The sequence below is a fragment of the Antennarius striatus genome, chromosome 16, assembly GCF_040054535.1.
Source record: "Antennarius striatus isolate MH-2024 chromosome 16, ASM4005453v1, whole genome shotgun sequence".
In the NCBI taxonomy this organism is placed as follows: Eukaryota; Metazoa; Chordata; class Actinopteri; order Lophiiformes; family Antennariidae; genus Antennarius; species Antennarius striatus.
Window position 1 is genome coordinate 13,839,817 of NC_090791.1, and position 124,299 is coordinate 13,964,115.

General features: G+C 39.9%; 15 protein-coding genes and 1 long non-coding RNA gene across 21 annotated transcripts in view; 8 read left to right on the top strand and 8 right to left on the bottom strand.

Annotated features, from left to right (window-relative positions):
- Window positions 1-2,362, bottom strand: part of LOC137609737 (BAH and coiled-coil domain-containing protein 1) — a 64,333-nt gene extending 61,971 nt beyond the window's left edge. For all 5 annotated transcript variants that reach the window (XM_068336985.1, XM_068336984.1, XM_068336982.1 and 2 more), the window contains exon 1: window positions 2,149-2,362. The gene's annotated coding sequence lies outside the window, so the exon portion shown is untranslated. The remainder of the gene's footprint in view (window positions 1-2,148) is intronic.
- A 20,079-nt stretch (window positions 2,363-22,441) lies between these two features.
- On the bottom strand, window positions 22,442-24,989 carry LOC137609826 (uncharacterized protein LOC796453 homolog). The gene is made up of 3 exons (XM_068337145.1): window positions 24,511-24,989; window positions 24,182-24,299; window positions 22,442-23,906 (listed from the first exon to the last, which is right to left on the bottom strand). The coding sequence occupies exons 1-3, from the start codon at window positions 24,525-24,527 to the stop codon at window positions 23,691-23,693; spliced, it is 351 nt and encodes a 116-aa protein (XP_068193246.1). The 5' UTR covers window positions 24,528-24,989; the 3' UTR covers window positions 22,442-23,690.
- Window positions 24,990-27,450: 2,461 nt separating this feature from the next.
- Window positions 27,451-38,927, top strand: LOC137609514 (protein HID1-like). The gene is made up of 19 exons (XM_068336588.1): window positions 27,451-27,588; window positions 28,245-28,394; window positions 29,119-29,289; window positions 30,895-31,011; window positions 31,835-31,941; window positions 32,055-32,171; window positions 33,365-33,572; window positions 33,651-33,707; window positions 33,786-33,926; window positions 34,026-34,116; window positions 34,195-34,346; window positions 34,430-34,508; window positions 34,711-34,875; window positions 34,953-35,180; window positions 36,214-36,365; window positions 36,543-36,629; window positions 36,732-36,823; window positions 36,941-37,099; window positions 37,178-38,927. The coding sequence occupies exons 1-19, from the start codon at window positions 27,523-27,525 to the stop codon at window positions 37,239-37,241; spliced, it is 2,403 nt and encodes an 800-aa protein (XP_068192689.1). The 5' UTR covers window positions 27,451-27,522; the 3' UTR covers window positions 37,242-38,927.
- Window positions 38,928-39,784: 857 nt separating this feature from the next.
- On the top strand, window positions 39,785-41,563 carry amn (amnion associated transmembrane protein). Its single transcript, XM_068337388.1, has one exon. It carries the CDS (start codon window positions 40,148-40,150, stop codon window positions 41,561-41,563), a length of 1,416 nt encoding a protein of 471 aa, XP_068193489.1. The 5' UTR covers window positions 39,785-40,147.
- A 22-nt stretch (window positions 41,564-41,585) lies between these two features.
- LOC137609998 (tripartite motif-containing protein 16-like) lies at window positions 41,586-44,798 on the bottom strand. The gene is made up of 6 exons (XM_068337386.1): window positions 44,202-44,798; window positions 43,952-44,047; window positions 43,625-43,858; window positions 43,150-43,321; window positions 42,689-42,763; window positions 41,586-42,579 (listed from the first exon to the last, which is right to left on the bottom strand). Exons 1-6 carry the CDS (start codon window positions 44,613-44,615, stop codon window positions 42,044-42,046), a joined length of 1,527 nt encoding a protein of 508 aa, XP_068193487.1. The 5' UTR covers window positions 44,616-44,798; the 3' UTR covers window positions 41,586-42,043.
- A 94-nt stretch (window positions 44,799-44,892) lies between these two features.
- ush1ga (Usher syndrome 1Ga (autosomal recessive)) lies at window positions 44,893-51,996 on the bottom strand. Its single transcript, XM_068337387.1, has 3 exons — window positions 51,611-51,996; window positions 48,341-48,794; window positions 44,893-48,127 (listed from the first exon to the last, which is right to left on the bottom strand). Exons 1-3 carry the CDS (start codon window positions 51,772-51,774, stop codon window positions 47,327-47,329), a joined length of 1,419 nt encoding a protein of 472 aa, XP_068193488.1. The 5' UTR covers window positions 51,775-51,996; the 3' UTR covers window positions 44,893-47,326.
- Window positions 51,997-54,542: 2,546 nt separating this feature from the next.
- On the top strand, window positions 54,543-57,221 carry otop2 (otopetrin 2). The gene is made up of 6 exons (XM_068337356.1): window positions 54,543-54,938; window positions 55,012-55,148; window positions 55,248-55,306; window positions 55,614-55,756; window positions 55,836-56,683; window positions 56,775-57,221. Exons 1-6 carry the CDS (start codon window positions 54,572-54,574, stop codon window positions 56,943-56,945), a joined length of 1,725 nt encoding a protein of 574 aa, XP_068193457.1. The 5' UTR covers window positions 54,543-54,571; the 3' UTR covers window positions 56,946-57,221.
- Window positions 57,222-57,889: 668 nt separating this feature from the next.
- Window positions 57,890-60,510, top strand: zgc:112148 (uncharacterized protein LOC550424 homolog). 2 transcript variants are annotated; one of them, XM_068337274.1, is made up of 7 exons: window positions 57,890-57,920; window positions 58,109-58,176; window positions 58,744-58,888; window positions 59,111-59,200; window positions 59,651-59,770; window positions 59,856-59,984; window positions 60,076-60,510. In XM_068337274.1, the coding sequence occupies exons 1-7, from the start codon at window positions 57,909-57,911 to the stop codon at window positions 60,100-60,102; spliced, it is 591 nt and encodes a 196-aa protein (XP_068193375.1). In that variant the 5' UTR covers window positions 57,890-57,908; the 3' UTR covers window positions 60,103-60,510. The 2 variants fall into 2 exon arrangements, with proteins under 2 accessions (XP_068193375.1, XP_068193374.1); XM_068337273.1 differs by lacking the exon at window positions 57,890-57,920 and having other exon boundaries at window positions 57,947-58,176.
- Window positions 60,511-60,982: 472 nt separating this feature from the next.
- On the bottom strand, window positions 60,983-64,059 carry LOC137610327 (5-hydroxytryptamine receptor 3A-like). The gene is made up of 8 exons (XM_068337903.1): window positions 63,964-64,059; window positions 63,420-63,464; window positions 63,232-63,338; window positions 62,959-63,128; window positions 62,293-62,408; window positions 61,840-62,050; window positions 61,585-61,746; window positions 60,983-61,459 (listed from the first exon to the last, which is right to left on the bottom strand). Exons 1-8 carry the CDS (start codon window positions 64,057-64,059, stop codon window positions 61,203-61,205), a joined length of 1,164 nt encoding a protein of 387 aa, XP_068194004.1. The 3' UTR covers window positions 60,983-61,202.
- Window positions 64,060-66,915: 2,856 nt separating this feature from the next.
- Window positions 66,916-70,972, top strand: LOC137610077 (inward rectifier potassium channel 16-like). Its single transcript, XM_068337512.1, has 2 exons — window positions 66,916-67,017; window positions 69,720-70,972. Exon 2 carries the CDS (start codon window positions 69,746-69,748, stop codon window positions 70,892-70,894), a length of 1,149 nt encoding a protein of 382 aa, XP_068193613.1. The 5' UTR covers window positions 66,916-67,017; window positions 69,720-69,745; the 3' UTR covers window positions 70,895-70,972.
- A 1,100-nt stretch (window positions 70,973-72,072) lies between these two features.
- LOC137609528 (inward rectifier potassium channel 2-like) lies at window positions 72,073-77,250 on the top strand. Its single transcript, XM_068336606.1, has 2 exons — window positions 72,073-72,212; window positions 74,135-77,250. Exon 2 carries the CDS (start codon window positions 74,390-74,392, stop codon window positions 75,710-75,712), a length of 1,323 nt encoding a protein of 440 aa, XP_068192707.1. The 5' UTR covers window positions 72,073-72,212; window positions 74,135-74,389; the 3' UTR covers window positions 75,713-77,250.
- A 13,117-nt stretch (window positions 77,251-90,367) lies between these two features.
- On the top strand, window positions 90,368-95,962 carry LOC137609551 (uncharacterized). Its single transcript, XR_011038356.1, has 3 exons — window positions 90,368-90,528; window positions 91,657-91,804; window positions 95,824-95,962. It is a non-coding gene; the product is annotated as an uncharacterized lncRNA (long non-coding RNA).
- On the bottom strand, window positions 92,888-105,130 carry LOC137609550 (dual specificity mitogen-activated protein kinase kinase 6-like). The gene is made up of 12 exons (XM_068336645.1): window positions 104,812-105,130; window positions 100,815-100,881; window positions 100,155-100,203; window positions 99,956-100,069; window positions 99,638-99,757; window positions 98,461-98,577; window positions 97,781-97,832; window positions 97,551-97,678; window positions 97,378-97,455; window positions 95,830-95,969; window positions 95,049-95,094; window positions 92,888-94,878 (listed from the first exon to the last, which is right to left on the bottom strand). The coding sequence occupies exons 1-12, from the start codon at window positions 104,828-104,830 to the stop codon at window positions 94,801-94,803; spliced, it is 1,008 nt and encodes a 335-aa protein (XP_068192746.1). The 5' UTR covers window positions 104,831-105,130; the 3' UTR covers window positions 92,888-94,800.
- Window positions 105,131-105,319: 189 nt separating this feature from the next.
- On the bottom strand, window positions 105,320-109,096 carry btbd17b (BTB (POZ) domain containing 17b). The gene is made up of 3 exons (XM_068337452.1): window positions 108,895-109,096; window positions 107,451-107,736; window positions 105,320-107,054 (listed from the first exon to the last, which is right to left on the bottom strand). Exons 1-3 carry the CDS (start codon window positions 108,983-108,985, stop codon window positions 105,980-105,982), a joined length of 1,452 nt encoding a protein of 483 aa, XP_068193553.1. The 5' UTR covers window positions 108,986-109,096; the 3' UTR covers window positions 105,320-105,979.
- Window positions 109,097-112,632: 3,536 nt separating this feature from the next.
- LOC137610061 (G-protein coupled receptor family C group 5 member C-like) lies at window positions 112,633-116,518 on the top strand. The gene is made up of 4 exons (XM_068337487.1): window positions 112,633-112,806; window positions 114,066-115,069; window positions 115,609-115,712; window positions 115,800-116,518. Exons 2-4 carry the CDS (start codon window positions 114,097-114,099, stop codon window positions 115,893-115,895), a joined length of 1,173 nt encoding a protein of 390 aa, XP_068193588.1. The 5' UTR covers window positions 112,633-112,806; window positions 114,066-114,096; the 3' UTR covers window positions 115,896-116,518.
- A 672-nt stretch (window positions 116,519-117,190) lies between these two features.
- Window positions 117,191-121,277, bottom strand: ccdc137 (coiled-coil domain containing 137). The gene is made up of 6 exons (XM_068337230.1): window positions 121,108-121,277; window positions 120,776-120,909; window positions 120,152-120,365; window positions 119,974-120,056; window positions 119,074-119,153; window positions 117,191-118,988 (listed from the first exon to the last, which is right to left on the bottom strand). The coding sequence occupies exons 1-6, from the start codon at window positions 121,176-121,178 to the stop codon at window positions 118,791-118,793; spliced, it is 780 nt and encodes a 259-aa protein (XP_068193331.1). The 5' UTR covers window positions 121,179-121,277; the 3' UTR covers window positions 117,191-118,790.
- Between the last annotated feature and the right edge of the window lie 3,022 nt (window positions 121,278-124,299).

Here is a 124,299-nt window from a genome sequence, read left to right on the forward strand (position 1 = left end):
GAAGGGGTTTACACGAAAACTGACATAAATATCAAATAAAAATAATATGGATTTTGCAGCGTTTGCAGATGGGAAAAAAAAAATCATGACAAAAATAGAAGCTGATAAAATTGCATCACGTGTCGACCTTCAGCAGAAATATGTACTATAAATGTAAAGTTTCAAAATAAAAGATCAAAATGTTTTGTATTTTAACTGGGAATATGGTTTAAATGTTGCTTTATACAGATGGATCCTGAATGACCCCCTCCTTTTCTGTCTCTCGCTCTCTCTTGTGTGTCTTTGTGCGTGCTCGCAAATGCGCGTGCCCGCGATGGGGTGTGCGTGCATGTGAATAACTGCACTCTCACTTCAGCTGCCTTGACCTGCTTAAGGTCAGGTAATCAAATATTGTAGTAAAACCAGTCAAGGCTACATCCTACGCCAGTCCACAAAAAAAAAATGTTGTAGCAGCTGAATTTTTTTTTTTTTTTGCATAAATTAAAATATTTGCAGTGCAAAATAAAGCTTTTCGTCTTTGCAGTAATCCTATGAAATTGACATTTCATTTTCGTCTTACACATGTGTGTAAAAATAAAAAAAGGAAAGCGGAAAGGCAGCCTAATTTTGCAATTCCGAATATAAATAAATATGACTGCATTTTCTTGTTGTAAATGGGCTCCCTGTCTATTATTACATCATATATTTGGAGGCCATGTGTTGGGTTATTCCCAGGAAGATTTGCAAAAAAAACAAAAAAAAAACAACACTATTTGTTAAATACATTTTAAATGAAAAACTGTTAAAAGAATGGGGATGTCAGGAATAAGCTATTCCACCCTCAGCACTGTTACCTCTCCATGTAGCCTACCAGCCTAACGTTAGCCTGCATCTCAGCGCTACTCCGACAATAAAATCCCTCCACACGGACCTCCCTCGGACAAAACCTTATCGTCTGGTGCGTCGTTAGTGGATGTGCGTGTGTGTGTGTGTGTGTGTGTGTGTATGCGGCTCCCATTAAAGCAAACCCGTTTCAAAAGTCTTATTTCATCGTGATCGCCGAGTCTGAGATCCAAGGTGAATGGCCGCCCGTCAGAAGGACTGCCTTTGTCTGCCTTGCAGTCAGCCATTACCCTCTCCCTCCGCCATGCAGTTGCGTTCACCCCACTCGGTGTCCACGAACAACCCCAGAATAAAAACGCTTCTATATTCGCGATAGTGGGAAGAGTGAATGTTCGAAATGTAGTAATTTATTTGCAGTAGCCCAATTTCCCATCGCGGATTTTTTTTTTAAATGTTGGTTTTAAATATGCGAGTTGCCTCTCTGAATATATTGTCTTAATTTTTAAAAACCGTTCCAATAATTGACGCCTGTAATACAATTTATTAGGCAGCTGCCAGGTTCATTTACAGAATCCATTCGACGGCATAAACGTAGATAAATCAAGTCAAAGCTTTGCTGTGCGGGTCGGAGCGCGTTGGGAAACAGGCGGACCTCCGTGACTCAGCTGGCCGGAAGGGAGTGCGCCTCGGTCGGTGCAAGTAAAAACACGTTTGCCTCGCTCCCCCGAGCAAATTCTCCGTGTGGAGTTTCAAAACCATCAGTTTACACGCCGATCTTTTCGAAAAACACAAGGATAGCTAATTTGAACAATTAATCAAGGGCTGTTAAATATTGGTATCAGTAAAAACAAAAGATCAAAACGAAAAATAGCCTACGTAGCCTGTTGTGTTTTTAATAAATATTACATACTGAAAATTAAAAAAAACTGCAAATAAGCCGTCAATCAGATATAATTTAATATAGTCTAAATGCAAAACAAAAATCATCATTTAAAAATATACAATACTGACCAATTTACATAATTATTACAATAATTATTAATATACTTAATGTTGTTGAAATTATCGATAACCTATTAGGAGCCTACATAATTATTTAGTTTCGTTAATTTTTGGTGGCTCAGTGCATTTAATCATCGATTTATTCCACATAGGATATTATTGGTTTCTTATTACTATGTAAATTATAGCAATGTACTGTGCATACTGAACATCATGTCATATTTATATATAGCATTTTGGGTTAAATACATCGTTTTCCAACGAGGAAACAGGCCTCAAAATATTTTATTCAATTAAAATAAAGTAAAAAAAATTACTACTTACTGGTATGTTAAATCCTTGCATAACAATAAATTATAAAATCACAAAACACATGGAAGGAACGAGCAAGGCCGAGTGCGACGCCCATTTAAAATCAGAATCAGAGCTAGACCATGTGGCTTAAGTGAAGTCCTACAGTATTTCCCTGTGAGGCTGAGCAGCAGCCTTCTGGTTCGGGCTATGGAAGCTGTGGGACTGGGGCTCCCGGCTGGGTTGGATCGCGGTTCGGATCTCAGAGCAGCGGTTTCTCTCCCGGTGCAACTGCGTACCTCGCGTCTCGGGGGCAGGGTAAACACGCCCTCCCATTGGTCGGATACCTGCATGTCAATGAGCTCGTGCAGTCCGGCTGGAGATATGGACGCTTCTGATTGGTCGGCAGCACAGGCCAATGGTGTGGAGGCAGGAGATGCTAAACAGAGACACAAGCGCCAGATTTGAAGCACAGGATGTTTTTACTCTCACACAATGGAGCTGAGTGATGCCTTCAAATTGATATTAGTTAATAAAAATGTACAATTGGTGACACCGATGGTTTTATCCTGTATTCACAATGAATGGTTGGAATGATGTAAATACATGAAACAAAACTAAGCAATTAAAGATTATATTTTAGTCCTTTTTGTCCTTGCCATGTATTTCAAATATGAATCCAACAGAATGTTTGAAGTGTACAATTCAGTTCTTCTATTTCCATTCAATTGTATTTCAATTATTTTTAGTTTATTTTAACCCCTAATTTTAATGTATTAAAATTTATACTATAATTTCCTTTCTCAGTAAAGAATTTTAACCAGTACCTTTATAGATTTCTTTATTGAATGGATTTGACACCTAAAACCTTTTTTTTTTTTTAAATTACACTGCATCATACAGACAAGACAAGACCGTAATTTCAATATTTAGCTTGTGTTATTACGATGGACTAGTTATTATAATACATGTTTACAAGTGAGCCCCCCCTGTCTGTAAGGTTCTGATTGGTTGGTGCGGCTCCAAAGCATTGTCAGTCATAGAAAGTAAACAAGACTCTGATTGGCTGTTGGCCAGTCCGCAATGGGCTGTCTGAAAAAAGGCAATAACTCGCCCTGCGGTTTCAAGGCTTCCCGGGTTAGATGATGAAAGGGGATAAGAAGAGACGGTTTCAAGGCGCCTCAGAGGCAGACCCCCATTGGCCCTGAAGCCATATGAGTCAAGCGTGAATCAAAGGGAGTACTGCTGAGAGGGGGAAATTATATGTTGGATATTTAAAATAATCTAGGTTAGTTTTCGGACAAATACGGACATGATCATTACAAAAAGTTATGAAAACAGGTTAAACTCGAAATAATTCACGTAGATGCTGCACGTCAGTGTGAAAGGACAGAAAATAGCCCCGGTGCTGGATCGCCCTGCTGAAGCCCGCTTTAATGGAGAAAATCTGCAGGGAGTCTTTCACCATTTTAAAGACTGGCTGCGTGAGGTTTGTCGTAGAGGGGTCAGTGCATTGAAATAAAACCAATGCGATTTATTTCACCACTGTTTTGTACAGCGTAGCCAGAATTAGAGGATATCATCGTATGTCTCTTGTTACAGTCCTTGCCTTAGATTATACAGATTTGAGATTAAAACCTTTACCGGTGAAATAAAGTCAACATATAAATGGTCGTAAATCTGATGCAACCAAAAGTTTTGATATTTGACAGTCCTGCATGATCCTTTTCCATCATGTTGGGTTTCTGAAAATAGAAGGCCTTTAAAAGCCAGGGAGCCTGGATGAATCAAATACAAAGCTGCCACAAAATATCTTTACATAGTAGATTTGCTGTATAAGGACAATAAAAAAGAGAAGTGAATTAATTTATGTTTTGTTTGGCTGTGGGCTTTTTTTTTTCTGTAGCCTACATACCTAATCAGAGGAACGTTTTTTTTGTTTTTGTCATTGTTTATTCTTGACTGATGTTTCGGTTGACTGTCAGATCACAGGGAGATTAAACAGGGAGGTACTGAATATTAATGACAAAAAATATTTATGTTAAACTCTCACCAACTGTCACCCTGACCCACATCAAGTATTATTAATCTAATTAAGCTATTTAGGTGGTTTGACAAAAAATAAGGTAAAAAAAATGTTTGTTTATGTATTTATAGATGGGGCACCATAACCCAGAAATCTTAAAGTGGCTTGTTTTCTATACAAACACACACACACACACACACACACACACACACACACACACACACACACACACACACACACACACACACACACACTTTGATTCTTGAATTCTACCTGACTCTTATATGTTAGCAGAGGATGTTGGAATTTCATCTCATGGTCTCTCCCTAAGTGAGTGCCATGCAACGTTGAAGAGGTCTTTTGGTCGCACACACAGACAGTCTTCTGCACCCACAAATACAAACATTGTCTTTCCTTCAAACACATCAGGCAGGGATAATCAAAGCAAGCAAGTGATTTCTTAAGAAAAAGGGAAAAAGGTAGTTTTACAACGGGGATTGTCCTTGATCAATGAAGCATTGATGATTGACAGTGTATGCCTCCCACCCACGTCTACACACAGTGACACTGGATGTAATGGAAGGACAAATTCATTGTCTGTTTGCTTTTATATCCATATAACGCTCACTCTTAGCATGGGTGATCGTCTAATAGTAAGGATTCACAATCTGTAAATATATTTTAATTGTTTTCAGATTTAAACAGAAACACCAGTGGCTAAAATTGGATTTTTAAAAAATGAAATGCAATTACAATGACTAAAATAACACAAATTAAAAAAATTGCAATCATTGAAACTGAGAGAATGTACAATTTAGAGCTGACTTTACGTATTTGATTGGATCAGGTGCATCCTTTGACCTTTGTGTGTGTGTGCGTGTGCGTGTTTGTGTGTGTGTGTGTGTGTGTGTGTGTGTGTGCACATGAGTGTGAGCGACAGACAGAGCATGAGCATTTGCGCACACTCAGATGACTGAATATCAGTTGATACATTAATTTAGCTATGAAGAATACAGACTAACACATTACTCACAGCTCACGTATTAGCCTTGAAAACTGACTTGAAATCATCACATATATATTTTTAATGTTCTTCATGGGTGGAATTTCATAAATGCATTAGAGATGGTCATGTGTGTGTGATAGGTGTGCAAACTGCTTGAACCGCAGTGGCATATGGCATAACCAGAAGCCTACAGAAGGCTGGCGCAGTGACAAAAATCTGCCCTCACCTCAGGGATTTGATCTTCCATACACTGATAAAATTGTTAAATTATTTTTAGATATTTCTCTGAGATGTCACTGTTTGTAAAGGGCATCTCAAACACATTTCAGTGTGAAAATGCAAGATGTTTAAATAAAGATAATTCTCATGCATGAGTGCCAATATAAGACACAGACAATACAGAAAACTAAGATGCATCAAAGGGTGTTGAAGCACCAAATAAGTTAGCTAGCAAACAAACAAACAAATCAAGAAATCATATGCTCTACCTATATTAATTAATAATTTTAAAAGATATAGTTTCCAAAACACGAATTACACTTTGCTTTACTGTTACATCCTCTGTTAGATTTGTTTTTTCATTTAATCATCATCCAGAATCTTAATGACATAATATACTAACCTCATTATGTTACAAGGGGAAGCTAAGGGACTGTTTACATGACAGTAGTATGTTAGACACCCCAGTGCCATCACCATGTAAACTGGAAAACTACAAAGATATTAACAACACAGTTTTTATATTTTTTAGCCATTTGCTAAAAGGATCCCACAAACAACAGCAACAACAAAAACATCAGCAACAGCAGTAAGAAAAGGCTTTTTTTTTTTTTTTGGTTACAGATAGTGTTCAGCTTATTGACGTTCCTCCACGGTAGCTTTGCAGAACCATGAATGTGATCCCCTTCTGTGGTGTTGCATTAGATGGGTCGCACCGCCAACTATTGTCCTGGCATGCATACTACAACGTTTTCCATCATTTTGCTCAACCATGTGTTTGGACAATGCACATGCTAAAGAGAAATGTTTTCGTTTTCATCAAAACAGCTGTGTAAATGGGGTTTAAGTCTATGTTTGGTTGCAGTCCAGCCAGAATACAAGTTCTTCGTCACTTAAAGGCTGCTGGTACAATTCAACTGCAATGAGCAAATATTGTTTGGACTCTTGTTTCAATCTAAAGTCCAAAGATCATAGTAACACATTGTCTTATTTGACTCATTTTGACCATCTGCATAGGATAAATATATCAGTGCTCCTTTGATGTGGTTTTAAAGGAATGGTTCTTTCTGTACTTCCATTGTAAGCATAAATTAGTAAACATCTTCATTTGACGATCCCTTCCAATGATCTATTTGATTATTTCCCCGTCCTGCGTCACACATAAGTGATATCATGTTCAATGTCAGTCTTGTGATTGTGAAAGTCTAACACAACTGGTGAGTGCTCAACAACACAAGGGCAACATTGTACCTCCATTATTAAAATCATCAGCCATGTTGTTACCCAGCATCTGCAGGAACGGGTACATTGGGTCACTGTCGTGTGGGTTGTGTTATGCCTTCATTGTCATGTGACCAAGATGGTTGTTGTCACCAGAGAGTTTGCGCCTTTCGAGAAGAAAAGAGGGTTTGTGGTGTGACGGATTTCTCCCCAGCTGCAGGTTGCCGGAGCTTTGCATACGGAGTATTGTGTAGATTAGTTCAGGTTCCGAGACTGTGGTCTGTAAATGCAAGGTATTATCACAGCAGTTTATCAAATAGTGAAGAGGTGCAATCAGAGGGCTTCTTGTGGAGTCAGCAAAATTACATATGGAATATGGAAATGAGAAAGATTTGCATCCATGCGTGCTAAATAGTAAAGGTTGTGATTGTAAATAGAAACACAATCTATAATTCAACTGTAATAACTTAGTTTACTCTTGTAAAATAATGTTAAAACTCGAGGTTTGCCATCAAAATTGATTTGCAACTACCCTGAGACATTGAATTACTACCATTAGTAGAATAAGCTGGACAGCTAGACATGTGTAACAACCAAAAACAAAACACCTTGACAACATTTTCGAATCATCTGGGTTGCAGAAAAATTATTAGGAATCCAAGAGTGAAGCTTGAAGAAGCATATCTGGAAGTCTGTCTTTCAGGTCAAGTTGAAAAGATCCTGATGACCGACTAGGTTCTAAATAATAAGAATTAAACTATGTGTTTCTGCAAATTTACATCATTTGTTGCAGTGCAAAGCATTTATTTACATTGCGAGTATTTCTCCCAGTCGATGTCTCAACCCAAATCCAGCTCGGTCCTCACACCAAGGAATCATTTTACATGCTATGCTTTTCACATGAAGTGTCCAATTAAAAATGTTCCCTGCAAGGTCTAAAACAATTTTCCTGGTTGCCATTCTGGCCCCTTATGGCAGATGCCATATTATCATATTAATTTCACATCCCAGCATCCGATTGTGGTTCCGACATAAAAGCGGGGAGCTGTATTTCAGCATCTTGACTGATGCGACTCTCAAGATATGTGAGCCTTTTTATGGATCTACGAATATGCAGTTATCGCTCTCACTGCACACCTCAGCTGACAAGCCTGCAAAGTCTTTGAAAGATAAAAGTTTAACAATGCTAGACGGCTACAGCAATGTCAAGGCGGAGAAAAGTAGAAATGGCGGCAGGTAGTGTCAGTTCAATGAGCAACATTTGCTCAGTGTAATCCTAGAATTCTGACCCTTCAGGAAGAAAAAGTGGGCAAATGACTTTTTTCCAAGACCAACGTGTTCATAATTTTTATTTATTTTAAAGGGATTCATTCTTTTTCAGCAATAGCAGTAGGTCATCACATTTGACTGAATCACTGGAATTGCAGGTTTATTTTCTAAGAAATGTACAACTAATTCTAAATGCAGACAAGACACAGTTCAGTTTTATCTGATGATTAATATATGCCTCTATTTTATGCAAATACATGTTTGGCCATTACATTTCATAAAAGTTCATTTAAGAAATGAGACATTTTTTGTTGTTAAAGAATATTGCAGTGCTCAGCTGACATAGATTTTATATTGTTGGCTGAATATGACCAAAGCCATGTTTTCCATTCTTAGGAGGACATGACACATCACACACAGGCCAGAAGATAGAATAGTGTGTGGCAGAGTGAATGGCCGCTCATGCTCATTATAATCATTAATCACCAGGGACAGAAATGCCTAATGATGGAATGAGGAGTGACTTCACACAGGGAGGATATGACAGAGATGAAATTATCCTCACAAATGTTAACATTTGGAAAATATAAGTCACTTTCTGATTAAATTAAATGTATCCACAATGTGTACACCGAGGACTGGCAACATCACACAGATTGCCTGTAACAAAAGAAATAATGTGATTAATACCAGGTTTAATTGTCACTCTTAACTGTCATATCATTTAAGTTTAATGTGATGTTCCTGCTCAGAGTGTGAGGTAAAATTGGGTGAGCCAGTTCCCTTGTGGGACAAAGAAGAATCTCTTAGGGGATCAAATGGAGTCTGTGACATTTTCCCACAGACGTGAGCTGAAGGATTCCTCTTATTGCCTCCACTCACCCCCCATAATATACAGCTAATGGGAGTAGCTGAGGCTTGAACCGGATCTCAGTGAGGAGAGCGTCGGTTGTAGTTCTGCCGGTTCGTCTGCAGCTTGTTCGATGGGAGCAAGAGGCCCTGAGCTTGGCCGTTCCTCTGCTGCAGCAGCAGAGGCTCTGGGGATAGCCTGCATGGCAAGGGCAGGCTGTTTGATCAGCACATATTTTTAATTGGCTCCAGGCACCCTGGAGTGTCAGCATTGCCATGGAGTAGACTCCTATTGCACCTTTCCTAATTAAAATAATTACAAATTCCAAGCGCTTCATAAAGGATTAAATTAGACTTGAGTGTGTGTGTGTGTGTGTGTGTGTGTGCGTGCGTGCGTGCATGCGTGTGTGTGTTTCATGCATTGGTGTGTCTGTGTATGGGTGCGTTGTCTCCTTGATAGCTAACATGTATAGCTTAATTGTTTTTCTCCCCAGTTATAGTAAATAAAGGAGGACCGACTGGAACCCTGTTCCTCTAATCAAATTACATGAAAGGATCTGTCAGAATGTTCATTTGAAATAATATAGAGGATGAAATTTGCTATTGGTTTCCTCAGATATCTGAAATGAAACATGAGCAACAAAAACTTTGGGGAATGTTTAACCTGCAGTGTTATGTCTTTAATTGAATATTCACATCTGTCCTGCTGTGTGTAGCAGCTTTAAGGAGAGCTGTTTGTCTTGTTTGAAATAATTGATGTCAGACAAACTGTGCAACTCCTCGGAGAATCATTTTGATAGGCTTGGAAGACAAATGTTCCCCCCAAAAAGTTGCATTCAACTTCACATGATACTTAATTCATTACAATCTCATGTAATTTTCAAGTGTTCAATGAGATGTATGGATAATTAAGATAATATATTAAAGTTTTGGGGGATTTTACTTTTCTGCTGTTGCTCAGGACCCTAAGGAAGGAGTGTCTTTTACTCCCTAAACAAAGACGGCTTAAATCTCTGAAACGTCTACAGTGCAACTTTGCCCCGAGGGAGCATAGAAACAAGGGAGTGTTTCTTTGGTCCGATATTGGAAGCTAGAGTTCATGTAGGAGTTCACATCAAGTGCAAGTGATGGCTGTGGAGGGATTTTGAGAGCTGGTTCTGTTTGAAAACAGGCCCCTGAAGCTGTAATACACACCCTAACACAAACAATAAAATCATATGACATATGACAGAGAAAATTACTACAATTTATAACTATAATAACCACGTCTGAACAAAGTTTAACTTGAATATATCAGTCATGAGGCATTAGAGGAACCTCTGCTATGTTTAGAGACAATCCATGAGTGCTGGACTGAAGCCTCAGGGCATAAGTCGTAGTCGATGGTTATGGCAAACAAGAATGATGTCGCTGGTGACACCTTTGTTCACATCAACAACTAGAACTGTTACTAACAAGGCAGTCTGAGACTGCAACATCCAAACCTTTACCCTGACCTACTTCCATAGATCAAAGCACTAGCTTTGATCTATGGTCTTATTCACATCGGCCTTCTCCCTCGTCTTTCTCTTATCTGGTTCCTGAGTGTATAAAAGTTGAAATTTGACCTTCATCTAGTTTTCTCAAGGTCAAGGTCATCACCTCATTTTGATCCCCTTTGCTGCCCCAGTAATGTGCTTTTGGTTTCATCTTTTTATCTGTTGCAACAGTTGCAAAGATATTTGGTGGAATAACGAACGAACGAACACTCGAACACTGACAATTACAATACATCACATCTTTGAAGTGGGATGTAATAATAAAATACTCAAACTACAGTATATCACATGATAGGTCATGAAAAATATTGTCCAGAAGTGAATAGCTTTGTTATAGGCAGACACAACAGTGAATAGTATACAGACGCCAGCCCAAGATTTACTGTTAGTCTTGTGTTGGAGGATGTGAGGACTAAATTAGATGCAGACCAAATTGTGTAAACACAGAGAAGGCTATAATGTTTTTGATTTCCAAAACTGAGAAAAGTGGCATACAGATGGATGGAATTTAAAGTTTACCATGGGAATAAAGAGCGTGTGGTGATTTATACGTATGCAATTCACATGATTTATATGAGTTTTCAGATAAAATTAAACAGAATTATGGAGTTTGTGCATTTCATCAGCGTCGCTTAAAACCATTTCGACAGGACTCGTGGGGACGTTGTGGGGATTCTGCCTTCTTGACAAAATGAAAAAATGAAACCACATACTTTGGAGGGATGTATTTGTGGAACATGATGGCTCAGTTTCTATTGACTCAAGAGGCATAGACAACGGAGAGACGTGGCAGAGAGGGGGGAAAAAAAGTGAAAAATGGACCAGGAAGATGACTGAGGGTGGGGTGTCTCTTCAGCCAACGCTGCTTCCTGTCCGGAAAACTCCATTAATCATTTTCACATCTTTGTGTCCTGCCTTACTTTGCCAATAGCCAGAAGTGTAGCATTGATGACACCAAGGATTGATGAGGTCCAGGCAGGGGTGGCTGGCAGGGGTTTGGGGTGGAGGTGGTCAAACCAGATGTGGAGTGAGGCAGACTATGAGGGACACCTGATGAAGGTCATGATGTTACCCATTGCCCTCATTAACCAAATCTTTCTGCAGACATACATGGATGTAGGCCACAAATAAAACTACAACATTTTAAACTGAGAAAAAAGAATCGTCAGGAAATACGCTTATTTGTTTATCGCTGGAAGTCATTTAAGAAGATTGATAACTCCCTCGCGTTTGCACAATAAATAAGAAGCTGTCACTGCTAGCTTGTTATGTTGGTTTAACACAAAAACAGAAATATGGAAGAAAAGTGAGCCTGGCTCAAAAATTCCACCTAAAAATATTAAGTAACATATTGTATTTCAATAATAAAAAATAAAAAAAAGCCTCCATTTTAAGCCACCAAATTTCTGGCTTTAGCAACAAATTGTATTCTCCGTAAAAAATCAAACAAACTTTAAGTGTTCTTCTCATGAAGAGAGACTTTAACTAACTGCTGAAAGCATTGTTGGTGTATTAAACTAACTTACACATGTAAGTTTTGTTGCAGGCTCAGCTGCACATGCATTGACCATGCAGTTCAAGTTCCATGTTAATTACATCCCGCTTCAAAGCGGTGATGTATTGTAATTGTCAGTGCTCGTATATTCGTTTGTTTGTTCACCCGCTAGTACAGTGTGTCCACCAAATATCAGTGTGAGTACGACCATAGATCAAAGCTAGTGCTTTGATCTATTTATGCACTAGCTTTGATCTATGGTCAAACCTAGTGCATAACTTTGACCTACCCAACCTTTTGTGATTATGGCGCTTTGAAAACATTCACCTCTAAAACTTGAACAGCGACAAATGCTGATAGATAGTTTAACTTAAGGAATGCGTTCTATTTTTTTTTAAATCTTTTGCACCAATGTTCAGCCAAACCCTTTGAATTTTTGCACGACTAACATTTGGTAGTGAGAATCCATCATCCTGAGCTGGAAAGATCTGCTTCAGATGTCAAATTAAACTTGGTAATATTCTATTAATCCTAAATTTTTAAAGTGTAATTTGTCTCTACCTTTTGCAGCATTAATACATAGGACTCCACATTAGCAGCTGCTTTGATACTGTGTAGAAGTGGGTATTGCTCGTCTCCCCCTTGTGGCAAAATATTACACAGCTGTAAAACACCACGGCCTGCAGGCAGAGAGGCAAACGGGTAACTGAACTCAAGCTGAATTCAATTAGAGCCTAGAGTAATATCAAAAGGTGTTGCCTCTCTCTCTTTCCCACCCTCACTCTCTCTCTCTCTCTCTTCTCTCTCTCTCTCTTTGGCGCTCTGTGTAGTGTTACCCCTGCTGGCACTGGGCGTACTCCGAAGCTTCTCCCAACTCAGTAGCTGATCAGAACCAGGTGGGAAGGCCTCCATGTGCTTTCCATTTGTGCAGGATGTAAGTGGATTCGATTAGATCCAAATGCACAACCTGTCAGCCAGGGGGGGAGTGGCAGACTTTCAAAGGCCATTAGATTATGGACAGGATTTAGAATAAAAACTTCCCTGGCCGGGATTGTGCCATTAAATTGCTTGATGTGAAACTATTGAAGTGATTTGAGCTTCCATGCTGACTGTGCGCCGTTCATGTGGGCGCAAATTCTCTCACTCTCTCTCCCTCTCTCAACCACACACACACACACACACACACACACACACCCTTCTGATTTGTCATTAACAGATCCCTCCCCTTCTTTTTCCAGCTGTCTCCCTCTTTCCATCTCTCTCTCTCTCTCTCTCTCTCTCTCTCTCTCTCTCTCCCCCTCTCTCTCTCTTTCTCTCTCTCTCTCTCTCTCACACACACAAACACACACACACACGCACGCACGCACGCACGCACACACAAATTCAACACACACAAATAGCATGCATAAAGCTGCAGTATATCCTTAGACATATCGCCAGTGGCCTTGCAAACCTGCCTGCATTACAAACAGTAGCTCTTACAGCTTTAAAATCAAATGACTCCATCAGTCAAGGCTGTTAAGAAGCCCTGCCATAAAAATTAAAGACTTCCAGCAAACTGTAACACGTCTCCTTTGTTTTGATTGGCTGGAAAAATATGATGTCTACTGTTAACATTCGGTTTCACTCACTGGTCTCTATAAACATGTAAAATACGGAAGAATTTAAGCATGTTGAGGGAAAAACGCTGCAAAGGAGTCATTATCCTCTAAGAGGTAATCCATTTTCACACTTTTCTTGCAGACGTGTGTATAACTCGGCCATGCAGATGTTTTAACTGCAAACCAGCTTCACTCATCATGAATTAGACACGGGGGAAGGGTTGGTCGCCTTGAAAACAAAGGGCTTGTCATCCATACACAGGCGATGGATCAGACAGAGTTCAGCTGACCCATGATTGTAATGCAGGGAGCCTTTGCTTTACAGGCTTGATACAGAAGTGAATCAATTGGACATTTCTAAGCCATTATTATCAATCACCATTGCGTAAGACACTCTAATGAGCTCATTAGGTAAGATGAACAGCAGATTGATTGCAAAATGGAGCACGTAAAAAGTAAGATGTAGAGAAGAATAAGGTGATGGAGGAGAGAGGAAATAGGTCTCATGGATCGCTACCAAAGAGGCACGGCAGAGTAAAATTAAGACGAGACAGGCCATGTGTCTTGGTCTATATTTCAAATTTGACTTGCTTTTTTCAATCTATTCCACCACCTGCACGAGTTGTATTTATCTGATAGATTAATGTGTTATACCGATGTCAGGTCCCTGAAGGTGTCACATCTTCCACACATGGCTAATCTGCCTATCGTCCATAGAGCCAAGAAGTTGAAGGCGAAGCTCAGAAGCTATCTCAATATCATGCAGCAATAAGAAGACAAGTAGAGGAAAGTAGAGAAAAATGAGATAGAAGTAAAAGAACAAAAGAACAAAGCAAGTCAGTGAAGTCAGAGAAACAAGAACACAAAGAAGAAAACGATGTGTATGAGAGTGTAAACGATGTGATTTGCGTAGACATTTGTTCCCCTTGGGCAAGCTCAATAGGCCATTCTGTCTGAATTGAGTGTGTGTGTTTGTTTGGGGGGGATGTAAGAGAGCCCCTCTGGTGCTGAATTTTGGCTGTGATGGTTCTACTATGATTCAGAAAAGAAAAAATATTTCAGGGAAGGTCAGTAATAAGGCAGCGGCAAGCATTTCTGCTTCCACCTTGGACTGAACAGATGTGCTCAAACCTTTGGCTGCTGCCAGATGTGGATATAGAAGACCATCTGCATGAGTCGTTACTGCATGAGTGTGTGTGTCTACGCGTGTACGTTTGGAAAGAAAAAAAAGGCACAAAATGTGGCAATGTACTTGAGTAAAAATGAGTCACGTCACTATTTTTGATTAGTTGATTCTGACACCTACCTCCCCAGCTACCCCCACGGCAGGATTATTGTAGCTCCTGATAGCCTCGGGGTGAATAATGGCTGTTTTATGAGAGAAAAAAAATAGCTGAACGATTAATTAGGGAAACGTAGTTTGGAGCTTGTTCATTCACTTGCAGCATCTAATATACAGTTCTGAATTAAAAAGCAGGCTGTAAAGTGTTCCAGCACTACGACACCTTGATCTTAGTTATGGTCAATTATGTATATTCTAAAGACTGCACCAATTCATTTGTACTCAAGACAGACATAAAATTGTGGATTAGAATATTTTTTGCTGTTAATACAATCCTGCATATGGGACAGTATTATCTGTATTGTTTAGCTCATCTCAAGACTCAGACTCAGATATATACGGCATAAAGAATGTGGTTATTAAAAGCCAAGTAAATGATTAAAAGCTTGAAAAGCGTGTGTGTGTGTGTGTGTGTGTGTGTGTGTGTGTGTGTGTGTGTGTGTGTGTGTGTGTGTGTGTGTGTGTGTGTGTGTGTGTGTGTGTGTGTGTGTGCATTCCAAGTTACAAAATCCAATGAGACATAAAGTTATAAAGTGTTATAAGACTCCAAAACATGACACATTAAAGTGTGCAGGGGTGATTTCCACCGAAGATGGAGACAGTGGCTGCCTCAGCACAAAGAGAATGGTCTGAATGGATTTCAACAACCTTCATAAAGATGGGACTAAGGCCACTGCACAAAAGGGAATACAAACCAAGCCAATCAATTAACGCTCCCCCAACAATGAGGGATGAAGACAGGGAGAAATGCTTTCAGACCCAGTGTGCATCGAAAACTTGTTGGGTTCCAACATTCTGTGGCATTGAGCGGTAGAGTCAGGGTCTACTCTCTGCATGTTCACAGCTGCTTTCTTTGTGTGTGTGCATGCGTGTGTGTGCTAATGTTTCCGTGTTTTTCTGCATGTATGTGTGCGCTGAAAAGCTCACTATTGAATGAGCACAAGAGCGCCGAGCTCTTTAAATGCCAATGAAAATAAAGAGAGGGAAATTGTAGGCACTCTGAAGCAACAGGAAAAAAATCAACAGTGAGACAGAGAAAACAAAACCTTACAGTGCCAAGAGACTTCATAAGGTTTAGCAGGGCTCCACTTAAATATATTGCCGTCATAAATCTTCCACTTAATGTCCACTGGGTTCAACTTTTTATGGCTGGTGACAGAGATGGTGAGTGACTTCTGTGAAAAGACAAAAATAAATTGTTATTTATAATATTTCACATTATCTATCTATCTATCTATCTATCTATCTATCTATCTATCTATCTATCTATCTATCTATCTATCTATCTATCTATCTATCTATCTATCTATCTATCTATCTATCTATCTATCTATCTATCTATGTATATATCTATCTATCTATCCATCCATCCATCCATCCATCCATCCATCCATCCATCCATCCATCCATCCATCCATCCATCCATCCATCCATCCATCCATCTATCTATCTTTGTGCACATTAGTCTTAATTTCCCTTCGGGGATTATAACAGTTTATACATTTTTTTAATCAAAAATTTCTAGAACTGTTTATATTTAATTACTAATATTGTGGTTAGGGTGATTAAGGATAGAGATGGAAATATGTTAACTGGTGCCCAGCAGTGCACCGAGTAGAAAGAAGGAATACTTTGAGCAGTTGATGAATGAAGCAAATAAGAGCGCAAGTAGAGTAGAAGATGCAAGTGTGGTGGACCAGGAAGTAGCAGTGATTAGCAAGGGAGAAGTTAGAACGACACTAAAGAGGATGAAGATCAAGAAGGCATTCCTGTGGAGGTATGGAAGCACCTCTTGGAGAGGGGGCTGTGTAGTTCTTGACCAGGTTTAACAGAATTGTAGTGGGTGAGAAGATGCCTGAGAAATAGAGAAACAGCATGCTCATGCCCATTTTTAAGAACAAGTGTCATATGCAGAAGAGTGGGAACTATAGAAGGGTAAAGTTGATGAGTTACACAAGGAAGTTGTGGGAACAAATTGTAGAGGTTAGACTCAGGACAGAAGTGAGTATTTGCGAGCAACAATATGATTTCATGACTAAGTAAAGTACCACAGATGCATTATGGGCCTTGAGGATGTTGATGGTGAAGTACAGAGAAGGCCAGGAGGAGCTACATTGTGTCTTAGATGTAGAAAATTGTAGAAATAGAGAAAGCCTATGAGAGTGTACCCAGAGACGAATTCTGGTACTGCAAGAAGAAATCTGGAGTGGTAGAGAAGTACCGTAGAATAGTTCAGGACATGTCTGAGGGCAAAATTTTCAGCATGTTACTCAAAATGCTAATACTGCTACTTTAATGTTGTACTCTAGCCTAGTTAATGTTGCGTTTCCAGAAGGTCCGAGAACTCGAGAGAAGCTATTTTACAAATCAAAAAAGGTCCAAATTGAAGCCAGAGTCAGAAATATCTAACTTTGCTAAGCCGTCGGAAGCTATGATATCATACAACATCTTCATGCGGATTTTCCCTTAATTGTGCCATATTTTCCTCACAAGTCTTGTGGAGTAATGTCTGACAATGTTATCTAAAGTCATTTTGTAAATGGTCAAGTCTACTTTGTGGCTGAAAATGTTTGCCTTTCTGTGTATTGTTCATGATTCTCCTCAATTCGTTCACGCTGATGAAGGCTGTTTGCTGAAACGCGTCCGTGATTTGCCCATAAGTATTTATCTGTGAGTGCCGGTTAACTGATTTTTTGATCTTTGCCCCTACCGTGCACCCATTACACTATACAAGTTTTGGAGCTGTGTGCGCCGTCTCCTTCACCTGATCTCCTCAATTCCCCTCAATAATTTCTCCTTCTTTTGCACCCTCCTCTCCAGTATAGACAAGTGTGCGCAATCATTTACTGTTGCATCAAGGTGTTTCAAAAATTGCGAGCATGCCCAAACAACCCTCTCTGTCCAAGGATTATTACTCACAGTTTTCTTTGGAAAGTCAGTTTATTTTTCTATTTTGTCCATATATCTCTGACTCCATACAACCACAACTTTGTGATGTCAGCCTTCTCTGTCCATGTTTCTGGTTGTTTGCAGTCAGTCTTGATGCCTCATCAAGTTGTCATGGCCTTCCAGCTTTTATAGCATTCCTTTCTTTATGTCTTGAGAGCTGTTTTTTTCCATTGGTGTACGCTGACTGCACTGTAAAATAAGCCCATGAGCAGACCAAAAGCTTTGAGGTGCACTCAAGGATAGATACATTGTGTTGATGTTGGAGAAGCTCTGCCTTCCTTCAAGGTGAGATGCCACTTTGGGCTTGGCATTCTTTTTTGAGGACTGGTGGGAGGTCATAGAGCTTGAACGTCTGCCTTGGAATGTTGTTGGTTTTTTTTGCATGTGAAAATAAAGGGATTTGTGCAAAAAGAGGAGAAGGTTTTGTCGTCATGACCTTAAGTTTAATGTTCAACATAGGAGTGATCATCTCTTGGCAAGAGGACAGGAGGAACGGTGAGTTAGTGACAACTAAACCATCAGACATGATAGATGTCTTTAATAACCTCTGGCTGTTTTTTTTATTGTCCTCCAGGATGTGTTGTTAATAAGATCCAAGTCTTATTATGATGACCACCTCTGTCATCGCCTCTGACATCATGCTGGGCTTCAGTCCAGACAGTCAAAATAAATACAAAGTCAAGGGTCCCTTGTACTTGTGCAGATGTGGCACTTGTTGATGGTACCAGCATGTCTCAGTTCTGACCAAGAAATATGCACCTTTGCACATGTTTCGGCAGCGAGGACAAAACGAAAAGCCCTGCAAGGTGATCACCTGTTGAACCTAAACTTCAAACTCCTGTGGTCATTGATCCAAAATCACCACATTGTGGTGGAGACTACACAAACATGTTCAGGTAAATGGAATTTGATGGTTTTAATAAGCATTTCTATTATTGAGAAGGAAAGAAGAAGGGGAGCTCATTGGGAATATACTCAGGACCACGGGAGCTGTAAGAACTTGTGCTCATCAGTACCGAAAAGCAAAATGAGACCGATTTTATTGTGCTTCCAGTTCTTTTGAAAATTGCAGTCACAAACATTAAGTCCTTTAGTGTGTCTGAGTAGCTTCGAGCTCTATCACAAGCATAGATTTGGTGAGGGCCCATGTTTTATTAATTTGTAGATGAGCTCAGCTATTGATGGCGTTGGCCGCCCATGGGTTCAATTAGGATAATACAGGGAGAGGGGCAGATTATGGCTGGCTATTTAAGTGAGGGTATATCTCTTCCTGACAGTTATAGTCCAAATGCAACAAATTGTACCTCAGTGGCTGTGAGCGGCGCCATATCAGTCCTCTGGTGATGTAGCATGCCTGTGTGGCAGGTCAGCCATGTGGAGAAGACTACAGGCTGTGTGAGCCATGTAGCCTGTCCTCTCTGAGTTAACAACACAGGCTTGAGTGCAGCCTATTCCCATTCAGTTAATAGGGGCCATTTAGAAAACAGCGGTCTATAAGGTAGTGAGTTGAGTGCATGCTCTACCCCACTAACCCTAAAGAGTTCCACTTAGCACAACTCTCTCTAAACTGTTGCACTTCCTCTCTCCGGCACCCTCTGGGTTCAACGTTGGTGAGTGTTGACAGCTGAACAGGGCAAAGCTGCACCATGAAAACATCTTGCTTTACAAATACAGGATGGGGTGTGAGAATATTCTCACAAACAGCCATAAAAGGAAGAATGGTTGCAGCGTGCACATGGGACTTGAAACTGCTCACAAGCTTTTCTTTCGGTGACACTGGGCGAGCATTTACTGTGATTGATCTGGACCTCGTCTGTTTTTCACTGTGCAATGAAAATGCTAAAGCTGAGCCTGTCCGTTATCCTTCTTTTCTGTTCAGGCTGTGTAAAGTAAAACTGCAGACATCTCTGTATAGAGTATCGAGACTGTTTGCTTTCTTTTGCTCTGGGAAACGGGGACTGTTTCTGAGCTGCACTGGGACAGCAAGTTTAGGTCAACGCCAGCAGAATAACCTGGTCCTCCTCTTCATAACCCAACAGCAACTGGCAGAGAAAAAGTGAACACGGACGGACACAAGCACTGAAGGCCGGTTGGTCGAGAATAAGAAAAAAGACCCTCCTACATTTTTGTTTTTAGTCACAACTGAGGCTAACCCAGTATCACCTGAGTGTCTACTCTAATTCCTGGCCTGTGAGGTAGTTTATCATCCCAACCCACTAACCCCTCCGTCTCCTTACTCGCCTATCTCAGCTTTCCCTATTCTGTGCTCCAGCCAGGCCGGGGCAATAGGTCACCGCTAATGTGCTTGGTGGGTCATTAATTCTTCAGATTGGCCATCGGGGCAGCAGAGCAGGGGAGCTTTGTTGTTTGAGGTTGCGGGCGAAATGGTGATGGAGAGGCAAAGCAGATGTTTGTGTTGGCCGGTGAGGGGAAGTGGTGTACTTGATGCCAACCCCATCACCATCTCATGCTAGGCAACAGCTGCCCAAATGCAGTTCAGCCAAAGTCTGGCAGAGAGAGGTAAGGATGACCAGATCAGGTTTAGCCCGATAAAGACCATTAGCCTGAAAAAGACTACAGTCAAGTTACTTGAAGAACTGCCTGGTGGTCAGTCTTTTCTTCTTGTCTGACTTTGGTAATTTTGTGAGATTACTCAAGGTGATTTTTGTTTTCATCTGCAACTACTGAAGATGAGAGTAAACCAGACTCTGATAAATAAAATACTTAGATCACCATCATGCTTTTGCCTTTGAGAAAGATGGGAATCAGAAAGGACACAAAGAAAAGGATGGACTAACCCAGATTTTCTGCTGCCCATGGTAAAAATATAACAATGTATGCGCATACATAGACCCCAGAACAAGGACAGTTCATTTAACTCTGTCCTGCCTCTCCACATATCTGATACGAGTCATTCATCACCGCCCACCTTCATATCTATGTACTGCCTGCAAAGGATAATGTGTGCATGTCTGTGTGTTGGTGTGTGTGAAAACAGATGTGAGATACTCATGTTCTTCATTGCCCACAAGTTTTAATCCCATTGTAGAATTTCCTGGCATTTATGAGATTCACACAACAAGGAATAGTTTTTGTCCAGCTAATGCTCAGAGTGTGCTGCCCTCTACTGCTGTCTGCATGAAAATCTGGACTCATGACAAAAAAATGAAACACTCTAGCGTCAACATTTAATGATGCCGTGTCTGTACGAATGTTTTGGTTGTTTCACGTACTCATTGATCACTTGCCTTGAATATAATAAGATAACATCACCTCCCACATCCCAATCATTTTCTGGTAAAGTGTTCATATTTTAAACTTATTAAGAAAAAAGAAAAAATCAAATCAAACAGCACACACAAGTGTTTGTTGCCTTGTTATTACATTCAAAATTTCAACTGAATTGACTTTGCTTTGTTTCCAGAATGTTTACAGGCACAACAGATTAAAGAAGCGTTTATGAAGGTTTCATCTGGGATAGATAATTTTTTGATTATACATCATACAGATTGTACAGTAATGATTTCAATTATCACCAGGATATTTATCCAGTATGCCGCGAAATTGCTTCCTCACCACTTATAATTTTATAGCACTTGCTTCGCCCTAGTGCATTTGCTCAAAGATACAATAGACCTTTCAAAAGAGGCAAAACACCAGGAGATAAGATGAAGGGTTTAATCATGATGCACTAATTGTCCCTCTCTATATTTGCTGTTTGGTATCTGTCTTTCAATATGATGAAGGTGCACACCTGAGAGAAAACAAAGCTACAGTGCATTATCACATTGCAGTGAGACTAAATATGAATTATCATTGGCGCCTTTGTCATCTTAGCAAAGGTAGTGCATTGAATCAAAAGAGAAGTAATGAGGAGCTGTAGAGGATGGCAAGGTAACTGTGAATATGTGTAGTACTGAATATGTATGTAATCTGTTACCATGACTGTGATGAGACAAGGACATGTAGTGTTCTAATTAAAGAAACTTTCACTGCTCAGGTTATATTTCATTAATGATGGTCTAAAAGCATGAGGAGTCATTCATTACTGGCCATTTGGAGCAAGAAAGGGGAGGATGTGGGGGCAGAGGGAATTCCTGTTTGCAGACACAGTATGTAGCGCATAAAGCTAATGACCATTTTCCTGAACAAGAGCAGTGTGAAGAAACAAAAACTAGACAATCAGACTGCAACATCCCACGACACTCCTGAATTCAAAATTTTACCCTGACCTTTCATAGGTCAGGGTTATTTAATAAAAGACCCATGATCCAACATGTAACTGGTGCATTCTATTTGTCATGAGGTTTCAGAGATGTGTACCTAAAAAAGGTATAAAAGTGAAAATGTGACCATGACCTAGTTTTTCCAGGCCAAGGTCGTGATCTAATTTTCATCCCCTTGCCTCCCTGAATGTAACGCCTTTTGTTTCGTCTTTCTATCTTATAGACATGTGCAAAAAGATCTCAGGATAGAAAATATATTCACACTGGCCTACTCCGTCTTTCTATCTTCTATAGAATGTACAAAAGTTGAAATTTGACCTTGATGTACTTTTCTCATGGTCATCATCTCATTTTCATCCCCTTTGCCACCCGACTAATGTGCTTTTTCTTTCATCTTTCTATCTGCAAGTTGTGAAGATATTTGGTGGATGAACAGACGGACGAACACACAAACACTGACAATTAGAACACATCACCACTAAGCAGGATGTAAAAATGCTCAGTGCAAAACAAAAAAGACCCAAAGTCTTTGCTCAAAAACAATCTTTATTTTGGAAATGACGGTGTATTTACAAGAAAGAAAAAGTCCAAGTCAGGCTCATGTCATGTACAATACAAAAAAATATATCATTGAAAAAAATAAAACCACATATTCAAAATGCTCTCAATTCTGACACACTGGCCTGGAAATAAAATACACAAACTCCCGAGATGAGGATTCAAATCCACTCCAAGAAAAGGAATGTCTTATATCCAGTGCCTGTATGTGAAATGTCCAGTGCACAGGGTCACAAACACAGCAAATGAACAGTGCACAGGCAGAAAGGCAGGTGTTCAATTCCAACAGCATTTTAATGGCTCCAGTAGTTTTGGAATCAAAGCCTGAGGAATGGGTGTTTGTTCCTAAGAGGAATGCTGTAGTGCAACAGGTGATAACCAATCTTACTGGGATCCTTATGTTGAGATTACAACAAAATTAGCCTATACTTTCAGCTAGAAAGCAGTGCCATTGCATATCACTGCCAAGACTGCGCTCTATTTTCAAAATTGATTAGGTTTTAAAATTTTAATCCAAACTGGAACAATAGCTAAATATTGTGTAATGCATGTGCAACTTCTTACCCGAAGTGATGGGAAATTAAATATTCAAAGACATGATCCTTTCAGAAATTCTGATCTGAGATAAAATCAATTCCATGGCCTGACTCTCCACTACATCTACCTGAAATCTATGAAGGACAATTTTAAATACTCTACTAACAGAAACAACTTCCTTGGCCAATTTGACAAACACATTCCTCTAAAGAAGTTTCTGTTTGAATATTAAAGCAAATGAGCAGTCAAAGACAAGTGCAAATCTTCCCTGAGACTGGTACATATACTTAAAAGACATTGAAATCAGCATTACACAACCCAAGTACCTTACTAGGAAACTAAACGAGTCATTCTGACCGGACTAAAATTGTGTTTGTGCCATTTCTGCTTTGTACAGTAGCACCATTTTCAAAAATTTAAGAAAAAATATGGGCAGTCATCATCAGTCAGTCTTAATCAGGCTCTGAGAGCAGAATGTAAACCAGAGTGGAAAGAAATCAAGCAAAGCCCAAAGTTGATCACACAGTTATTGCTTAACATGATTATCATTTTGTTAAATTTGAAAGATGCCCAATGCAGATATCTGACCAGCAATGACCTCCACCCACATGTATTTAAAGCTGTGCGACATCACAGTAACTTGAGATGGGTAGGAAGAACTGAGTGATGTGACTCCGTGCGTGATACTCTTAATGTGAACATGTCGCCTGACGGCTGATGAAAGACACATTTCAGGGTGTCATGTGTCTCTGAGACGACCTCGGCTCTGCAGACTCTGGAAGTGGGCTTGCTTCAGGATGTGGTTAATCTGCACGTAGGTCACTAGGTTTGCAGTACTGTTAAATTCTGAGGAGTCACCAGAGCTGACCGGACTACAGGGGCCCACGACACACTGACTGGTGCAACTCCCAGCAGCATATTCTGGACAGCTCAAGCTGCTTTCACTGTTGGATGACTGCAAAGTAAATGTCAAAATCAGTGGTGTTCTGGAGAGTAATTAATATGCAGGTATTCCACATTAACATGGTCATCAATTGCAGGGCCTGAATTTCACTGAAACACCTGTAAATTTACAGCATTTGACTGGTTTTCTTGTGAAACTCAAAGCCTTACAGCTAAAATTGGTGAGGTAATGTATGCTATTTTCCAAAACTATAAATTATATTAAGTAGAGCCCAATGGTGTTGTTGTTTTGGTTTTTAAAAAAAAAAACGTGTTAATGATTCTTACCTCTGAGTCCCAGGCATCCCGGCCTGGTTCAGGAGAGAGGGGGTGACGCCTGCTCTGCCTTTTGGCTTGTGGAACCAGGTTGCCGCAGTCTTCATCTCCACCACTGCGCTGCCTTTTCCTAATTGGGGACAAGAAGATATTTATACACTTAAAACATCACGATGTGCTCTTACTCACATCAATGCTGTAACACAGATCTCTAACTATTAGTTAGAATAGTAATCGATTTTACATAGCTGCATTATTATGATCAAATTAACGCGACTCCACCATCTTACACTGGTAATAAATGAAAGATCGTTTGAAGTATTGTTTCAGGCCTGGCTCACCTGTTATCAGTCAACATATGATGAAGCTATGATCGTATCGATTATCGGCTTTCCTTCGTGTTGTTGCGTAGCGGGCTGGAGGACGTGGCTTGTTCACGTAACGCCCGACTTAGCGAACTAATGCTAACCTGAGATGTGTAGCTAATATTTACGAAGCTACACGTCAACTTGTTAATAAAAAAGGTGCTTTGATCAACTACACAGAGGCTTTGGGCCTGAACTCTTACAACGGTCAGTTTCAATCCCAAACGCTGCAATAAGCTAACAAGCTAGCACCACTGTTAGCAAATCTTACTAGCTTATGTTCATACTTAATCGACAAAGACACATATGGCAGAAAACGATTAATTTCTTTAAAAACAATCTACCAAACACATCAACGGTACAAACGTTAAACAACTGTAGTTGACTTGTTTGATCTTGATAAAGCTAACTATAAACAACCCCAGCTATGCCTACAGCCAAAAGCGGTAGATGTGTTTACATGCTACTGCGGCTGCGCGAACACACCAATGCTACGTTCAAAGCAATCGGAAAAAACAAAATCCTGAGCGTTAGAGAATCTATGGAATGTAAAGTTCTGTGAACGCGACACGCTCTGTCTCCATGATCTTAACAGACGTGACCGTTTCCATTACTTAGTCGCAGGTTCACCTATTCTTCACGACAGAGATCATTTCGTATAGGAGTTTATGAATGCACAAATTCATAGAGTGCGAGAATGACGTATGCATGTGTTTCGTAGCAAATGCAATAGACACCGATTTTACTAGTGTTGACTCATATCGATTATTGATAGTTATCTTCAAAACAACTATCACTTGATATTACTCATATTATTATATACTTTTTATATATATATATATATATATATATATATATATATATATATATATATATATATATATATATATATATAATATGTAATCTGAATGACAACTTTGATAAACCCATTCTATATATTATAGAATATATATATATATATATATATACATACATAATAATATATATAAACATATATAAAAAACATATTAATAGATAGAATGTATATATATATATGTATATATATATATAATATATATATATATATATATAATATGTAATCTGAATGACAACTTTGATAAACCCATTCTTTTATACTGAAGACTAATCGCAGGCCTAACAAAATCCAGAATGTCTATAAATCCACACTCAGTACTTAAATTCATGTCAAAAAGTCTCACAAGTGGAAATGTCAATCGTTGATATTTCGAATCTGTTTCTGCTCCATGTTCTTATAAATTGTTGGCTCTAAATTATAACAATAATGGATGCAATTTCCGATATCTAGAAGGCATTTTAGGTTATTTAGAGCAGCTAGATTTAAAATTCATACTAGGATTCCACTTAGAATGTATAGAATTCATTCCATAACTAAATGAAGCTGAAGTCTACAACAAGGGCCTGCAATCTTGTCTGTCTTGTTTAGATGATTATACACCTCCCAAAAACTTCATGGAATTTGGAAAGGTATTCTATCTCACAACAAAACAAAGAAATAAAGATTTTTTTTTAATTTTTAAAAGCATGTTTATTCACAAAAAATAAATTACTAAATAGTCACACACACAAAATCCAAAAAAGATTCACACAGAATGGAATTTACATTCAAAAACAAATAATAGTCAGAAAATAATAAACAAATCTAAACAAAATATACATAAATTAAACCAACCAGTGACTGAATACAATCTTCTCACTCAACGTCTGCACTGCAGTCTGGTAAACCTTCAATCTTTTTCCTCCTGCTTAAATAAATTACCACCTTTGCTTGACCCAGAAGGAAGTTTAAAATCTGCCACTCCTTTTTTGATTCTTCCTTTGTTTAAAACCAATAATGTATACCTGTTTGTTAAAAACAAGACCCAATGACAGATTTTCTCTTAAAACAGGAACAGATTTTTGAGCAAGTGATAGTCTAGGAAGCAGTGAAAAACAGCTTCTCTGCAAGAACAGAACGGACAGCCACATTTGGATTTAAAATCAAAATAAAACTGTTGACGGCCACAGTGCCGTGTAAAATCCTCCATTGGAGATCCCCAACCTTCTTTGTTAACGGTGGCTTGTAGAAGGACTCCCATGAAGGGTTCACACCTGGCGCCAGACCAAGGTGAACCCTCCTTAAGCTTATCATTGTTTAAAATCTTTACCACCAGTTCATACATGTGTATTCCATTACTGTCACTGAGTCCGAGAAAGAAAGAAAGACAGAAAGAAAAAAACATACTGGATCTGGTCCAAATTATAATGGGTTCTTTCCTGGCCTATAAAATATTCTTCTACTATGTTTAAACGAAAAACGTCCAATAGTTTCTACATTATTTTGCTAACAAGAAGTCAACAAACAGTGCATAAGCTATGATTTACTTACTGAATGGAGCTAATCTATGCAGACCTAGACCTCAAGGCGTGTGCCTCAATTTGTGCTTAGGGTGAAGCTGTGTTGCTTCAAATTTATGGGTCTGGAAAAAAATAATTCTTTCCTCGATGACATGCACCCTGAGAAATTTGATGCATGTTTATGTCTGTTTTGAAAGTAATTGGTGAAATATTGGCACGTTGCTTTCCCCAAAACATGTCTCTAGTCACTTCTGAATAGTCTTGCTTGGCACAGAACTGTATGTTCTCTAAAAACAATGAACACAATGGACACAACTACAAGTGCAGCTCATTAACCCATAAAACCTTTAGGGCTATCTCATGCCAAAAAACATATTATGTAAAAAAAAGAAGAAGATGTTATTATAATAGCCAAGAGTATGGAACCATATCCAATAAGAGTGAATGTCTTACGTCATGCCACAACACGGAAGTTCCACCCTGTAGCAGTAGATCCTGTCAGCCAATGGGATAATAAGGAATAAAGAAAAAAAAACCGCCCCCTCCAATGACTCGAGAGAAGGACGGAGGTGAGATTAACAGGGATTCTCTGCAGGAGCGGTCCAGACATTATTATAAAGGGAAATAACCGCGATGGGAAGCAGCGACTCTAAACTGAATTTCAGGAAGGCAGTGATTCAGCTGACAACCAAAACACAGGTAAATGTCTCCACACGGCTGAGCAGACGATTCAACAGGGAGGTTTGAGCCGATGAGGCAGAGCATCATCGATCGGAGGAGAAAACGCATCTGAAGTGATGGGGGGGGGGGGGGGGATGTTGACAAGCGGGATTTAATTTTTTTTCTTTCTTGTTTGCACTGAATAGCAAATACATTTGCAGAAAGGTTACGCACGAAATATGTCGAGGTTTATTTGTCGAAACCTTTGGATTATACGATTGTGATCTCTGACATGCAGATTAATTTATTAATTTGAAGGTTTATTCTGGGAGGGAACGTAGTTTTGATGAAAAGATACACGATGAAAAAGAATGACGTGGGTCTGGAACAGACTGCGTTTGCAGTGGCAGGTGGACTGTGCTGAGATCAGTGCGTCAGATCATGCTTCCGCGCTGTTGTCAGAATAGAGGCTGTGTTTACATTGCTATTCAGGCCTTGGTTTGTCGACATAGGCCTAGTACAAGATAAACATGTATGTATAATATTACAAACATATATATGGTCTACATACATTGTACATCACTTGATAAAACAATTGCTCCATTTTATTTTAATTCAAGATCATGCAAAGAGTTTCATTTCAAACCTGCTCCTTTGACATATGGGGACTGAAATGCTTTTATATTTTTTTACAGCCTGTTGAAGCCACAGATGATGCCTTCTGGGACCAGTTCTGGGCCGACACCAGCACCACAGTCCAGGATGTTTTTGCACTTGTGCCAGCAGCAGAGATAAGAGCTGTTCGGGAGGAGTCACCCTCAAACCTTGCAACCCTCTGCTATAAGGTTCATATAGTTTAATGTACAGTTAACAATTACGTGAAGTCTTTTGTTTGATGAGATCACTCTAAAGCTACATCATGGAATAAAAGCATGCAGGATTGTTTTTTTGTTTAGTTATTTTTGTTAAGGGCCAGTACATTCTGTCAGTAAGGCTCGGCCTCATGTTTTCAGATGTGGAAATAAGTGAGTCAACTCCCTTTCCTCTCCCTTCGTGTCCTGTCTCCTGGTTCCAGCTTCCGTTTGAAGCCGTCTGACCTGATTCAAAGCTGTTAAGGCTAATGTTGTTGTAAATCTTTTAAAAAACAACAACAACGTACAATATGTCTCCATCTCGTTGGCCACATATTTTCATTGTCCCCTGAAGCAAACTGCCGATCCACTGCAAAAAGAGAAAGAGAAATATTCTTTTTGCTCTTTTCTTTTTCTTTTGCTATCCTTAAGAGCTGTGCCACCACATTTGTTTGTGATTCTTAAAATTATATTATCTATAATGCGTCTAAGAAAATAAAAGGTGTGTTTGGTGCACACCGACAGGATAGCTGAATGAGTGAGAACTCCTAGTAATAAAATAGAAACTAGTGCGACAAATAATTTCTTCCTTAAAATGGAAAAATAAACAGAAAAAGACTTTTGAAACAGTGTTCCTGGATGATAGATGCTTTCAGAACCCACCTACTCACTCTCATCCACCTTTGATTCTCTCTCTGATCTTCATCATCCTCACTAGGCTGTGGAGAAGCTGGTGCAAGGTGCAGAGTCTGGCTGTCCCACTGAGAGGGACAAGCAGGTGATCCTGAACTGTACTCGCATCCTGAGTCGCATCCTACCGTACATCTTTGAGGACCAAGACTGGAGAGGGTTCTTTTGGTCGACTGTACCCGGGGCAGGACGAGCAGGGGTAGGTTCTAATATCACAGCACAGCCTACATTCAAAGGCATAAAGATAGCTCCTTTTGTCACAACTGGCTTTTTAACTATGAAATATCACAACATACTTAAATAGCAAAGCCAAATTTACACATATATTAACAAGTGTAAGTAGTTGTGACTCTTAATTGTATTTATTTTTATTTTTTTTGGGGGGGGGGTTATTTTTTTTATTTTTTGGGACATGTTAATTTAACAGACTTTAAGAAATATCTGTAAAGGTTTTGTGTTTCCTTGAAAATATAATAAGGTGGTCACATTGTAGCTTCATAACGCTTGACAAATATTTAAAATATATAATGTTGACATTTTGAAAAATCTATTTATGTTATTTTATGTGGTTTCCATGGGAACATTATTTCAGGTGATTGAAGGGAATCTGTCACAAACTATACTTTCGTATTTAATCAACCTTCCACATAAAGGAACCATGGTAAAGAATCTACAGAATTTAGATTTTTCTACAAATAGTATTTTTTAAACTATTCTATTGTGAGTCCAAAGGTGACTCATTTTTATTTCGGCACAGATCCCAAACATTTTACTTGACTCAACTCGTGGCTCATCAATGGTTGCTGGTGAATATATCGTCCATTTTTAGGATTTGTCCTCTTGGGGTGGCTTTTGACTTCCTTCAACAACCACAGTTACAAGAGGTCTTATTATCACCTGTGTTTATTTTTTGTTTGTTAAAAAACAGCACCATTCTTTAACACTTTGCAATATCATTCGAAGGCAATTGGCCAATCAAGGTAAACATCCTCCAGCATTGGCTCATCACTACGCATGGTTGGATCCAGATCATAATCTAGTCCTGGAAGATCAAAATAAATGACAAGAACATATGTATTAGTTTATAGTATGATAACATTGGAACACCGAGATGTACTACAGGTCACAATAAATAGCTGAGATGATTGAGATTCTGAGTCATCACGATGGATTAATCTAGCGGTATGTGTGAAAGGTAAGAAGTTCTACGAATCTGTAAGTAAAATAGATCCAGACTTGCGACGATATAATCTCTTTGTTGATAACTCACATTCTATTAGTACATGATTATAATTCTAGCAGAAGGTTTCGCGAGAAAATGATTTTGGTGGTATTTGTTAATTTGGCATCACATCTATCAGAGGAAAGCCATGTCATCATGATAACATCATTCTAGTGCAGTGGTACAGCAACTGGTTAGTGATGCAATGAATTTATCAATACAGTAACTTCTAGTTTACAATCTGTGTCACTTTGAGCTGTTGTTCTTTGCTAAAAATGTAAATAAATAGGCAAAACTATACACATCCTATCAGTCCTTTCAGGTGTTAATTCTCTCTAGTGAAATGACACAGCACAATGAAAGCTCTGAGGCTTTAACTCCCATCATGAGTCATATCCTGCAGTGAAACTGGTTTCTTGATTGCTAATGTAAGAAAGTGTATTCTTTTTAGTTGTAGAGCAAAATTATGGGTATTTTGGTTTCAAATTAGTCAACTCTTTCAGTTTTGTCTTTTCTTTCTGTTCATGGAAGAGAATAAAAGTTGTCTGTATCCAATCTCATTTGTACTTCTTACCATCTCAGACAGATGAGCTGGATGATGATGACGGAGCTCGACCTTTGGCTGAGTCGCTGCTCCTGGCCATTGCTGACCTGCTCTTCTGCCCTGACTTTACTGTACACAGCCACAAAAGAGGACCTGTACGTACACAGTTGTCAATTCCGCAAAATTAATAACCGCAATCATGACAGGATCTCTAATCCACGTCAATCATTTCAAGGTCAAAGATATTTTTTTTAAAAACTGCTTCCTACTTCCTGGTCTAAAGTTGCCAGTCAAGATTCCCTGATGAGACATCATAGATAGAGATGATGATTGATGAAACCGTTTTCGTCTCAACAGGAAGAATCCTCACAGTTTTGAGCTTGAAAGGAATGTTGCATGTGGGATCAACTTTGCATATTTTCAGTGGTTTTAAATTACCTGTGAAACTGTTAAATGCGTGAAGCATAATGGAAGAAACCCTCAGGTGTAGCTCCCAAAAGATGTTGAAAGATGTTTCTCTCCAGTGTAAAAAATTTGTGTTGAAAACTAGCAAAGCAAGAAGTGAATAACAAGGTGAAAGGGTTGTGCAGCCTGTCTCTTAGCAACAGTTTGCATTTGTTTCTGAGAGAAACATCTGAACCTCTCAACAGATGTTGTAGATGCCCTTAACCGATCACAGATGCGTACTTTATTTTTGCAACTGCTTTTTATTATTGCCACACTTTCAAAGAAGAAACATAGAGAACCTCTGGAAGTCATTTATCATGTGACACTGTGAGCCAATCACCTGCCGGTTCCTGTGGATAAGTGATGAACAGCATGAATAGATGAAAGCCACCAGGCTGACACATTAGCTTGTTTTTTTATTTGGATGTACTTTTAGGTATTTATGATTGGAACCGAAAACGTCCTTGGGGTTTAAAATCTTGCTGGAAAATGTATAACTACTAATGAGCACCGACTTGTGACCACATCTAGGACTCCGTAGAGAGCATGCAGTCAATAGACAGCTGTGAATACATCTGGGAGGCGGGGGTGGGCTTTGCTCAGTCTCCACCTCTAAACTACATCCATGACCTGAACAGGTGAGTTAGCCAGTGGTGTGCAGCCGTGTTTGGTCACATCTGACTCCCACACCAGTCTTATGAATTTATTATCTGCTGTCCACCTGTTTGTCTCTGGTGCTGATCGTCTCCAGGACAGAGCTGCTGAGGTTGTTGCTCACCTGCTTCTCGGAGGCCATGTATCTGCCTCCAACATCGGACAACAGTGTCCTCAATCCCTGGGTGACTTTCTTCTGCTCTACAGAAAATAGGTAATGGCTAAACTGGGGTTTCCAGGCATGATTTAAACAAATAATGATCACAAGAAGAGGAATGTGAGATTAATAATGAATATCTTTATTGCAAGCAAAATTCACTTGAAATATGATGAGAGTTGTTCTTACAAAAAAAACGTTTCAACCCCAAGATCTTTAGGGTCTGTTGAGTAGGTTTTATTCAGTTTTCACCTGCCTCTAATGGTCTTCATCTCAAGTGGAGTCTGCTCAGCTGTCAATGAGATGAGGAAGAAATTTCAGAAATAAAAAACTCAAAGACCAACAATGAGGTCATAAATATTGTTAAACAGTAAAAGTCAAGAACAGAAGGGGAGACATGAGTGTTCATGGTGATGTAAACTGACACAGGTTCTTTGACTTTGCTTATGTTGATCATAATGTTGATGCACCATGTGTTTTTTGGGCAGACGTGACTGCAAATTGCAACTTCACTGGTGCTGGGAGTTATGTAAATATGAGGCAGTAATTTTATTTTAATTGCTATTACTGTTTCTTTTTATTATTATTATTATTATTATTATTATTATTATTATTATTTTACCCTTTTTTTTAAAATCTAATTTTGTTATTTTACCCTTGGGATGGGATTTCATATTTTCATTATCTTTTCATTATCTTTTACTATCTTTTATTCATTATTTATTACTTAATTATACCAATTTACTTTCATTTCATTGTCGCAACCATTCTCACTTGTATTTATTGACCATTTCCTTAACTTTTCTCTATCTTTCAGTTTTTTTATGACCTGCTGTGTTATTTTGTATATTACATCCTAGGTTTATTTCTTCCTGCTGTGTCCCAGAGGTTGTTTGGTTCTATGGTTTTCATATTACCTTGAGCTTCCTGTCTTTGTTTTGTCAGAGCATTTTAAACAGTTGTTTTTAAATAAGGATTATTATTTTTTATTATATTATTACTTGCAAAATGAACAATTTCCCACTCAAGAGTCTTTATTTTTTTCCATTATTTTATATTTAATTTCAGAAATTTAGTTTCATTCTTGGAATGTACTAAATACCATGTGTATTGACTCTGACCAGATAATTCCTAGTTCATTTTTCTTTAAAACACATTTAGCATTTACTAACATCTGGAGGCTCAGAGGCTAAATCTGATGTAAAGATGCACATGACTCTCTAACGTGGTCTTCACGTCTTTGCCCCTAGACATGCTCTCCCTCTGTTCACCTCTGTGCTGAATGTGGTGTGTGCCTACGACCCCGTGGGCTACGGCATCCCGTATAACCACCTGCTTTTCTCCGACTACCGGGAGCAGCTGGTGGAACAGGCGGTGCAGATCCTCATTGTGACGCTGGAGCACGATGGAGGGGTTCCCCATCGGCCACCCTCCCCATCCAGCATAGAGGAGCAAGAAGTAATGCTGCAAGATCCCCACAAGAAAATTTGGATGACAATCGTGTTTCATGATAATTAACTTCTCGTCTTTGTGCAGTCCACAGGACCAGAGAACCTGTTTGTGAACTATCTGTCGAGGATTCACAGAGAGGAGGTACACCGAAAACTCCTATAAAATACACGTAGCTCTTCCTGGTGTAGATTACTGAAGGTCATGTTTCTCCGTTGGCAGGACTTTGACTTTGTATTGAAGGGCCTAGCTCGTCTGCTCACCAACCCATTAGCGCAGACTTACCTACCTAATTCTACCAAGAAGATCCAGTTCCACCAAGAGCTGCTGGTGCTTTTCTGGAAGCTTTGCGACTTTAATAAGGTTGGAATAAAGAAGTAAAATTAAGTTTCTTTGGAAGATATACCAAGAAAAGTTTTTCAACTTTTAGTGAACAAATTCAACTTTGTGTTCCCTTGACAGAAATTCCTGTTTTTTGTGCTGAAGAGCAGTGATGTGCTGGATATTCTGGTTCCAATACTGTATTATCTGAACGATGCCAGGGCCGACCAGTGTGAGTTTCCCCCCTCCCTGTGTGCCTCTAATAAGCACACGTTTAGTCTTTTCTAATGTGCTTTCTCCTTTGCTGCAGCCCGTGTTGGACTCATGCACATCGGTGTGTTCATTTTACTGCTGCTAAGCGGGGAGAGAAACTTTGGTGTGCGCTTGAATAAACCCTACTCCATTCACGTGCCTATGGACATCCCAGTGTTCACCGGGACTCACGCAGATCTGCTCATAGTGGTGAGACATCTGAATTTTCACCTTTACTGCTTTCTTTATCTTCTCAGTTAATGTTTACTGATAACACTGTGTTTATTTTGTAGGTGTTTCACAAGATTATCACCACAGGCCACCAGCGTCTCCAGCCTTTGTTTGACTGCCTTCTCACTATTATTGTAAATGGTGAGTTGCTTTGGCGCCATCTTCCTGGCAATGTGCAGAATTTATTTGTAATCAGTTAGAATTTGTAACTCTGATAAAAGTGAGAGAAAAACTTAAAAACTTAAATTAAAATTATGTGTTGTGTGTTTTTTTTTAAATATCAGAATTATTTTCAATCTTTTTAAATATCAGAATTATTTTCAATCGTCTTCTTTCTCTGCAGTATCTCCTTACTTGAAGAGCCTGTCCATGGTGGCGGCCAATAAATTGCTCCACCTGCTGGAGGCCTTCTCCACCAGCTGGTTCCTGTTCTCTGCATGCCAGAACCACCACCTTGTATTCTTCCTCCTTGAAGCTTTCAACAATATTATCCAGTACCAATTTGATGGTGAGATGAATCTGACACACAATAGAACATTAATGTCGTTCTGATTAATATTTTCTCCTCTCTTCCCTTTTTATCAGGAAACTGTAACCTGGTGTATGCCATCATACGCAAACGTAACGCGTTCCACCAGTTGGCCAACCTGCCCTCAGACTCTGCTTCCATCCAGAAGTCTTTGCAGAGGAAGAGGAAGTCTCCAGATGTCATTTCCCGCACCAGCTCACAGGAGACAGTGTCCATGGAGGGCTCTCACCCCGCTGTACCGGCGGAGCCTGGCACACTGAAGGCCAGTTTGGTCGCTATTCCAGGTACTCACTGATTTTCTTCTGTTTATATTAAATTCAGTAAATTTACATTTTTGGCTGTGATTATCTAAGAGGTTTGAGTATTCAATATTTCAGATTTGGCGTATTTATTTTCTTTTTCTCAGTAACAAGATGAGATGACAAATATGTAGTGAGACAATCAGACAGTTTGTCAAAATATGTGAAAAGTCATTTTCAAAAATAAGGCTGGTGCTTTTTTATGTAAATGTTGGTGTGGAAAAAATAATCATGATCCACCTCAGTGGTGCCCGGCTTCCATTTAGCTGAAGGTTCCTGAGCGCAAACCGTGTATAAATGTTAGTCAAACAAATTTTATGCTACATAACACAAATATATATCATAGCCTAAACAAAAAGAAAAAAGAAAAAATAAGGGTTTTTTCTCAAAAAAATTAAATTAACTAATTGATTGAGATTTGTTGTGAAAGCTCCTGTCTGCATCTCATTGTAAACTACAGTGCCCACATTCCTGGCAAAGAATCAACATGTGTGGATGTTCTAAAATGAGAATTGGTCCCAGATGATAAGTGGTTCCAAATCCACTCCATTTATATCACATGTGTTGGATTCATCAAACCATTATACTGATGCATTTCCACCAGCGCAGTGCAAAAATCAGGTGTCAAAATCAGGTGTTTATTAACCTGAAGACAAGGAAGAATCATGGCAGAAATAGTAAATGGTCTGAAATTACAGGAGTAATAGTGGTAAAATACTGATTCCAAGAATGAGGAAAAACCCCAGGAATATATTGAAGCACTGTTTTACACATCATGGGCTTCAATTCAAGGAATATCACAAACTGAACTCTTTACACATGAGTGTCACAGCTAAGAACTGAACAGTGGGTCCACAACAGTGGGAAAATGCAGTATGTTATGCTTATATTATAACATTGCACTAAGCGGGCAGTTTTAGGAGAGTTTCTCTCTGATGAAGAAATCCTGTATGAAACTACCGTAATTAGTCTGTCATTAAACTGGTCTTTAAATGTTCTGACTCATGATTTCCTGCAGGTATCGATAAACTGACTGAGAAGTCCCAGGTATCAGAAGACGGCACCATGGTGTCGGTTCCAAAGAAAGACTCCACCCAAACGCTCCACACAGACCAAAGTGCTGTGGCTGGAACCAGCGACACAGAGTCAAACTCAGGCCGGGACAATGAAGTATGTGTGTGTGTGTGTGTGTGTGTGTGTGTGTGTGTGTGTGTGTGTGTGTGTGTGTGTGTGTGTGTGTGTGTGTGTGTGTGTGTGTGTGTGTGTGTGTGTGTGTGTGTGTGTGTGTGTGTGTGTGTGTGTGTAAAGTAAAAGCATGTTTAAAAATGTATTTATTCCCTTTATCAGGATGTTTTCTACACTGAAGCAGAGATGGAGATAAGATGTTTGTCAAGTTCATCTTCCACTTCGCTCTGGGCTCCCACACCAGACTGGGTCGGTATCGGCAGGTTCCTTCTTGTCATTTGTCAGAATATATGATTGATCTGTATCTTCTTCTTTTTTTTCTTTCTTTCTTTCTTTTTTTTTTGGTGCTAGGTTCTCTCCTGGAAGTGTAAACTACCGCTGCAGACTATAATGCGACTCCTACAAGTGCTAGTTCCCCAGGTGGAGAAAATCTGCATTGATAAGTACATGCACACAACATTTCTTTCTTTCTTTCTTTTTTTTTTGTTTTTTTTTGTTTTGTGGCCACCATGTAAGCCCTGTAAACAGACCTTATTAAAGCATCTTGTTCATGTTTGCAGGGGTCTCACAGATGAGTCTGAGATCCTGAAGTTTCTCCAGCATGGCACCTTAGTTGGTCTGCTGCCTGTTCCTCACCCCATCCTCATCAGAAAGTATCAGGCCAACGCAGGCACCGCCATGTGGTTTCGCACCTACATGTGGGGGGTGGTCTATTTGCGGTGAGTTATTCACGCAGTGAGAGATGTGACTTATTCAAACAGCTGTCTTACCATTATTATATTTAATTGGTTTTCCAGAAATGTGGACCCTCCTATCTGGTATGACACAGATGTCCGCCTCTTTGAGATCCAGAGGATGTAGACAGACGACTGAAAAGGAACTGTTTGACTCCAGGGGTTATTCATCTCTTCATTATCCGCTGGTTTCCCCGTAAACCTCACTGTGTTTAATTTATTTAATCATCATCATAATAGAGATGCTCCTCAGATTAAGATGACTGTCCATAATAGAGATGCTCCTCAGATTAAGATGACTGTCCATAAACAAGTGTTTGTACATTTTGACATAAAAGCATTGAATGACAATGAGCACTCAGGTGATGGCAGCGTTTCCTGAAGCCTGAGGTTCTTCTCTGTACAAAAGAGGTGAGAGGGGAAATATTAGGTTTCAGACAGGCTGTAAAAGATATGGGTCGTTCCAAGAGAGGCTTGTGACGTGTCTGAAATGGCACATTGTCGATGTTTCTTATTGTTTGTTGCAGATGCAATGCTTTAAAATGAAACTGTACACTTTAGGAGATGTCTGTAATTATGGTCTTCGCTTGTGACAGTGTGACAGTTTTCGAGACAATAATAGAGGTCGTATGTTTATATGTATATGGCCAGGCGTATGTTTCAGTCTTACAATGCTTGATGTTGAAAATATTTTCCTTAAATTATCTTAAATATATATTGATATGCATCTGCCAATTTTGTGTTGGTCACATGACTGGAAACTGCTCACCATCCACAGAGACACAATGTTGTGGACCTTCAAGAGGATATATACAGTATAATGAAGGCTATGATCACTAGAGGGTGCTCCCTCTCTCCATCAATGATCACTAGTTGTTATACAACTACTGTCCAATTTCAGCTTAACTGCACTGGTTTTTCTTTCCGTCTATTGTCCTGGGATCAGGAGGACCGTCTAGCGTTACATCAGAATGATAAAACAGAAGAGCGACTCGGGGTAATGTTATGATTCACAGTAGAACATAGTTAAACACAATTTTTAGTCACACAGTATTTCTAAGATAGGATTTATCAACACAATTTCAACTTCGATATTTAATTAGTTATTAAGTTATTGTCCAAACTCAAAAATATGTTTAGTTTAAACTTAAAGGAAATGAGATTTACATACAGAAAAGCTAAATAAAAGCCATCATTAACACTTAAAAAGAGAAAACAATTTGTTACATTAGACGAAGGAAAAGCAATCGCGGACTGTGGATGACTGGATGAAAGTCATATTCAGTGAATGAATCATGACCAGCGTTGGACGAGGTGATGATGCTGGAACTTTTGTTTGGTGCCATTCCCGTGAGATTGATGAAGATGACTGCCTGAAGAAAACATGCAGATTTACACCCACTGATATTTTGGGGCTGCATGTCAGGTAAAGGCACTGGGGAGGTAGCTGTCATTACATCGTCAATAAATGCACAAATTAACTTTGACATTATTGATACTTTTGTTATCTAATCAGTTGAACGAATGTTTGGGGGGTCATCATTTTTTAAGATGATAATGCATCTTGCCATAGAGCTAAAAATGTGAAAACATTCTTTAAAGAAAGACACACAAGGTCAATGCCATGGCCTGTAAATAGTCAGGATCTCAATCCAATTGAAAATCTGTGATGGAAGTTGAAGAAAATCTGCCGACAACCTTCAAAGCTGATGTGATAACAGCAACCAGAGACAGTTGGAGCTAAACTGATGAAGAGTACTGTTTGTCACCCATTAAGTCCACGCCTCAGAGACTATAAGCTCCTATAAAGCCAGAAGTGGTACAACACCTACTAATGGTGTGTTGAAGTGTTTTTTTGTTTGTTCGTTTTTCATGATTCTATATTTTTTTCCTCAGAATTAAGTGATTTAATATTTTTTTTCCTTCTGATTGGTCTAAAAAAGTCGCTGTTACTGACTACCACAGTGTTTTTTTCTTGATTTCTTTTCATGCTTCAGCCAGAATGCTGCCATTAGAAATGACTAATTTCGTGTTATGTCTGTGATATGCATCCTCTGAGACCTGTCATTAGATAATTTTTTTGCCAGGGGTTGCAATCCGTAATCTGTTTACGATCAACTAAAAATGACATTTACATCTAGATCAGGAATCTGTATTTGCTGAACCGATTCCACAGCCACGCCTGCCATCTATACCACCATGTTAGATGAAAGCATGAGAGTAAGCCCACACCTGGAAGACTGAAAACATTAGTGTTCTGTGAGATTAAAGACAGACTTTCTACCAAGGAAAGGATATACCTTGTAAAATGTGTGCAAATCTGCATGCAGTCCTTTGCATGAGTCTAAAAGAAGTATGCTGGATTTGTGTAGGTGTCTCACACATTAAGTTGTTGCAATGCATTAATGCTCTTAAAATTTAACATGAACAAAAAATAATGCACAAATGCCTGTGCATTTCATTGTTATTTAATGTAAATAAAATTGTTTCTCCAATAGCATGCAACCATTATGACACTAGGGAAACACTGCCTCAGGGGGAATTCAAAACTGATTAGTCAGTAGAATGCTTCCTAGTTCAGATAATTCATTCCATATTGATTTTAATTAGTTTAATAATTACAGTATAGTGCATCCTTCAAAAAAAAATTTTGCATTTACAGACCATGTCAATTTAAAATCCAAAATAAAACATCAGTATAAATGAAAAAAAAATTGAGCTGGCAGTACAAAATGTTCCTTCCAGAAAGATGGACGTCAACTGTAAAAAAAAACACCAAATATTTAAACAGTGTAATTTTGATGCCAAAAAAATAAATAAACAAAGCAAAAAAGAAGAGAAAAAAACACAAATAATAAAACTTGTTTTCAGGAAGGTCTGTCACAGTAGAAAATGTAAATCTTTTACAGGTCATCTGCTTGAGCGGATTGCTGTGGTTCACAGCCCATTACTTTTACTGGTTTGCACAAGTTAGTCACAAGGTTGGAAACAAAGTTCACCAGAGGTTCCCTCAATCCATCATAAATATTCAGGATGCTGAGAACGCTAGACGTGCTCCTTCTCCTGTGTCTCACCGGGGCAGTGAATGCCCTTTACAAACAGTGGATTCCTGACACCAACTATGAGAATGAGACCAACTGGGACAAAAAACATGTCCCGTGTGGCAGTGACGTAGCTGTCTTTTCATCTGAGAGAAAAGTGTCTGTGTTTGTGGAGACCAAGCACGCCGTGCATGAGATGAGGCTACCAGCTAATGGGGAGTTCATCCTGAATTCAGGAGCTGGATTTTATGTTGTGAGTGGACAAGATCCAGGCTGTGGAGCAGGAGTCACGACCAAGTTTAAAGATTCAGAGTCTCTTGAGTGGTTTGACCCAGCGCTCTGGCAGGCAGCTTCAAGTTTGGGTGACCTGCAAAGTGGAAATTTCTTATTCTCAGTCCATGAAGAAAGTGTCCCTTGTAGGTATGATGATGTGGTTTTTAAAAAACTTTCCTCTTTCCGGGTGGACACCAGCTCCAGTCAGACTAACATTCCTGTCAAATCTGTGTCAGTGCTGGGGAAGATGTTTCAAGACAAGCCTAACTTCTCCCAGTATCTCAGCTCACGCTCAGGTAGGCTACAGTTTCATGGATCCTCTGCAGTTACCGTTGGAGAACCGGGCTGTGATGATCCTACCGGCTGTAACTGCGGAAATACTGTAAACCGTCAGCAGATCTGTCGCACTGTAACCTGTGCACCTGTGAACTGTGAGAAGCCTCTCCTACCTGAAGGACACTGCTGTGATATCTGCGGAGCCATCGTCACTATTAACTACGCTGCTGGTTTCAAACTGCAAACTTACAGGGATCGAATCCATAATCTCTTTCTTACCCTGCCAAAATATGAATCCATTCAGCTGGGCATTTCGAAAGTCTTGAAATCGCAAAAGTTGATGGGGATTCTTCCTTTTGGAACCACACCTGAGATCCAGGTGGTTATCCTCGATGGAGAGAATGGGAAACAGGCAGCATCTCTGGCCCAGGATATTGTTAGAGATGCCCTATCCCATGGTTCTGACATTGGTGTAGCTCAGGCTAAATTTCAAGCCTCCTCTGGGGGTGGTCAGCATGGAGGCATCGCTGGGGTAGTGGCTGGAGCTGTGGTTGGCGTTTTAGCACTGATTGCACTCATCATTGTCTTGGTTCTCCTGGTCCATAAAGAGGTCATTCGAATGCCATCATTGTCTACGCTGGCATCTCTACGACACTTTCAGAGAAGAAATGGCACCACGGATCTTGATGGGACTCCCGACCATGGCTATGATAACCCTATGTTTGACAATCCCAGCATGCTGCCTGATATTGTTGGCCTGTACGGGGGTAAAGATATTAACACAATTTCTTTTACACCAACAGGCATACACTTTGTAAATCCGGTATATGATGAGAATGAAACAGAATTTAATGCCTGAAGTGAATAGATTTTTTTTAATTTCTAAAGTAATTTTGCATAAAAGCTATAATCTCATGGACATCATAATAAATCCTCTCATGACTTTTTAATCATTCAGCAATGTAAACTGATAAAAATACTGACAGACAGTGCAGTTTTAATCACCAAATGACCTTGTGAACAAATAAAAAAATGCTGCCTGAGGTTTGTGTACTTTTTCCTTCTTCATGTCATTCATGGGCAATAAAGTTGCAATAAATCAGAGGTGATTTCCTCACACACCCTCTGCTACAGGTTTCATACATTCATGCTGCACCGTTAACACTAGAGGGTAAATTTAGCCTTTAGGGAAATGCATGTGAAAAAAAAAATCCTCCATGTGTACTATAACTTCGTGTGCCTTGTTAAGTAAAATCAGTTAGCATTTATGAAGCACTATTTCTTTACAAGCTTGCAGTGAATGAAAATGATCATTTTGAAGTAAAACACAGTAGACAAATCATGTTGTATCAACCAGAAGAACAATATTGTCTTTCTTTGACAGCCAGGCCGTGACATATAAGGGCTCTGTGAAATGACTTGTGTACTTGTGAAGCAGTCTCATAGCACTGCTGACATCGTAGAAGGACACAGAGCCTTTGTGAAAATCAACGTAGAGGCCGACTTTTGTGACATCAGTGGCTCCCAAGGGCGTTTCCACACCATCGTGCCAAGCAGAGAAACCTCGGCTGTGTCTTCCCACGCACCAGGAGAAGTCATTGCTAGTGATGCAGCTGGTGCTCTGGTCTGCCTTGCGATCAATACTTCTATACGTGACTCCTATGTGAGCACCTTCCCCTTTCAGTTCTGCTTCATTGTAGTGCCTCCCTTGGTAAAGGCTCTCCACAGTCAGCGCTTGACGCCAGTATTCAAAGCGATCAGGGTGATCTGGGTAACTGTGCTGCCAGGGGCTGGTGTTGGTCAACTTTCTATTGTCCTCCATTACACGTAGGAAGCGATGGGTGGTGTCTGGGTCAAAGGTCAATCTCCTGGTGTCTATAGGATAAGGGAATTATATTTTATGAATAATCTGTGAGGAATTTGATGCATGAGATCTGGAAATCATAAAAAAAACTGAATGCAGGATGATGAACAGAATATTTACATGTCACAAAGTCCTCCCGTGTCTCAGGGTCAGGCAGAGATGAAGGGTGAAATTTTGGCACCAGGGATTTAGTTCCTAAATTAGGGATTTGTAGAAAAAGATTTGACATAAGTATTTATGTGATGTGGTGAGAGTAATACATTTCAGTGTTGTGTTAGCAGCGCAGTGAGGCTGTGCTTAACCAATGCTAATGTTCCTGAATGAGAATGCTAACACATTGGTACTAAGTACATATTTACTATGGAAATCTATCAGATAGTCATCAAGCACAATTTTAACAGCTGTTGAGATATTTCACAGGAAATGAGAAAATATTGACATACTGAAGAAAAATCAAGCTACGAATGCTTTACAAAAATGTTGTAGCAGTCTGTCAAATAATTTAAATGTGTTAAAGCCATTTTCTATAGGAGCCGGAAGATAAATATGTTAGAAATGTAGAATATTACACACACACTCACCGCTTTTCAGGACTAAGTCAAGTTTCTCCCTAAAGGAGGAGAGGATCAGCTCACACAGCTCCTGTGTCATGTCCGTTACTACTTGGACATAGGAGGCTAGGTGGCCCATGCTGTTTGTGTGTACAGCAGGTAGACGTACGTCTGCAGCTCCTTTCTTCCACTCTGAATACTCCTGAAATGAGCAAGGCAATCAAAGTTCCATGACGTGGTATGATGCTGGTTCATGACATCCAAACCCTGTTCTATTATTCAGAAACATCAAATTTGTGAAATGCCTTCATGCCAGCTCTGTGTGCACTGTCAACACATCAGTGTCCAAAATAAACTCACTCTCTATGTGTCACCACATCCTGGGTTAATCCCCGATTTTAGTTTGACAAGCATGGATTCATGGTTTCCTGGTACTGTTTCCAATTATTTTTCAGTATCTTAAGTATTTCATATATATATATATATATATATATATATATATTACCAGCAGGAAGTCAGCATCGGACTTGCTCTTTAACAGTTTGTTGATTTGAACCATGCTTTTCATCAGCTCTGCCTTGCTCTGCTCCAGATGTGCTTGGATGCTCTCTGCCTGTCTGAGCGCCGTTCTTTTCTCCCCGTCCAGTGATTGCATTGCCCCTTTTCTGGCCTCCTCTACAGATGTCTGCAACCTGGCAAACTGCTCTTCAACAAGAACACAAACCTCCTGCACTGAAGTCTGAAGGACAAGCAGGGGAAGAGAAGAATGAAACTTTTGTCCATTAAATAAAGGTACATTTTACTCATGTAGGGTATTTTACATGACTCATACCTTAATCACATTGTTGTTAGTCTGTAGCTTTTCAATTGCTTTCTCAGCAGCTGATGTACTATTACTGATCTCTTCTCTCTTCCTCTGCAGCTCAGCCTATAAACAATAATCACAACTGCAAAAAATGCTGCAAAATATTTTTTAACAATTACAAAAGGAATAGTGAGAAGCCATTCATGCACAACTGAAAAATGGAAAATTTTGCTACAACAATATTCATTTCACAATGAGAAAAGCAGTGTATTTAGACCTCAATCTGTTTGCGTGCCTCTCCCACAGATGCAGTTACATGTCCTTCATGCTCCAGGTTCTCACAATCACGACACACACAGCACCCATCTTTCAGACAGAAGCGTTCAAGAGGAATTTGATGAACTTCACAGGTCTGACAGTCAAAGTTATGGAGGGGATCCACCAGACAGTGGTTTTGGAATTTGTTGTTCTCCAGGTGTGGTCTGAGATGGGCCTGGCAGTAAGAAACCAGACAGGTCAGGCAGGATTTGAGGGCCACGCTGGGACTGTCTATGCAGGAGTCACATAACACATCCGGGCAGAGGAGGTTGTCCGGTGAATCAGAAGGAGCATCCATAGGTTTGTCCTTCATATTCCAGCTGTGCTGACACTCCTTCACATTCTCTTCATTGTTTCTGCCGAGAGTCGCCATGTTCCTTGAATATCCAGCCAGTCCAGATGATTCGTTTGAGCTGAAATCCCAGTTTCAACTCCACAGCCGGACATTCTTTTTCGTTTTCTCATATGAGACCTTCAGTCTGTGTTACGAAAATTTTTTAAACCCCGCCTAAGTTATTTTGTACTCAGCCTGCTGAAGAATGCTGGATGTGCACCCCTCCCTTCAGTCTACTCTTCGCTCTTCTGGCACTAAGCTTTAGATACAGCAGATTACACACACGAAGGGAGGAAATGACTAATGCATTACAAAGGAGTCAGACAGGGAATAAACATCCTTCTTTTTATTCTGTCCATGTTAAAAACCTAGCTTTCATGAATTTACATGCTCTGGAAAACAACAAGGCAAATTAATTAGTTAAACATCTGCATAGTATCACCAGTTTAGTATGTAGCTAGATGGTGCTGCTGAAGAACCCATGTAAAAGAATTTGACAGTGTTTCCTCTAGACAAGGTCGTTTATCTACAACACAACTTCCTGACTCCATGTCATGCAACACAAAGGAAAGACAGACATCAGCACGAGGGTCATCACAATTACTAAAAGTGGCAAAACAAATATTTTCCACTTCCTGTTCATCTGTCACACAGCGACAGTGTTTACGGTGTCTTTGTAAACAGACAGGATGATCATTGATCCGTAAAAGCTGTGTATACCGTATACAACTGTGCAAATTGGCTACAATCTGAATGAGTAGAACTTCATTTATCTAAATAGTCATTAACGTTCATATTTTTATTACTCTTTTATTTTGTATTAGGGCTAAAGAGTTAAAATACCACTCCAATAAAGTTAACAACCAAACTAGAAATTCTAAATAATTTTAATTATGTAACCACATTCATATTTTATGAAATTATTGTTAAAATATTTCACACATAAACATCCATATTTAATTTTTTTTTTTTTTCTATTTGTTTCTATATATTTTTTGATGGCAGCTAAATGTGAAGGGTGCTATGTTATACAATAGTAGGCACAAACCTCAAAGCCCAGGATCTCCCAACATAATAATCACAGTTTGACAGAAAGCCTTTCATGCTGGACTCAAAATCATGAGCCACGAAATAAAGAATGACATCACCAAGACTGAACTCTTGAACAGGAACCAATAACACTACCATATCTTCCAAAATGTGAGCATGTACACTGGGTGTGACCACAACTATATACTGTATATGGAACAGTTGAGCTTGCCTCTTCAGATGAAAACCTAAAAGATAACAATTTAACCATTAAGTCTAAGAAATATCAGAATCCTAAATAATTAGGGTGTTATATCCATGTACCGGTAATTCTAGACAGTCATCAAACCATAAGTCCCAGAAACATGACCAAGACACAACCTAAGTGTCTTTTAAATTACTGCAATAAGAAAATAATCTGAATACATCAGTAAAAAGTAATTTACTAAATAGTATTAAAAATTACTATTAATTAAAAGTTAGCAGTGTAAATAAGAATATTTGTCTATATCTAATATCCATCTATCTAAAAATCTATACAAACAGTTGGCCTGTCATAAAGCCAAAACTGACATGTCCTATATGACGGTTGTATGTAAATCTTCTAGTATATGGCCTGAGCATGCAAAATATACAACATACAATATTACTGCACTATTTCATTTTGTGTTTACAAAAACATCTAATGATACTGTGATTTCACATAGTTCGCCAATCAGTACAGTATTTTACGCACTATAAGGCGCACCTAAAAGCTTTTAATTTTCTCAAAAACCAACAATGCGCCTTATAATCCATTGTGCCTTATATATGGAATAAGTTTTAAAATAGGCCATTCATTGAAGGTGCGCCCTATAGTCCAGTGGGCCTTATAGTCCAGAAAATACTGTAATTCAGAACAATAATCTTAATGGATTGGCCTGCATTGCCAGTGAGCCACACTTGGACTGGCGTTGCCAATTGTATGTAAACATATGGTAAAAATATGCCAAAGTACACAGTGGGTTATGAAGTTCATTACAAAAGACGCAAATACACAAACAGGCACAAAAGTTTGTAAATGAGAACTGGTTCTCGAACATTTGACCTAGTAAAGGTCAATGAAAAATGCAGGCACATGAGGGGATGGGATATAACCCACAAGGGCAGTCAACGCTGTTAGCTATGACACATGGCATAGAGTGAGACTGCACACTGATAGTCTTTAGATAGTTCCATTTTGTTAGACTTACATGAGGTACTTCTGTATTGCGTACTATGTACAGCCAACATTGACTGTCCATAGTACACTGGCCATAAATGAGCATTGCATACAATTGTACTTCAAAAAAATGTAAGCAACCCTTTAAAATATGTTGTGCAAGGAACTCATTCAAATGTTTGCAGATATTTTCACAAATCATAACAAGACCAACGAGGTTATCAAGATAATGTAAAACAATCCCGTTTGTACCTTTGTCTCACACTCATTACTTGCTTGACATATTCATCTTGACAGAGTCCCTTCTGCTTTATTGCCACTGAGGCACTGTGAAAGATACAATAGATGGTTAAATCTTCCTGTCCGTATGTGACATTCACTCCTAAAGGCTTCAGTGACCTTTAAGGCTGGCTGAACAACCAGTAGGAGGGTTGTACACAACTACTTTTATTATCTGCCAGGCAGAGTGAAGATGTGAAGAGGCTCAACAGACAATATATCCTCTATAACTCCTTATTACTCACAGGTCTGTGTCCTCAATACATTCCGGGTCCTCTATGGTCTCAAGTCGTCTCTTGCAGGCATCTAAGATCTTTTTCCTTGGTCCTAAGGGGATATGGATACTCTTAAGGTCTTGGTCAGAGCACAGCAACAGTGCTTCAAGGTCAATCTTCTCCCTCTTGAAGATGGAGAAAAACTCCCTCATGCTCTGTGAGGCTAGAAAGACCTCCAGAGAGCTATTTTCAGGTTCATCATCATCATCCAGCCCTAATTCAATGTCTTCCCAAGGTAGCTCTTCCATGTTTCTTTCCTGTAGGCTGTGTGCACTGCCGATGCTGTCTGCATCTGGACTAAGGTATTGCTGCAGCCGACTGTGTAAACGCACATCACTGTCTGGCTGGTCCACGTTGACTTCATCCCGACTACCCAAATCAAACATTCCCCCACTTACATAGTTCCTCCTAAAAACCATGGTGCCCAGACCTGGCCGGTTGAACAGGGAATCATGTCCTGAGTCTGTGCTAATTTCAGAGTAATCCACATCAGGCCCGTGGAGGTCTGGCTCGCTCATGGCACGTGAAATGGCATCATAATTGTCTCTAGGGAACATGTCGCGAACATTGCGGTATCCGCGGTCTTTTGGATTAATGTAAGTGCCCTGTTTTACAAACATAACATCATTGCTCAGCTGAAGTCCAGAGAGGGAACGCACACTCTTCCTCCCATCTTCATAGATTTTAAAGGTTCCATCTCCTTGTTTCCTCCTCTCTAGTTTCTTCTGTATCTTTGCCTTCCCTCGGTTTGTGGCATGGAGAGTAGCCTAGCAGGGTGTACAGAAAGCAACAATTAGGCATAATTGCAAGTGAGATTGTAGAACTAGCCTAACTATATTTTCAAAATAATACCAGTATAGTATATAGTATATAGTGTAAACAGGACTTCAAAAGTCTTTGTAAATAGCAAGTTCTGTAATTTGAACATACAAGAATTCAAAGCAAACATGGACATTAAAAGATAGACAAAATCGTCTGACCTGCGAGTATGGCACACTGACATTGGCTGTATTATAGTTGCGCAGCTTGTGGCTTATTGAGCTGCTGGTGTAACTGGACATGCTCATGACATCTGAGGCAGATGCCTCAGATACGTCTTTATGAAACTTCCGCTCCATGCGTTTGTGGTGTTTCTTCTGCATCTTTGCACACTCTTTGATTCGCCGCTCAGCATCTCGAAATGCCCGGTCCTTCAGTTTGCTGACCAGTTTGGCATTGAGGCCCGTCTGCTTGGCAGCAACGGCATCCAGGTAGCGGACACAATCCATGTGATTCTTCATGGCAGCCATGTCCAATGGAGTGTGGTAGTCATTGTCCAGGCACCATATGTTGGCACCGAAAGACACCAGGAAGAAAAGACAATTGTGGTGTCCGTTGGCGGCTGCTAGGTGGAGCGGTGTGTTCCCCCATATGTCACATTTATCAGGGTTTCCTCTGTGGGCCAAAGAAAGGATATTATATGTATTCAAACAGATTTTAACAGGGTTTCCCCAAACAAATGGTGAGAGAGATTTTCAGGTAACCTGGTTGCAGGTTTATGTATAATGGGGAAGAACATAAAGCATTTAGAAGTGGATCTGGATAAATGGGTACAGTTTGGAGTATTCGAATGCTGAGCTTTCCAGACTTTTACACATAAAATAATTGATGGATTTGCAAGAAATTGGGAACCACTGAAGAAATCACCATCACTGGTAAAACATTTTTTTTCTAGAATATCTATTGAACCACTAATGAAGCTAATGGCAGATTCTAATGATACATGTTCCTGGTTGAGTAGTCATTTTATGGGGATGTGGTCTGCTTTGAAAGTGTCTTGGTTGAGGTTTTCCCTCTTGTGTACAGTCTAAATTAGTCTAAACACCAAATTCTTCTTTCATAAATTCAACTGCAGGTCATGTACATAACATTTTAAAAGGTTTTGACCAATCACAAACGTCCGTTGCTTTGATTTAAATTGTTGAAAAGGAATTTACTGTCATACGTATGACCTAAGGGTTAACTCTATGAGTGCTGCACTGTTGCTGCTGATTTGTAACATGACCACAGGCTTGCCAGCACTACTGCTACACAACCTGTATCCAGTTTCAGGGGAGACCAAAAAGGTCGCGCCTTGTTCCAAAGGAACCACTGTGCATGACTAGTGATGTCACGCTGAATTCCTAAAGTCAAAACATTCAGTATAATGGCAGGTTGGAGGATGTGTGGAGTTTCTTACTTTTCTTTCCCATTACTATACTGGTATGCAAATTTATGAAAACTAATTTGTTTACTCAGAATTAAAACTATATTCTATATTAATCAATACCATACAATTTTAATAATCAAAAGCACCCAAAGGAAATATCTACTTATGATACACAGCTTATGTATAGCAACCAGAACTTAAAATGAGTAATGAAGTATTAACTTCTATTCCTACTTCAATTTATTTTTATTTTTAATTCCTTTGATTGGTTTTGCAAAGAGTAAATGTTTGCACACCTCCCTGGAGTCTTTTCCACATCTACCAGTGTGGTCACGTAAAGACTGGTGAACATTTGATACCATGGATGTGAAACCACTGTCGAAGTGCAAATGTATTATTGATAGATTGTCTTGTAAGGTTTTCACAAGGAATTGTGTGTTAGATCTACTAGAGTCAACCTGGCCAGTAATTAGCCAGGTTCCACTCTGATTGTAGCTCCCTGCCTCTTTTTGTACATACAGAAAAAGAGTTTATGTAAGGTCACCAGCAAGATGGACAGTGAGGAACATAAAATGATATAATCTGACATCAAAAAATAAACAGCAATTAGCTGTTTCATTCGATGAATTTATCATCTTCAGATTATTCAATATGCTCGCTGCAGGAGTTCATCTGATGTGATAGTTTAATGCCTCACAATTTATGTCTGTCCTCATAAAATGCTGACCACTGTGCTGATAGGTCTACCCACTTATCCCTCCGCTATTCTTTATCAAATTATGGCATTATGACAGTTTAATGTCAAGGCAAGCTGCCTGGTGCAGTTTACCAGCCAAGTATAGCCCTGCTTGACATCTTTCCCATGAAATTGTCAAGCAGTTTTAAATGAGGGCCCACAAGTTTGGTGCCTCTGTGAAACATTATGGCAGCTGTTAATGTGTAATTTTAGTACCTCATGTCAATGTGAGGTTCATATTTTGTGTTATCAATAGAGGAATGTATTCTAGGTGGATGGACACCTCCAAAGCGTTGTTTGAACTTATTCCATGGGAAATACTGAATTTAACATTACCATACAGCACTGGAGGCCTTCTTTGCTTTGTCACCTGTGCATTTTAAGGAAACAAAAAGAATAAATGCCTTTAACTTTTGATCAGTTTCATTGTTAGTCACTCGATAAACTACCAATGAAACATGCAGTGCCTCTCTAAAGTGTCTGTTGAGGAGAATCATAATGGGCCCATTTTTCTGGCTGACAAGCAAAACAGGTCAACCAGAAAGAATGAGGAATCAGTTGCTGTGTGTTTCCTAGTCTCAGCTCTCCATGAAACCCACTCGTGTTAGCTGAAACAAAGCCAGCTTTCAAAGCTTATTTCCTCCTAAACTTTTGTTACTTATCATTAATTTGATAAATTATCATTTTCTTGTGATGATAGAATGAAACAGGTAATTATGTAACGATGAACTTTTTGCCTTTCTGTAATAATCAGTCAAAGCAAGGCATTGTGAAGCTGTCTTTAATATTGTTTGTCTTCTGGGAATGAATTTTATTTTATGGGTTATATTTCATAGACTTCATAACTTTCCAGTTGCACAGGGGAGGGCATCACATCACCTTTTGCCATAAAAGGCTTGGCCACACTGGCCTGCTATGAGATATTAGTATTCATAAATTTACAAAGTTAACTTAACATTTCCAGGATGATTGATTTATCCCTTTTACGCATTGAGCTTACCATGATACATATTAGAAAATACTTTTTGCAGAAATACCCCAGTACCTAGCTGAATAGTTAATAAATATTGCTTTTAGCAGCTGATCTATGAATAATTTTGACGAAAAAGAAAGCTTTAATTAGATAATATATTTAAAAAAATATTTTATTAACCTTTCCCCATCTCACTCCTTGATAATGTGGAGATTACTTGCCTTGTTTTGTCTATCACATTAAAACTCATTTGGAATAAAAGGACAGACTGCCAAATAATTCCATTTCTGCTCTACAAATACTTGTCTCCAACATGACGGACAAACTCTGTATGAAGGATGCTTTCTACCCACCCCCTGGCCACGATCAGTCGCAGAGCCTCCAGGTTGCCATGATAAGCCGCCCATAACGTCGGTGTCATGCCATCCTCATCCGGCGCGTTGAGATCCCTCCGAGTCGCCTCCTTTAGCAGGTCCAGGTGGCCGTCCCGGGCCGCCTTGTGGTACCTGTCATTCATGGTGAAGAATTAACCCACCCTGCTCGATTCCATTGCTTTTTAGCAACAACCACATCGCCGTCGTCATGCGGCTACAGAGATCAGCCCAAGTGTCCCGCAGTCCAGTCGCAGCCACTCTCAGCGGAGGAGCGACGGACAGATGGTATCCAGGGACGCCAAGACGCGCAACGCGTGCGTAACAGTGCTCCCGGTGGCTGAGGTGGACCGGGAATCAAGCCTGGGTTCCCGAGCGATCCATAACATGGATACGATATGAGTCCCAGCTATTAATAGGGAGCTAATAACGAACTGAACTTAAATTTGAAGTTTTCTTTTTTCATGTAAAATGCCTCCAGGATTTTGTTCCCACTTTAAGGAAACACACTTTGTCGCACTCTACAACTCACATATTCTAAGCATCATTATATTACATTTTTATTTTATTTCATTTTATCTGTCCTCGTTCTGTTCCTGATCAACGGGCAGAAAAAAAATTTTTTTTGACTGACTGAAAAAACTGACTGCACCGATTTCCTTCTGATCAATGTGCATAATCTAAAAATAAAAGCAATGTCTGATCGATAAGTAAACGCAATTCAACATATTTGAGACGTGGATTAGACTGGCTCCGTTTGTGGTATTTACATTAAAATCCCTCAAAAGATCTTGATTAATCCAATAAAAGAGAGGGAAAAAACAAGCAGAAGATTAATCAGTTAATTTGTTCTCATACACTCACTGTTCTGTGTTGGTCTCTAACCGTGCGTTCTGTTACAGTCCATCACTATTCACGGGGTTCAGGTGTACATTTTCACCCATTATTGTTCTTTTTCATGCCGTTTTATTCAGTAAGAATTTTCTCCGTGGTAAAACTGCAAGTAACGCATATTTTAACAAAATGTGTGTCCTGAAGGATTGTGAAATTCACCCAAATAGCATTTTAAATCTATTTTGATGCACAAAAATGTTTTTTGCTTTTAACGTATTATAAGGTACTTAATACAAAATCGTTTATGAATAAATATGAAGCAAGAATAACAATAGAATCATTTTTTTCATTATATATTTGAAAAGTATCAGCAATAAGGAGTGTAAATACTGATGTAGACCTATTAGATATGGTTTCAACCAGGAGGAACCAATAAAAGTACAGCTTTGTGAAATGCACGATTCTTGACTGTAATCTACCTGCTAGTGACTGCAGGTCCTGCAGGATACCAAAAAAATGTGTCTCTCAATTTCCTTCTAATGTGTGGGTTTGCAGCACTGGTAAAGTCTCATATAGGGCAAGCAATGGTAATTGGAGTATTTATCCAATGTATATTTTAATTCCATGCACTTCAGATGGAACTATTTATAACTTTATGTTGAATGACTGCATTAAACCTGCAAACATGAGAATCTGCATGAACAGGAAATTATGAGCAGAAATGTGAGAATTAGTATTACTGGAGATGTGTGCATGTGACTAACAAGGAAGAAGGAAAGTGACACTGGTGACTTTGTTCGAACACATTCTTTTCAGTAAACCATAGTTTCCATGACTAATAGGGTGCATTGGGAAACAAAAAGGTCTTTATTAAGTAGCATGTACTTCTGCAATAATAAACCCACTGCAGCTTGGCCTTACCCATTTGAATAATGTTTAAATTTGTACAGATATGAATAGCATAACCACACCTGAGACTGACATTTTCAGGTACAATAACCCAAAGAACAATGGACGTAGATGGTGGCCAGGCTTTGCATGAACTGCACCTCAGGTGGTTTGCAGAGCAAATATGCCGACACACATCTTGAATGAGCATTGAACTGTATTAAATAAATACAATTACTCCCTTCAAGCACTGTAGTAAAAAACTGGACAAATGGATACTGCTGCAAAAAAAACGTGGGCTTGCATTGCACAGGATAAAGACGGTTCAAACCAAAAAGATCATGAAAATGTGTTTTTGATGACATTGCTTTTTTTTCTCCCTTGGGTTATGCATACAGTACATGTCTTCTGAACATGGTGTTAAAACTGTTTTTAAAAATGCTGTTAATCGGAAAAAGAACAGGTTTCATTTAGCTTGTAAATCATGGAAATACAAGGTTTCGTGGAAACCTCTATTGAACTTTACAAGAATATTTTGATCTAAACATGATGTGTTTGGTGATAATATGTGTTATTCATAACAGATTTATTGACATTTATGACTTTGTACAGTACAGCCTACAGTGTTTCCAAAGGCATATAAAAGCCATGACAGCTCAGATTCCTCCACAGGATCACACTAGAGCAGGTAGGCTTACATGCATCTTGAATCCTTTTCTTCTTTCAGTGAAGGTCACAGCTTTGTTCAATTGGCGTAAGAGCTCAGTTTTGGCATTCTACGAGCCAATTTTACATTGTAATATTACATTACAGAACTGATAAACATTTTTGGAGTTAACCCTGGTGCTATTAAAGATGAAAAAAAGTCTTGTAAGCATTTTTCGTGAGTCTTGCTAAGCAGGGCTGTTTATTATAGGCAATACTTGCCAAAACAAGAAAATTAACACCATTTGTACATCTGAAGCTGGTCTTTTGTGTAGCACCAACAGGGTGACAATTATGTTGATTCTCTGCCAATTCAAAAGATATGACTTTGGGCGGGATCTGTCTTTAAAGGGAGCTTAGGAGAGGGTGTAGCTTCTCAACCGGTAATGTTTCAGACAGATACAGCACCTATCTCATTTGAGAAGAGATCTTGGAGAGAGGAACCATGTGTTTGAACACTTGTTCTCTCTATCAAACAAGTATCTGATTAATGGCAGTTCTTGTCAACCATGCAGGATGATGGCCAAAGACATAGAGACAGAGGAAGCCCACCTGTCCAACAACCTCAGCACATCAGGCCGAGTGGAGAGCCCAGGTGAATCCGACCTGAATGAATCTACAGGCGGAGCCAAGAAAGAGCACTCCCGAAACTGGGGATGGATGTTGTCTGGGGTCATTTGTGTCAACATTTTGATCTTGGGGTGTGCACTGTCCAGTGGCATCGCCAGCACTGAAGTTGACATTAGTGGTCCTGACCTGCAAGTTTTTCAAATCATCGTAGTCCTTCTCACCTCTATATGGATGATTTACTATGTTGTCTACACAGCCAAGAAGGATACTGGTAATTATAAGGATTCCCATGCTGGACCTATATGGCTCAGAGGTAAGTCAAAGTTGTACTTGCTTTAGAATTAAGATTTTGATTTGAACTTACTTAGCTTGTCTTTATCCCTCAGGAGGACTTGTGCTCTTTGGAATTCTCAGTATTATAATGGATATTTTCAAGATAGCCAGCTACGTGGGATACCTCCACTGTGATTCTGCTGTCAAGGTCGCATTCCCTGTGGTGCAAGTTGTTTTTATAGTTGTGCAGGTACCCATCACCCCCCTCAAAAAATGTTGATTGAAAAAAATTTGGAAATGTATTTTTTTAATTGCAAAATGTTAAAAATAATATCCAATCAATTTACAGACATACTTCTTTTGGATCCATTCTAAGGACTGTGTACAGATACAAAGGAACATTACACGGTAGGTGAATTGAAGTTTTTTTACACTGTCACAGTCTTTATGAACATCTTTTCTCTGGTCCCATCACTTTTACAAACTTAATCCTTCCCTTTAAACATTAAAATTGAAAAAAATGAAAAATAAGTATATTTAGTGGCGGTGTGCTTATTATTCTAAATTAAGCTGGTTGTGTTTCTGAAAATGACTAAGTATAGACCAATTGCTTTAACTCTAACTTAAAGAGCAGCTTTGTCCATAAAATCTAACATGCACTAAATTTCTGGTATTTTCCAATCACTGCCCTGATCATCATCTCCTGTCACTTCAGCTGTGGGCTGATGCTCACCCTCTCCACAAATCTAGTCGTGTGGATGACTGCAGTCACTGAGGAATCCGTTCACCAAACAACAATCCCAGAATATCCAGACAACACCAGTAAAACTGTTGGAAGAGATGAATATATTGAAAAAGGTAAGCAAACAGATAAAGCAATAAGAAAAGGTCAGTCAATAGCACACAACATAACGCTCACCTGTCTTATATCTTACAGCGGGTTTCGGAGACGACAAGTGCAAGTGTAGCCACACTTCATGTAAATTCTTCAAGGAGGCCTACTACTACCTGTACCCTTTCAATATCGAGTATAGCCTCTTCGCTTCTGCCATGGCCTACGTCTTGTGGAAAAATGTTGGTAGAGTTCTTGATGAGCACGCCCATCATCACTTCAAATTTCGCCTGAAGCAGTTCATTGTCGGACCTGTGATAGGGATTCTTTTAGTGGTGGCAGGCCTGGCAACCTTTATTGTATATGAGATGGAAATGCAAAATGATGATAGTGATGACGATGACAGAGACAGAGCAGTGATGATGCATTTTACCACAAATATAGTGATATTGGTCCTGATGTCAGTGGCAACAGTGATTGGTGGTGTCATCTTTAAAGTGGATCACAGGGAACACTTATCGGACAAAAACCCTACCCGAAATCTGGATGTGGGGTTGCTGCTGGGAGCCTCACTGGGACAAATCATCATCAGCTATTTCAGTATAGTGGCCATGGTTGCAACTGGAGCCAAAGGTCACCTGAACAGGCTCAATCTGACCGGCGCCATCTTGATGGTGCTCCAACTGGGCCTGCAGAACTTTTTCATAATCGAAGGACTGCATCGGGAGCCCTTCCATGAAGTGGAAACAGTGGTTACTGTGGTTGCAAATCCATATGTGCTGCAGCCGGGCAAAGACCTGTACACAATAGATGGGTCAGACATGGACACAAAGCAGAGTCCTGTGGTCCCAGAAAGACATCACAGCCATATGGCTGATCATAAACCCAAAATATCGTGGAAGAGACGGGTGCTGAAGGAGGTCTCTGCATTTCTACTGCTGGGTAACATTATTGTGAGTATCATTCTAAATCATGTTCTCCATTTCACCTTTTATTCAAGCTAAATAAATACTGAACTTGTTCCCTTGTTTCTCTCATTGACAGCTGTGGATAATTCCAGCCTTCGGTGCCCGTCCTCAGTTTGACCATGACAGTGAAACTCAATTTTATAATTTTAATATGTGGGCTGCTGTTGTGAATATTGGACTTCCCTTTGGCATCTTTTACCGAATGCATTCTGTTGCCAGTTTGTTTGAAGTTTTTGTGGCTGCATAAGATTGTAGGATCAAGCGTCTGTCTACGGCCAACTGTCAAGATTTTCTGTAATTTTAAATAACAAAATGTTGTTACTTTTGATAAATACCTGTTACTTCACCATACATTTGTAAAGTAAATATAAACAAACATCATCTTTTCCATGCTGTCTTTATAGCCTATATATTTTACAATGTAAATGTATTTTTAAAAAATTACTTAAAGATGTTTTAAAAATAGCTCAAAGTTGAGCAAATTTGCATGGATGATTTTATGGTTAGGTATCTGTATGCATAAAATAAAGACAAGTCATGTCACAAGCTGAGTGTAAGAGAATTATTCATCGTGTCCTCAAATATTAGAACATATAATTTCTATTTGTTGTTGACATTGTTGAGTTAGTAATCTAATATTAATAACAAAAAATACTCCTATGTTATGTAAAGGCCAAACTAGCCTCAACAGAGCGATGTTGCTAGAATCACAGTAAAGATATGAAGTCAAATGGATTATTTTAGCAAAAGTTTTATAACAACTTAAAGAGGTAATTGATCATTAATTAGTCACCACCTAAAAATGAATCATCCTTTAAAGTAAAAAAGAAAACACTCAAACAATTAACTGAATAAGTCTTTGTCATTTCAATAACCCACCTTAGCCTTTAGGCTGGTCTTTCAAACCTTTATGACAATGTTCAATCAACTGAGTCAATAAAAAACTCCGTAGCAAAGGAAACTGACAATAAAGGGTAAATTGCAGCCATACTGTTCTTTTGTAATGCGAAACGTAAGTAAAAGCCTACAGAAATTGACACATGATCTATATTAAAATAGTCACTTGCCTTATAGTTACTGTAGGTAGTTATAATGTCCTCCCGTTGTAGTCAGGCAGAGCTACGGCCACCCCTTCTTGGGGTCCTTCCCGCACGCACCTGTTTTCAGCATCTCTAACACGTCACCAGGAAATACAACGTCAAGTGTCAAGATGCAGCGACAGGTAAGTTACTATACATATTGTTTGTTTACTGCCGAACAACTTTTGTTTTCAAGTTGAATTTAACTTATCTGTATTTCAGAATGAATATTCATGAGTTTTAAGAGTTAAACTTTGAAATCAATCCCCGGAAACGTGTTTGTCCAGTTGTTGTTTTTGCGTTTACGTACATGCGTGCTTCATGTTATCAGGACTCCAAAGAAGCTCCTCTTTTTGGTGAAGATGACTATGACGTCAGTAAACGCAAGTCCAACATCAGGTGACGTTTCCTGGTTTTGTTGTTTTAAGCTTTCAGCTTTAAAAACAGAATTGACTCCAGTCCTGAAGCTCTCTTCCGTCTAGTGGGGGAAGTGTTGTGTTCTGTGGTTGCTTCAGGTGATCAGATGTTATGTGTCTGATAGGTAAGGTCAGCTGCTTGAATATGATGAAGGACTGGGTACAGTCAAGTCAAGTGATTTTTCTTTCCTGATGGAACAGGCATATTCCAACATGACAATGCTTTGATTCATCAAGGCTGAGAATGTTTGCGAGTGTTTCAGGGTCATCATTTCCAAACATGGATTGACCCCACAGTCCAGATCTCGACTCCACTGAGAATCATTGGGACCTGCTGGAGAAGAGTTTTCATAGTGGCCCAATTTGTGCATCGCTAATACAAAAAAAATTGGCAAAAAAATGAAGGCGATCTGGATAGAAAATAGATATGACTTTGCATGAGCTCCTCAAATGATGCCATGACAAATCACGACTGAAGACACTCCAATGAAATATTAGTTACCTCTTTATAGTCAGGCAGGGTGTAACTTTCCAACGATCTGCGTTTCAGACATCCTGTGGCATCATTCTTCCATATCTTCTTCCGAACAAGTGCCATTGCGGTGTACTTGGTGTGTGAATTGCTGGGGAGTCGTTTCATTGCCTCCATGGTCACCATCATTCTCCTGCTGTCATGTGATTTTTGGACTGTCAAGGTGGGGAGATCAGGTTATGTCTAACCAATTCAGCGACTAATATAGTTATCAACAAGTCAATCAAGAACTTCTTGTTTTAGCATTTGTTTAACCAGTGTCCCAAACCTCATCTATTCAATTTACTGTTAATAAGGTATTATGTATTTTATGCTTGTGATGAAAATAAATCAAAACTTTGCTATACGCCAGGATTTCAAACATTGATCTTTTTATTTACCCCAGAATGTATCTGGCCGACTGTTGGTGGGCCTTCGGTGGTGGAATCAAGTGGATGAAGATGGAACAAGCCACTGGTTTTTTGAGTCGAGCAAAGTAAAAAGTTATCTTAACAAAGCAGTTTTTTCTCATGGAAGACACATGTCTGAAAATTAATTACAGAAACAGCAAGACAACTTCAAACAGTGTTCTGCATGTTATCATGTTACTTATTAAATGTGACCCTGCTTCTCTAAGCAGCACTCCACGACACTCATGAATGGGGGACTGGGTTTGAGATAACATACAATAACATACACTAACCATACCTTGCAGCAATTTTTAAGTGTCAGTGTAACTTTTGCTAAGCTCCATCATAGTGTAATGTAGCTGCTTGACCTTATTGCACAAGTGAAGATACTGTGACACAGCAGCATTGTCCTGTCTTTGTAACGCCACAATGGGGACATTGGAAATGGATTTCCAAAGGATAGCATTGGGGGGGTTTTTTCTTAGATTGTCTTTTGAAAAACATGTAATGAATTCTTTTTCTGGGCTCCTTGACAGAGTCGGAAGACAACCTCCAATGCCGAATCAAGTGTCTTCTGGCTCGGACTCATCGTGTGCCCTTTCATCTGGGTCGTTTTTTTGTTCAGCACCCTCCTCTCTTTCAATATTAAATGGCTGGTCAGTTCAGTATTTGTGTAAATTCATTTTATTTCAATCCAATTAGCTGCTAATTGTTGGTTGTTGGTGATTTTTTGCCTTGCAGGTTGTAGTATTCATGGGTTTGGTTTTACAATGGGCCAACCTGTATGGTTATGTCAGATGCATGGTGGGTAGAAAGTCCAACCTGAGGAGCGTAGTGAAGAACTATCTGGATGTCCAGATTTTTGATCAAGTATGTGAAACTTAATTTTCTCATAATGACATGATGTATTCTAACTTTTATGTTTTGAAATGATTTCTGTCTTTCTTTTTTTTGACCAAAGGTATTGAAGAAAACTGAGCGTTCTTGAGTTTGTGAAAACAAGCATCAACACTTGGAGTGAAATGTATTAATGAACAACTACTTGGTTTCTGTTGAAAGTTGCTTCTCTTTTTGGAGAGCTTTTAAAACCATTTTTATGTTTCTGAGTTGTTTCTTCTGATAAGCTTCATTTAAAATACAATATAATTACTCCTAAGAATATTCATCTTTTTTCCAAGTAACAAACTGTTTACTTTCTCAAACTTGGGTTATGAGCATTAAATTTATAGTGCTGCTTTCAGAATGTCCTTTTGTTAAAACATGTTTGTTGTATGATGGAAGAAGAGCAAGCAAGCATTCATAGTTTTAATGTTTATAAATATTGAGGGATTCTTGGTTTTCATTGTGTAAAAAGGGTCAGGATCTCTGACAGGGAACTGTTGTCTCAAACAAATAAATTATATTTATTACAGTTCTTTCTACAGGATGTGTTTGTTTTTGATTAGTTGTTCCTGCCACACCAATCCTGTCATATTGACACATTCTGTGTATTAAAGTTTAGAAATAAATACAACAATGGGATGTTTATGTATACTTTTATAATAAGTTTTAAAATTCCTCATATCAATATATTCAGTCTACATCACACAGCTGCCGTCCTTCTGCAACTAAATGAAATGGAAATACTCAACACAAGACACTTTAAACTTCCCCAGCTCTAATTCGTCAGTCTGTCTGCACTGAGTATTTAAACCACTAGGTGGCAGCAGAGGTACAGAAACACCTCTGTGAGTACAGTAATGCAGTATAAGACGGCTCCATTCAAGTCCTGAAGAGTGAGGCGTCCTGTCCCAATTACAAATGACCATTTCATATGCTGTCACATACAAAAATGTCTTTATTCCATTCATAATCAGAAATAGGGTGAATCATTTTAACTTGACATCCAGAGAGGGCTATAAAACTTTATACTGTATGTACATGTCACATCGGGTAAACAAAGTTAACAGGCATGTAACAAGTGTATGCTGAAAAAGTGTTGGTCTACAGATTTACAGTTAAAAAAAATAATCATGCACATAATTTTTCAGAGAAGATCTGAGGTGCTCTTGGAAGGTAATGCCACACATTAACATTCAATCCATTTTATTAGTACCAGAAAGCAAAGTGGTTTACAGAACATTCATAATTGACCATCACATATAACATTGCAATAAAATATGCAGTGCCAAGAATCAAATAGAGAAAGAAAAATATCTTATCCAATTTGTTGGCAAGATTATAATATATCTGACTGTCCTTTTTCTCTGTCTTTTGATCTTCCAGAAGGCCGACCAACTTACGGAGCATTTGATTGTTCTCGTCAGAAGGATTCAGCTGAATGACACTTATGTCAGGTTTGACTTCTGTAGGAAATAAAGTGACGTTGAGAACTTGAGTTATTGTGAGCATGAAGCTCCGTCATTCAGAGTTTTAAAAAAAAAATCGTCTCTCAACAGTAGTATTTCTTAAACGATCAAGTCTTACTCACCCTCAACCTCTTGTTGTTCATCGCTTGTTTTGACTTTTGGTTTTTTTCTCCCTGTGACACACCAGCAGAAAAGGAATTTGCCATCACTTGCCAACCCGGTCAGCATCATGGACACCAACATGCTCAGCACCAAGAAGGATAGACAAACACAGAAGTGGGTTCCTGCAGCACAGAGGAATGGTTAGTGACTAGGACTGTGACCATTAACCAGATTAAAGCACAAGCATGTTTGAGACTCCATGCAAGCTGACTCACGGATGACGGGGCTGCAGAAGCTGTCTCCTGGGAGCACGTCGTTGAGGATGACGAGGAACATGGTGAAGCTGAGTACCAGAGTGACCTTGAAGCAATTGCGTTCACCTCCTACTAGCGGCAGAGCAAAGCTGACCACATCAGCCAACATGATCAGAATACTGGGCAGCAGTAGGGTTATGAAGGGGTTGATATATTTGATCCTCAGTGACACCTGAGTACGGCAAATACAATCATAGGACAAAACAGAAAGTACTTTAACATATAGAAGTTTCAGCTTGTAAACAAGAAAGCAGAAAAATTCAAATCTTTATGCATATTAGTAGAAAACATTATTTTCATCAATTATTTCCTCATTTTAATGAAATAGTCTCTAGAATTTTAGTAAGCAGAGAGCACAGGTTATAATCTGGTCTTCCAGCTTAAATACTGTGATAGTAACACACATGAACCTACCAGGATGTAATTTCTGTCACCTCTCTGTTGCTGGTAGGCCACTTCTTGTGTTTCCCAGTCTCCATGGGTTCCATCAACCATCCACAAATCACCCAACACAAGCTCGATACCACATTCTAACAGAAAAGTACACACATGATGGACAATTTATCTTTATTAATGTAACAGCTTCTCCAAAAAGCAAATGTCCACAGTACCCGTATTTCAAAGTATGCATGCTGTAATAATAATAGCTGGTTCAGCCTAAGGCAACGGTTAAGGGAGGCAAAACTATTTTTTTTCCCAAAATTTTGGTCAGCTGGCTTTTTCTTGTGTAACATCACATAAGTTTTTAAACCAGGAAGTATCCTGCATATTTCATCATCACAGTGATGATCCACCTCCATCTCCAGCTGGCCGCTGTCTCCCATTTAACATCTTAGCAGAAGAACACTAAACCCAGTGAGGTGAATACGTATTAGTGACAGTAACAGCCAGTCTACCCCTACAGATTTATGTTCTGACACTTGTTTTTAAAGCAAGTAATTAAGAATAAAATTTATTTTAAAAAGTGCAACTGTAAAATTAAACCTGCCATATTCATCAATTCCATTGTTCTTCTATAGTTTGTAAAAGGATTGACTTAAATCATGTATAAAAATTGTACTAAGGTATTGCTGTGCTCACCATCAATGGTCCAGGCTTGGATTGCAACGGGGCAGGCATCATCAGCAAAAGGGAAGTTGAACAGATCAACTTCACAGCTCACTTCTGCGTTTATGATGACATTGTGCTTGATTGTACCATCATAGTACGCCAGGAGATCACGGGAGGTGTGCCTCATGGATGTTAGTATTCTACAAAAAGAGCCACAGATTTGTCAGCATGATGTTATAAATAGTTACTTGTGCTGGTAGTTGGAAGCTCATATGCTATGATTATGGTTACGGTTGGACTGACCCATTTGTCACATGCAGCTCTGGGGTCCAGACTTTCATTACTGGCAGGATCACTGTATCATATTGGTAATCTGATTTGTTCCAGCTCAAATCAAGATCATTCCATTCCTGTGGTTTAAAATCAAAATGAGTGCAACTGAAACACATGTTCTGTTCTTTTTATGCATGTAGAATGAAGTTGAAGCTCACAAGTGCGGCTAGCATTCGAACAATCAGGCGGAGGTTCTTTGTGTCCTGTTTAAGAAAAGAAAAGGAATATTTGAAGGTGCAAGACCATCACTAAAGTGAGAGAATGCAAACTACCTCTCAGATGAAAAAGATTTAACCTGAGTTTCATACCTTTAAAGTGTAAATCGATCACGCTTATGATAACATCAACAGAAATAATGACACATATTTATTAACTCAACAAACACTGCAGCATAACATGGGGATTTCTGTTTGACTTTACTTATATTAAGGTTTTCCATACCCTTTCTGCTCACTGAATGCGTCAGCTGTTCAATTTAATTGTGCTTTCTTTAAGTACAGACAAATTTTCCCTAAAATACGTTATCATATTTTTAAGTCCTCTTGGATGAGTTAAACATTTGTATCAGTAAAAATCAAAACACACGTTGCACTAGTTCCTCCGTAAGCATCCTAAATAATTAAATACATACATCAATAAATAAATATTACAAATTGTTATAAAAATTAATAATAGCCTTAAAATGCATTCCGTGATACTTACCACTGAGACAGTTTGGTACTCCATGAATGGCACATGAACTAAATGGGTGCAGTTTTCACCCTGTGGCTGAGACAAAGGCTGTTTCTTTATCAGCATATCAGCCAGACACCGGCGGGTTCTGCAGGTGGAGTTAGAACCTCCGACTATAAGACCTAAATGTGCATCAGGTTAAAATATTTTCATAAATACTTCCTCTTATCTACTGCCTTTCAGAACAGGGTTTTGTTGCACTTACCTGCTGTTAGCAGACTTAATAAAAAAGCTGCTTTCAATGGATGATAGGATGGAAATTTCAACATTTCTGACAACAGGAAAAATAATAAATTGATCTATGACTAGTGAGTACACGCTGACTGACAGCTGCAGGCCAATTTTTACTGTCCCTACATGTTTGCTACGTGACATTTAAATAGACCTGTCAGTGACGTTAAACCACAGATTGTCCATGAGGCAAGACAAGACAATATGACTATGACACACAATAGTGTGCGAGGATACCAGTGCGTGGTTAATTACACTGTAATCCTGTGTACACACTCAGGACAGAAATGCAATTAATCTGCCTGTCTGGTTATCTGCCTCAAGTTCCAGGTTGCTCCAGCTGCTATTTGTCATTATAGCTGGCCATGCTACTCAGCATTACAATGGGACTGCGGCGAGCATGCAGGAAAGTGAGCTGAATGCTGAGGATGAAGTTTAAAAGCCGCGGCGCCCAAACAGGGATGTGGGACAAAGATGAACTTGCTGTGGTTTTCGTGTGGTCTAGAATAGGTATTGAAAACACATTGTTTTGACAGCTGGATATTCAGTTCAGGTTTTTATTTTGCGTTTTGACAATGTGTCTCGCAAGCCATTTGGATTATATAAGGTTAATTAGGATCTAACATGGATTGTACTATTGAACATTTTTTTTCTTTATTCTTCAACTTCATATAGAAGGTATGATGGAGGTGTCATAATATATTTGTAATATGCAGATTACAGAAAGCAGTTCGTGTTATATAACATATGGTAATGTAATGTAAGAAAGTAAAAACAGAAAAGAACAGGATCTACCTGTATATATACGTCTGTAGAAAATTGTACATTTATTTTGATTTTTAATGGCTACATTTTAATTTTCTATGTTTTTTCTTATGTTCATTCATTCAGTCATCCACTCATTTATCCATTCATTCATTCATTTTCAATACCTGCTCTTTTTGCTGTTGCGAGGTTGCTGGAACACGTCTCTCTTTTTATTTGCAAAAGTTTAAAGGTAGCAAAAACCCAATCATAACGTCAAACTAAAACCAAGGCAGTCAAAGACTACGACATCCATCGACACCCCTAACATACTTGCATAGGTCAAAGATCAAAGCTAGTGCTCTCACCTACTTTAATAGATCAAAGCACAAGTTTTGATCTATGGTTTTACCCACACTGGCCTTCTCCCTTGTCTTTCTATCTTATTCGGTTCCTCAGTGTAAAAAAGTTTAAATTTGATCTTGACCTAGTTTTCTCAAGGTCGAGGTCATCATCTCACTTTCATCCCCTTTGCCGCCCTTGTGTTTTTTTTGTTTCATCTTCGTGTGTGCAACGGTTGCAAAGATATTTGGTGGAGTAACGGACGGACGGACGAACACACGAACGCTGACAATTACAATAAATTACCGCTTTGAAGCAGGATGTAATAAAATTTGATGGCAGTGTGAACAGATGCTTTTATCTCCATTCCACTGTAGTGTTTTATGAAGTATACAGACACTCTGTATGCTATACATTTTGTAGTAGTACTCAACTGTGTACTACTGGACCTTACTGACCCTAACTACTGTAAGCTAGTGCTGAGGTTTGCCCTTCTACTCCAAAATACATCAAACACCTTCCACTTGATCTCTGTGTCGAATAAAGTTAACTGAACTGGTAGGAAACCTGGACGTTTCATCTGACATCCAAAGGACTCCTTCAGTTCTTTATGTAACACATCCAAAATCTGGATGGGAATCAACACAAACACCTCCTACGTTTTGTGGCACTCTCTCAAGCTTCTGATTCAGGGCTTCACCCTGCTAGCTGCTGTCTTTGACCTCTTCTTGCCATCACTCACAGAGTGTGATCAATGAAAACACGGGCGGAGCTCTCTTTTCTTCCGCTTCAGGCTTTTAATTCAGAATTCTGGTGATTTTTCATTCGCTTTGTTAATTCAAATCTGTCATTGGAAGTAATTCAACGGGCACATGATTCAGAACAAATCAATAAAAAACAATCAATCTACCATCCTGCACATGGGTATCTTTCCACTGAAGGAAGTAAAAATATTTCCTTTGTCATCAGACAGTTGCCACTTGTACTTGACAAACTGTTCTTATCTCTAAGAGGAATGTCTGTTATCTCTGTCTTCACACGCCTTATAAAACAAGATGTGCTGAATCGGGATGAATCAGTGATCAGTGGCACTCGTGTTCTATTTTTAACAACACAACGAGGTTGTTTTGGTGTTGCTGATCTTTTTACAACAGTTTTAGATGTTGTGACTGCAATAAAAGTTACCATGTCCCAGCGGCCCAGCTGTGATCAGTCTGCTCTTATCAGAAGCAGTGTGAGGGCACCTAAGACAACATCCTTGTGCCAATGACAATATATCCACCCGATGGACCAAAGGTTAACGTTCTGTTCAATGAATCACGGGAATCCAAGGGAAGATAATTCAAATATACATTTCTGCAAAACAACAAAAACATTTTTCTATCAGTCTATTGAAGGCTGTTTTTGGTGAAATTAGTTATGTCATTTCAGTTTCTTCATCCAGAAACAGTAAGAGGAGGAAGGGGGTGGTGGTCTGAAATACTCCACAGGTCATAAAGTCTTCAAGATTGTCCAATAAGGTGGAAGAGGGAAGTGATTGCTGTGGTATCAGAGGAAAATGGGACTTTGCCTCAGGACCAAGCCAGCCCCTAATACTCCACAACCAACTAAACAGAAGTGACTTCCACTGAGGTAACACATCGTTTAATGTTGCTAGACCTGATGGGCTTATCCGACACCTGACAAACTCGAATCTCTACCCAAAAGGTAAGATGAATGTTAAAATATACAAATGTGTTCTTCTTTCCCTTATAAACAAGAATTCTAACAGTTTACTTTTCAATTCTGAGGTGAAAACAAATTTGTTTTTGTGTTGCTATGAAGACAAGATATTTATTTGTGTTGCTGTGAAGTTCAGAAATTTACTTCTTTCATTCCAAATTTGGGAAATATGGATGTTAGAGCAGCATGACAGATTTTTTTTAAATATTGCTAAGACCTGAAATAAATATCATGGTTGTTTGCCTTTAATGGATAAGAAAGTGATGGGAGGTGGGGGCTAAGACAAGCTAAGAGCAGGAATTTAACCAACGGACACCTGACAAGCACTGAGGCCTAGAGGTATATGTGTGGTACAAACTGAAACCACTGAGCTGTCAGCACCATAGTATAACTTCTTATATGTTCTCCAAAACTGTTTTGCAGTGAATTTAGTTTAATATTAATATGATTAATGATTAATCACATAAAGATACAATTTTAGATTTTAAATTAGGATTAGGGTCATATGTGGACATTTATAGAAGTGAATGTATAATGCCTCAGATAGCAGCAACCTCATAATCTATCACTGGTTCATAAAAACAGTTAAAAAAGAAATAAGTAGTTTGAGATGATAAAATATGATGAAAGTAGCGCTGATTAAACAACCAAGCAAAATTAATGAAAATGAGTTGACATAATTACCATGTGAACATCAGAGGCTGACCTTGTGACCTTTTCTGTGACATTGTGTTGCTGAACACGCAGGTCGCCGCACTGACCTTCTTGCCCTGTAACTTGTCCTTGCCCCAGATCTCAAAATCAGGCTAAAACTGCCTGAAAACTGTGACACAATTGATAATGAGTCTGAACATCATGTTGACCTGGTGACTTGTGATGTTTCTCTGATTATTTCTACACCTTCCCCTCTATTACCATAATTGAAACATAAACTTGTATAACTACGATTAACGTGCTCTTGTAGCTGGTCTGTTAGCAGTCCGGGGTCCATATTCAGTTTACTGCCTGTCTGTCTATTCAAATTCCAGTCAAGTCTTATTTGGACAAACATTTATCTGAGTGACAGGAACACAGATCTTAGGGTAACATCATTTCAGCAACACAAATTAGAGCTCATTAATCATAAACTAAGATAAAAACATCATATATGTGTTCCCAGAGGAGTCAATTATGCAATAAAAGCGGTAGATAGAAGAGTGGCAGTCCTCTTGGAAGAAAGTACAAGATACGAGTGGGTTTAATCAGCAGTACATGCTTATACATAAACCAGATTGCTTCCCTTTCATCAGTGACATTTTAAGACACTTTCAGGATATGAAACTGATAAAAACAAACGTCCTGAATTTGTCATTTGTTACTGAAGAGAAGAGGGCACGGTTGAAGTTTGACATTTGAAGTAACATTCGGAGGTGAAAGCTGTTAGAGGTGGTTGGAAGATAATAATTTACCCTCATGAGGACTAAATGAGGTTAATAACTGTGGTGGAGGTGTTGATTATTTAACCGAGACATACTTTCTTCTGAGTTGTGAGTCAAAGACACAGGTGATATAAACTACATGACATCTGTGGAAGATTTTACTTTCATTTTACAATTTTTGGCCGCAAACCTGATTAAAGTGTCAATTGGATGCTGACAAAAGGTTCGTCATCATCTGCATAGACCTTGCGAAAAAGAAAAAAAAATGGTAATGATCTAAAATAATTTTGAAAAACAATAAAGGATGTGGATGCGATGTGACAGAAGACAAGATTAAGTGAAGCATTATGTGAACAGCAGGTAGAGCTAAAAATAAAAGTTAAATATTGATTGATATTGCTAATGTCAACACTCTTACGTGAAGCATCACAACTGTGTTACTTAATAAGTAGTTTGTACAGAAACTACATGTTATGATAGAACACTTAGTGTGCGGAAATATCAAGTTAATTTAAATGTTGTCACAGATTCCACGACACAACACATTTGTAATATTAGCTTAAATGAAGAAGAAACACACACACACACACACACACACAGGGTCTGCAAGCATTCACATAATGAGAAGTAGAGTGATGCGCAGCCCCTTTGTGGTGCAACTAATGAGCAACTTATAAAGGAGATGGTGCCTTGCTCAGGGGCACCTCGGCAGTGCTCGGGCAGTGAACTGGCACCTCTCAATTGCCATATTACAATCTTTGATCTACATGGGCTTTGAGCCGGACACCCTCCGATACCCAACCCAAGACCTAGCAGACTGAGCTGCTGCCACCCCTTTTAAAGAGTATCAAATACTAATATAGCTCTTAGTGAGCATTGGAGTATTTTTAATAAAACATGCCAAAGGAAGGATAAATATGCTTACATTTGGTGCAACTCATTAAGTGGTTTTAGAGAGCTTTAATAGCACAGGTGTTTTTGGAGTGCAAAATAAAACTCATGGTAAATAATCAACCTGTAAGACATGTACATTTTTCACATGCAGAGCGCTGCTCAAGTCATTTGCTGCTGATAGCCTGAGGCTTGGTCTGACCTGAGCTGTTTGCTCAAACATGAAGGCTTCAGCTTAACAAACAACTCTCTGACCCTTTTACATTTTAGTCACATGTAATGAGTACTGCCCTGTCCCTCTTGCCCTACAGTCCTCACCTTCAACTCAAAAGTGTCTTTCTAACATATATTCTCCATCATGTATCTGTCGTTATCCAGGAGACGAAAAGGCAGCTTTGGTCATCATGAGCGCACGTAGGGAGGAGCAGGTCATCATCGATACCCACTACACCACTATCCACACGCTGGGCAAGCAAAATGGATCCAGTCCACTGCGGTACATGCAAAAAGATGGAAGATTCCCTGTAATTTTCCAGAAGGCCCCAGGAGAATGGAGTCCATTCCTGATGGACATCTTCACCACTCTTGTGGAAATCCGCTGGAGGGTGATGCTCCTTATCTTTTCCCTCTCTTACATTCTCTCTTGGCTCACTTTTGGCCTCTGTTATTGGCTCATTGCATACGTACATGGAGATGTCGGCAGTGCAGATAACAAACCATGCGTGGAAAACGTGCGTGGCTTTGCTGGTGCATTTCTGTTCTCCATGGAAACCCAGGCGACTATTGGTTATGGTTTCAGGGGCATGACCGAGAACTGCATGGTGGCCATCGTGGTGGTGACAGTTCACGATGTATTCAGTTGCCTCCTTGACACTATTATCATCGGTATTGTTATTGCTAAAATGGCTTCTGCCCGTAAGAGAGCTCAAACAGTAGTTTTTAGCAACTGTGCTGTGGTCAACCAGCGAGACGGGGTTCTGTGCCTGTCCTGGAGACTTGGAGACCTGAGAGGTAATCACATCCTGGATGGCGTTGCCAGGGCCGTGCTGGTGCGTTGTGTGAAACGACCACAGGGATCGATTGCGCTGTCGTACAATGACCTGGACATCCAGAATCGAGATATTGTCCTTGCCACCCCAGCAACCATTATTCATAAGCTGGAACCCGGGAGCCCCCTCTACTGCCTGAGCCCTGAAAACCTGCTGGAGGATGACTTTGAGCTGGTGGTGTCTTTCACCTATACCGGCGACTCAACGGGTATGCTCCACCAGACACGAACGTCATACACACCATCAGACATTCGCTGGGGTCAGCGCTTCCAGGACATGCTGAAAGTTGGCAAGAAGCGCTATAAGGTAGACTACGCTCTGTTCAATGAGACCACATGGGTGCCAGTGCCACTGCTAAATGCAGAGGAGTTTGACAGGAGGAGACGTGCTGCAGAGCGAAGTCAATCCCACAACTCACGGTTTCCATCGATCAAGAGAAATGGAGACATCTGCCAGGTGAATCTCGATGCCATCGGAGAGGTCATGCAACAAACCTGTTTGTAGCTCCGTCAAGACTCAACAGATACGACACCGACCTTCTGTGAGGGCCACTCTGGCTATAGAACCACCCTTCCACCAACAGGCTTGACTTATCCCATGTTCTTGTAAATATATTTATGATTGTAATGTCATATACAAAATTTATGTTTTCTTTCTGCTTTGTGGGAATAAAAACAACAATAAATGTGAGTCTGATAAAAGTTTAATTGTCCTCATTAAAGTGTGCAAACATGCAATTACAGTGATAAAACCGGTCACAAGAAGAAAGACTGTCACTTAAAAAAAACAACAACCTAGATCTCTTCAGGGGTTTATGACTTTTAAAAAATATATCATTTCAGTAGGAAAAATGGAGGATCCAGATCTATTTTTCATCAGGACTTAAAACTTCTTGCCTTTCACAGACACATGAAAACCACTTCAGAGACTCTGTCTCTGCGTGATCTCAGCTACATATTGGCAGCAGTGACCTCTAAGCCTCTCAAAATGCATATTTTAATCTCTCCTACAGATCCAATTACACATAATGCTGGACCATCATGAGTTATCCATGCCTGGATATTTTTATTTTGACGGGTATGTTTTCCTCTGCAAAAGGCCATCTGTCATTATGTTGAAAATAGTGAAAAAAGGAGATCCAGAATCCACATCTGTAACTGCATTCACCACCAAATTTGACCTCAACCAAGTTCCAATGCTACAAAAAATAAAGTCAAAATCAACCTGAGGCATTCTGTGGACTAACAGACAAACTAATGTGGGCCATCACATGGCTTTTGCAGTGTATCCTCTCTGTAGCACTACAGCGCCACCCTGCGGACACTGAGTACACTCACATTACTCCAGCAGTAATAACTACTCTGGAAAGCCATCCTTGGTCCTAGAGGCAAATCAGCTGTAATTATATTTACTTAACGATGACGAATATACTAATTATCCCACATTTGTCTACTTTCATACCTCGCATGAACGTTTGTCACGGAGGCGTTTGGCACTGCTGCCAGTTTGCCGTAGAGCAAGCGGGTTCGTCTCCTGTCAAAACCCACTGGAGTCAAACCCTCAAAGAGACGCTGCAGGTTTTTATTGGCTGCCGCCGCGACAGGGGCGGGGATTGGCACGCGTGTTTTAAAGTGTGTCCTTGCAACGACAAACATCTTCATTTTTACCGGACAAGGCTATGGCCGAAATTGCGCTCCTAGATGGCAAACAAAGTGAGCGCAATAAAAAGACGATGAGAATAAAAAGAAGACAGACTGGACGCATGTGGGACTGTACTTATCACAGCAAAAACACGGAAAATATGAGCTGCAAAGAACAACAGGTAGGTGCAAAAAGCGGGAAAGATTCTTTTATTTATGTATGTCGGAAATAATATTAACAATTATAAAAAGTAATTGTTATAAAATAACTGATAAAATGAAATGATACCAATAACAAGAATATATATTCTGAGAACAGTAGTTTTACATGTTACAATGCTGTTTCAAACACATAACAACTAGATGATGATGATGATGATGATGATGATGATGATGAATGATGACGGTAATTATAAAATGAGTTACATTTACATCAAAATATAACACTCTGCTGAAAGATTGACTTTAAGTATTGATTTGTGTAAGGATAACTACAACTTTATGTAACCAGCAGTTGACTTTAAAGAACACCCCATACAAACAAACAAACAGCCACTCGTAGCCTTGCATCACGCACCAATCCGCAGTTACAAGCTGAGAAATAAAAGAACCAAGAATGCACCAGAGGAGGGAGTCGGATCTCAGTGTCAGTGCATCACCGCCATAGCCCTTCATTCACACTGTGGCTCTTATTGATATTAGTATTGCACAGATGCCCTCTGAGCCTCTTCACTCTAGTGGTGTCATCTAAACTCGGCCCCTGTGCAGCCAAAATTAAACAAAGAGATGACTAAATTGCCACCATGCGCACCATGAAGGAAACTGGATACTGTGCTTGCAGTGAAAGTGTTTACACGGTCTAAGTTTAATATGATGAGCTCTTCTCAATAAGAATGTTCGAATAATAAAATTAGTAGTGCTTAGGAGAAAGATGCAACATTTTCAATAATATATAAAATCCTCTAGTCACACAAACACAACCGCTTGGCAAGTTTTGAGAAGTGAAAGATTGGAGCCCCATATTCTTAATAGTGTGCGTGACAGGTTGCTATTTCTAGTCGACCCAGCAGTGACATTAGCAGTTAGAGAAAAACAAAGATGATGCGGGGTGGTTGAGGGCCACGTTCTGCCTGTTTCATTACAATTCCTTTACTTCCACAACTGTATAAAGAAAATGAGAAGATAGAATAACAATGGCTTTTGCAAACAAACAAAAAAATCCTTTTTGACTAATTGAAATGGTTCAATGAGCCAAATATTAAATGTAATACCTTATCTATCTCTTTTTGAGATTTTTCATTGTGAATAAATAGCAATCAGATGAGGTGTGATAAAAAGTGGAGGTTGAGGTTGTCTGGTGCTAGCACAGCTTGTCTGGAGAGTCAGAGGCTTATGTAGCCTGTGGTGCTGCATTATAATGGACCTTTCAGGCCCCATGCACGCAATGTCAATAACTGTTCTAATTTAGCTGTCCCTGTTTTTCTATTATATTATGATGCAAGGTTACTGTTGCTGTCAGAAGCTGATCCGATCCTGAAAATAAGCAGATAATTTTATTTCATGATGAAATGAAAGTTTGGTAGTGTAGAAGCATTTAATGTTGAAACCGCACACACAAAGGCAAAGACAGTCTAAAACCGTAATAATAATAATTAATATTAGAGGCCTTTAACCTTTTACAACTTTACCCATTTCTTTCTTACTTATATCTGTACAGACATGCCTTGTGCACAGTGCTGCTACCAGTTCTTGCTTCAGTGTCTTGTTGGATTCACATGAATTTGATCTGTAATTTGACTCAGCTCCCAGAGGACTGACCCATCTAATTAATACTTATACCAAGCAGGGTTAACATCCATTGCACTTTGTCAGCCGTCAAAGTTGTAGGATAATACTTAAATGTAGTACTAATAATGTAAGTCAAAGCTTTCTCTGCACTTCCATCTTCCACCGTTTGTGTATTGTCTCTGTATGCAAGAATAGTACAGACAAAATTGAGGGTACAATGCATTATTTAGACAGCAAGTAACCACACACTGATCTATGCTGTGGATCCACACAATTACCCTAAAACTGTTATTCTCTCTGTCTATAATTTCCACAGGGCACTTCACTGATGAAATCCAAAGTCTTCAGAGAGTCTGTCAGGGAGGATTGACCTGCCCTCGCCAAAGGTGCACAGCACGCTTACAGAAGAACCAGCCCAGTTACCCATATCCTGCAGGATCCAGTCCTGTTGTACACATTTTCTGCTTGAATTTGTCCCTGGCAACATTCAAAACTGTTTCTTCAACGCTTCTACCAAAAACTTAGACTGTTTTCCAAGGCAGAACCGGCCCAGCCCTCCCAGTCGGAAGTGATGGGGAGTGTGCGAAGCCATCGGTACAGCATTGTGTCTTCAGAGGAAGATGGCATGAAGCTGGCCACTATTGCAGTCCCGAACGGCTATGGAAATGGCAATGTGAATAAGGTGCACACAGAACGCCAACATCAGAGCCGCTTTGTCAGGAAAGATGGCCACTGCAATGTGCAGTTTATCAATATGAGTGAGAAAGGCCAGCGTTACCTGGCAGATATCTTCACCACCTGTGTGGACATCCGCTGGCGCTGGATGCTTCTCTTATTCTGTCTGTCTTTCCTGTTGTCATGGTTGTTTTTTGGCTTTGTCTTCTGGTTGGTGGCCCTCTCTTATGGGGACTTAGAGAATGAGAGTCAAAAGTGTGTTTCCAATGTGGACAGCTTCACCGCTGCTTTCTTGTTTTCAGTGGAGACCCAAACCACCATTGGCTACGGCTATCGCTATGTGACAGAGGAGTGCCCCGTTGCAGTCTTCATGGTTGTCTTCCAAAGCATTGTGGGCTGCATCATTGATGCTTTCATCATCGGCGCTGTCATGGCCAAGATGGCCAAGCCAAAAAAGAGAAACGAGACTCTGGTGTTCAGCCATTATGCTACAGTGGCCATGAGGGATGGAAAACTTTGTCTAATGTGGCGTGTGGGCAACCTGAGGAAGAGTCACTTGGTGGAGGCCCACGTTCGGGCCCAGCTACTCAAATCTCGCACCACCATTGAGGGTGAGTTTATCCCTTTGGATCAGGTGGACATTGACGTAGGCTTCGATAGCGGCATTGACAGAATCTTCTTGGTGTCTCCGATCACAATTGTGCATGAGATTGATGAGGACAGTCCATTCTATGAAATGAACAAACAGGAGCTGCAGACATCAGAATTTGAGATTGTTGTGATACTGGAGGGCATGGTGGAGGCCACGGCCATGACCACTCAGTGTCGGAGCTCCTACGTGGCCAGCGAGGTCCTCTGGGGCCACCGCTTTGAGCCGGTGCTCTTTGAGGACAAGAACTACTACAGAGTGGACTACTCGCGCTTCGACAACACGTACGAGGTGCCCAGCACTCCCGATTGCAGCGCCAGGGAGCTAGCCGAAAGGAAGTCAGATGGCTCAAGCTCGAGGAACTCTTTCTGTTACGAAAATGAGGTGGCTCTCCAAAAAGTTGAGATGGAGGAAGAGGAGTTGTTTGAGGAAGATGAAATCAAGGAAATGAGGGATGTTGAAATTAGTGCACTAGAAGACACAAATACAGACGCGGTGTCAGACTCTGAATGCAATCTGGACTCTTTACCTTCAGAAACAAGGCCTTTGACAACAGAATCAGAAATATAACCCCGGATACCACCATGGGCTTGAACTTTATTGCTGTAATTTAATATGCATATAAGATTTTAAAAGATGTGGATCTGAGTATGAAGCTCACTTTGCAGAAGGTCACACACAAAACACCATGGAAAGTAACACATCTTTCCCTGTTTCTGGTGAGAGAAGTGATCACCTGGTTGCATGGAGCTAGAAGGATGAAATCGTCTAGATAATTTGATTATACACTGTGCAATCTGCCCCGCTTGAAAAATAATCCAATTCGATAGAAAGGTTTTTAGAAGAATGTTGTTTCCACTGTATTCATGTGCATCTACCCAGTCTTTTTTGTGTCCTGAATATGACACAACATTGCAACTGAAATAATTCATAAATGATTTGAAATTGAACCAATTTTTTTAAATGCTAACTTAAATTTCTATATTTAAGTTGGCATTAAACTTGAGAAGCTTGTTTTAAAAGTGAACTGAAAACCATCTACACCCGCACAAAGGTTTCTCTTTGTTAATGAGCTGGTCTCTTAGCAAAGTACAGTAACTTGTGTTCTCATGGCATGAGGCAGTAAAGAGATATCAAGATTACAAGCACTATGCACTATGCTCCTCAAACTATCATGTTGTCTATGTGTGGCATCTTTTGTAGTGTTTTGCAGTGGATGTTACAGAAAGGCGATTCACTGTGCAGTATACTGCCACTCATTGCAGGTTCTCATAATGTGCAATAGAGATCAATGGCAGAATAGAAGCTCATCTCTGAGCTAGGTCATGAATGTCGATGATTATTGCTGCTAAGTGACATGTTGTTCAGAGAGAAACCCAGAGCCAAAATGTATTATTTATCTTTAAGAGTATCTATTTTGATGGCAGATGCATCCTATTTTTAGATGTAGACAAGCATGATTCTGTCACTTTGTGTTCCAAAGCTTTGTGATGCCCCATAACAGCACAAACTATTTTATTACTAGCCAAATGTGTACATATATAGGAGAAAAGCACAGATTATTTGTTAGCCGATGATGGATTTAAACCTAAGGTTTTCCTCGTGTAACAGCACCTGGCTGTTGAAGCATTGGATGGTGAACTGCTTTATAGTATCATGTTCTTGGCGTGATAGACATGTTGGATTTGGGCTCCTCGGGTGAATCCTCACCTCTGCAGGTCTTATTAACTTATTTGTCATTTCTGAATGGGCCTTTTGCTTTGTTTTTCATAAACTGTCACATCTGCTGAACATTTCAGTTTCATTACATGTAAGGATGTAGCACACTTGACTCCAGTCTTAGACTTGATTGAGCTGTAAATTTTTTTTTAATTGCTACTCCAGGCGCTGTGTGACACCTTAATGCTTAGATGACACCAGTGAAAGCCAGAACTACTGTACCACTTGTCTGGTAAAAAACATATAGTAAAACTCTCTTTTCTTGGGTCTGTATTTTTCTACTAGGGTCTTCCCACTTTCCTGCACAAACCAGAGACTGTACAGATTTGTATTTTTATCTATTGTGAATTATAATGCAAATACTGTACATTCATCGTGCAGATGCTGAAAACTGGTTATGTCCTTTTTTCAATAAAAGTATGCAAAAAATCCTTCATGCTAAGGTTGTTTCAGTGATTTTATACGAAAAATCACCTACAGCGGGTGATATTGTGTTCTATCGATATTTGGAAGGATTGATATTCACTAGCTATCTGTCCAATTCACATCTGCAGTTTCCTCTGCCAATGGTTTTCAAAGGATTTTCATTTCAACTCCAAAATGTGTGACATCTGGAGATGGTGAGCAGAGACCTTTTAGTAGCTTCTCTATTTTGGAGCTCTGGCCCCAATTCTGTGCAGCTAGCTGTCAGAACTCACACCATCACTTACTTTAATTTAAAGTCCAATCCTGTGAAAGCCCAGAGGCACCCTGCTATATTAGTCAGCTCTGCTGGAAGTCATTTCCAAAGATGGCAGAGGACAGAGAACCTCCTTCATTTTTCCTCCATTTCAGCAAACTGTGGAAAATAAGTGGACCCTGTACTCATGATGGAAAGTGTTGATGTGTAGAATAAGCTGTAAAATATATTTTGATGAATTTATCAAGGCTAAAGAGATTTTTAAAAGCGTATAATTATATGAAATATATAATTATGAAATTAAGTTAATCAGTATTTTAGATCATAAGTATGTTGAGGTGGCCTGTCTATTAAACCACGTGATTGCACAGGTTACATAATACTGCAATGGTCACACCGCCTACCAGCTCGTCTATTCCAGCGTGAGCGTGCACGAAATACCATTAAGTAATAGATATGATTACTGATCAATATAGATCAGAAATGAGCATGGGTTCACAGAACGACACATCTGTCTGCAAATGAAGTCACTGACTAGTTTCCATCCCCTTCTGTCAGCATGAGACACAGTTGGGGGATGTATTGATCGGATACGTCCACAGGAAGGCAATCAGCCAATGTGATTCTGCTGTACATATAGGAAGTGGGTGCTGCCTTGGGGCTTTTTCCACATTAGCCAATGAAACTGCCACAAAGCTGTGGGATGGAGTGAAAATGGGGACTGTCTTTTTTCTTTAAAAAAAAAAAAATCATAATGTTCACTTGCCTCTGTCTCAATAACTTCACCTATAAAGTTGATGAAATTTTCTGACATCGCTGAGTCATTCATTTTCTTGCTATTTGTATTATTTTATGTATCATTTTATTCCAGCTCAATCTAAAAATATTTTATTGTTAAAAATTCAGATGACAGCAGACTGAATGATATGGCGGCTGTTCGGCCCTTTCTGGGAGCACTGCTGTGAAAACAATTTACAACCACCTTTGCAGAGAAAGCTCCTGGCAATGATGATGATGATGACGATGATGACATCACAGTGATGGATTCCTCTGAACTTTTTGACTGATAGGCTTGACATCCAAAACAGTGAAGTAACACGTGTTTGTTGACATGTTTGATTATTATTCTGTTTAATGTAAAGGAGGTGAATGTGCGTGGAGGTTGGGTAGACCGTTCCATTGCCCCATTCTGCAGTTCAGACATAAAGATGTAACCAGTCCTTTTGTTATCCCCTAGAAAAACTACTGCTTTATCTCAGTGACTGTCATTTAAATGTGGTTTATACACATAATTTCAGAGCATGTTAGTCATAGTCAGACATATTTATCACTCCTAAGGAAGTATGTGTCTTCTGGACAGAGTCTTTCCTGAACATACTTTAAAAGGGTGGTAAATCAGGAAAAAAATGTCTGACAATAATTTTATGTGGGGCATATCCAGAGCTTCCAACTTTATAAATAGCTGTAGCTGAATGCGTTTGGCCTAAATTTATGTCTTATGTGTGGTGCTAAGGTCGTACCTTATATCAACAGTAAAAAAAAAAAATCAGATAAGAGAGGAAAGGTTCATTTTTACTCAGTTATGAAAAAGGAAAGGGAAAATCCAAGAGTCCATTCAGTCAAATATGGGCAAGTCCTTCCCATCCTCACCAGCTTTGCTCCAGGCAACTGACAGACGTGACATGTCACTCAGTCGCTCAATTTTGTGTTACTTCTTAGAAAGCAGTGTGACGGTGTTGGCAGTAAAACAAACTGGAGTCTGACAGTGACGTTCACCAGTTACAATCTTCCAATCACAATGACGCTTTACCTCTGTGAGTGTGGAAGTGGAAAATAAAAGGCTTAAGCTTTGAATTTATAGTTTTGAATAACAAATAACTCATGCAATATTTTATGTCGTGAGCTAGGCCTTAATAGAAGGCTTGATCTACAGTCAGGTCACTTTAGATCAGGAAAACTAGAATCATAATTTATAATAACTTATGATTTATAATCATAGGTAATTATTTTTGACTTACAGCATGGTCATCTAGAGCCTTATTTAGCACTAAACTGGCATGAAATGAAAACCAATCACCTGGGTACAATGGGATTAAAGTAGGTAATTACATAATTCTGATGACAGAGATTGCATGGGGCGTCTGACTCTGCAGAGGTCAGTCAACATTGGCGGAGGGTTTACTGATGAGACCTCATTGCACAGAGGGCAAAACACTGACACACCCTCAGACCTAAGGGGTGATCATGTTCCCGTCCACCCTGTGTGACATGTCACAGCTGTGGGTCAGCCTACGTAGCACCCATAAGTGTAAACACACAAAGTTAAGGCATTATGCACCTCATGTTTTAAGGGAAGATATCATGACTCTGATGAGGTTTTGCATTTAAAAAACAAACTTTTTCTTATATGTAAAATCCTTTAGCTAGTATAGAAAATTTAAACAAAACCTGCAGTCTTACAAAATTCTGTGATAAGCTCACAAGCCCTGATTTGACAGATCATTTTAATATAAAGATACCCTCGACTCATAAAGGTTTACAACTAACTCAGATGTCAGGTTACAGATGAAGTGGTTTTGCTGAAACACCTGCAACATTTCACGGCTTTGTTTGTGTGCATGTGTGTGTGTGTGTGTGTGTGTGTGTGTGTGCGTGTGTGTGTGTGTGTGTGAGTAAAATTCCCGCCTGGTGATGAAGAAGCCACTGCATTGATCTGCCTCCTTGCATCACACTGGGGAATTCAATTTTTTTTGTATATAAGATTTTGGTTTTGGAGTTTACAATCAATTTATTCAGTCATTCATTTTGTATCCGCTGTCACGGGTCGCGGAGTGCTGGAGCTTTTCCCAGCCGACTCGGGGTGTGAGGCAGGGGGCTCTCCGGGTGCGACGCCAGTGTAAGGTCCACACAGAGTGGGGGACTCGAACCAGGAACGGCCTTGCTGCACGGTGACAGTGCTACTGCGCCACCTCGCAAACATGTAAGCATTGTCTCTTGAACAGACACACACTTTGACACACACACTTTCTCTCTCTCATGCACACACACAGACACGCACACACACACACACACACACGCACGCACACACACACACACACACACACACACACACACACACACACACACACACACACAGACACACACACACACACACATACATACACATACAGACACACAAACATACACACACCTGCTGAAACTCATTTTGGCTCTATCTTTGACAGAGAGTGTCTCCTAACACTTGGGACGAGTATACACTAAAAAAAAAACAGTTTGCTGAATTTACTTTGTATCGCTGTGACAATGAGTTATATAAAACAGTTGTATTTTTATTGAGATCTATTTTTAAACTTTATAATTGACTTTTTGGGGCTTTCCAAACTATATTTTTAATATTAGTTGAATGTAGAACCCTCCTGTAATTTTTGTTGACGGTGGGTGGAAGCAAGCAGTCTCAAGAACAGACAAAGTCCACACAGAAAGGACTCAGGATGGGATTCAAACCCACATCTTTTGTGCTGTGGGGGTAACTTGAGATAAATGTAGAAATTGGACATCGTATTACTCAGAGCCAGTTCATTTTGCAATTCATTTAAACAGTTCTATAGAATTTAACAGCACATTAAGTCTATTAAAATATGGGAGATTAAAGCATCTAACATTAATAAAGTGTCAGTTTTTTTTTAGTGTAGGCAAATCTAGCGGGCAGAAAATGTTGGAGGAGATTCAGGATTCTTCCATTCCCTGAACCTATTAAAAGACAATATGAGTATTTGTTTACAGTGGGTGTGTCTGGTCACATGTGTAAATACGAATAGACATTTGAAGCACACTGTAGAGGTCTATGATTTAACAATATGTGCAAATGTGTGGCTGACGCTCTTCTTCATTGTTCATGATTTGCTTCTTTTTTATAGAAAAATCACCTACATCGTCGTCGTGTGGACACTGTGACAAGAGCGGTGTGCATTTACATTTTACGTAATGAGATTGCTACATCTCAGTCAGTAACTGCTTGTCTATTCGTGAATCTGACCTTTAACGTTCTGGCTCCGGCTCCACTGACCTTGACAGATACGTGCAGAGCCAGGAAACAAGTGTTACCTACTTTATGCTCATGTGCTTATTTGGCTCTGTGTTGCCTCCAGTGGGGTAAATCATAATATGAGGTGCCCCCTGACTCTACTCATGACGCCTGCTACCTGGATTTTCTTTTTGGGTCCTTCAAATTTCCCCTGAAAGTGAAAACTATGGAATAAAAAATAGAATATTATACTAAGTTCGGATACCAACAGTTACTGAGAGAACGCTGAGTTATTAACATCCACATATATTTAGTTCTTTCACCCTGTCAGATCCACCCATCCTCTTCAAATTCCTCAGATTGTACAGTCCCTGTCCCTCTCCTCATTCAAATAATCCACTCGTCCTATACACGTAGATCTGAATGAAAGTACAGATAAAGTGTACATTATTTATTATTCAGTGAGCCAATCTAAAAGTTACAGGTGCTACATGGAAATAGTTCTAACACAATTTACAGCAGCCGTTAAATTTAATTTTCAGTGTTTCATCTGTCACACCAGTGATAACTTTATACAAGGAATACTGTTGTTTTACACCATTTATGTAAGTCATTCAATTGTTTGATCTGAGATTTCTCCTTTACCCTTGTAGCAGTAGCCCAGCTATGTCAGGTCTCCTCTTACATTAAAGTAACAAGGAGGGGAAATAGGAAAATAAAATTGCATGGACGGTTGTCAAGGATGTAGAATTTAAAGGAGTGGTCAGAGGAGCTTATCTGTGAAGACAGCTGAGGATAGCTCTCAAGATACCTCTGAACCACATCCAGCCATTCAGGGGTTGCATAATGAAGGTGCACAACAAAGGATACTGCTCTTCTCTCCAGCTACCAGCTTCATACCCTGAGGACCACCAACTGATTAAAGTCAGACAGAATAGTGTTTATTTATTTGTCTGCTGATATGCACTCATTAGACGTATGTGGGCTACCAGCATGTCCAGATTGACGGTACAATGTCTTTTTCTAGCGATATCATGCTTAACATAATTAAACACAGTAGTAGTTTAGTCACTGGTGTGAAAATGATCAGACAAGCGATCCCCATTCATGCTCACGTATCCCCACCCTTCACTTTGGCCACAAGCCTGCTTCTGTAACCTGTTCTGCTGGGGCCAAAGCCAAACCTGCTTCATGAATGTTGTGAATCAGTTTTGTGAGCAGAGCTGATGACTTTCCGTTGAATGTGTTGCACATCACCCCTCTAAGCTTACCACAGCTTTCACACCTAAAAGAGCCAAGAAGGTCCTCTAGCCAGGGTTACTATAACGATATCTGGGCAACAGACAACGTCAGACTCACAGTGGATCCCCAGAGGATAGACGGGCAGAGACAGAAACAATCAGAGTAGTCTTGTTTATGAAGAGATCAAAGATACTGTAGATGAGGAAGATTGCTGACTTAACTGTAAATGTGATTGCCTTTAATACTCATTTACAATGTGGCATGCACAATATGAGGTATAGATATTGCGTATTAACAGATCACTTAGTTTGAAGATGATTTCATCTGCACATTAAAGTTATGTGATGAAACCCTGATGGTCTCTTAAAGGAGCTGAACTAGAGCTTCAGATTGAAGAGAGCATCAGGGACTGGACGTGGAGTTAGAAAATACTGGTAAAATCTAGTCCCATCAGCCACTGCTGTGCTGTAGGCTGAGCGCATTAGCAAATCAAAAAATGCATTGATCTAAGGTAATAATTTACTATTAGGCCACAAAATACACAAAAGAAAATAAAACATAAAACACAGCAATACAGTACAGGAGTTCAAGAATAATCATCAAAAATATTTTCCTCTTGGTGTATAAAGCATTGATTTAAAAATATCTGCTCTTTATTCAAGGAATCTCAAAGCCTAAAGTAGATCATTGGAGAGCAACAGCCTAGTCCTTCTTATTCACTTGCTATCTACTAGGAGTATTTCACTATCTTTATTAGAACAATCATAAATGAAACTGACACAAACTGCAATGAAGTAGTAAAATTCCATTTCATGTTGAGTAATGTGTCAATGACAAAGACAACAGAGTACAAAAGCGCCTTCTGATGGCCAAGAGTCCATTCAGCATCTACGAATCCTGTGCAAGAACAGTCCTTCAAAAGAAAAAAAGGGATACTGGAAACACAGTGGCAAACAGCAGTAGATCATCATTTCCCCACCACTTCCTCTGTATTTATACCACTTAAACAAATGGCCACACTTAATTAAAAAAAATAATATATAGACAAGACTATTGCATCAACAATTGCATCTCGTCTGAAAGAAAACCGATGGATGAATGGATAGATGATCGTCATGTGATGACTTTAAGATCAATTAATGTGCACATATCCTTCATGCAACAACAGTTATTTTGAAAAATATTAATTTCTTCTTGCTATGCCCGTTACAAGGAAAATGTTGCCATGAGCACCTGGGATTTAAGATCTTTCTTTTTTTTTTCAGATACATTTGTGAACAGCAAAAATTGGAAATCAATCATCATCTCTATCTGTTGATCACAAGATAAAGGATGTTAGTTACATTAACACACACACACACACACGCACGCACACGCACACACACGCACGCACGCACGCACACACACACACACACACACAGAACTGGAGCACAAAACAAAGTGAATGTGTTCACCCTCCTAGATTTAATTCACTAGAACACGATTGGTGGATCCAATCAGTGGTGACATTGAATCAGACGCCACCAGGGAGGCCTAATCATCCCCACTGCTCTATCATGCTACAGCAAGAAAATCAAATCCACTCCAGAAGTAGCAGATGGTTGACATTATCTTCTCTCTATACAAGGTGAGATTATCTCTTTGGCTTCAGAAGGGTGGATGGGTGGATTTTGGATGTGTTGAAGGTATTTCTGCTCACTAACCACAGAATGCTAAATCTGCATTTCTCATGAGGCCACCTGAGACCTCAAATGTGCCAGTTGAGGTGAGACATAGGAAGTCCTGGCGACGCCTCACCTCCTGCTCCAATTACATGAAGTTCAAACCCCATAACTGGGAAAATGGCAAGACAAATTCATCTGCAATAAAAGTGCAAAGAGTTTTGTCACTGAAATGGCAAAAACCCAACAGACATACTGTATGACTATGATATTCTATTGAATGTCATTTAAGCTGTTACTAAGCAAATAGTTACTCCATTATAAAAATAGGAAGCGATTTCTTAATTCTGCTCAGAATGTAATTCATCCCAACAAGAGGATTAGTCCTTACGTCACAACACAATTTTCTTTTCTGTCCTGTTTGTCCTGAGATTAAACAGGTCTGTCATGAGGGAAACAACACAGCACAAGCTCTGCAGGAGATGACGTGATGTCTGATTAGAGGGGAGAGGGAGAGAGAGATTTTTGATTTAGAGAGAGAGATAGAGAGAGGCATGATGGACAGTGATAGAAGTCAAAGCTTTATCATCTTAAAGTTGATCCATCTTTCTACTTATCAATATGTACGACTAAATTGGTGTTTGTTGTTGATTTCTGGAACAGCTGAGAAATACAGCAATTCTCCTGACATGGTGCCAAAGACAGGACTGGTTCTCTTGTGTGGTTTAATTAAGCAATGCACAAGAACCACCGGTGTAATGGAATCCACCTCGACTCTGGAGGAGCACTGAATACATGGCAAGTTTTCCATGTCTACTGAGAAGAACGGGTAACAGGAGATGCGAGGCACTCCACTTAAGACCATCTTTGCACCAGAGACAAGGCTCAGTGTTACATGTGTGGGCTCAGGTAATCAAAGTTGTGTTCTGATCTCTTGACTTTCCTTGTAACTTACGACACCAGACGAACGGCACGAGGACCTGCCGATTAAAAGTCAAGCTGGTGATCTCAGGACAGGATGTGTAACATGAGCGAACATGGAATAAAGAAGCAGCCAGGACTGCATTCAAATTTAAATCATGTTTCCATTCTGCGTTCCTACGCACATGTGAGGCTTGGCCCTGTTCAGCCAACTTAAGATTACTCCAAAAGGAGACACAGCACATATGGCATTATCCCTTTCTGAGAAGTCAGGATTATTTGTGTCATTTAAATATTGGCAGACTTGGAAATAATCTGGACAAAATTCAAATGCTTTGCCGAGTCTATTTCAGGAACAATCCCATCTCATTCATGAAGGGCGATTACTCTCCATTGCAAGTATAAAAAAAAAAAAAAAAAGTGAATGGAGTCTGTGGGAGGTTGCAGACACTAATTACTTCCCCAGTGTGTCTTATAAGGTCTTGGGAGCAGAATCTGTTGTATGGCTTTGTTCTTGAGTGGAGTGAAATAGTGTTATAGTGTTGAGTCCCCATTACTGCGGTACTTAAGTCCCCTTTATGGACCAAATTATGCATCTATCAATGTGAAGGCTCTGTTCAGTGGTAAAAAAACAACACATATACAATATACCGTATATACTGCATGTATACCATGTGTGTATGTATATACATATATGTATATATGTGTATGTGTATGTACTGTATATATTTATTTATTTGGAAACACATACACACACACGCACACACACACATGCACACATTTGGTGGTCTGGTCTTTTTATAGTCCAGGTTGTTTTGCATTAACAGGCACAGACTTGCATGGAGGCAGCCTTGATGAGAAGCATCTCTCTACACTTGCTCTCACTGGGGATGGGCATGTTTCCATTCGACCAGCTGGGCTCTCTGCTTCCCCCGTCGACGGCTACCAGCTTCAATCTCTAAGACACATATGTCAAAACACAAGGCCTGGGGGCCGAATGTGGCCCGCCACATCATTTAATGTGGTCCACGAGAGCATAAAAGGTCAGATCTTCTAAAAATAAATAGGTCAAGTGTGCTTTGACCAAAACTACATTTCCCACAATGTTGCAATTAAGTCCATTTTAACTTTGACAACGCCATTTTGAATAAAGCCAATGTCCTAACTTGTGTTTAATGTTATTTTTCATTATTCACTTGGATAGTTTGATCCTTGGTTGATGGAGTTATGTGAGTTTAACAACCTGACAAATTAAAAGGAATTGTTATAAGCAAACATTTTTTTTGGGTGCAACTGTAATGTGTGTAACTTGAATACCTAATAAATTCTGTGTTGTTTAACATTAAGGAGTAGTTACATTTACTTTACTTTTATTTTACATTACATTTTGTAACATTTAGTTACTTTTATAACTTACATCTGGCCCTTTGAGGACAGCCATTATGCTGATGTGACCCTTAGTGAAAATGAGTTTGACACCCCTGCTCTAAGAGATAAAAAAACATATACTGTACCTTTATTTCTCCCACATTATTACATTATCAGAGGTAAGTTACAGAGAAATGGAAGAATGGACTGTCAACAAATAAGATAAATCGTAAGAATAATAAGGAGTAGAGAAAGATAATATAAAAGTTAAGTAGAAGAAGTAAATAAGTAATATATATAAATAAAAATTTGTCGTTTTACAATTTACAAAATTACCATGAAAAATCAGGACCTGTGATGGCACAAAACGTTCATTTTGCTGATCTACAACAGTATACGTTTTATCTGAAGCCTAGTTCCTTGAATCTCAGCACTCCTCTGCTTCAAGTCTTTTTTCTTCTTCTCTTTTTTAATGCAAACACATTGATTTGGTAATTTCTCGTTTTAATTTACCATGATTATTTGTTAGACAGACACAGCACTTAAAAGAAAAAAGACAAAAACATTATAATGTTTACCACATATGTAATGGCAGTCTTCCATAGTCATCAGGTTGGTGTGGTTTGCTAGTTAACAATAGTTAATATGTCTAATGATCTTGCGTCATGGATTTGTTCAAGTATTGGGGAAATGAAAGATGTAAAGCAATCGGAAAGTAAAATTCATCCTGAAGTGGGCATGTCTGGACCAAAGGTCACGGCCATTCATCCAACACTTGTTGACATGGTTGACAGATATCACTTACAGATATTTGGATCCATAGAGGCACACTACAGACTGCCGCCTCCAAAACGTCTTTCACATTTTTCTGTTGTTCAACAATATTCTAGGAGAGATGGTGTGAATAGGGTTAACTTCATCTGCTCATTTCCCCCAGCTGCCTACATTGCTGGTAGATCAATATTCTCTTTACTGAAGCATCAATGGAAACACATCTATTTAATAAGACAGATGGAACCGTTAGTTAAAAAATACAATATTTATTTATATTTCGTTGAAAACAATTTGTGAATAAAATTGTAACATGTTAGCATTAGAACTTAAGTACTTGTTTATCTTTGACAATACATTTGGCCGGAGTTGGATGGTAATGGCTCTGCCCTCAGCTGTGGTTTGACATGAGAGGACATCTCGACTCGCTGCAGCTGTTCTCTGCGTTGACATCGGTCCACAGCGCTTCTCCTTCAGAAATGAATGTGGAGATATTGCATTTCACCTTCTTTGGTTTTCCAGTGTTTTAAAATAGTCTAAATGTTCTGCATCATGCAGTAAACAACACACACCCTCCTTATCCAGCTTGTACGATCTTCTGAATGTTGCAACTGTAATCCATCATAGTAGCTATTTATGGTCTGGATTAATGTTAAACACTTCATATGGTAGCTGGAGTAGTTCCCATGAGGAGCGACTAAATATACTGGCAACCATTAGGGTTCTCAAAGTGCAGAGTGTCACTCAACATTTTTGATTTGAGAATAATTTACACAGGTCATAAACTGGTGCAAGAAGGAAAAGTATAAAGAGACAAATTATCTCTCACATTTTTAACAATTCTATCATCTGTTTTTTGATGCCCTCTCCCTGATGACTGTAGCTTGAATATGGTGGCATCTCCTATGTTTAAGCACATACTCTTCATTATCTAACATGGGTGAGAGGCAGGTTGAAAGTTTTGTTACTCCAAGAAGCATTGTCTATTCAGGGTTTGTCACAGAAAAAAGCTGGAAATATAGGCTATTGTATTAGAAGAGTGTAATGTGTGAGTGTCACATTTTCAGTTACCGGTAGTCCAGATGATTTAGAAAGCTGGAATTGAGGGACTTCAGTCTGAAGCACATCGTCCTCTCGTGTCAAAAAGGTTACTGGTGATTCAAAATGGTCTCGACCACTTCTGTTTGATGCTTGATCCAGCTTTAGCTTTCAATTTCATAGTACAGTGACGTTGTATCTCACACCCAGATATATCAAATCCTTAATCCTTACTGCCAAGTGGGTTAATTTGTCTGAGAAGCCTGAAAAAAAAACTAAAAACAATACAGTAGAAGACATTCTTAAGCCACTGGCCCAATTACTATTCCTCATGATGTCACCAAAGTTATGTAATTGCCTCATACTGTAGCCCTCTGAGACTTTTCCTGTTGCAGATTTATTCATGGTCTACCCTCTGCTTTGTCACCCAATCCTTTGAATCGGAGAGAACGTCAGTGCCCCAGAGGCTTTTGATAGAAGAAAGAGAGTTTAGAGTTAACACTGCAGAGGCACATATCAAGATTAGTGCATGTATTGAATCAGCTAATGACTGTTGTTTGCACTAAGGCACAAATTTGAATTCTACCCTTTATTCAGTATACTGTATTACTAAGTTTATTAGTAGACTTTCTTTATCGCTGTGATATTTTTTTTATCAGTATCAATGAGATGTCTTGACCCAATGTAGGAGTTATTGCTCTGTGCAAAAACAAATCAAATGTCCTTCACATCACCATGGTTGCATGGCAGTGTAACGTCTTGCTCCCTGAATCTCAGTTTAAAATTATTACATAATGGTCTCTCCAATTCAAAAAAATCTAATTAAAATTTCCAAATTAATATTGGAGTTTAGTAAATATTTAATTTGAGACGTACCTACAGGAAAAATTTTCTTTCCATTTACAGAATGACGGTGTTCTCTTAATGGCGTTCTGACATAATGTTTTCTCTTGTGTGAGTTACACAACATGTGCATATTTGTGTGTGTGTGTGTGTGTGTGTGTGTGTGTGTGTGTGTGTGTGTGTGTGTGTGTGTGTGTGTGTGTGTGTGTGTGTGTGTGTGTGTGTGTGTGTGTGTGTGTGTGTGTGTGTGTGTGTGTGTGTGTAGAGATGAGACACACTCTAATCTCAACTGTAAATAGACCACTCCAGGCTCAATATGTCATGACTCTCCATGAATACATGTCAGTGCCCAGTGTCCCGCCCTGCAACTCTCTCAGACTTTCACTCATGTTAATTGCTACCCAGGATGAGGTATAAGGTTGACCATCAAGTTCCATAAAGACTCCTCAGAAAAAGGACCCCATTCCAATTTTCCACCAAAAGTCATCTTACGTCACACCTGCAGAAGGGATATCAAACAACCTCACTTCCTGGTTGAAGGTCAGTCATCTAAAGGCACAATGACAGCAGTGTTGAGGGATGATTTCATGGAACATTGCATGTGGAGGTGAAGTTGTTGGATGGCATGTATTTTCTACTGATCTTTACAAAGGCACATCAGATTATTATGAGATCTCTGACATTAGATTAGGGAAATTATTTCAGTGACTCATTTTGGTTAATTCAGATTAGCACGAACTGTCCTTGATCAGTCATGTTCCTCCATCCAGTTCAGCTATTATTAATATTTGTTCACAAGGGTCATGCAAAGCAGCAGTGATGATATAATTACAAACACAGAATGAACAAGCAGGTCTCAACCATGGGAGCTCGTGCAGGAACACAACGCTGTGTCTGTTGTTTGGAAACGTTTTTGGCTTGCAGCATGTTTACTATGCACTTCTTGTCAGGGAACTTTTGTTTCTTGTCAGTGAAACAAAAACATGGGGCAGCAGTAGCTCAGTTCACTATGTCTTGGGCTGGGGGACTGGAAGGTGGCTGGTTCAAGAGCCGTGTCCACTACCAGCGTGAACTATTAATGGAGATGTCCCAGTACGCTGCAGAGGTGCCCTTGAACAAGGTATCGTCCCTTATAAGATGCTCATATATACTGTGCATATACATATATATGGATATATATACATAATATACATACATATACATAAATATATGCATGTGTATATACATGTGTATATGTGTATATGTGTGTGTGTATATATATATATATATATAACTGTGTGTGTGTGTGTGTGTGTGTGTGTGTGTGTGTGTGTGTGTGTGTGTGTGTGTGTGTGTGTGTGTGTGTGTATGTAATGATTACTAACAAGAGTGGAAAAGTAATTTTTCCTGAGGAGGACAAATATTTTGTTTTGGATCTTAATTTTAAATGACATAATAGTTCAGCGATAACATTCATTTGAGGTCATATTTGCTGGTCATACTTTCTGTACATAAAATGTGTGTAGTTAAAATAAAAGGTCTGCCATGACTACAATCTCATCCTGCATAACAATTTGCTCCTTTGGTCTGAGGCTTCAAGAAAACCCTCTCTTGGACTGTGTTCCAGAAATCTACTCAAAATTTTATGCTCTGAATTGTTTTATGAACCAAATGTAAGCACCGAGCCCAGAAATAGCAATAAAAGCTTAAGTAGATTTTTAAAAATCGAACCAATGAATTAAAAATGTTACTTTAGTAAAAGTAAGTAAATGCATTGTATCCCCATTAGTATTATTGACTAATTACTACTGATCCATCTCAGACAGAATCTTACTTTTGTAGCAGAAACTCTTCTTCTGTCAGGTCATGTTTTCTGTGTAACGACTCAATGAATACAGTACAGTACAGTAAAAGAATACAATACAGTAAAAGAAAACCATGTTTCCCACTGAATTGCAGGGGAAATATAAAAGCATATACCATTACATTTAAAAATCTATAATTTGGGTTTTCTCATCTCTCATCCATCTTTATTTCTGTTCTTTTGAATACAATTGCCTTGCCATTCATTTTCTCTGCCCAACACCTAAATTGCTCATTTTCAGCGCAAGAGATTGAGATTCACTTCTTCATCACAGTTCTATACTGAACCGAGACGGTATTTCAACAAGATATTGCCTGTTGTTCCACTGACACGCCAATCTTTTGAATGACATTATATAAGTGTTCATCACTCCTTTCCTAAAAAGAGTGTCTTTGGATTGACTAGAAATCAACTTTGCACGCAACGGCGGACAACTGCCTGCAGTCTGGTGGCATTGAGTTTTCTCATCCTGGCATGAAGTCTTTGACGAACACACGGAGCAGAGCAGCCTTCTCAAAGTGAGCTTTTGTTCACCTCTGCTGTCACAGTCATGGTAAAAAAAAGCACTCTATTCATCACACATTCTGAAGAATCAGTTCGCCACAAAGTATGTCTTCATTTCTATGCACTTACATAAAGATGTTTACACAAATAGAAACTGAAATATCAGCATGAACAGGCACAAAAAGATATATAAGGCCAGGATGCGTTGGAAACCTTTAATAGTTATAATAATTTGTAGAAAATACCCAGGAGTTCAGTCTTATTAATTACAGAAGATAAAGTATCCACACAGGATGTTGGGTTAAGTTACCTCAGTCATCCGCTGAGGTCCAGGTATCTTATTTCCATCTCTTCCTCCAATCATGCTTTCATTGCAGTACACCTTTTTTACAGTATCGTGTGGGGGAAAAGTGAGAGTTTGGAAACCCAAAGACTACTTGATTTAATCATCTGAATCGGTCAGCTCCAGTATCTGTTTGCCTTGATTAGAAATTGCAGTCGCACCTAATGGAACTTTTAGTAACGCAGAGGTACAAATCAAGTGTATATAGGAGCTACTGGAAATAATTTTTGACCACATGGATAAAGCTGAACTAACCATTCAAAAGAAGACAAAGAATAAAAATAATTGAACTTTATTTATACCTCAGGGAAATTATAAGGGAAATTATTTTTCCAATCTAGATTGTTGTTACTTGATGAGATTCTTTAAAATAAATAATTTTGAAAAAACTTTCAGTGAGACACAGCATATAGGACAAACTTTAAGCCATTTTGTGACATTAAAAATCAGGACAGTTGATGAAATGTGGTAATACAGTACAGGTATTCAAGATCCCCAGAGGATTTACTATAACGACTTAAGTTACCGCCTGACCTCTCAATTTCATTTACTGTGCAGACATTCAGCTGCTGCACACTGTCAGTGGGATTGAAAATAAATGTACTCCCTTTGGCATTGAAGGATTAAGCAGCATCCAATGCTAATAAATGCAATGAGTCATTGTTAGTTTTGGTATTTTCACAGCAATATAAAGATACTTCACCCTTTTGCAGTGCTGTTTATGATCAGGAATCATCTTTCTAATTGCTAAATCTGCGGCAGCCATGAAAGGAAAACTATAAACAGACATACTGAACAATAAAGCCTTTATTTTTTTGTATTTCCATAGTTCAAGTTTGTCAGTTCCACCCAATGAAAAGGTGGTAAACAGAGTAAAGGAGTAAGAGGTAGAGCAAGTGTTCCATTCTCATTGTGATTAGCGTAAAAACTCACTTTTTACACACCAAGGGAATGGCCAGCCAAAGAAGGCTGTCTAAAAAAAAAAGAAAACAAAACAAGAAACTAAACAAAAAAAGAAACAGCAGCTTCTTTGCGATGTCACTAGCTTTCCCTTATTATTCACAATCATTAAATACTCCTAACTCACTGACTTTTGATAAAGGTTGCACTACAGTGTAAACCACAAAGGCAAAGAGTGCCGTCCACGAACAGAGGCAGGGGAGTCATCATCACCATCATCTTCATCAGTCTGGGGAGCATGGAAACTGCCTCTGTGTGTCCGAGTTGAAGATACTCTACATAGTACGGTCTGGCGGACGGGATAATGACTGCCCACCATGGACTGAAAAAAAAGGCTCTCGGTCCAGCACTCAGGGAGAGTGCTTCCTAGGGAAAAATAAATGCCTTGTCTCCACGTTAAGAAGAGCACAGAAACCTGAGCGGAGGAGCCTGACAGCAAATCAGTCCAAAACAGGTGCCTGATACTCAGCTGGCCCTGTGAGTGTTTGTGTATGTGTCACACTGCATTAAAACTAACTAATACCAAACACTCTACCACTCATCAGCACTCCCAGGCAGGGAGAATGCCAAGTTACATTAAAAAAAAAATGGAGATAGTATTTACATCCTCAGCACAAAAATTACTTTCCTTAACATACTGTCTGTGTAATGCATAATAAGGAGTCTGCAGGAGAAAAACAAATACACAAGTGCCTCATGTGGAAGAAACTATAACTGACTCCAGGACTGAGTGAAGAGAAAAATGTTGACACGCTGCTGAAAAGGCCAGACCACATTGAGAGAGGATGGAAAAACCCAATCAATTAATGCAGTGATTCTTGAGGACAATTTGAAAAAATGGCACAAAGGTAATGACAGCCCTGATTTTGACTGGACAGCCCCGGAATACTTCTGGTGGCAGCAAACGCTGCACTGAAGCAAACTCATTAATACCAGAGAAAGAAGAAGAGTCCGGCCGCATGAAGGCCTTCGCTGTCGTAAAGTCGGTTCTTGATCCTGGACACTTCACTCTCCTGCCTCACATGCCAATAAAAGATCTAGGAATGATTTGAACTCGCTCCATCCAGAATTTGACACACAACATCATGTGTGTTGTCTCTTGCTCTGGAGGCGGTCCAGTCAGGATTGCGTCCGGACCGATCATTTCTGAACGGGTCGGACCCACGAGACAGATGAAGTCCCCGTCTGCTAAAAACTCTCACATGTAAAATATCAAAACTGTGTGATGAGGACAACATACAAAACATCAGCAAATACAGATTTCATTACACACACAAAAAAAATTGGCTGCTTGAACACATCAACTGTTGGTTTTGCAGATGAAACTCAAAATATTCATAAAATATGTGTCATGAAGAAATAATGTCTGGCTCTGTCCGCTCTCAAGAAGAGGGAGGGCCGTGGGGGGGAGTGAATTAAGACAAAAACAAACAAAGAAAACAAAACGATAAATTGGGATCAGTTCATATTTGTCATGTTCAATATCTGCACACACAGGAAGCTCTGAGGAGTGACTTCAATCTGTTTGGTTTTCGGACTGTTCATATTACCTCCACGCTCCCACTCCAGTGCTGCTGGGCTTGCTTTAAGTCTTTGGGTCGCTCCCCCCTGATGTATGTGGGTACATGAGAGTCTATCATTCCAGTGAGACAAAAGGCAGGCCGTCAGTGTGTTTGGCTGAGAGGTCCTCCGCCTACCCTGACGTGGTGGAGGAGGGAGGGAGGGAGTCCGGAGGGAGCCCATCACTCATCCAGGATGACCTTGACAAAACTGGCCACATCCGTCTGTTTGCAGTCATGCATGGTGAAAAATGGGTGTTGCTGCACCAAAAGTAGAGAAAGTGCTGTGTTTAAATAATTTAAAAGCTGACAGTATTGTCATTTACTTTGGGGAGCAAGCACATGTTTATTTGTGTAAGTTTGGTCTCTTTAGATAAAATCAACAACTAGTGTCACAAAGCATAATGTTTGAGTTAGGAAAATATACTCACCATTAATTCTGTGTAAGCTGGTCTTTCATTTGGTTTCTTTCTTAAACTGTGAAAACAAAGAGCACATGAAAATACACAATTGATCTCAGAAAAAATAAAGCATCAGATAAAAGTTCAATCTCCTCATCAGCTGTTCTGGTAGCACCTGCTTCAGTGAACAGAGTAAACACTGCCCCCTGCTGGACATCAGTGACATGACGTCAATGAAGAGCAAAACAGTCACAGTGTTTGGAGTCCTGGCACAATTATTACATCATCTCCTGATTGCAATTATTTGAATTAAATGCAATCATTTCACATAATTATTCCAATCATTTCCATTCGTCTGGAAGAAAAACAAGCGGATGAAACAAAAATGTCATCTTTCAATCACTATTTCCATGTCGTCTTCCACTGCTCGGTATTTGACAGGTGTTCGTTAATGTCATCTGGTTGCATTCATTCAGCTATGAATGGAGACTGGCCTTCGGTGCCACAGAGTGTTCATTCCATATTTTTTAATGAACATCATGTATCTCTTAGTAACAAAGCAAAATGCAGACTTTTGGTGTCTAAACAAGAAAACAGATTGTATAAAGGATCCACAATCGCCGAGTTCACTGAACCTGAACTAACGTCTACAGCCTCGGTTCCATCCTGCTACAGGCTGCCTAAATAGAAATTAGACGGTGTCAGTAAATGTGTCTTTATTATAAAGGTGTGATCAGACATGTACTCCATAATATTAAACAATTTATTAATTCAATCAGCATCATTCATATCATGGGAGTTTCAGGCTCACCACTGGGAGATGAAGTCTACAAACTCTGGGGAGAAGCGGTCGGCAGGCAGCTGTGGAGACGGCTCATCCACCACCTGTTTGAGCTGCTGGAACGGGGTGCCCCATGCCTCGTAGGGAAATTTCAAAATGGCAAGCTCGATCTGGGAGTTGAAAACAAGAATCATTCATGTTTACATGTTTATTCTGCTTATTTAAATAAACAATTTCAAGAGGTTTTCTCTGGTTTCTACAGTAGCAATAATAAGACATAAAAGTGGTTCCTTATCATTATCAGAGTTAAACGTATAAAGCCTCGTCAATATGTAATCTTTTGTTTTTGAGTAACTGAGGACAGAATGGACTGCAAATTATTTTGCATCAACATGGGACAGGTAGAAACAGTCAAAGGGCACCGTGACACAGCAAGCTGTGTTTTGAAATGCAATTCACTAGAAAGGAAACTTAGAAAATCACAACATTCAACTCAAGGCATCATATAGCAAAGTTAAAAAAAAAATGTTTTTATTGCATGAGACATAACACATGTTGAATCCTGATCAAGACTCTTCCTTCTTTTTTTCCTTTCGGCTTTTCCCTTCAGGGGTCGCCACAGCGAATCAGTTGCCTCCATCTAACCCTGTCTTCTGCATCCTCTTCTCTCACACCAACTACCTTCATGTCCTCTTTCACTACATCCATAAACCTCCTCTTTGGTATTCCTCTAGGCCTCCTGCCTGTTAGTTCAAAGCTCAGCATCCTTCTACCAATATATTCACCATCTCTCTTCTGGACATGTCCAAACCATCTCAGTCTGGCCTCTCTGACTTTATCTCCAAAACCTCTAACATGTGCTGTCCCTCTGATGTACTCATTCCTGATCCTATCCATCCTGGTCACTCCCAAAGAGAACCTCAGCATCTTCATCTCTGCTACCTCCAGCTCTGTCTCCTGTCTTTTCCTCAGTGACACTGTCATCTGTAAACATCATAGTCCATGGAGATTCCTGTCTAACCTCGTCTGTCAGCCTGTCCATCACCATAGCGAACAAGAAGGGGCTCAGAGCTGATCCCTGATGCAGTCCCACCTCCACCTTGACCTCCTCTGTCACACCTACAGCACACCTCACCACTGTCTTACAGTCCTCATACATGTCCTGCACCGCTCTAACATACTTCTCTGCCACTCCAGACTTCCTCATACAATACCACAGTTCCTCTCTGGGCACCCTGTCATAAGCCTGTCTCGAGTCCTGATCAAGACAATCACTGTATAAATAAGGGCTTATTAATTCATGGTTGTCAAACACTGGTAACTGTCCTTATCAAGTGCAGAAAAGTGGAAAACTGATGACGTAACACCAAACATGTCCATTGCCAATGTCTCTGACATAAGATTACAGATTAGGAGAGGATCTATTTTCTCTATTAAACTGAATAAAACAATGAGGAAGTGAACGTGACAGATGCATTAGACAGATGACAGCATTAGCCTTCCTTAAACCCAATGAAACGTCATTGATGTGTGAGCAGACTCAAAAAGCCACATTTTGAAAAGCCCAGCCCTACTCACCATTGTGATACCCAGACTCCAAATGTCTGACTTCACACTGTAGCCTTTCTGATTGAGGTCAGGGTTAATTCGCTCGGGCTGAAATGCACAAGAAAATTCGGGGATGTTAAGAATGGGATTCTCTAAAAAAAAAAAAACAACTTTTCTAGCGTCTGCCAGCAGTCCTCACGTACCGCCATGTAGGGCTTGCATCCAGCATCCATCGTTTTTGCCACGGAGTCCACCAAGTGGCCACTGATGCCGAAATCACACATCTTTACTTGGCCCAGAGTGTTGATCAGAACATTGGAGGGTTTCACATCTGCAGAGCGACACCATGAGATGGAGAACGGAGCGACAGAATGATGAAGAACGTCTTCATGAAGCCAAACTGTACACTCAGAGGATGCAATTTTCTGATTACCTCTGTGTATCACTGACAGGTTTCTGTGGAGGTGCTCCAATGCCTTCACGATCTGCAGAAGAAGCATAGAAACTCTGGAATTTCTGGACAAATAGGCTGATAGCTGAAGTCTCACTCGGTTTAACAAGTGCTTTACATGAACATTAATGGGACAGTATATAAAAAAAACCCCACATCATAACAGCTAGATTGTCATATAATCGACTCAAAAGACAGTTCCAAAGGAAAGAAATGGTGACTGAAGATTAAATGTGTGGCAGCTTTAAACCAGGCTCAGGTGACGAGACCTTTCAATTTAAATCATGCATTTTGAAATATGACTGCAGCAAAAAAATAAACTCATGTAAACAAGAATAAACTGGAGAAGACATGTTGCTCTATTCTGCCGGGGTCGGGGGTGGCAGACATGTAGCCCTTGGTCCAGAGTTTCGGATGCGCTGATTGTCGGAAATAAATTAACCAAAAATTTGCTAACCTGGCTTATTTCGTTTAAAACACACACACACACACACACACACACACACACACACACACACACACACACACACACACACACACACACACAGCACAATTTTTGGTTCTAATTTTCCTTTGCTAACTGTGGTGAACTATTCCTTTAATGCACATGTAAAAACACTTCACATCTACTGAAATTGGATGTAGGATATGATAGGATGTACTGCTACTGTGATCTTGCCCAAGATGTCCTCAGGGATGGTTTTGCCTTTGTCTATAACCTTCTTGTAGAACTTATCCAGAGACGTGTCCATGAGCTCCATACAGATCCATACATCTCCCTGAAAGAACAAGACAAAAAAAAAAAGAAACAAGATGATCAGGAGATGAAATAGAAATTTTAACACAAATGTGTGGCCTACCATTGGAGTGTTTTAATAGCAGGTACTTGCAGTTAGCAGCTAACTCAATGAAGAAAATCGATTGAAAATATCTGAACAATGGGAGATGGCACAAGGTCCTTTCCCGGGTTATACCTCATGTAACAGGGAGATAAACTTCTGATTTTAGTCCAATACATACTAATCAATAAGTGGCCTACGCTATTCCACTATGGCTTTATGCTAAATATGAATACGAATATGGACAGAGTCTTTCGTCAATCTTCTGAGTGCTTGGGTGGGCTTTCAGAGAACTTATGGATACAAATGAGACGACAGAAACGATGCAATGTCACCTGAAACTGCTGAGGTTGCTATAATCGGAGTAAGGCATGTAAAAAACTAAGGAAAAGAAGGAAAATTAATAGGTGGGGAAGCACTCTGTCCACAACTCAGGATGAACCCAAAAGATGCTGATACATCATAGTGGGGGCGGCAGTGGCTCAGCGGTAGAGCAGAAGTCCTCAGACCAGACATCGGCGGTTCGAATCCCACTCCCGCCGGAGCGTGAGCTGACAGTGGGAGGTGCCAGCTCACCTCCAGGCCACTGCCGAGGCACCCTTGAGCAAGGCGCCGTCCCCCCCACAAGCTGCTCATTTGGGGCGCACCCCGAAGTCGCGACCCTTCACTCTGCCTCCCCATGTACTAACAATTGTACTTACCGAATGCCTACAGGCCCCTAGTGTGTGTTGTGTTTGTTCAGGGGCCTGTACACAACTTTGTATGCATGGTTTGATACATATATGCATGTAAAAAAAATTATTTCCCCGTAGGGGATCAATAAAGTTGACTTCCTTTCTTTCTTTCTTTCTAGTGTATGCCACATCTGTTTTTCCTTTCAGAAACCATCTTCAGTGTTTAAAATCACAAACTGGTGCCAGTGCAAAGAAGCAAATGCGAGAGAGAGAAGTGTCTCTGCGTGTAAAAAGGGCTCATGTCGGTCACTCCATTGCTTCTGTACCTCTCTGAAGAGGGCGCCGTAGAACGTCACAGTGAAGAAGCAGTCCACTGTCCTCATGGAAATGTCCAGATCCATCAGAAGCCTCTTCTGCTCTAAAGTGTTAACTGTGGCACGAATCCTCTGTGGACATTTAAATCACAGATTCAGCAGCCAGCATCATCAGCAATACAAATCTATAGATGTCCGGTGTCCCATCAACCAAGCACAAAACACGCTACACATCCTGGAGATCTTAAACATATTTACATGTTGAGCTCACATGTTGACTATATCCATGTGTCCCTGTGCAAAACCATGGTGAGGGGAAGTGGAGCCTACCTTGACGGCCATGATAACTCCACTGGGCACATGTTTCATCTTGTCCACCACACCGTATGCACCCCTCCCCAACTCCTCAATCTGCTCCAAGTCATCAGCCTTTACCACAAAGTTCTGGAGGGAGGTGTCCAGACATCACGATCATGCATTCATTCAGCTTAACGGATCAGAGACATGCATGTTAAGGCAACCGATTTACCTGCTCTCCAATCGTGACACAAGCCTTTGAGTCAAGATCCCGAGGAGGCCTGAAGGAAGAGAGGAACGTCGGTTATAAATAGCAGTGTTTATCCAAAAAATAGATATATATTCTGAAAAATCTTCTGGCATGTAAACTCGTAGCAATTCCCCATCATGGACTGTTTGGAATTTTAATACAGATTCTGTTTAGGAGAATGTTATACAACTATATAATAGTTGTATAACAGCGAGCTGCAATCCCAGTGGCAGGTGGAGCCAAAGGAATGATGAGTTAACAGAGGAGGTAGAGGGCAGCAAAAACATGCAAGAGAAGGTGAAGTTTACTTTCAAAACAATAAATTAATTAACCTATTAAAATAAAAACCCTGGAGCTCTTATCTTATCTGCAAGATTGATGCTGTATTTCAGTGTACTATGGACACTAGCAGGTTTGGTACAGCAAACTACAGCAACACTGAAAAACCTGGTGGAAAGCAGACCGTTCCAGGCCTACAATGATTTTTAAAATATAGTCATTTACACAGAAGGACAACTCATGATTGAAAGGCTCTGCAGTGACATCTCCTGGTCAAACCTGAACCAAAACCCAGTCAGAAAAGGGAACCAAAACAAGCAAACAAACAATCAAACGAACAAAAAAAATTAAAAAATTTCTTACGCTGCTGCTGGTGGTGGCTGCGCAAACACTTCTTTGGCCAGCTTGAGCCCAGGATTCTTCTTCTTTCCTAAAACACAAGAAACGAAAAACTGCTGACCTTTCATTTGCATGTCGGCTGTTAAGTTTGGAATAAATCTGCATTCGGTTGCAACAGCCAGCTTGTATGATGAGCGCACACTAAATAGAGTTTGCTTGTTTTGTTTGCACCAGCCTGTGGACAGGGGGATTTTTTATTCTGTTCCAGTAATAGGGAGTGTTTTCAAGGCAAAAATCAATTTCAAGTTGCCTCTCACTGAAACTATAGGGAACCATCTGTTATCTCAGTCAAGATTAGGTGTGTTCAGAGCTGAGGCCTTGCAATAGAAGGAAGGTGGACTGAATGACTAATCGACATTGGTATGATGAGTCAAATGTGGAGGGAAGGCTAGAGAGGGGGGTATTCAAGCTTTCCTTCCTGTTCTGGTTGTTTTTCACATGTATTTCTATCTTTATGTAGCTTCTTTTTTTTTTTTTTTAAATATCTGGGCTAAGCAGCTGTAAACAGTGTAGCCGCGGGGCCTATCTGTGTTAAATCACTGACAGCAGTCCATTCATAAACACCGTTTACCAGCAGCCACTGGGACTTCCCACATGCGGCCGTGGGTCCGTGCCAGAACGATACCGCTTACGAGCAACAACACCAGGGGAAAAAAAATCGTACTTTTTTTTTTTTTTTTGCCTGGGACACTGGTGTTCAGCGTGATCGCTCATGCTGCAAGATTGAAAGGGAATACGGAACGTGTCTCTTGACCTCTATCTTTTTGTGCATGATGGTCATTTCCTGTTCTGGTCCCACTGCAGACGGATTCACTGTGGGTTGTTTGATTATTCCACCTCAATTCTGGGGAACTGGTTTACTTTGCAAACTATTCCACTTTGCTTTGGAACAAACACAACTGCTCCTTGGAAAGTTATCAATGGGTCAATTTACCAGAATGATTTCGACCGTCATTATCGCCGTGAGGATGTATTTGCCACTGAGTCATACAGATCCGGCATAGAGGAAGTATGATTGGGTAAACCCCTCCTTGCAAGATCAAGCAGAAAGGGAAGTGAGTTTTCACTCAGATTTGAGATTCTAAGGCGTAACACTAAAACATCAAGAGGTCCATTTTATGCTGCAACCCTAAAATAGCCGTACAGTGTGTGGACACACTACGACAGTCTCATGTGGTCAGGAGAGATTGAAGTGTGATTTACTGACACATGCTCAGCCCAAAAATAGATTTGCATTTCCTCTGCATGGGATAAAGTAGGAGCATTCAAAGCTCATGATGACCCGACGGACGAGACTAAAAGGCTTTTTGTGCAGCTCATAAAGATGACAGTGCAGGACAAAGAACATGTGACATGTCTAAGCTGTTATACCAAAATCGTACTATGCACATTCAGCTTAAAACACATTACATTTTAGTTTACATTAACTCGTGTGTAGTTCTGCAGCAAAGCATGTAGGGTGAGATACGAATCATAGTCAGCCAGGCTGCACGCATCTGCTTAAAACACAACAAATGTCAGAGACCCTTTGGGACATATGATGTCATTTCACCCGGCCAACTTGCTGCACGCTGTCCCCATTCAGGCTGACCGAGGCAAAGTCAGGGCAGCTTTCCACTCTCAAGACCTGCCTGGCGTCTGAGCCCGGTGTGAATAACAGTATCGTGACATCGGTCTCAGCTGCAGTCGAAGCGCGTTGAGGCAACGCAGGAGAAAAAAAGCGCACATGCATAAACATTTCCTCAGAATGAAAACAAGCAATCAATCATCCATATGAATGTAGTTTTACATGAAAGTATGACACAATTTTCAGTGTATAATTTATTTTTTTTTACAAGAAAACGTCTATCTCTAAGAGATTTTAAAAAAAAATCATGGTATTTAGGTCCCAGACTCACTCTCTCTCTCTCTTTATCTGTGCCTCCTTTATCCTACAAATCTCTCAGCAATCATTCATCTGAGCGAATTTACACAAAAGGAGAATCACAGAATATATGACGGATTCAAGTACAGATGAATAAAGAGTGGAGATGGGATGAAAATGTTCATGACTGGCACCAAAATGACTCATTAGTCCAGCAACGCAAGGGGACACAACAATGTCATGACAGGTGTATAGCTCCTGGTAACACTGTGTAAAGTATGAAGTAGTCTGGACAAACAGTTCTCAAGAAACACGGAAGCAGCTGCACCTGAGTCTCCTTCGTACCAGTGCTTTAAAAATAATCGATAATTCTCCAGATACTGCTGTAATTATTCTTGTCACATCTGCAAGTGTGCAACAGGATTTTGGACTATAAGATTTCATCAAAGTGTCCAAGGAAGAGCTGAATGCACCTCTGATTTTTGTATTTGATGCAACAATCTAGAAAACACATGTGCACAAGTACAAGGCGGACTCTGGTAAGTGTCCCCAGCTGCTTGTGTACACATCCCTTTAGGATAGTGGGGGGGGGGTTCCAGGTAGCGGGGGTCTCTGCCAGTTGTTACACACAGTAGCTGTGTGTAACATTAGTACACACTGACGTCAAGAAGAGCAAAGACGTTCAGCGGAAACTATCCAGAGTTCGGTAATACCTACGTAACGCGGACAAGAATTTCTGGATTGTGCATGGGATCAAAGTGTCAATAGCTATGTGGCGAGTCATCATCAGGAAGCTTCGGCCTCAGAGTGAGTCCATATAGAGAAAAGAGTGAGTCACACTCAGATAATCTTCCACACCAACCCTATCAGTGCTGTTAGGGAGAATCCAATCTCAAACATGCCTCCGCAATACGCATGAACAGCACTGCAATGCACTTTAGGGCCCGTTCCAATCTTGATGACAAAAAGGTAGAACTCCTGAAGTGCAGTAGAAGTGTGCATGAGGAGAAGATATATATATATATATGATATTAAAAAAAATAAAACTTTCACCAGACACTTTGATCATTGATTTGTTGCACAGGGTAGTTACAGCACAGAACCTGTGTGGCAGCTATAGGGTGTCTGCTTGCAGCCGGTGAACAGTAAACAAAGAGAGGCTGCAGTGTGTTGGTGCTGCGAGTCAAAACATGCCACGGTAGGCCGAAGGCTACGATCGGCTGAGCCAATCTCCACAGCCCTCACAAAACAGTGTGTCCTCACGTCCATAGTAACGCTAGTATGATTGTGTAACAAGACAAGCGGTGAACTTGAAATGCAAATTGACATCATCACTATTGTGTGACGCAAAGGAAGGACCCTGATTTTTTTTTCCAAGGCGTGTGTTTAATCAACAGTGTAGGGTGACCACACAGAATACACTCTTTGCTTTTCTTCTGACTGAAAGAACACACAAGGGCGTGAATAGAGAGTCCTGGAATCGTTTCAATAAGAAATAAAGAGTTTCCATATCGTTTTTTTGTTTTTTTTAAAGAGCTTCTTTTTTTTTTTTTTTTTAGTGGAAGCGTTGCTAACAGGCTGGTGGAAAAAAAAACTGACTAAATAACAGTCCGAAATAATACACACCTGTGGTCCCGATGCTTTTTTTTTTTTTTTTTTTTTTTTTTTTAAATAGAACCTAAAAGGAGAAACAGTCTCCAGCGCGGTTATTCCCAACTTGGCTGATAATTAATCTTGGGGGGGGGGAATCATTTACAGTCGTGAAAAACGTTGTTAGCTACTCACAACACGGGATCTTAACGAAGCGTTGCGTGTGCGACTTGGTTAAAATATAAAATAAGATCACTTATTGCACCACCGCTAGATGGTTATGAATTTACTAATCAGATATTGATGTCTGGAGACTTTGATTCATGATAGGAAGCAGAAAAGAAACGCTGGCTAGCGTCTTTTTCCTCCTCGCATACATGCAGCTTTCCACCTGGCAAGGTTAGGTTACTCAAACATAGCTAGCTAAATTACTTCGTTACAAACGGCATCCCCATATTTTAAGAATATGCATAGTTGTTTGAAAAAATAATAAATGAACACACTTACCTGCTTTAGAAAGAGACATTTCCCCTTTGCTTTGATGAGGGGGAAGGGAAGCACAAAGACTTTTGCCTTTTTTTACTCCCTCCCTCCCTGCATCTAGCCCTACACCCGCTCAGGATAGCTGGCTTCTGCAAAAACTAGCAGCGATTAAAACTAAACGCTTTATCTTCGTGCAATCTCGATTCTTCAAAGAAGAGTTCACTCGATCAAAGAGTGTTAGAAGGATGCACCACTTAAAATTAACTCGCCACGGGTTGTACAGTTCGAGTTAGTTTGCTAACAAAACCTGCACTTTTAGGGTGGCCAAAGTCTGACAGCTGAAGGTTCCAGCGACGCGATGACGCACTTCCTGCGTCACCCTAAGCATTGTGGGACAAGTAGTTTGTTAATGCCATTGCTGTGTAGGATGTAGAATTTCTGCAAACTGTTAATGAATGCATAATAAATTATAAGTATCAGTGATTTTACATTATAAATAGTTTTTAAAAAACAATTTCAAGTCAATACAGAGTAATGGTTACATCATAATCTTTATTGTTATTTTTGCAGGTGTATCAGAATGACAATCACTGGTGATGTCAATAAAAGTAAGAAAAAAAATGAACATGTTACAGTAAAGGAGAAAAAAATCTAAATAACTGCACTAGCAGTTTTCAGCGTCTTGCAAATTAACATATATTACAAGGCACACTGACAATTGGAATGCAATAAATTTACATATTTTTGCGTGAAAGAAATCATGTATGGGTCATATATTGGAATATTGGATTTATGGGCTACAATCTATATTTGACTGCTGGCTACTAAAAGTTATACAATTAATAAAAAAAAGTATTTTACATATTCCATTTCTGCAAACCAACATTAGGAGCATGCTGTTAGATTAAAAATCTGAACAGGTACAGTACTGCAAAGTTTTTCATTTTTTTCAGTTGAAATACAAAATATCCACCATAAGTATTCTGGTAATTACAGTTCAGCTGTTATTACAAGCTGTATATTTGTACCAAAAACCTCCGTGCTTTAAGTTGGGAGCAAATAAATTGCACAAACTAGTCAACACTGAAGATGTCACAAATCTGATACATAAAAAATGTGCTGTGATATGAGTTCACTGACATATGAGCGTGTGTGGAAAGTGGGTGGCAGACGACGGAGTTTCATTAAATTCTTATTTCCTAGCAACGACGAGGCTATGGTACAGAGGTTTAATTATAATGTGGAGATAAAGGGAGCTGTCAATTAAGTACTCAGAAGAACGGCGCTGCAGGTCAGCATCCAGCAGAAAATCTCCTGTTTCCTCAGTGCTTTGGTGAAAGTTGTAGACATGGCGAACCACCACTTTGCCTTGCTGCTTCGCCATCACAATCACTGTCTTCTGGAAACTAACACCGGCAAAATCCGGACTTGAAGTGGCCGGTGTTACAATGATGCGAGGTCGCCCTCCATCTGTACGTGTCGGCTGCATGGCACCCAGTTCGGTATAGGTTGACCTGGCGCTAAGTGGGAGCCAGCGAGGGGAGAACAATGCATTCCAGGTCACTCTCTTAATGGAGTCATGGCCACTTGGCCCAAGTTGGGTCTGAAAGCTGAAACTACGGTCATCACGAGTTGGGCTATTGATGATCCAAGGGGAACCCCAGAAGGAAGACAGGTAGTTGCGTGGAGTGAAAATACTACAGTTGACATCAAAGTACTTAGCAAGTTGGATAGGTGAGGCTGAGTGGAATTGGAAAGCCAGATAGAGTAGGTCACGGATAGACTCGTAATACTTCAGCATGAGCGGAGACTGCTTCTGAAGGCGGAAGAGGTGCTGTGGGGGGATCATGCCATATCGAACAGCCCTTAGGGCTTTTTCAACAGTTGCACTGATGGGCTGGTTCTGACTAATCCAGGTCTCCAGGGCCTCATAGAGCTGTAGCTCACTTTGCAGAATGAGGTCAGAGCGTTGCAACAAGGAGAGGAGCAGATCTTCACTGATGGAGCCCCATTCTCCGCTCTGCAGCACAGAAGACAGGTTCCAAGACAGGTACTGTAGGCAGCTGTCCAGCAGGGCCTCATCCCCAACTTGCATTGCATAGCTGTACCAGCTGACCACATGGCCTGTTGGCGAATCACTGGACAGATGTTGGGTCATATATTGAGTTAGACCCTGCTGCAAGCCCCACACGTGGTACTTGCTGGCCAACTTGTGCAAGGAAATAGCCTGATCTAACCTCACTGAGATGTCTCCAGAGTACAGGTACCTGCAAGAGAAACAGAAGCAAGTTAACCCAGCTATATATTGAAGCTTATGTTCTCTCTTTATGTCTGAATTGCTGAATGAAAACCACACTGCTCAAATTATCAACTGTGAGCCTAAAACAGCAAATGTAATTTTAGAATATTTTATAAGCACAAAATTTTCACTCCTCCAAAGGAAAGAGACAAAAGGAGTTAAGGCATATAGGTTTACAAATGAGGACCATTTAATTACACTTAAATTTAGTTACACAGGTTCTGGTTACATTACATTGCACTTTATTAACTCAGATAAAAATATTATCCAGGGGCCGTGAGGTGCAACTCAATGCAACAAATGACAAAATATCTTTGTGGGGTTTTTTTGGCTACAGGTAGATCACAGGTATTGTCGTCCTCACCTGACAAACTTGTCAAAGACAGTTGCACAATCATGTGTCTCCTTCACAGCCACAACGCTGCTATTTCGGCCGAGCAGTAGTTCCTCAAAAACGTCACTTTGCATTGTGAGAACCAGGCTATGGACCTGGATCACCTTCACCTCATCTGTGTTGATGGTCTGTACCCGGAGAGTGATATCACTGCCATTCCCCATGGCCAGCAAGTTCTCCATACGATGTACCAAACTCATGGAGTGGTTCAGCACCGTGGCTCCGCTCTCCAGTCCTACCTCCTGCCTCAGAGCAGCTGAGAAAAAGATTGTTCTCATTCAGTCTCTGAGTTACTGTAACACTTCACATTCTTACTCATTCCGTCATCACTGTTATTTGCCTGGTCCTGATGCTGCTCTTTACAATTTCACAGCATGCAATTTGTTTTAATACTTGAATCAGATTTGACTCAGCAGGAAATACAAAATGAGCTCCTGAACTCTTTGACTAAACCACAACCGATACTGTGTTGGAGAAAAAGCAGATTTGCAGATCCTTCCACTTTTTTGTTTTTAATGATGAGAGGAAGAGAGCAACATGCTGGATAGCTGAATCAGAAAACCTCCAGGTGCTCAGAAAAGCATCATTACAGACAGCTGCTCAGGGTCTTCTTGTGCCGATGCACAAATGCCACAAACAGGAGAATCACACATGAAAGAAGCAGTGTGACAAGGAACAGTTTCCCTTGGCCTGGTGCTGGGTGTTTAATGAGACACAGGGGGAGCACACTTGGCACCCTGGAATGCCTCAAAGTCATCCCATCTTTAACACAATCAGTCACCCTTGCTTCAAAGTAAGCTTTCTCCAATTAGCCAGGCAACACCTTGAGCCCCCAACTGTAAGGTGGAGCATGAAACGGTGTTTCCCAACAAATGATTTTTTTGTCAGTCTAGCTGATTAACATTTTCAATTCAATTCAAAGTAGTCGTAAAGTTATTCAGAATGTGTCAGTGAAAACAACTAAAAACAATTAAAAAAATTTTTTTTAACACAGTTCATTTATGTAGGATTGGATGAGCTTGTGCTCATAATGAATTTGTAAAGAAATCAAGTGACAGCACTGGACAATGGACTAAATCAAAGTCAGATTCTCCTAAGAGTAAGGAAAGCCCTCTGTCAGTGAGTGCTGTGGGTTACTGAGTAGGCACGAAGACAGGCAGCAAATGGACTTGACTGTCTTCCCCTCACCCAGTAGACAGATAGATGAGGACGGGATCAGTAGAATAGATAAATACCCGTCCACTGCCCTGAGGCTGAGCGTGTGCCATACACTTCAGCTGTGTCCTACTATCTACTAACAGCATGGGGGAAGCTGGACTGAAGTAGAACAATTCAGCTGCTATACAACATGCTTACATCGGTCATATGAACCTTTAGAGGAAAACATAGAAACTGATGGTATTTCTTATCTTACCTCCGACTGTAACAGAGTTGAAGTGGATTAAGATGAGTGAGGCACCCAAATAGACCCATGCAGGGATCCCTTCTTCCCATGAGCGTACCATTTCTTCCCAGTCACTTCCTGCTTTCTTTGTCCTTTCCCCTCTCTTCCTCACTCTCTTCCACTCTTCTTCTTCTTCTTCTCGCCGCTGTGTCTGAGTGTGTGTAAGCAGAAAGGTGTGTTGCCCCGTGTGCCGCTCGATGCTCTGTCCCACACTCTTTATGTAGGACGCTGGCCTTTCCCTGGCGCATCTCACAACCCGAAAGGCTCCATTGATTGGTGGAATCTGGCAGGGGCGTTGCTATAGCGACAGCTTTGATTTTGATTTTCTCCCTTTTGGATGTTACATGGAATTGATCAGTGGCACCAGGCCAAACGAGGACTCGGCTAATGTTGTTGTTTCTTTTTTTTTTTGTTTAAAAGTCAGGGGAGTGTGGCACTATTTACAATCAATACTAACACAGTTTTGTGTTTTAATGGCACACAGATGCAGTAAATCTCTGAACCTCAAAAACTGACTAAATTCAGTCTAATCACTGCCATATAATTAGTCAATTAATTATTGTGGGTACCTACTGAGACCATCTGCCATGAGAAAATTGAGGTTCTAATAAGTTTGACCGACTGCCTTTGAATTCAAATTTCATTATCCATTTTGTTGGACAGCTGTGAGCAATTATTTCTGCAAAGGCATATTAATCTCACTAATGGGGGGATAATTTCATTGGTGATGGATCTGCTCACTATCTTTAGGTGAGCTCTCTCAGCAATTTTACTTTATGTGGTCAAATTGCTGATATTTAAATGCAGCTTTTGTAAATGTCCTTATGCATGTTTAGTCTAATTTAACCCTTTATATTTGGGATATGCTGATACTGCTGTCAAGCACATGAAATGAGAGAAATGCACATTCTAGAACATCATGTTGGATTTGAAAACTAAAAAAAGATAATGCTTTTGGGCATTGAACTGGGATGCTATAAGATGTTTATTTAATAAACATTCATTAATACCTCAGTTAGCACTGATTTGTTGATCAGAGATTAAGTCAATATTCAGATCCCTGTTAAGAAGCCTCACTAAAAAGATCTCACTGTGGATCTGATTTTTTTTTTTTTATTCATAGTAATTGACTAAACCAATAGTCCCAAATCCAATATCTATTCTAGCATGTTGTAATACAAATCCACCATGTTCACTAAAAACATCATGTCAGAAAGCGGTGAAGCCCTGAAGGCTGCCAGGTTGCAATATAAATGCAGGAGAGGAGGCGTCCCGTGAGACCCCAACCTGAGCTGCTGCTAAGAATAACCTGACAGGTTCTCAGAGTAGGGCGCTTAAGCCGAGGTACCCTAATGAAGACATTCGTATAACAAAATAGATGGGACAGTATAGTATAACAGGATACCCATTTCTCTGGTAGCATTTCTGCATACAAATATAAATTTAATTTAATGAATGCAAACCACCTACACGAACGAGGCTCCTGGTGTCAAACAGGTGTTGTACACTTTCACAGCTCCAAGCTGCTACATACTGAAACACAAAGCAGGCAGCTGTTATCCAGCCTATCAATGAAAGCAACGGCAAAAACAAAAATCCAAATCCCTCTGTGTATCTGGAAAGGTCATGCCTTCAGTTAAGGTCACAATGCTTTCTCCTTGGAGAACAACTCCTATGAAGAATCTGATCACAATGCAAATGTTGGATTGACACGCAACTGGGTTCGTGAGAGCACCCCTCGGGTCGGGATCCATCAAAGGATCGCTGCACCACAGGGAGCTTCATCACACCGAATGAATGCTATGTGTGTCACCAGGGTTAGCTTGGAAAATGTGTCCTGGATGACCTTCCTCTGATGCTAGATCCATGAGGATGCATTCACTAGTGAGGCTGTTAGAACATGACATATATTTGACATAAATGTTGAATCATTTCAATGTCTAAATGAAAAAGCACATAAAATGCAGAAAAAATAAACAGTCTGTCTTATACTGATATTGCCAATCTTCTTCTTTTTTTCCTTTCGGCTTTTCCCTGTACATATGGGTACAGACCTGAAACACACAAATAAACACACATGCACGCTCGCGCGCGCACGCACGCACACACACACACACACACACACACACACACACACACACACACACACACACACACACACACACACAAAGGGCCCGTAGGCATGCAAATAAATGGTGAGAGGTGAACCAGCAGGCACTTAGCAATGACCAATTGCTCAAGGGCACCTTGGCAGTGCTCAGGAGGTGAACTGGCACCTCTCCGCTGCCAGTTCACACGTCTAACTTCTTTCATCCACGTGGGTCTTGAATCGATCACCCTCCGGTCTCCAGCCCAACACTCAGTGGACTGAGCCCCTGCCACCCCATAGCCTGTTTCATAGCTAACATTTCAGAATTAAACTGAAGGAGAGGGCTGATGGCAGATGTTTTGCTTCTAAATCCATTCACACATATAGATGAAGATAAATATATTTTTTTTAAAAACTAAACTAAAGTTCTGCTTTAATACTCTATATTGTCTGATGATTTGAGTCTGCTCTACACCACAAACCATCACTGCAACAACCTCTCAGTAATGGCTTTCTGACATTTAAATCCTCCTTAATGTGTAATAGCAAAGCATGATTTTGTTGGCCTGTTATAATCAACCATTTTACACAGTATTCCAGAGGGTTGTAAATGCAATTGAAATTCAAATTTTTTATATGATGTCATTGAAATTGAAATTGAATATTCAGGAATCGATCTTAATTTTGTACAACAGAGACATTTTAAAAGGCTAAAATCAATGGTAGCAATCAATGCTCCACTGTTAAGTGGCTTGGCCTACAACGGATCAATAATAAGATCTATTTTGTTCTACAATCTGATCTGATTATGTAACACAGACTCTGTCTATCATGCACTGTAACTATGTTTTCCACCAGGTGGCTCTCCGATGTGGACACTGGGATGCGCAGCCCCGGTGATGGAGAGTGTTCTGACAGAAATCACTCAGGTGATGAAATCGCTCACATACGAGTGTGTGTGTGTGTGTGTGTGTGTGTGTGTGTGTGTGTGTGTGTGTGTGTGTGTGTGTGTGTGTGTGTGTGTGTGTGTGTGTGTGTGTGTGTGTGTGTGTGTGTGTGTGTGTGTGTGTGTGTTAATGATAATGATTACTGAGCATGAGCCAAGTGAATTATAGTCAAGTTTAATCATTTCATTGTAAATATGTGTGCGTTTGTGGACCTTTGTTAAAAGAAAAAAATATAAGATGTACTTTAGTACAAAGTAGTTATAAAATAAATGCATTGATTAAATAAAGTATTTTAATAAACTTTACTGGCAAAGCGTGTAAATCCAGTATTAGGATGTCAATAACTTTTTTCATCACATGACAAAACTGGTTTAAATACGTGACAGCCAGAAATCATCCGTCACCGGTGCGTCCGAACCTGGAGTTGGTGACCAGCATCCAGGTCAAACCTCACACCCTGGAAACCAGTCCGAGACGTGAGTGGTTCTTTTGTTCAAGCGTAATCTGCCTGAAACAAATCACTAGGTACCTAATCTCTTCGAATATGCAAAGCTGCAAACGAGGCCGTTGAGAGACGCAGTGGTCAGAGACAGAATGATAACTGTGCGTAAAAACTACACGGGACAAACCGGATAAGTGGTTCAGTTACAAAAGAGGCAGGAAGAGAGAGTACCTGATCAAACTAGGAGGGATCGATTGATTGTGCATTTGATCGCTCAGAAATTGGAGGAGGCGGAAAGATTATCAAACAAAGGAACTACTTTTCCTCGGCAAGGCATTGTATTAGTTTTCGTGAGGCGGGTTGTTCCCATTAAAGCTGCACCTGTTGGAGCGGCGCATCAGCAGGTAAGACATCCAGGACGATTTTATCCTAGCAGGCAGATGGATCCGGCTTACTGACACACCTAGTAATTCTATCAGGTGATCCCATTCTTGACAGCATGAAACAACCGGTCAGCATAAATGTTTCTTCTTATGTCTATACTGTTTTGTAAATTATAAATGGTAATATTTTTCGTTTAATTTATTTATGATTTCCTCCTTCTTTCTTCCCCCAAAATTCTGTTTTTTTTTAAAATCCTCCCCCTGAGTCCGCCTGTTTCTTTTTCGTTTTGTTTTGCTTTGTTTTGGGGCTCCGTTCTATTCTGATATAATAAACTTTTAATGCATCATGGATAAGAATTAAACCATATATTGTAATAACTGAACCATCAATAGACATTTGACAACCTTTGTTTCCACTACCACACTCGACATTCTTTAATATTTATTGCTATTTGATGTTAATTTCTATTTCTTACCTGAAACCAGCTGTTACAAATTAATTTACAGTATTTTCTAAAAAGATATTCTCATTTAAAAATAAATAAACATACTTTCAGTATATATTTATTATGGTATACTGTCACACTATACATGTTTGTACACATGTCCTTCGTCGGAGTTATTCATAGTTTAACTGAAGCATTGTGTCATTTCTGGTAGCTTTTGCTTCCAATTTGATCCACCTGAGGTCACCATCAGTGATGTGATGTGGATCACATCACCGATCACTGGATTATCAACAACAGCTAAATGTCTTCAGCAGCCAGTGATCAATTTTCTCATGCTCCCTCAGCGACCTCATGTCCCACTGTAGCTGGATTTATGTCATTTCTTGCATTGCTGTTGAGGCAACAGTACAGTACATACTTAAAGACTTTGAGTAGATTTTGACAACCACACTGTAACCACATCATTAGGCTGTTGGGAAAAATACTGTCTGTACTGCAAATTTGAACTATAATTAAATCAACCGTTAGCCACTCATAAGTAACATTGTATTACATGAAATTTCTAACTCTGAAGAATTAATTAGATTGCATCACAGATTCATGTTGTAGCTACTTACTTCTTCAGAGACTGTATTTAAACTTTCAACTTAAGTATTTTAGTGTCACACAATATAACTCAGTTGACAATAGGTTCCTAGAAAGACTCCACTGACGTTTTTTGCTTTCAGATTCAAGCAAAGTCACCTGTTTGTCTTGACATGATGTTATGTCATACAAGGATGCAAATGTTTGTTTGCTCCTTTAATATTTGCACACATGTTTTTGTTGCAGCTTTGGAAAAAAAGAAATCTGCAGTGACACCATGGCCAGTGCTCCAAGAGGATGTGGTGCCGGTATTAACTCCATATATTACAAGCTGTGTGACCTCACTGCAGTGTGGGGGATTGTGGTAGAGGCCATTGCTGCTGCCGGTGTTGTGACTTCCTCCATTCTCTTCATCATCCTCATGGCCTCATTGTCATGTGTAACAGACAAGAAGAGAAAAGCTATGGTGGCAATTCAGGCAGGTGTTTTAGTCTGTAGTCTTGGACTCTTTGGACTCAGTTTTGCTTTCATTGTGGACCGGTATCCCACCAGCTGTGCTGCACGGAGGTTCCTCTTTGGGGTGCTGTTCTCGGGATGTCTGTCCTGCCTAGTGATGCATGGTTTGTGGCTCATCGTGCTGCAGCGACAAGGTCCGGGCCCCAAGAGCTGGATGTTGTGCTTGGGAGCCGTGGGTCTCTGGCTGGTGGAGGTGATCATCAACACGGAGTGGCTGATTATCACTGTTGTCAGGAGTCCAACCATGGGTGGTGTGGCCTCCAACCCGTCCTGCAGCATCGCTAACCAGGACTTTGTGATGTCTCTAATCTATGTGATGGTTCTGCTGCTCGCTGTGGTGCTGGTGCCCGTTCCTTTGCTGACACACAAAAACAAGCAGTGGCGCAGAGACGGAGCTTTCATCTGGTCCACAGGTCTCTCCACCATGGCTATCTGGGTTGTATGGATTGTCATGTACATGTACGGGAACAGAGAGGCTGGAAATCCCACTTGGGATGACCCTACTTTGGCTGTTGCCTTGGTGTTAAATGCATGGGTGTTCCTCTTGCTCTACGCCATCCCAGAGATTTGCTTGGTGACCCAAGAGGACCCAGACCAAGAGCAGCTACAGGATGGAGATCATGTTTATCCTGCCACGAGCCTAGTGTATGACAACATCCTCAAGCACCCAGAGGGACCTCTCCAAAATGTGTACATGGAGAACAAAGCTTTCTCCATGGATGAGCCGCCGACAGGTAGAGCTTGATGTCTTTGACTCTGAATTGTTAACTGTGAATGAATGTAAATATCAACTTCATCCCTGTTGTTAATGAACATCAACCATTCTGTGTCAAAGGAGGAAGGAACACCAGTCACAAAAATCTCCCTACAAAATCACAATTTCCCATTGCAGTGAATTTTAAGGCATATCCAAGCCTATGACTGAAACTGTACACACTTGTAAACAGCATTTATTTTCATGATAATGGCACATCTGACTCAGTGGGGAGTGTCTGAACTAAGTAGAAAGAGGAAACAAAGGAAACTGTGTGGCTGTCAGAGTTAAAAATGTTTAAAATCAGGTGTTTCTAAATTTTTACAGGCTAGCTCGAGTGATGTCTGATTTATATTGAGACGCAGCAAACATTGATTCACTGAGCAGGTCAGTTTGGCTTGTAGGTTGGTTGCCATGGAGGCTTGAGTCCTTTTTAAACAATAGCAGATGTCTTCAGATTGTTTTTTTATTTTATTCTCATAGCTGTTTTAACGTGGAACTTGTGTTGTTCTTCACCAGCACCCACAAAGCCAGTTTCTCCGTATGGTGCCTTTAACGGTCAGATACGAAGTTGTGTTTACCAGCCCACTGAAATAGCCCTGATTGCCAAAGGTTTTACCAAGGTGGGCATGTGCACGTTAACTGACAGACAGGATGTTTCCTCCACTGTTGCATCTGTACAGTAACCATTTCTCTCTGCTTTTATACAGAAGGACCAAGACAAGATGATCCCTCGAGCCAGGTTGCCATCTTTGGTTCCAGGGAGTAGCAGCTCCTTGCCTCGTTCTCATGAGTCCTTGCCTTAAGGACAGCCACCTACATGATTGCTGTTCTTACAGTCATGACAAAATGCATAGCTCCTCTAGCAGTTTATTCTTCCCTCAGAGCTCGTAGCAGCATCCGCTTGTCTGTTATACGTATGTACATAAGGGCTGAACATCATCATTATGATAAAAATTATTTGGACATTGACAATATGGGGAGCTTGTGAAGGCGGCTGCACATGCATACAACACCAAAATGATAACACAAAAGTGTTATCTCTACACCTCCAATGATTCCAATCTTTGTTTTATGGCAAATCATTTTCCTTGACTTCTTCATTTCAGCTAAAAGAAAAAGTCTGCATCATTATTCTTAAGAGCTGCATCATTACTCTTAAGAGTAATAAAGTAATAAAGACTGAAGCCTTTATTTTATACCTTTCAGGAGAGAGACCAAAAATGGTGCTCCTTTTATCATAAATTGGAGTGATTTATCTGTTTTTCGAAAGTGGTACCCAAGTAATAGTAGATTTATATGATGTATAGAGAGGTTAAAGCTAATAATGTAACTATTACACATTTCCATTCATGTTAAAAGTTTTTTCTCCACTCACCAATGTTTTATCTTAATCTACTTATTTCTTTGGGCACAAATTGTGTTGTGATTTAGCCTGTTTTTTTAAAAATTTTTTTTGATTTTATAGCATTTCAGAATCATAGAAAGTAAGTCTTTGTAGAAAACCATTGATTCTAATGTATTAAATCTATAATGTGTAAACCTGCGTTGTCATTGGTTGGATTTTATTTTACAGATGTGACTTAATGCATGAACAATGATCAGGTTTGAGGAAGGATTCTTAACAGTTAAACAAGGATGATGTGCAGGGACTGACTCCCATTCTGTGAATTTCCACTGGAACACAGATAAATTATTTTAATAATGCTTTTAGGAGGGACTGAGGAGCAATCTGGGAATGTTATACTACACTATTACGAACTTATCATCAATCCATGTGACGCTCTTTTCTCAGACTCTATTGTACTTATTTTGACTTAAACGTTGGAGAATTACTCGTTCCATGGTACACTGGCGACACGTCCGGGGTGTACCCTGCGTCTCAATTATAGCCAGCTGGAATAAATGATGAACTGACAAACAGTAATTGATGAACTGACAAACGTATCATGTGTCATTTAGCAGACACATGATTCGTGGATAAGCAACTGAAGACAAAATAATCTTGTTTACAAGAAGGTGGATGGAGAAACGAACCGCACACTGGTAGAATCTTTTTTAAAATGTATTAAATTGCTCCTGGTGTTACATAGTTTTGATGTTTTTTCCAAACATCATTATGAAGATAAAAAACAATGTCTGTGTAGGTTCTCAGTTATCCAGGTTTAACAGCTTTGGATAAGGTTAAAAAATTGCTTCAAAGTAATTAGCATGGATAATTGTTCTGACTTGAGTTCATCCTTTTCTCTGCATGAAAGGGGAACAATCATTTAATGTCTGCACACAAACACACACACACACACACTCAAGGTGAACACTGTGCTAGAGTGAGTCCTGGCTGCCTAGCAGCAGGCTGACTTGGCGTTCTCTAAATTACTCTCGCGTCCTGCATAATCAGCAGTCTTGAGTCGTGGATCCAAGGAGGAAATTGCTCACCAACTGAACTGATAGTGTGTGTGCAAATGTTGAGATTTCACTTTCAAATACTTAACACAGTACAAAAACCCTTGTGCAGATGCAAAGAGATGCAAACAACATGTAGATATGTAGTGTGGTCCATTCTGTGGATCTAAATAATAGAAACATTCAGACATCTGATGCAAAGCTGTTTTTTCTTTTGCCTCTTTGTGCTAGTTTCACTAGCTGTAATTTAGCTATATGTTTAACCAAAGGTGAAACTGCACAGGCTCTGCAGAAAAAGTGAAGAATTTCACAGCCATGGTTTTTACTTAACACGTATTGGACATTCATTCTTGATTAAAAGCAGTATCTTATTTGAAAAAACAGCATCTTATCCTGACAGGCAGCAGCTGTAAACACTCCATTCTGACTACCTGTTGTGTGCACATGGACACGGACGGGTGCACGACCAGTGGTGATCGAGATCAGGTCGAGAGTCAAGCCTCTCAATCACAGGCAGCTGTCCCCACTTCATGCATTTCCTTGTCACTGTGACAACCCTCAATGGACAAACATGATGAAAAAAGGTGAACCAACGAATAATAATGGATCCAGAGAGAAATCGACAGGGATCTGGTAATGTTGTTCGGAGGATTACTTCAGTTTTTGGTTTTAGATAGATGTTTTCAAATGTTAAGCTCAAACATGAATCATTTTAGATGTTATGCAGTTTGTTCTGGTAGTCAATATTTAATCAAACGTCTAGTTCATGTGGGTTAGGATTAAATTCAGGATTAGGAGAAACAAAGTGTTTGCTTTACTCCTCTTATGAGGCCAAAAGTTAATGATTGACTTCTCTAATCACCACTGAAAAAAATAAATGACTGTTGATTATTTCATGACAAGTCCTTTCCAAGCTCAGGGACGCTCTTTGAACCTCAGCTTTTTTCATGGCAATATCCATGCTAATCAAACAGCAAGATTTTAATTAATTCTGCCCATTTCCATTCAGTTAGTATCGCTGTATTAAAGTGTGTTAAAGGACAGCATAGCTAATGCATATATAATCGTTACTCAATCTATACCATATCACAAATAGCATCACAGAAAGATTTAAATATTAAAAACAGTGTAAATACAAATGACAGTCCAACTCAGTCACAACAGAGAATAAACAGGAGGCACTTGGGATGGGTTTCGATCTTAGTGATCACTCTTGCCCTCAGCTACTGTTTATCAGTTCATTTACATGATAAAAATACAGCTGATGGTTCCGATCATCTATCTGCTGACTGAAAGTGTCACTGAGGGTTCTTCAGTTTTTCCACAGTGGCCTTCCTGGCCTCCTGCTGCTGCTGTTTCTGTTTTTTGAGATGCCGGTAGGCCTGCACCGCCCGCTCCCTCTCCTCCTCCATGATCCTCTGTCGGGCCATGGAGGGCTTGTTTGTCGCGTTCACGGCATGGCCAAGGAGAGAGTGGAGAAGCAGCTTCTTGGATTCCTTTTGGATGATGAAAACATGATAAACTTCTCAGTCAGACATCAAGATCAGGGACACGCCAGGTGACAACAGGACAGAAAGTTACCTGAGGTTTGAGCTGCACTTTCTTTGGCTTGGCGCTCAAAGATGGTGGGGCCATAGCGACTTCACCGAAGGGAACGTTATCTGGAACACAATAAAACCATCACATCAGTATAGAATCTGATAAATAGAAGTCTTTGCTCCTTCAGTAGCAGGAGAAGAAGGTTAGAACTTGACACAAGGATCATTTTATGAGCTTAGGTTGTGTCACATCAGCCTGCATCTGACACCAAAACAGGTGTCAGATGCAGGTGTTGCCATAATTTGCCAAAATTAAGGTAATGAAGACAATAGATATTCTGGTTATAATTATTATAGGCTTGTTTGAATTTTTTTTTTTTCATGGTACAGATGCATGCTGCCACTCACTGTGAGTAGACACACTGACTTCTGCTTATTAGTAAAGATTTCAGGTCTCAAATCACTGAAAGGAGGTCCTCCTTTCCTTTTTCATTGTCTTGAACATGAGACAATTGCAATCGCCTTGCCTTCAGCTGCTTGTCTGAATCTTGGATTTACACTGCAGCCTATCCCAGCAGACTAAGGGTGGAGTACACCCTGGACAAGTCGCCAGTTTATCACAGAGCCATACAGAAAGACACCTACAGACAATTTGGAGTGACCAATTCACCTAGGTTGCATTTTTTTGGTGGTGGGAGGCAGCCAGAGGAGAACATACAAACCACACACAAAAAGTCCTCAGGTAGATTCAAACCAAGGACCGTCTTGTTGAGAAGAAACATTGCTACCTAGCACTTTCAAAATAGTGCCAGACAACTTATTTTTTTGATAAACGTGATGAATATAACACAGTGGGTATAACTGAAGGAAACAATCAATACCAAACCCAATGGCGGCACCAAGATGTTGATGACTTTTAAATATCTTTGAACTGCATCATTACCTAAAAACATTTCTTTTTCCATCTTTTCTTCCTGACGGTCCCGCTTTTTCTTGTGTAGCCTCTGCAATCTGACTTTATCATACCTAGAGCAAGACAAGTAATTGGACATATGTCATCCCGCCAATATCAGCACAAACACATCAGTTCAAAAAACAAAAAACAACAACCTCGTACTCACTCTTTCTTCCTTCCAGACTTGCCATGATTTGCAGGCCTCTCCTGCTTGTCTTCATCCAGCTCAGGCTTCCGGTCTACTTGGTTCTTGGTGAGGAAGAGGATGTGCTTTGTCTCTCTCTCCATACGCTGCACGTACGATTTCACACTCTCCTTCTTCCCTCTCTTGAAATGAAGTGCAGGTATGTCTCCTTCACAGGCATCCTTGGGGGAGATGGCTGAAGAGCCAAAATCAAATTCTTTATAAACAAAGACAGTCATCAAGGAACGTTAAAAGCAAAGGAATAATTCAGGGCCATCATGCATGCTGATGATGTGTTTCTCTCCAGTCTTTGCGTCTTTTAACTGGGGTGGGTTACTTTAACATGGAAGGATTCGCTTGGCATTTGTTGGGTTTAGACTTCTGACACTGTCCTTAAAAATTCTGTTTTTCCATGTAAGACTATTCAAGAAAGACATTACAAAAGTACAACAACAACAACAAAACCATGCATACATTTGGTTCAACATTAAACTTGTCCTGCATGTTTATGCACGAGTAATTAAAGATAGTCATTATGAGCTGTGCGTTTTAAAACAGATGTTTATGTGCATATCCTAAAAAAACAAGAATACATGAACGTCTCACCAGGTCGAGGCTTTTTGGCCTTCGCGGACCCCGTTGTCATTCTCTCCTTGCTCTTCATGATCTCTCGGAGCCGGTAAGGGATGTCCTGCAGATGGTCCGGCTTGGCTTTAGCATTGCGTTTGTGATTCTTACCACTGAAGACACACGTTACAGCCAGTTAGCATGTAAAGAAAAGATGAATACAGTTTAAAAAAATGGCTTTTGAAAGTCAGGTGTAATATGTCCACACTTAATATTACGATACAAGCGGAGAGTGTCGTTGAATTTAGTTGTGATGACTAAAATGACAGTTAGCCGGTGTGGCTAACAGACAGTTAGCTTCCTTCTGTTACCTTGGATGTTTTCCGGTACCGTCTGCTTGTTTTCCGGACTCGTTAGTTTTGTTCTGCTTATTCTTCCCCATGTTACTGCAGTTTATTAAATTGCATGATAGCCTTTCTTGACGAAGTAGAAACCCATGCGGAGCAGCATGGACAGCCTTTAACCTACGAACTTTAACCTCATGTAGTTCTTGGCGAAGACGCTTCACTCTGTTATTTTTTCTCGGATAGCGTTATGCTTCCTGAGGGACTCGCAAATCATAATCTCCGGAAATGCTTATAGTGTTTCCTAAATAATATAAGCATGTATTGTTTCCAATGGCCTAAAGATATCATCCCCATTGGTTTCCAAAAAGTAGCTTAACTTAATGTAAATTCAACGCGACAATGATCCCACATTTCTCTATAGGTACAGTACAGTATTACAAGTGTTTAAATAGAGAGTGGTACATCTGTACAGTAGACGAGCTTTGATTCCGTGCTACCGAAATAATGCAACTGCTCGTACTTCTGTCTACCACCAGGAGGTGGCGGTGTTGACCTGCCTAAACGATCACAGGAAACTTGACTGGTATACATGATTTATTCTCTTCTGTTCCATTCCGTTCTATTACAGAGTGATCAGCCATAACATTGTCACCGCTTGGCTAATATTGACTAGGTCCCCGTTTTTCTGCTAAAAACAGCCCTAATCCGTGGAAGCTTGGATTCCACGAGACCTGTGGAGTCCTGTGGTATCTCACACCAAGATATTATCAGCAGATCCTTTCAGTCCATAAAAAAATCAATGATGATGGTGATTGACATTTCAGTACATTTTTGTGCATTTTTAACTTGATAAAAATGTGAATGCGATTAGATACAGCCCTGCACTCATTCACATGTTTACAGTGTTATATTCATGTTTCTAGGACTTAAGAAATCCATGGTTTTCAGCATGTGTGTGAGATCAAATGATTACATTACAAACACCAGCATGTTGCCATGCAACACATCTTCTGATCTTGACTGTGTTTTTTTTTGTTAGTGCTGGTATCTGTGAGTCAGTGAGAATATACACTACAAGAAATGATTTTCTGTACACTCATTCCTTTGTGTTTGTGTGAATGGAATGGACAGATGCTGTATTAAGTCAGAAGATGAATGAACTGAGCATTATGTTTTTATGTGTTGTATCTATTTGTGTCAGGGGTATTACCAGGGAAACATATTGCACTTCAGTGTGAATGACTGGTGATGAAAGGAAAATGCTGTCATTTTTCACGCTAGCAAATAAGTAGCTTTGAAATGTTGCAAAGGAGATTTTGAGAAAATCCCTCTACACTGAACATTTCTGGAATGCTGAAGACTCCAGATGGACATCGTGACACACGTCTGTTTAGTTATGTTTAACATGTTTTTCTCCACGCATCTGTTCTGGTTTCTGAGGATATCTGTCCAGTACCGCCCCGTCAACCAATCCCGAATGAAAATTTCACGTAGGCAAGGCAGATCAAGTTTATTTGTATAGAACATTTCATGTACAGAACAATCCAAAGTGCTTTACATTATAATAAAAAAAGCATAAACAAATAAAACAATAAAAGCATGGTATGAAATTAAAAACAAAAACGGAACATCAAAAAGCGTCTTGAAAGATTTTGACACTAGTGTGTGCCCAGTGTTTCATAGATGTGTAACCAGTGTGTGTGTGTGTGTGTGTGTGTGTGTGTCACACAGAATTAAATAAACTCATTACATCCCACGAAGCTGTGATGTATAGTAAGTGTTGTCAGTGTTTGTGTGTCCGTCCGTCCTTATGTCTGTCCACCAAATATCTTCACAACCGTTGCAGATAGAAAGATTACTCGGGCAGCACAGGGGATGAAAATGAGATGATGACCTTGACCTTGAGAAAAAAAGGTCAAATTTCAACTTTTGTACATTTTTTTGCACATATCTCAGGAACCAAATAAGATAGAAGGATGAAACAAAAGGCGTTACATTCAGGGAGGCAAGGGGATGAAAATTAGATCACAACCTTGACCTTGAAAAACTTGGTTATGGTCAAATTTTTACTTTATACCTTTTAGGTACACATTTCTGAAACCTGATGAGATGTAATCACAAAACAAAAAGCAACATTTTCAGGAAGGCTGAGGCACAAAAATGTGTTCGTCAGGGTAAAACTTTTGAATTCAGGGGTGTCACGGGATGTTGTAGTCTCTGACTGCCTTGTTTCAGCTGTTTCAACTCATCTGAAATTTTCTGGGAGTTTCTTCCAGAAGTGGATCACAGAAGCTGAACGTAGCTTCTGTTTTTGACTCAGAGAACTGATAAAAGACCGGATCCAGATGACCTGAGGACTCTGCTGGTTCATCCTGGGTCGGGAGTTCACTGAAGTATTTTGCTCCTAAAACATTCAGAGGTTTATTAGACGAGCAACAGAACTTTAAAGCCTATGCTATGGTAGTGGGATTAAAAAAAAAAAATCTTCAAAATGTTTTTATCTTATTCCACACAAATTCATTCTATTTTAAAGTAAGAAAAGTGGAAAAGGTAATTGAATTTGAAATATTTTACAGAAACACATGAAAAATAATGTTCAAACAAATAGCAATGTTGACATCCTTATTTTCAAACTCAAAAATGTACTGTATATTTAAGAAATGAATGAAATTTCATGAGAGCCCAAAACTAATATGTAGTTACCATGGTTTCTGAAAACAGATACACATCTGTGCTGCATGGAGTCAACCAACGTCTGGCAATGGTCAACAGGTGTTGCAGCCCTGGACAATTGTGCTTTGTTGCACAATTCCTTTGCATTTCTTCATTTCGCTGCATGACCAAAATTTTTGTCATCAACCCACAGGTTTTCTGTGGGATTAAGGTCCGGGGATTGTGCTGGCAACTCCATTAGTTGGATGCTGTTTGTCTAGAACCATGATTTTGCTTGCTGGTGTGTTTGGGGTCATTGTCTTGTTGAAACACCCATTTAAAGGGTATTTCCTCTTCAGTGTACAACAACATGACTACTACCATCATTCCAATATCAAACTGATACATGATTCCTGGTATGCAATAAATAGGATGCTTATACCACCATGCTTCACCATCATCACAGAGTACAGTGGCTTGAATTCAGTGTTTGCAAGTTGCCTGACGGACTATCTGTGACCCTTAGACCCAAAAGAACAACCTGACTCATCTTTTCACAAAGTA

Excerpts from the sequence above, each read along its gene's own strand:
- LOC137609826 (XM_068337145.1), bottom strand. Across the intron at positions 23,907-24,181 it reads GGGATGCCTGGGACTCAGAG|TCATCCAACAGTGAAAGCAG; the intron begins GTAAGAATCATT and ends TTTACTTTGCAG.
- LOC137609514 (XM_068336588.1), top strand. The coding sequence starts at position 27,523 with ATGGGAAGCAGCGACTCTAAACTGAATTTCAGGAAGGCAGTGATTCAG. Across the intron at positions 34,347-34,429 it reads ACGCAGATCTGCTCATAGTG|GTGTTTCACAAGATTATCAC; the intron begins GTGAGACATCTG and ends TTTATTTTGTAG. Across the intron at positions 36,366-36,542 it reads ACTCAGGCCGGGACAATGAA|GATGTTTTCTACACTGAAGC; the intron begins GTATGTGTGTGT and ends TCCCTTTATCAG.
- amn (XM_068337388.1), top strand. The coding sequence starts at position 40,148 with ATGCTGAGAACGCTAGACGTGCTCCTTCTCCTGTGTCTCACCGGGGCA.
- LOC137609998 (XM_068337386.1), bottom strand. The coding sequence starts at position 44,615 with ATGGCGACTCTCGGCAGAAACAATGAAGAGAATGTGAAGGAGTGTCAG. Across the intron at positions 44,048-44,201 it reads AGGCACGCAAACAGATTGAG|GCTGAGCTGCAGAGGAAGAG; the intron begins GTCTAAATACAC and ends TATTGTTTATAG. Across the intron at positions 43,859-43,951 it reads CTAACAACAATGTGATTAAG|ACTTCAGTGCAGGAGGTTTG; the intron begins GTATGAGTCATG and ends CTTGTCCTTCAG.
- ush1ga (XM_068337387.1), bottom strand. The coding sequence starts at position 51,774 with ATGAATGACAGGTACCACAAGGCGGCCCGGGACGGCCACCTGGACCTG. Across the intron at positions 48,795-51,610 it reads CGACTGATCGTGGCCAGGGG|AGGAAACCCTGATAAATGTG; the intron begins GTGGGTAGAAAG and ends TTTGGCCCACAG. Across the intron at positions 48,128-48,340 it reads TCAGTGTGCCATACTCGCAG|GCTACTCTCCATGCCACAAA; the intron begins GTCAGACGATTT and ends ACACCCTGCTAG.
- otop2 (XM_068337356.1), top strand. The coding sequence starts at position 54,572 with ATGATGGCCAAAGACATAGAGACAGAGGAAGCCCACCTGTCCAACAAC. Across the intron at positions 55,149-55,247 it reads TTGTTTTTATAGTTGTGCAG|ACATACTTCTTTTGGATCCA; the intron begins GTACCCATCACC and ends ATCAATTTACAG. Across the intron at positions 55,757-55,835 it reads AGATGAATATATTGAAAAAG|CGGGTTTCGGAGACGACAAG; the intron begins GTAAGCAAACAG and ends TATATCTTACAG.
- zgc:112148 (XM_068337273.1), top strand. The coding sequence starts at position 58,088 with ATGCGTGCTTCATGTTATCAGGACTCCAAAGAAGCTCCTCTTTTTGGT. Across the intron at positions 58,889-59,110 it reads GTGATTTTTGGACTGTCAAG|AATGTATCTGGCCGACTGTT; the intron begins GTGGGGAGATCA and ends TATTTACCCCAG. Across the intron at positions 59,985-60,075 it reads ATGTCCAGATTTTTGATCAA|GTATTGAAGAAAACTGAGCG; the intron begins GTATGTGAAACT and ends TTTTGACCAAAG.
- LOC137610327 (XM_068337903.1), bottom strand. The coding sequence starts at position 64,059 with ATGCTGATAAAGAAACAGCCTTTGTCTCAGCCACAGGGTGAAAACTGC. Across the intron at positions 61,747-61,839 it reads CTTCTGCAGCCCCGTCATCC|GAACCCACTTCTGTGTTTGT; the intron begins GTGAGTCAGCTT and ends TCTGTGCTGCAG. Across the intron at positions 61,460-61,584 it reads TGAACAACAAGAGGTTGAGG|AAGTCAAACCTGACATAAGT; the intron begins GTGAGTAAGACT and ends TATTTCCTACAG.
- LOC137610077 (XM_068337512.1), top strand. The coding sequence starts at position 69,746 with ATGAGCGCACGTAGGGAGGAGCAGGTCATCATCGATACCCACTACACC.
- LOC137609528 (XM_068336606.1), top strand. The coding sequence starts at position 74,390 with ATGGGGAGTGTGCGAAGCCATCGGTACAGCATTGTGTCTTCAGAGGAA.
- LOC137609550 (XM_068336645.1), bottom strand. Across the intron at positions 100,070-100,154 it reads GTGTCACGATTGGAGAGCAG|AACTTTGTGGTAAAGGCTGA; the intron begins GTAAATCGGTTG and ends ACCTCCCTCCAG. Across the intron at positions 97,679-97,780 it reads CCTGTCAGTGATACACAGAG|ATGTGAAACCCTCCAATGTT; the intron begins GTAATCAGAAAA and ends GTCGCTCTGCAG.
- btbd17b (XM_068337452.1), bottom strand. The coding sequence starts at position 108,985 with ATGGTACGCTCATGGGAAGAAGGGATCCCTGCATGGGTCTATTTGGGT. Across the intron at positions 107,737-108,894 it reads CAACTCTGTTACAGTCGGAG|CTGCTCTGAGGCAGGAGGTA; the intron begins GTAAGATAAGAA and ends TCTTTTTCTCAG. Across the intron at positions 107,055-107,450 it reads GTCTTTGACAAGTTTGTCAG|GTACCTGTACTCTGGAGACA; the intron begins GTGAGGACGACA and ends TTTCTCTTGCAG.
- LOC137610061 (XM_068337487.1), top strand. The coding sequence starts at position 114,097 with ATGGCCAGTGCTCCAAGAGGATGTGGTGCCGGTATTAACTCCATATAT. Across the intron at positions 115,070-115,608 it reads CATGGATGAGCCGCCGACAG|CACCCACAAAGCCAGTTTCT; the intron begins GTAGAGCTTGAT and ends GTTCTTCACCAG. Across the intron at positions 115,713-115,799 it reads TTGCCAAAGGTTTTACCAAG|AAGGACCAAGACAAGATGAT; the intron begins GTGGGCATGTGC and ends GCTTTTATACAG.
- ccdc137 (XM_068337230.1), bottom strand. The coding sequence starts at position 121,178 with ATGGGGAAGAATAAGCAGAACAAAACTAACGAGTCCGGAAAACAAGCA. Across the intron at positions 120,910-121,107 it reads GGTACCGGAAAACATCCAAG|TGGTAAGAATCACAAACGCA; the intron begins GTAACAGAAGGA and ends GTGTGTCTTCAG. Across the intron at positions 119,154-119,973 it reads GGAAAAAGAAATGTTTTTAG|ATAACGTTCCCTTCGGTGAA; the intron begins GTAATGATGCAG and ends ATTGTGTTCCAG.